This window comes from Amphiura filiformis, chromosome 18 (genome assembly GCF_039555335.1).
Source record: "Amphiura filiformis chromosome 18, Afil_fr2py, whole genome shotgun sequence".
Taxonomy (NCBI): Eukaryota; Metazoa; Echinodermata; class Ophiuroidea; order Amphilepidida; family Amphiuridae; genus Amphiura; species Amphiura filiformis.
The window spans coordinates 64,704,170-64,848,348 of NC_092645.1; the positions used below are offsets into that span (position 1 = coordinate 64,704,170).

Consider the following 144,179-nt stretch of genomic DNA (forward strand, 5'->3'; position numbering starts at 1 on the left):
TCAAATTATCAGGCTTATCTTGGAATATAATTTATTTGTTGTCAATTTTTAGGCATGGGCAATTCGATCATAATACGATCCAACGAGCTACGGAAAGCTATAGTAGATCCCTGGCACGATAATTTGCATTTTCAGCAAGTGGGGGATTACCCTGGTAAAGTCCCAGATTAAAGTACCCGTGACCGAAGTACAAAGAATTTGCAGGTGATTTTTTAGTCTACGTCAAAACAAATCGAACTAACTTTTCTTATCATGGCCTTGTGACTGGGCCTGTACGTGTTTATTCCGAATAATAATATTTCCATGTTATTTTTAAACAATGAAGTTGAATAGGCCTACTAGGTAGAAGGGAAATTTTGAAAACGTTATGAGATTTCATTTCTTAAGCAATTCAAGATCATTGAATGACCCTTCAGGGCTATAGGGATATTAATTTGCACTACAAACAACAACATTTTTAATTCTTAGAGCTATAAACGGATAAACAATGAATTTCCAATGGAAATTTTAAATAAAATGATCAATTTTTAGGCCTATTCTGACAGAGATCAGTATTTCGTTTCAGTCTTGTATTAGGCCAAGTAAAAAATAAAACATGTTTCACGTCCGGGTTTTCAAAAAAAAAGGAGGAAGAGGGGCTTTTTATTTTCTATTTTTATCGCAAAATTGATGTAAATACCCATAATTAGAGCTGTTTTAGCGTACATACAATAATGCCTGGAAAAAGGAGGAGGCCCTTTTTTATTTGTTGTTCTGAGAGTTACACCCCCTCTAATGATCACAAAACCTTCCTTAAAAATGTTTCTTGTATCTTAACAAGGCTACAGAAAGCATCCCAACTTCCTAGACATATTTGTTGAAAAGTTATAAGTGAATTTCAAAAAATAAAAATATATTTCAGGAAACCTCAAAAAAGGAAGCGGGAGGGGACGTGAAACATGTTTATTTTTTTATTTGGCCTTAAATGCATTGCTTTTTATAAATCATTACTCAAATTCACGTATTCAGGGAAATTTCAGTGGGAATTTCCCACTCCTCAAGTTTTTTTTTTTTTTTTTTTTTTTGGTCTGGCCTAAAAGAACCTCAATGCCAAACATATTGGCAAATAACAAGAAGTCCCTCTAAATAAGCTTAAATATTTATATAACGCAATCATTGCAAGGCTACGTGGCGACATCGCCAAATGTTAGGGCCTATACAATGCAGTATAAGCTAGTATAGCATGCACGAAACACGTATTAGGCCATTTCCCAAAGCTATAAACAGGTGGTGGTCGCATTGCATTCTCTAAATTCAGTAAATTTTCATCGTCAACCGTGTAATTGAATTGGATTGACATTTTAAAACGCTTGAAATATCACAAACAAACAGGCCTATGTTAATAAATAATATAAATACAAGCTAAAACCGTTAGGGTTCAATAATGAACCCCACACACTAGGATCCACAACATGCTCATCAGCTCTCATCTATCAGGGGCACAATTCTTTAACCCCAATACATTCACGAACATTTATTGAATGACCTTTAAAAATGTGGGTATGGAAACTCATACTCTGCAACTTGAGGTCAAATTTTGCAGTAGGCCTATGATTGTTTATTTGAGGTTATAGTAAAAAAAACGGCGATTGGTCCATAGTGACAGGCTAACCGAGTATATGGAAAACTACGACCGGGTTTCACGGTTGCCGGCTCTATCATGCCACTCGCCGCCTGGCTATAAACTGATAAACAATATAGCCACCAAACCTTCAAATTTAGCAAGATCTGCTTGTTCTCTGTTGACAAGGGGCAGTCTTCAGTGAGCGGCTCTTTTCAGAGCCAAGGGGCGGTCTATACCCTACATGTCTCGATCAATTTCAGGTAGGCCTACTTTGTCCTGAAGAAGTAAGAGCTACTCCTGACGAAAGCTTGACAGTTCTAAACTTGTCCGACAGCGGAGACCTCTAGCCCACACCCGGGATGATTGTTATGAATTCCCTATCCCACAATTTAAACAATATTAAATTAAGAAATCGATTTTGAAAAATTGTGTTTATTAAAAGTATGTCTGCCCTATTGGCTCATACGTATTCAGGGAAATTTCAGTGGGATTATCCCATTTCATTTTTTTTTATCTGGCCTAAAAAGTACCTCAATGCCAAACATATTGGCAAATACATGTAAAAAGAATGTTTCCCTCCAAATATTTACAGAACGCAATTAATGCCTAGGCTACGTGGTGTAATGTATAACATCATCACGTGACAGGTAATGAGGCTCAACCCCACATCCCGATATCCATGTGTTGTTTCCTGTAGCCCAGGCAGCCAGGCTACTGAACTTATGTCTAAATTTGGATTGGATATTGATGACAGCTCAAATGTTGTCAACATCCTCAATTTTGGGGATTTGTCATATTATCATTATATCATCAATAGATTTTTCAAAAAAATTAACACAATTACATAAAAATAAGTTTATTATAAAACAAGCATCACTTTGTGGAAACACATTATATTGGAATTCCAATAGGCCTATCTGTGGTGAAAAATAACCCAATTTTTCGAAATTTGGGAAAAGTTTTAAATACTTTCTGCGTTCATTTGGCAGACAATTTAGACTTTTGGTATAGGTATTTTTTTTAGAAAATTGGCATTAGTAGTGTGCCGCGCGTATTTGTCATTTTTAGGAGTGAGTCAGCACGGGAACATTTCCCCTTGGACAGAGCCGGATTTACCATTGGACCAGGGCCCAAAAAATTTGTGGCCCGCCAAATATTCCTGTGCATGTTCCTTTTAGCCACCTTGTTTTGGACCAAAATATGGTAAAAATGCACAAATCTTCACCATTTTGTTGATACAAGTGAATTTAATACCATGCTGGATAAAACCATAGGGTGAATCAAACTGATGTGTTTTCAGATGCGGCGTGGATCAGTGGCGTAGCCAGGATTTTGGAACCGGGTGGGGGGCACAACTTGTAAATGTACCGACGGAAATATTTTTTCCCGACGGAATTTGTGATTTGTTGACCCAAAATTTTTTGCATGGTTTGAAAAAGTGAAGAGAAAAAAAAAAGAAAAAAAGAAAAAAAAGAAAAAAAGGATAATAGGAGGTAGGCCCTACCAACAAAATATCACAAAATGTTTATGTATAATTCACAATTTTTCACAATTTGTTTACAATTCTCATCTTTTTTCTGTCAACCTGGGTAAAAAATAGTCTATTGTTAACCCTTTTTTTTCACCAACGCCTTCCGTCTACCGACGGCCTTACATCTTTACCCTCATGTGGATTCACTGGATGGTTGTTTAAGGCCTCGTATCCATAGGCTGTTCCCTTGTGGTGTGTGCCCTTGTTCCGTGTTCACTTGTTCCCATGTGACCTGCCACACAGACAACGAACTTTTGTTTTGCCTGGTGGCCGTATCCATAGGTTGTCTGTGTGGCAGGTCACATAGGAACAGCCTATGGATATGGGGCCTTAACAATTTACATTTAGTACCTATAGCACTGATAGGGGAATCCTGCCCTAATAATTATTTTGTGGTGAATCCTGAATTTATATTTTGACAGAGTGAACCAAGGAGAAGGCTTGAGGGTAGGTTCAAGACTCCATTTGACTCTTGCATTAATTGGTCAGACCGTTCCCTTTTAAAAGGATTTTTTCCGATTTATTTGTTATTCAAGAAATTCTATCAATACTAATTACTGGTCTCCCTAGAAGAGATTCACAATAGACTCAAAACACACAATAACAAATTCAAATTCTTTTGGGTAATTTCTTTATTTCTGTTAATAAATTCATAATTTGATAAACAAATTATATTGATAAATAATAATTGTGGATGGTACTGTAATGATCCAACCAAACTGTAAATAGGGAACAGCCCAAAAGATCCATGATGTCCTATAAACAAAACTAGTTTGATTTGGGGAGATGGGGTTGTAATTCCTGATTAAATTGGTCTGAAGAAGGCAATTTTCAACATTTCAGGATTTTGTATCAGGCATAGTCTCCACAGCAGCCAGTTTGGTTCCGCTTCCTCCACACAAACAGTCTGCCAATGGCCACTTATAACGCTGTTTCTGATTGGCTACACGTAAGTAGCAGTCAGAGAGCTGTACATACGGGAACTTGATTGACCTCAGTCTAGCTGGCGAGATGGCGGGTCAAACTTGCTCATGAATAATAAAGTAGCCGTGTAGCCGATGCGACCAATTGAAAGCTTTGTTTGACGTCAAGCTGGATGACGTCGGCAGAAAACCGTGAGCGAATCAAAAAGGACCAGTTCGTGACCATTGGCAGACTGTTTGTGTGGAGGGAGCGTAACCAAACTGGCTGCGGAGGAGACTATATCAGGCAGGGAGGGAAACAAAACTAGTTTTGTTTACAGGACTTCATTCATCTTTTGGGTTGGTCCCTTACTAAAGATGACTAATTTCCCAGCTTCCCTTCAAATGCAGGTAGCAAGAATATGTGTAAACATGCAAACAATTGTACATTCTTATTCAATGGGTGCGTCTTGTAAAGAATTCATGTAATTTGATTGGTTTTCTGGTGTATAATATCTCACAATAGTTGATAGTGATATTAGTCAGGCACGCTTGTTGCTCCTCAATGATCGCGCGATAATGCGTTCGCGTAATACATGTGCGAGAACTATTGAACGCGATTCGGTGGCTTAGATGTTCGTAATGGTTTCGTTCATTTAAAACGGGGATGTCCTCACAAAAGTAACTTTATTTTTTTTCTGAAAAAAGGCATTTTTTCTCCCAAAAATTACATAAAAACTGAATAAGAATGAGAATAAAAGATAGGATTTTGTCTTTTGCCTATCCAATATCGTGTCATAATGGATGGGCTGGCCAATATTTTTATCGTAGTGGATACCGGCTGCGCGGCATCCACTACTCAAACTCTACCTGTGCCACAATTTGTTCTTGTCAGAGCAACTCGTCAATAGGAACATATGCTTATTATCAAATTTTTACGGTAGCCCCAAAAGTATTTTTCAGGGGCAGTGGATAAGTTCATTTATGTTGGCATGTAACTAGCGAGAAAGAAATTTTTAGCTTTATACCAATTTGATCTTGTACTTCACTATGCAATCTATTTACATAAATCACAGCAGAAAAGACCCTTTCTGGATTTTTTTTAAAGTGAATGCTGTTAGCCTCTAGTTCATTGCTCAATCAGAAATGTGAACTGAGTCATTACTTTTGTATAAAATAACTTGTCACATGTACACCCCCTATGAAAGACATTAATACTTAATCTCCCACACAGGGAGTGTAGATTTCATATGGAGTCATACATTTAGGTAATCCCCATTTAAAATTCACACTCCCTGTGTGGAAGGTTAAGGACATGTCTTCCATAGTGGGAGTATGGATTTCAACTGGAATAGCCCCTTCTCGCTGAAATTCTAGCTCTAATTATAGCCCACAGTACTTCTCACAAAAATGCAAACATCCCATTTTTGATGATTTTGTACCATTTCAGAGGTTAGCTAATCAGTGCCTTAGCCATGCTTGATTTTATTTTTTTTTAAATCTTTTTTGGATGATTCAAAATGTTAGCAGAAAACACGAACTCCAAAATTATTTATTTGTAGAGATCAACTGTAAAACTGAGTAGCAGCTACAATGTATGTAAATATTTACATATTTTATGTACATTATGTACAAAATGTACAATTTAGGATATTTTACAAGGGGGTTCTAATTTACACTTGTTTATGATATCACATTGATCAATGAATATAAGATCAAATGAATATAAGATCAAATTATATCAATTCAGTTACTTAGAGATTAACTGGGTTTGGGTATGTTTTTTGTTGACATAAATCACATTATATATACAATTCCCATCCAAAAGGTTTCAAAAAATGGATGATTGTAATTTCAATGAACATTCCACCAGTTGGAAAAAGGAGTTATTCAGTAAAAGTGAAGTTTTGTTTTCTTGATTTTGATCATCATGCATTTGATGCAATATGATAATCTGGTATGGTATCACTCCAAACAGGTGTCAAAATTATCATGCATGTGGTACACGGTCATGAGAATGGCTTGAAAACTGCCTGAAAAAGTGTGTGAAATCTGCCTTAAAAGGCCCAAAACAGGCTGGAAAAAATGTGTAAATTTGGACAACAAAACTGCCTGAAAAGCCTGAAAATCCTCAGCCTGGGTATACGGACAAATGGAGAGTGTTACATGCTACCAAATATTTATGACCCAATTGTGCCACCTTGGTCAAGTTTGGGGTCACAGGTCAGTTCTGTGAGGTCACCATTCTTCTAATGAAGGCTATTAAGTAGCACAGCAACTTGGAAATTACCAATGTAAAACACTAAGTCAAGATCAAGAGATTTAAAACTTCAATTTCTCTGAGGAGTTTTTGTCCATTATTTCTTCAAAAGTTGTAAATGGTGTAACTGCAAGTCATTATCTGGGTGCAATATGCTGTCCATTAATTCTTCTGAAGTTACACACCATGTAAATGAAAGTCATATTCTAATGTTCTTGAGTTACAAACCATGTAACTGCAAGTCATTATATTCTAATGCTCTTGAGTTACAAGCCCTGTAACTGAAAGTCATGATCAAAGTTACAAGCCCTGTAACTGAAAGTCGTTATATTCTGGTTGCTGATGAAGGAACATCAACTGATGTTGGTTCGTAGCCAGATCAGCCGGCGTCAAACCCTCCGAGTTGAACACGTTAATGTCTGCACCATGTTCTAATAACAACAAGATGATTCTCTGTAGCCCTCTGCCTATGGCTAGGTGTAACGGCGAACACTGATCAAGCGTGAGCGTTCACGTCTGCACCAAGACTGATGAGATACTGCACAAGGTTGAAGTTGTTTGTTTCCACCGCGTGATGCAACGCCGTCCGCCCGCTCTTGCCGTCGGGGGCGTCTATTTGGCCTCCAATGCTTCGTAAGTAGCAGACAAGATGAAAGTTTTGTGCTTGGGCTGCTAAGTGCAAACATGTCAGACCTGTAAGAGGAGAGAAGAAGAAATGAAAGAAAAAAGATGGTTAAATTTTTTTTTCAATATTCAGTGGGGGAAGACATAATTTTCGACCTCGCCATTGGTTTATTTGTAAGCACCAAATTTTCACAAATAATTATGAATTTGCAACTGGTATCTTATGAAACATTTTGTCATTCTAAATCTGAGCCGGAGAGTTGATTTCACTGTTTTTTTTGTGTGAACAAAATTAAAATGCTTTAACTCACGTTGAATGCAACTGCAAGTAAAAATCACAAAATTTTCACAAATAATAAATTTGTAAGTGGTATGTTACTAAATTTTATTTTGTAATGAGTTGGAGTCGGAGAGTCGATTTCAGTGTTTTTTTTGTGAAAAAAATTGTATGCTTTAATTCATGTTGACTACAAATACTTTCAAATTCAGCATTACAACGATGAAGCAAAAAAACAATTGCGTTTCTTTTTTGTTTTCTTACTATTATAACCATGAATTAAATGGTTTCATTTTCAATGGGGAATATATAATTGTAGTACAGTAGTACATTGGAAATTCCACTGTCAATTCATAGAAACCAAAAGCCAAACTAAAAGTAAATTGTGAATTGGCGATACTTTTGTCAAAACAAGGCAAACTGCTTTCTCTTCATGTTTGTTTAATTAAAGGTCCATGACCCGATAGACAGCCTCATCCCCCATTTTTCTTTATAAAAACTCAGATTTTGGTATCAGAAGAAAGAGCTACTTTTGTTCATTACCCCAGTAAAATTCAACGCCCAGATAATTTTCATTTAAATGATATGAACAAATTGTGACTAACCAACCCTACTTGAAAGGTTTGTTCACGCTCAGGGTTTTTTGTCGTAATGGCCCTTTTTTCCCTTCTTTTTTTTTCAACAAATTTCCAGTTTGAGGGGTTAAAAAGAGTTGGGTCAAAACATATCCTTTGATATTTATTGTTTCATGTCCTCTTTGCACTCCCAAAATGTTGGTGCTGGAGGAAGAAAAAACTAAAGGAATTTAAAACCAAACCTCATTTTAACCTCAATTATGCTAAAACAAAGAGGAATACTACAAATAAAATGACACTGCAAACCTTGAAACTCCTTATTCAATGGTTTACTGTGTACAAATATGTTAAGGTTCAATGAATCCGATGAATGCATATCCTGCACTGTTTGCCAGCAACACACGTAAACAAAGTTGGGAAATTTACAAGGGGAATCACAGGCCATTGTCTAGCATCGTACGAGCCTGCACAAGTACCTGCAATTTCACACACAGCGCATATGGGGAAAATCCAAGGGGAATTCCAGATCTATCTACATTGTAGTATGCATATATTGTTATCACGTTGATCAATCATGCGCTTGTTACGTTGTTATCTTATCTTTTGTATTCTGACCTGTAGTAATAGTATTAGGGCAAAATTTGATAATATATTTTCACAGTTTAAACAATTTTTGTAAATTGAAATTCACATAAAAACATGTTTGCAATTTTTTTTTTTTCGGGGAAGAAATTGAAAAAATTCCTAGATACAAATTTTCAAAAAAAATAATAATTTGTAAAAAAATGGCCTAGGTTACAACAAACATGTTACATCCTTACTTTTTTTTTTAATTTTGTGACATTTCAAAAAAATTTACGAGTTATTTTTTTAATGCAAAATAACAACTTGATATCTTCAGGGTTCGATTTACTTTGAAAATTTTTAGCGAAAACATTATTTAGGAGATGTTCTAATTACAAAATTGCCACAAGCTGAGATATAATGTGTCCAAATTGGGAAGCATTTTGCACTACTACACCAGGTAAGTCGAACAAAATTCAGGAGTATTTGTAGCCAGCTAGGTGTTATCTCCACCAGGCGTATTTTGCAACGCGCTGCTATGCCTGGCACAAGTTTGACCTTATGACCTAAGAAATTACATTTTGCACATTATTTTGAAAAAGATCACAGAAACACAGGAAGTGGTAGCTGTTGTTTACGCTGACCAGAAGTGAATGCTTCGTGGAACTGGTTGGTGTAGTGTTAGGAGTGGACATGCGGTAGGAGTAGGGAAAATATTTGTGGATTTTTTACTGCTGTTAGTGTAAGTTTACGCTGACGGTCGCTGGGTGTAACTCAAAATGTGAACATGACTACTATGGTGAAGTTGACAGCAGAAAAAAATTCAACCAATTATTTCCACACATCAATTTGCATCAAGATATTATTATTACCCTTCCCAGAATCCTTTGCAACAGGACACGTCACCTCACTACATCAAATGACACTAATTTGTACACTGTACAGATTCCCTTTGTAATATATTCATGTTTAGAATACATGTAGACTGGCTATAAACATGGGTCAATAGGCAAGAAATAAACATGTTTTGCAAGATCTGGATGAGCTCTGTTCAGTACTTTTTGTCACTATCATGAGTATCAACCCATGTTGCACTGGATAGCAAAATCAGTACAGAAAATTAAAATGGAAGAAATGCATTGTGGGAGGTGTATGCTATCCTCTCTGCATTTACATAATGAAATGAAAGATAAAACCTCATGGACAAAATCAGGGGATTTTTTACAACTTTTAAAACCAGGATGTTGAACTGGAATGCAAATGTTCTGGGTTTGGGGTTTTAAGATTAAATACTAAAGTTGTTCTCGGTCTGCTTGTTCCCCATTGTTTAGTTCCTGTTCCTTCTACAATTCCTAGATATAGGACATGTATGGTATATCGTTTTACCAGGGACTTGCCAACATAGCCAACAGGAAACAATCACATGGTAAAAAAAAGTTGACAGAGAATTTTTTGGGGAAAGGTTCTTGCAAGATCGTTTAAAATGGTTTAATTAGAATCAGTTTTGATTCTCGGTATACATACAAGCACAATGTTCAGTTCAATCTTGGGCTTCCCCTAACTTTCCTCCGTGCAGTAATCGTGAAAATTTCCATCTTTCGAGTACATTATTACCCAATTTTAGGTTTTCATATGTGCTTACGTTGTTTGTTTGGTTTACTTTTACGTTTTTGTATGTGGTGACATTGTTTGTTCGGTTGTAAACCTATGTTGGTCATGGTCAGCAAAGGGACACACTCTTAAACAGTGTTTACTCAGAGGCTGTATGGCGCAATTTTGGCCCAGTGAAAATTATTTTTGGCCCACACAAATTTGCAATGCTGTATTACAATTCTAAGTCAATTTGAGGGATTACTGAGCCAACATTTGGGCCAATTTGGAAAGAAAATGCTTCATTTGGCGCACCCAATTTCCAGAGAGAGTAAACACTGCTCTTTTACTATCCCCATTATCCCCTCCCCTGGATCTGCCTTCCATAGGCTTTCGTCAAAGCTCTTCTTCACCCCAATTTTAATTCATTAAAATGCAATGACTGTCAGAAAACATACCTTCTGGTATGACCCCTTTTTCTAGACCGATTCTGGTACATATGGGTCGATTAATTTTTTCAATATTTTTAAATTTTTACAGAAAGCAGCCCAATTTACCGTCATTTTCTAAATTTACAACAAATTTCGAGGAAAGTTGTAAAAACACACACATATTTCTGTTCAATTTGGCCGAAAATCTCAACTTTTGCTACATATTGATAGGTAAAAATTTCTTGAAAATTTGGTATAGTGATGGCCTGAAGTGATGGTCCAATTTCAGTTTTACAGTAGCACCTCCCTACCTAAACCAAACTTCGGCGGCTTTAAGTTTGGCCCCTGTTACCCCCAGGCTTACTCTCGGGGACTCTCCACATCTACATGCATACTTGTAAGTTGTAGAAAACATTTACAATTTACTGATAAAATAAATCTGATAAAAAAAAACTTACCATCAAAATTCCTCAGTTCCAGATTCTGTGGTAACTGCTGTATGTGTATTGCCTTGTTGTGTCTGCTTTGTTGCTCCAACTCCTGCGCTGTTACTTTGCTGGTAAGGATCTTTGCACATTCCGAGTTACCTTGGCGACAGGCAAGATGGAGGGCGGTGTTGCCATCTCGATCCACCGTTTCCATGGGGACACCTGCTACGACAAGCGCTCTGCAAACTGGGTGTTGTTTTGTGTGGACACTGAGGTGAAGGGGGGTCTGTGAAAAAGGAAAGAAAAAACATTTTGGATGAATCGCAGGGTAAAATGTTGTCCTGCCTAAATCCATCTGGACATCAGGGTTGCCAAAAGATTTCATCCCGAATCGCTGGTCAAATAATCGAAAAGTCGCCCAATTTTTCTCTTTAACATTGGTTTCTATGAGGCATGAAACTATCGGAAATCGCCGGAGCCAATGTTGAAAAGTCGCCAAATTTTTTCTTAACCATTGGTTTCTATGGGGCAGGAAATTGTCAAAAGTCGCGGGGAAAATCTTCAAAAGTCGCCCAATTGGGCTACCAAATCGCGGGTTTGGCAACCCTGCTGGACATGTAATTGCAGAATAGATTATCAGGTTAGGCTATAGTCTATTCTGCAATTAGGGTTATTTGATTCTGGTTTTAGTAGTGGGAAATTTTCAACTTCGAATCAACAAATTTCTACCAGTGCAACATAGTGCCTCTATTTGTGTGCATTTCCTTCCTGTGGAACTCTGTTTGACTGTAATATTATTATAACCTGTAGAGCTGGTGTGAGATTGTTACATGCATATTGCATACCATATTTCACTGTCTGTCTTTTATTCGGTTATTGATATTATTAAAAGGTGAGGAAAAAAAAACCAATTTCATTTTTTTACATTTTACATAATTTTTTACGGTCATTTGCAATAAAAAAAAATACGCAAAACCAGAACTGGGTTGTTTAAATAACATCGCCTAAACCCCAGCAATTGTTTTTGCTACCAGCACGATGATCACAGTGGTCATCTTTTGTTTACAATTCAACATGTCTCACATCTTCTCATGTTCAATGGAAGTGAAATTGTAATTTATCTTATTTTTAAAATCTATAAAAGCCATGCTCTCTAAAATTGCATTTTAAGTGCATACATGTACATGCATACAATGACCTCACTGTCAGTCCCTAAAACTTCTTCTTACCTGATATAAGTGGTTGGCAATGTTGAGGTGGTGTTCTGTTGGGGCAAATCTGATGAACTGTAGGGCGATGTCATCTTCATGAATTATTGCAAGATGCAAAGGCCTACATACGTATAAATGAAAGAAAAAAAGAAATAAAATATAAATTATGTGTGTTCAATTTTAAAAATACATTTACTGGTATAATACTTAGGGAGTGATCGTTATTTACGACAGGGGGGGTAATGTGCGTTTTGATGGGGGAATCCGAAATTTTTTTGGGGTCTTGAGGGGCATAAAATTTTTTGTTGAACCAAGAGGGGGAATGTTAAGTTTGAAATGGAGAAATTTGGGAACACGAGGGGAATCCGAAAATTTTGAGCGGACGCGAGGGGGGAACACGTCAACACGAAATTTTTTGTCGATATTTTTTCCAAAACGCCCATTACCCCCCTGCCGTAAATAACGATCGGTCCCTTATATGCTACAAATCTTGCATGATAATTGACATGTATGCATTGTATAGCTCCTCCTAAGTAGCTGAATACACTTATTTTCAGTTACACCGTATTCATGTTGAAGGAATCACATTTTGCTATCACATTTGTACACATGAAATTGTAACGCTAAGTCAGTAAGTCTTCATCCCAGAAAAATTTGATTCAGTCATCCTTCTTGGAATTTTTTGGAAAATTTGGACCTTTTTGGCAAAACATAAAAAACTCTTATTTTGTTTTTTTGCTCGCTACGCTAATTTTAAGTTAATAAACTTTGTAAAAAATTTAATATAATCAGGTCTAATTCAGGAAAGCGCATAGAGAAAACTATTTTCATCATTGCACAATAAAATTTAAAAAATGAAATTCATGGAAAAAATAAAAAATCACATGATCATGTTTCACTTTACATCATGGGCCAATAACTGTAGAAGTGTGCCCTATCACCCACATAAATGAATGGCCTTGAGGTTTTTCACACAATCTAATCTGGTCTGGGTTTTCCCCATGCAATATAACAGTGGTACAATCCACAATGTACAAACAATTATGGGCTTGGCATTAGTAGAATGGGTTTTACCCAGGCTGGGATTTCCCAGCACAATGCAATGACACCGCAATTTTCAAATCACAATTTCTTTTGTTCTAATTAAAATAAATTATTTCCACCAAATATATTGAAAACTTGCATAGTACATGTATATATGGTTCCCAGCCCTGGCTTGGGATTTTAATAATTAAATAGTACAAAAATTCTAAATTTTCAGTTCGAACAAAATATCCTGCCTGTTTGTAGTTCACTGGCTTTTGTAGAATGTTGCAGTTACTTCAAAAACACATGCTTTCAACCTAGCTTATTAATCATGTTAGTTACATAAATTACAAAATATCATGAAAATTATATTAATTTCACATGAAATATGGTGAATTTTTGAAATTAAAATTTGAATAAACTTACGTGTCCCCTTCTTGATCCTGATCAAAAGCGTCCGCTGTGAGCTGGACTTCTTCCTCACTTTCTTCATCTTCTATGTCTTCAATTTCTTCTAACTCCTCTTTCTCCTGTTCTCTCTGCTTTGGCTGCTGCTCTGCTGATGCTGTCTGTTGCTCTAATGTGCCACCCAACCTCAATTTCTGGAAAGCATCTTGAATATTTTCCAGTCCTCCACTGGGACAGTATTCAGACCCAAAAGAAGCGAGTCCAGAATCGTACCAATCGTCTGACGTCGAAGCTGGTAAATTCTTAAATTTGGGATCAAAGCACATGTGCTGAGAATCTTTTGCTGATGATGTTGTTGATGTTGATGATGAAGCCATGTTCGATTTTGATAGGTTATCTTTGACTGGGAAAGGTTCGACGATTCTGTCTGCATTCATTTTTGCCGAAAACAAGTGCGTCACAAACACAGTATAAAGTCACAGTACAGTAAAATGAGTTTTAAGCTTACTAGTCTAGAACTCGCAGTTTTAGACCAAGTTTCTCTTAATCAATACACCAAATTGTGTAAAGTAAAACAGCTGAGATACACACCGAATTTGACACAAAGAAGTCTAAATTATTGCAGGTTTAACCGATGTACGTTTGAACATTCCAATACGCCAGAAAAGAATGTAACATCGGGCGTTTTCTTACCACTTTAATGGTGGTCTTTTTACGTGGATGGGGAATCCCCAGTTTTGCAAGCATTTGTGATTGGCTAAAAGCGTACACGTGCCTATTTCAACCAATCAGGATTGAGAATTTCCGGGAATCCCAAACTGAGTGCTGTTTTGCATAAGAAGCGTAAGAAATAATTACGGAATGCGTAAAGGGCCGCAATACCAGAGGACAGTATGTAAAATCCCATGTTGACGTGTTACAATAATCAGCTTAATTTTCAGTTCAGAATAGCAGGCCTATATTAGAATTTAAAAAAAAAAAAAAAAAAAACACGAGAGAGAAAACTGCATGTCACGTCGTCAACTTCAGAGTGATAAGACTACTAGTCTGATAAGGCTAAGACCAGAGTCTGACACACAAAAAAGCCCTAAAATAAATCCATTAACGAATCCTAGCTAATCCTATACTATGTCGGAAAAATCATATTAAAATTTCAGTTTGCTCTCATGATTTTGCAAATCCCAACAAACATGATCCAAGGACAGGCTCTTGTGCACTACATGTACAACGATTTTTTAGGGGGTCGGGAGGAGGGCTGGTCACTTTTTTTGAACAACTCGGATTTTAACGTAAGACTCATCGTTGCTTTGAGAGTAGGCCTAACAATTTATTCCAAACTCTGTGCCCCGTTTGGGATTTTCTATTTATAATTAGGTTTTAGGCCTACACTTCAGTCACCGATTGACAAATATAAATCGAGGTATTATTAAAATATTAGTCCCTGTGGCCGGGAATCCTACGTATTCTATATAAAAAATAGCTAAAAATGTACAAGAAAATACTTATGTGTTACACAATCTGGGGGTTCCCCGTAATGTGTAACACATCATGAGACTAGAGCTCATCATAGGCGTAGATATTTTTTGCCGATTAGGCCTAAGCCTGCCCATGTTTTTGGCCCAGTTACGCACAAGAATCTAAAAATGGGAGGGGGGAACTGAAAAGTGCACCTCTGACAAAAATGAAAGAGAAAAGTGGAGGGCAAAGGAAAAGAAAAGGGGAGTCCCTTTTCCACCAAAATTCACCCCTATCATGGGCTAAAATATTGTAAAATACCAAAATTTTGCTCGTAGGCCTATAGGCCTCACTCGCCGCTTGTCACAATGAAGCCCTTTTCATCCAGATCATGGGCGAAAATAGTGAAAAATACCACATTTTTGCGCACACCGGTTCCAGTCACAGTAAAGCCTGTCTTGGAAGCACAAGTTTCCGTCTGTGCCCCCGAAATTGTATTTTGCCCCCCACCACCGGTCCAAGAAAGCTGCCTACGCCCCTGGATAGAATATTCGTCTTAGCAGTACGCGTAGGCTAAGCTACGTGATTTTTTGAGGGGCCAAATTTTTTTAGCATATTTGACCCCCGGACCTTGACTCTTTGCCGTCCCCATTTTATCCAAAAACAATCAGAAATCTTAAAATCATTTTTCGATATAAATGGTTATTATCACTTGCAAGTTTGTGATTGATTTATTGGATAGAATATTCGTCTAAAGCAGTAGCATGATTTTGTGAGGGGCCAAATATTCGGCCCTATTTTGTCATTTTTGTCCCATTTTTAGGACACCTTAACTCTTTGCCGTCCCCATTTTATCCAAAAACAGTCAGAAATCTTAAAATCATTTTTCGAAATAAATGGTGAAATAAGGGACCGCTCATTATTTACAGGGGAGGGGGGGGCCGGGAAAAATGTAGGGGGGGGGGGGCTATGTGATTTTCACTTTAACAAACAGGGGGGTTATGTGATTTTATTTTTCCTGATAGGGGGGGTCAGGTGAAATTTAATATTAAATTATTCACTATGATTACCGGTATGATTCACTACAATAGGCCTATTTACCTCATATTTGGCCATTTTAGCCACAAAAATGTAAATTTTGCGAAAAATGCGAATCTATTCCTGCACCATATTTTGAGTTTAGCTTCAATATGGCAACATTTTTGTGCCCTTCGCACGCATTTGTGTCATAAACTTATTCTCTCACCAAAAGGAGCTGGATTCACATAATACCCTTCAAGAAATTTTTCCAACCATCTCATGTCATAAAGAAATCTACGCCACTGTTTATCAGCACATTAGCCATGGCAGGGTGGCAAGTCAGTCCCCTCTCCTGCTCAGTCGACAGATGTATTGTGACAAAACTTATGCATCTTCCTTTTGGTCTATTTTAGACCCTAAATTAACCCCAGTTTTTAGTATCAAAATGTCAAATTGCTGTCCAGGTAATGTTCTTTTAGTAGCAGATCAGTGGGACGATTTGGAAATTTTGCCCCCCGGCTCGGTGACTCCGATACATCTTTCTTTGAATTTTAGCATTGAAATAGCATATTTTCTGGGGACAGCTTGGAAAAAACTGGGATTACAATTGTGGGGAGAGGGGTGTCTTCTATACAAAGAGCCAGAGGTGGCAATCATGTTGCCATGCCCAGGGGCCATCAAAAGGTGAATCCGGCCATGGTATACCAGCAAAATGTATTTCTCGATGTGATACGTATTTTTTTTTTCTCATTAGGGGGGGTTATGTAATTTTAGATGCTGCTAATAGGGGGGGTTGTGTAACTTTATGAACTCAATTTTGAAATCCTCCCGGCCCCCCCCTCCCCTATAAATAATGAACGGTCCCTAAATAAATAAAGTGTAAATTCCGTATTGTTTCTATATATGCACTAATATAGGCCTATAGCAATGGGATAGCGGCTATCCAGGAAAATCAGGTAGGATCCATTTATCTGCTAGTTCTAGTCAAGAAAGGGGGAAAATATCTTGCACCCCGGCATGCAATATTATGTTTATTTGCAGTGTTACAGTATCTCGGAGTTCCCCAATATGTGCAATCTGTCAGTTTATTTTTTTCATAAAAAATGAAGATTGGACTTTAGAGTTTGGAATTGGGTTGGGGTGAACTTGGATTTAGGCCTATAAGAAAAAAAAGTGGATAGGGAACTCCGAGAAACTCGGAAACTGTAATCAAACTCGATAGATAGAATCCCGGAAGGGTGTCATTATTTCTAGAAGTTATTATGAAAGGTGATTTCCGGGTAAGTCCCCGGAATTTCCCTAAATCAATTTTTCGTTTTGCGCCCGTTTTGCGGTGAAGTTATATTAATTAGGCCTATGCCTAATTAATAGTCTGAAATTTATTTTTTTTTAAATGTCCTAGTAAAATTAATTTGGAGCAAAATATATTCGTCACCCTCTAAACTGTAATCCTTCTGCCGCCACCAGTGTCGATCTTATTTGTAAACCAAAACTTGGCCACTTGAGTGCACATGCCTTCCTCGAGGTGAGTTTGGGGCCTCCAAATTTTGGCCTGGCCCAGGGCCCCAAAAAGGTAAATCCGGCCCTTGTCAAAGGCTGGCTGGGATCAAAGGATAAAATTCAAAGGAGGTATGAGCAGGTCCGGGGACGGGTATAGCTAAGGGGCAAGAGGGCACGTGCAGGGGTAGCATTAAGGCCTGAAAGAGTGGGGTTGTTTTCCCGTGTTTTTCACTCCCGAGCTTGCAGAAAATCCAAATACATGGGGTGAAAATTAAACCTTGGGGTGAAAAATATTTTGCAGTGTAGTCAGGGGTAAGAGTAAGGTCCAAAAGTAGAGGGTCGGAGTTCACCCCCAAGCTTGCACATTCCCAATATATAGAGGGTGAAAAATTAATATTTTTTTTAATTTAGGGGGTCATTCACCCCTGATCGGGGGTTAACGCTACCCCTGGGCACGTGCCCTGGGCGCCGTCGTAAGCAATTTTTTGGGTCAACCAATTCAATTGTTTGTGTACTGATATACTGCGCCAATAGTATCTTTACATTTGGAAAAATAATCACAATTTCCAAACTGAACAATATTGGGGTAAATTTGTTTTTGTAATAGATGTACTACAGTATCTAATCCTGCACATTATGACACCACATTGAATCCAATATGACCTCAAGAAGTAAAGTTACAAGCAATGGAATAGACAAAGGTCCAGTTTTAAAAGTGACAAACTGGCCTATACAAGGCGCAAAAAGATTCCAACAAGCGCAAACATAAGAGACAACACAGTTTCTTCAATGAACCGTTACTTAAAGCAGTTTTTATTTCAGTTTTTACTTCTCTGTATTTTCATAACTTTCATTTTATTTGTCAGTTCTTTTGTTTCAGTTTTTTTGTTCCTTTTGTTTTAAATTAAAGCCAAACGCATAAATTAACTATTCACCACTCTCAAACCAGATGTCTAGTCTGTGGAGTTTTGAATAGGCCAGTTTGTTATGGACCTTCGTCTAATCAAATGCTTGTAACTTTACTTCTTGAGGTTACATTGGATTCAATGTGGTGTCATAATGTGCAGGATTAGATAGTGCAACTATTACAAAAACAAATTCACCCCAATATTGTTCAGTTTGGAAATTGTGATTATTTTCCAAGTGTAAGGATACTTTATTGGCGCAGCATATATTCATACAGGGTGTCCCAGAATGATCTGTACCGTGTTTGCAAAAATAACTAAAAATAGAAGACGGGCAGTGTATCTATTTTTGATACCAGCATTATAATGTTGGACATGTCTCCTACTTATTCTGTTAATTTCAGCACGCTACCTTTATTTGTTTTGGCGTGGCATGCAATAATGTAAAATCGATGAAAAACGACTCGCATACCTCTGAAAAATGGCACGATACGATTAAATGAAGAACGTGGGATGTTTGGCACAGCATTTCGACGACAACTACTGTTGGGGTTGCGCCTTAAAGCTTGCCGGACAGCTGCAATGTTCGCTCTAGTTCTTACAGTCTTACGAGCACCTGAAGCTTCACTCTGCCGATTCTTGACAGTTCCGTGCTCGTCAAACTTCTTTGCGTTATACACTATCGTCTAATGAATCTTCTTTGCGTCTCAACATAGCTGCCGGTTTGCCAGTAAGTTTTTGAAAGAAATCCACGCTGCTGTAGAGTAAATTGAGGAGCCGTCTTTTCTGTACCACAACCAGTTCGATCTCTGCAAGCATGTCAAATGACATGGGCCTCACACCACAATAACTATATTTAAAACTACCGCCAAAGAGAGAATGGGATTAGGCCACAAATCCTTAATTCCATATAATGATTGCTTCTTAACGTCATAAATAATAGATAGATATCGGCTATTATTGGAAATATGAACAGGGCACAACTAAAATACCTGCATAACTTTTTTCAAATAATTTTGTGCTGAACGGTTAGTAATGTTACAGATTTTCAAAATAGGTTGCGTTGTCAAAACTTAGAATTCACCATTTTTACGCAATCTTCTATAACTTCTACTAGAAACGTCCAATTTTTAAAATATAAAAAATCTGAGAAAGCTAAATATATGTCGAACTTAAAATGCAAAACAATATGACCATTCAACATGCCCTTCATACCTAAAAAATTCCATCTTTCCCGGTATAGATCATTCTGGGACACCCTGTATATGGCCAAAATTTGCGCTATGCTTCTTCCCTTTCATGCTTTTTGTGTATTTGCATGAAAATGAACCAAATGTTGTCATATTGCTATATACAATTTAAGTACAAATACGTGCTTTGAAGAAAAAAAAGACTCCTCCACAGCCTATAATTTGGCCCAATTTTAGTTCACTTATATAGAGAGTCTTCTTGAATATTTCCAAAAATGTCAGTAATATTCATCGGCATTCATGCATATAGCGATGAATACGATGAATATCGTCACGTCATTTTGAAATGAAAATTGTTGCTCATCGTACGTTAGTCTCCACAGCAGCCAGTTTGGTTCCGCTCCCCCCGTGGAGGGAGCGTAACCAAACTGGCTGCGGAGGAGACTAATCGTACGTTTTATTTTTTTTCTAATTAAAAAAAAATAGCCACGATTGCAATTTCAACCTGCAATAATAACCTCCATATGAACTGGAAATTCCCATTATCATGATTATGAATTGGCAAACGTCAGAAAAAACGGCATGCGTCTTTCTGGTTGGGGACCGTTCACAAACACTTGTTGGGGGGGGCTGATTCAAAAACATTTCATCGCAAAATGTGTTCGGGGCCCCCTTTTAAGATCTCACAAATTTTAGCCCCCCCTTTTGACATGAAAATTATGGGTCAACCCCATAGAAAAGCATATAAACTCAATTTCCCGGGAAAATTTGTGGTCAATTTTTTCAGGCCCCCTCCCCCTTAGGAGGGTCGAAACATTTAAGGGCCCCCAACAAGTGTTTGTGAACGGTCCCTTAATTGTTAGTGTTGACTGAAAATGACTATAATTTAATTTGTTGTTGTTGTTGTTGTTTATTTAATGAGGATGAGTTCTATGCAAAAGCCGATAAACACCATTTTCAAACTTTTTGCGTTAAGGGTCGGATAGCAACGTTTGCACTGTACCGGTATTCTTTGTGGGACCTGAGAGCACATCAGACATATCGAAATACTTACTAAATACGAGGAATGTTTTTCTGATTTTGATTTTTTTGTTTAAAATTCGCCATGTAATACACATTTTATGGCAAATTATTACAATTTGATATTTTTGATATTTAACAGTCCTCGATGTAAACTTTATCAATCTAATGATAGCCTATGCTATGTACTTTAAAGTGTATGTAAGATATACTTTTTTTTCCAATAAAAATTCCTTTAAAAAAGGAATGTGGCGCCCAATGTGAACTTGGACGTGATATGGTAAAATCCATGGTATTATAATGGTATTTGGTATTATAATGATTTTTCTAGGGAGTAGAAGATGATCCAAATATAAACTTAGTCCACCTCAAATGACCTGTAACAATTTGTGATTGACATTACTTAATTCACCTCGGATGACTTTGATCTGACATTCAACATTTTCGCGCTTACACCAATCATATCCATAACAATTTAACTCTTACAACTTCCTGTCAACTCTCTAATTTAAAACTCTAAATTTCTGTCTGTTTGCCTTTTCTGTCTTGTACCATTTAGTACACTACAGTTTGTTACAATTATTAAGATAAGCAAACATTGCTGGGTAGATAATAACAGGATTTAGTTATTTACTTAATCCAATGAATAACCCGGATGAATAACCGCTATATAGATTCTATGGTAATTAGCAAACAAAAGCCATCAGTTTAAGAGGCCTCGTTAATTGATCTTATCACTATGGACCACAAGAGTCTCATCCCAATGGCATAGTCCAATAACCTCAATTACATAATCATAGTGCAAAATTTGACCTCAAGTTGCAGAGTATGAGTTTGTGTACCCATATTTTCAAAGGATGAATGTACAAATGTATTAGGGTTTAATAACTGTTCCCATGATAGATGAGCATGTTGTGGATCCTAGTGTATGGTCAAATGTCACCGTCTATCGGTAAACTGGTTGAACGCATACAAAGGTCAGGATTTATTTGGTGTTTTTATAAATCCTAATTTTGTATTTTAAACAAAGAATATACGCTCACCATTTTATCCCGTGCATATCAGAAAACAACAATAAAATAAAATCCAAGCAAATTGTGGTTTTATTTCTGAGCTGGGCATAATTTTAGCAAAACAATTGCGAAGTCAATCTAGCAAGAGTGAAATTAGAAGCTTTTCTCAAAATCATGCCTATATTGTGGCGCCTCCGTAGAGGGCGCCACAAAAAGACCTACATTTTTTGGTGTTGGGGGCCGGGGGATCAATAGAGAGGTTGCGAAATGACGTTACTTTAACTTTAACGTCTAGAGGATAGAGGAAATGTATTCAAAACCACCTTGGTTTTGAATACATAATCCTCTAGACGTTAAAGGGCATTTCGTGATCCACAGCCTCATCCCCACTTTTCTCAAAAAAGTTGAGATTTTTATATCACTGGAAACCTCTGGCTACATAATGTTTATGTACAAAATATTTCTTGCAGATTAATTCGTTTTGCAAAGATATCGTGAAATTTGAATTTCGTTCTGGTGCACCAGAACGAAATTACAAACGCATTGTCTATGGAGCAGTGTAATCATGCATAACTCGCAAACGCAAAATCGGAATCAACTGAAATTTTGGGAATAGGCTTTTTACGTGGATATGTACTGAAAAATGTCATAAAAAGAGGATGCTAGGATCACGAAATCCTCCTTTAAAGTTAAAGTTAAAGTAACGTCATTTCGCAACCTCTCTAATATCTTCAAATATACGAAAGTTCAAATTTTTTATTTTTTTCGTTGCCTTTATATGGCTGGGTTTTAACATCTCATGTAGGCCCGGGTCCTAGGCCTATTAATTATTTTAACTTTGTGCTCTAGATATTGTGCGCAATATATTGATTTCAATTAATGTATTGTATTCTCGATGTATTTTAATACTAATGAAGTAAAATAAATAAATAAATAAATAAATAAATAAATAAATAAATAAATAAATAAATAAATAAATAAATAAATAAATAAATAAATAAATAAATAAAATAAAACTAAAATAATGCTTGATTTCACATCTTTGTCTTTGCTATATTTTGCTATAATTATTTATTTGCTAGATTATTTTTAAACTTGTGTTTTGGGCTGATGGACGTTGCACTTGACAAATATTGTCTTTTTATAATAATAATCAATAATAATCAATAATAATAAATAATAATAGATAATAATAAATAATAATAAATAATAATAAATAATAATGAATAATAATAAACAATATTGAATAATAAATAATAATAATAGGCCTAAATAATAATAAATAATAATAAATAATAAATAATAATAAATAATAATAATTAATAATGAATAATAATGAATAATAATAATTCTGCATTTTTTTTAATCAAACGTTCTTTTTCTTCGTTTGTTAAACAGAAAGCCACGGAAGATCATTTTGATAAAATTATTATTGGAGCATTTTTCTTTCCATGTAGGCATTTTGTTAACATGTACGTAAAGCTCATAAATAAATAATAAGCCTCATTCAGTCATTTTACTACTACTACTAAATAATCAATTCACAGAAAGACCTGAGTTAATATTAATATTTACTCGCATTTTTACTGCTTACATGGGGAACGTACGTACTGTACTATTGAATTCAACTGCCTTTTTACAGTGCCATTGTAATGCATAGCGACCAACGTTGCGTAGGACGCCATACGTTGAATTTCGAAGCAACAGGCTGATGTGCATCAAATGGAACGTCGACGATATTACATTTTATGGTCTTAGATGGTGATATATTTTTGATTATTAAAATATAAACCTTGTGAAGGAATTGATACATAGATATTATTTTATAGAAATACAATAGAAATATGCGACAGCTCGATAGCATTCAATGCCGATGTATTGAAAACAAAAATTATGATTGAGTGCTCTCACTGAATGGATGATTTATTGACAAATTTGACGTCAATATTTTTACTACAACCAGGCTACGGTATTCTTCAGTCATTACTTGCGAGTGCTAACAAACGGTCTTCATGGACATACGGAACGAGTCTCTCATTTTGTATGTAGGCTGTTATCCGAATAAACGAATTCGCGCATCTCAATATATGACGACGCAACATCATCTTTGGACGTATTCTTCAATTTTAAGTTATAATTGCTGATGATGATTTGGAAAAAATGGACATGTGGGTTTTTTTTCTCTCAATGGCGACATATATTTGATTGAAGACATCGATATAGACGATACCGTGCATTGATCATTTACTGATTTACTTTAACAGTTCAATAGTTGATGAGTGTTTTCGTTTTTGCTGCTGAACTTAGAAGTTTGATTCGTTTTTGCTGATATTGGTAGTCGAGTCATAACAACAATATTGTTTCAACTGAGAAGATGGGAAGATCTGATTTGAACGACGCATCTCCGCTCTTTTAACTGTGACATAAATACTGAAAATGCATTGGATTATCATGATTATCACCCAGAGCTACTCTGATTATTACCTACACATGTACATAACCTGATTATTGTCAAACTGTAGGCAATAATTTTTCTGATGAAGTCAGAGATCCTAACGAAAGCTCGACCACTCACACAGGGACCAACTGCACCGGTCCTGTGATAACCAACGGCGTAGTCGTAAAACAATACTATAACTTATATTAATATTATTATTCAAACTTTAATTCTATACAACCATCGAAATGTTGCTTGGAACAGTGCAAATTTCAGGAGAAACCCTCTCCACCACCGAGGTCCGTGATATCTGCGAATCTCTACGAAGTGATTCCATCAAGCTTCTGTCTCTCCGAGGATGTCGTGTTGCTGACAGACATTTTACACGCATGATGCTGGCTTTGAGTGAATGCCATTCTATCTCGCAGTTGAATCTGAATCTTGGGGTGGTCTGCAATAGAGAGAGGGTCCAGTGTTTGGCCCAAGCTTTGAGCAAGAACCGTTCACTTACTGGACTTTTGTAAGTTGGTAACTTGACAAGAAGGCCTTATCTGCAATAGCTGCCCTATAGATGTTTGACAGTTTCTGTGTGCTGTGTTGTACACACTTTTAAACATATGACACCTGGCAGCTATTGCAGAAAGGGCATTCTTGCATTAAACCCTCGTATGTTTGATAGTGATCCTTCCTTTTGCACACAATACTTTGTGATGATGATGGTGAGGGTGAGGATGAAGATGACGGATGAAGATGTCATGATGCAGATGAAGATGAATAGGATGATATGAAGAAGATGATTGTGGTGTTAATGATGATGATGATGATGACGATGACGATGATGATGACGACGACGACGATGATGATGATGACAACGACGATGATGATAATGATGATGATAATGATGACGACGACGATGATGATGATGATTGATGATGGTGGTAAAGATGATGGTGGTGGTGGTATAGTGATGAAGATGTTGATGATGATGTTGATGACGATGATGATGATGGTGGTAAGGATGATGCACCTTGCAGCTATATGTTTGATAGTGATAGTGATAGTGATCCTTCCTTTTGCACGCAATGGGCTACTTTGTGATGATGATGGTGAGGGTGACGATGAGGATGATGGCGATGGTGTCATGCATGTTGAAGATGAATGAATAAGATGAAATGAAGAAGAAGAAGATGATGATGATGACGAGGTTGGATGATGATGATGATGATGATGATGATGATGATGATGATGATGATGATGATGGTGAGGATGACGACGATGATGTCATGATGAAGACGAGGATAAATAAGATGAAATGAAGAAGAAGATGATGATGATGACGAGGAGGAGAAGGATGGCAGCGATGATGTCATGATGAAGATGAGGATGAATAATATGAAATGAAGAGGATGATGATGGTGATGATGATGAAGATAAGAAGATGAGGATAAAGGAGAAGAAGTTGAAATGAAGAAGAAAAGAAGATGATGTTGATGATGATGATGATGATGATGATGACGATGAGGAGAAGGATGGCGGCGATGTTGTCATGATAAAGATGAGGATAATATTAATAGGATGAATAAGATGAACTGAAGATGATGATGGCGATGGTGGTGGTATAGTGATGAAGATGAAGATAAGAAGGAGATACTGAGGAAGGAGAAGAAGATTAAATGAAGAAGAAAAGTAGAAGATGATGATGACGACGAAGGTGAGGTGGTGATGATGATGAGAATGATGATGTTGATTATGGTGATGATTTTGTATTTCGTGCCCAAATCCACGCTTTTATTATGGTGATGATGATGGTGACACTCGAGTAGAAATCTTGGTGCTCCAACGGTTGCCTAGCTTGTTTAATGTTACAGTTTAATCAAAACCATTAAAAAATCTGCATGCACCAATAGCTTAAAATTTGCAAACATTTGTCTTTATGAGCAATAAGCCAAATAAATCTGTTTCCTGCTGAAAACATAAATGCGAAATGCGGGTTTTAATTTTTATTTGCATGGTAACATAATGCCTCATATCACAAATTTAAAATCAGTGCATATTTAAGGTTAGATATGAAAATCAAATATTTCAGGAAAATCAAAGATAATCGTTTGCTTGAAAATAACATTTCTCAAACAAAAAAACCCGAAATGCGGTAAATTTGCTCCCAGAAACGAAATGCGCGACTACAGGAACAAACTTATGTTTAGCTTTATAAACTACACTACTACAATAATAATAATGACATTAGTCTCTATTAATTTGCACATTTCTTTGATCACTCCTGTTACTTTTAGTATAATTTGGTACGTTCCCGGGGTACGTTGCACTTGTTCATGCTTGTTGACTACGTTGATGATATTTAAGCATTGACGTACTTCACCAATCAATAGCGTTACTGATCACCTGCCTTGTATTTTCAACCTTTTCCGCGCAGTTAACAAAGCGTAGACCTCACGCAGTGAATTCCCCTCGTACAGAAATCGACCAATGCCATTGGATATTATATTTGGGTGAAGGATTCCAAAGCAGAGCAATTGACTATAACGAAATAAAAAATAAATTATGGATTCTTGTAGTTTGTAAAATAACTATTAAGATATTAGAGAATAAATGAAAACAGACTCCGTAGAGAAGCAAATACAGGAAAGCAGAAATGAAATACAGCTGGATTAGATGTAGAAAGGGAGAAAGACGATTGTTTGGTATCAGCAGTATGACGCTTTGATGAACTACCTGAGTCGTAAATGTGCGTCATAGGTGAAATATTTGAACTACCTGATATCAGCAGTAGATAAACTAGATATAGGGCATTGATGAACTACCTGATATAAGCAGTAGCTAGTAGATATAGGGCATTGATGAACTACCTGATATCACCAGTAGATAAAGGCATTGATGAACTACCTGATATCACCAGTAGATATAGGACATTGATGAACTGCCTGATATCAGCAGTAGATATAGGGCATTGATGAACTACCTGATATAAGCAGTAGATATAGGGCATTGATGAACTACCTGATATCAGCAGTAGATATAGGGCATAATGGTGAACTACCTGATATCAGCAGTAGATAGATATAGGGCATTGATGGAATACCTGATATCAGCAGTAGATATAAGGCATTGCTGAACTATCTGATATCAGCAGTAGATAAAGGGCTTCGATGAACTATCTGATATCAGTAGTATAATAGATAAAGGGCATTGATGAACTACCTGATATCAGCAGTAGATAAAGGGCATTAATGAACTACCTGATATCAGCAGTAGATGTAGGGCATTAATGAACTACCTGATATCAGCAGTAGATGTAGGGCATTGATGAACTACCTGATATCACCAGTAGATAAAGGGCATTAATGAACTACCTGATATCAGCAGTAGATGTAGGGCATTAACTACCTGATATCAGCAGTAGATGTAGGGCATTAATGAACTACCTGATATCAGCAGTAGATGTAGGGCATTAACTACCTGATATCAGCAGTAGATGTAGGGCATTAACTACCTGATATCAGCAGTAGATGTAGGGCATTAATGAACTACCTGATATCAGCAGTAGATGTAGGGCATTAATGAACTACCTGATATCAGCAGTAGATGTAGGGCATTAACTACCTGATATCAGCAGTAGATGTAGGGCATTGATGAACTACCTGATATCAGCAGTAGATAAAGGGCATTAATGAACTACCTGAATCAGCAGTAGATATAGGGCATTAATGAACTACCTGATATCACCAGTAGATAAAGGGCATTAATGAACTACCTGATATCAGCAGTAGATGTAGGGCATTAACTACCTGATATCAGCAGTAGATGTAGGGCATTGATGAACTACCTGATATCAGCAGTAGATAAAGGGCATTAATGAACTACCTGAATCAGCAGTAGATATAGGGCATTAATGAACTACCTGATATCACCAGTAGATAAAGGGCATTAATGAACTACCTGATATCAGCAGTAGATGTAGGGCATTAACTACCTGATATCAGCAGTAGATGTAGGGCATTGATGAACTACCTGATATCAGCAGTAGATAAAGGGCATTAATGAACTACCTGAATCAGCAGTAGATATGGCATTGGTGAACTACTTGGTATCAGCAGTAGATAAATGGCATTGGTGAACTACCTGGTATCAGCAGTATATATAAGGCATTGCTGAGCTACCTGGTATCAGCAGTAGATATAGGGCATTGATGAACTACCTGATATCAGCAGTAGATATAGGGTTTTGATGAACTACCTGATATCAGGAGTAGATATAGTATATACTAAAATTATATTGATGAACTACCTGATATCACTAGTGGCATTGGTGAACTATCTGATATCAGCAGTAGATATAGGGCCTAGGGCATTGATGAACTACCTGATATCAGCAGTAGATATAGGGCATTAATGAACTACCTGATATCAGCAGTAGATATAGGGTTTTGATGAACTACCTGAATCAGCAGTAGATGTAGGGCATTAACTACCTGATATCAGCAGTAGATATCGGGCATTGATGAACTACCTGATATCAGCAGTAGATAAAGGGCATTAATGAACTACCTGAATCAGCAGTAGATGTAGGGCATTAACTACCTGATATCAGCAGTAGATATCGGGCATTGATGAACTACCTGATATCAGCAGTAGATATCGGGCATTGATGAACTACCTGATATCAGCAGTAGATATAGGGCATTGATGAACTACCTGAATCAGCAGTAGATATAGGGCATTGGTGAACTACCTGGTATCAGCAGTAGATAAAGGGCATTGATGAACTACCTGATATCAGCAGTAGATATAGGGCATTGGTGAACTACCTGGTATCAGCAGTAGATAAAGGGCATTGATAAACTACCTGATATCAGCAGTAGATATAAGGCATTGCTGAACTACCTGGTATCAGCAGTAGATATAGGGCATTGATGAACTACCTGATATCAGCAGTAGATATATGGTGTTGATGAACTACCTGATACAGGAGTAGATATAGTATATACTAAAAGTATATTGATGAACTACCTGATATCACTAGTAGAAGTATGGCATTGGTGAATCTGATATCAGCAGCAGATATAGGGCCTAGGGCATTGATGAACTACCTGATATCAGCAGTAGATATAGGGCATTGATGAACTACCTGATATCAGCAATAGATTTAGGGCATTGATGAACTACCTGATATCAGCAGTAGATAAAGGGCATTGATGAACTACCTGATATCAGCAGTAGATGTAGGGCATTGATGAACTACCTGATATCAGCAGTAGATATCGGGCATTGATGAACTACCTGATATCAGCAGTAGATGTAGGGCATTGATGAACTACCTGATGTCAGCAGTAGATATCGGGCATTGATGAACTACCTGATATCAGCAGTAGATTCCAGGGCATTGATGAACTACCTGATATCAACAGTAGATGTAGGGCATTGGTGAACTACCTGATATCAGCAGTAGATATAGCATTGGTGAACTACCTGATATCAGCAGTAGATATAGGGCATTGCTGAACTACCTGATATCAGCAGTAGATATAGCATTGGTGAACTACCTGATATCAGCAGTAGATATAGGGCATTGCTGAACTACCTGATATCAGCAGTAGATATAGCATTGGTGAACTACCTGATATCAACAGTAGATATAGGGCATTGCTGAACTACCTGATATCAGCAGTAGATAAAGGGTTTTGATGAACTACGTGATATCAGCAGTTGATGAAGGCAGTTGATGATAGGGCATTGGTGAACTACCTGATATCTGTAGTAGATATTATGGCATTGATGAACTAGCTGATATCAGCAGTAGATATAGGGCATTGATGAACTACCTGATATCAGCAGCAGTAGATACAGGGCATTGATGAACTACCTGATATCAGCAGTAGATATAGGGCATTGATGAACTACCTGATATCAGCAGTAGATATAGGGCATTGATGAACTACCTGATATCAGCAGTAGATATAGGGCATTGATGAACTACCTGATATCAGCAGCAGTAGATATAGGGCATTGATGAACTACCTGATATCAGCAGTTGATATAGGGTATTGATGAACTACCTGATATCAGCAGTAGATATAGGGCATTGATGAACTACCTGATATCAGCAGCAGTAGATATAGGGCATTGATGAACTACCTGATATCAGCAGTAGATATAGGGCATTGATGAACTACCTGATATCAGCAGTAGATATAGGGCATTGATGAACTACCTGATATCAGCAGTAGATATATGGTATTGATGAACTACCTGATATCAGCAGCAGTAGATATATGGTATTGATGAACTACCTGATATCAGCAGCAGATATAGGGTATTGATGAACTACATGATATCAGCAGTAGATATAGGGCATTGATTTACTACCATAAAATATTAACAAACTACCTGATTATCAGCAGTAGATAGCACATTGATGAACTACATGATACAAGTAGTATATGTATCAGACATTGATAAGACTACATGATATCGGCAGTACTATGAACTACCTGATATCAGCAATAGATGTATACATGTTAGGCCATTAATGAACTGCCTAATTAAGTTCTGTTTTCTTTCACTACAGTTTACACGGTTCTCCTCTTGGAGATGAAGTCCTATCTATACTGATAGACAGCTTGGTCCTTCATCCGGGTATAAGTCGGCTAAGATTGTATTGCCTTCATCTCTGTTCATGATAATACCCTACTCAGATTTTAATTTTTTTTTGTTTATCACTACAGTTTACATGGTTCTCCCCTTGGAGATGAAGGTCTGTCTATCCTGATAGAAAGCTTGGCCCTTCATCCGGGTATAGTGAGTTTGGATGTTGGAGACTGTCAACTTCAAGATGACGGTGTATCATTACTGGCACAGCGACTGCTTCCAGCTAATGGTGCTAAACCTGGTAGGTGTTAAGCTAAACTGGGTTAGTGATTTGGTTAGAGATAATATTTCATTACTGGCAAAGGGACTGATTTCCGTTAATGGTGCTAAGCCTGTTAAGTGTTATGCCAAACTGGATTAGTGATTTGGTTAGAGAACATGTTTCATTACTGGCACAGGGATTGCTTCCAGCTAATGGTGCTAAACCTGGTAAGTTTTATGCTAGCTTATGCTAACATGGGTTAGTGATTTGGTTAGATATAAAGTTTCACTACAGATACAGCGACTGGTTTCAGCTAATGGTGCTAAATCTGGTAAGTGTTATGCTAAACTGGATTAGTGATTTGGTTGGAGATAAATGTTTCATTACTGGTATAGCAACAGATTCCAGCTAATGGTGCTAAACCTGGGAAATGTTATGCTAAACTGGGTTAATAAATTTGCCCTCCATCCTTAGTGAGTTTGGATATTGGAGACTGTCAACTACAAAACGATGGTGTGTCACTATTGACAACACAGCGACTGATTTCAGCTATTGGTGTTAAACCTGGTTAAGTGTTATGCTAAACTAGGTTAGAACCCCAGAATACATTGTGACACTAACAATGTTTTTTTTTTCATTGAACCCCAGACTACAATGTTACAGTAACAATATTTTTTTGCCATTCTTTTAGGTTTGAAGGAGTTAACACTGACTGCAAACCCCAGTTTCCCCAAAAGTATGGGCTAATCTGTCACTTGCCATAGCAACTTGGTATAACTTAAGAGTTGTTAATGTGGACTATAACACACCGGGACTTGAATCCCAGACTACTATGTGACATTAACATGTTTTTGGGTTGTTTTTTTTCATTCTTTTAGGCTTGAAGGAGTTTTAACTCCTTCAAGCCTAAAACTCTGGGGTTTGCACTCAGTGTTAAAACACTGAGTGCAAACCCCAGAGTTACCCCAATAGGGTGGGCTAACCTGTCTCTTGCCATAGCAACTTGGTATAAGAGTGCTTAATGTGGACTATAACACACAGGGAATTGAACCCCAGACTACTATGTGACATTAACATATTTTTTGGTGTTTTCTTTTGTCATTCTTTTAGGCTTGAAGGAGTTAACACTGAGTGCAAACCCCAGAGTTACCCCAATAGGGTGGGCTAACCTGTCCCTTGCCATAGCAGCTGGGTGTACCTTGAGGATTCTTAATGTGGATTATAATCGGCTTGGTGACTTTGGTGCTACTGTGTTGGCAGTAGCAACTGCTGCATGCAAATCACTACAAGTTCTTGATTTGGAAAGTACAGGGGTATCAGAAAATGGTGCAAAGGTAAGCAGGTCATAGGTCAGGGGTTAGAGGTCAATGCAGACTATAATTGGTGCAAATGTAAGAATGTCATAGGGTAAGCCCCCAGATATGTGCCAAGGCTGCCTTAAATGGACTATTCCAGTTAAAATCAATATACCCCATATGGAAGACATGATCTTAATCTCCCACACAGGGGGTATGAATTTCAAATGGGTTTACCTGAATCCCAGACCTGAATAGGTAGGATTGGGGTTACCTGAATAGGTAGGTGACTCCATTTGACATTCACACTCCCTGTGTAGAAGCACAATCGCACAAAGTTGGGGTTCTGACAGGAGAGCATAAAAAAAACTCTTCTGGAGCCTTCAAGGAGAGCTGTTTAGAGCATTTACAATAGAATGTAAGGAGAGAATGGTCATCTAAGGAAAGCTAAAAATCACTCTCCTATATCAGATTTAAGGAGAACAATAGAGAGCAATTGCCCTAGCTCTCCTCAAAAGGCAGTCCCTGTTCTGGAAACTTGACTATTTGGGGTATGCTACGTTATTGTGTCTAGTTATGTAAGACCGTTCATTTGCCATTTCAATATTGAGAATATTTTCATCAAAAAGTCTGTTTTCTTTGGGTACATGTTGCGTGAACTCATGGTACTGTACAATTTGAGAGTGTGAGTGGGTGGGGCAGGGTGTAGGGGTGTGTGGGTGTGTGTAGGGGTGTGTGTGCAATATGCTGTGTAACTTGTGGGCATGCAAGCAAACAAGTGTGATTGTGTGCATGGATGCCTTTACTACAAAATTGTCACCATTGCTCTTCCAATTTACTGTTCATCTACCCATATTGCAGGTTCTCCTGACTTTGACAAACACATACCCAACAAATCTCTCTGATCTAGTGGTCAAAGAAAATGGACTTTGCAAAAACACTGAACGTGCAATCTCAGAGAGTCTTGGCCAGCCTGACAACGATGATGATGATGAAGATGACACCAGCTCTAGTGATGAGGATGAGAGTGATGATGAGACACCACGTGAGAAGATGAACAATAGAAATATGCGGCGAATACCCGCAACCATCGCTACCAGTCCGAGGTCCAAAGATGATGAGCGGTACTTCGAACGAACCGCTATGAGGTTGTTAAAACGTACTGCTTCCGGTGATAGCAAGCTCCCCGTTAATAACAGGCGGAGGAGAGAAAGCGCAACTGAGAGCGACTCTGAATATTCATCAGCTTCTTCAGAGTTAGAGGGCGCTTTTCTCGCACAATCTGAACTGATGAGAAAAACTGCCGAGATGAAACTGGTGAGTCATCAAAAACATGCTCCACTTATTCGTGTACCGAAACCAATCGTGGCGTCTCAACGTCGGTCGCCGTTTAAAACTGATACAAAAGACGACGGGTCAGGTGGAGTAGATGGAGAATCACAAGATGCTGCGACGATATCTGAATCGGCTGTCACACCCAGAAAACAGGATGATGAGACTCCTCCTCCTCCCCAAATTGTCAAAAACTTGTCCAAGGTGCAAAAGTTAGATGAGTTGGACCGTAAGTTTGATATTCCCAAAATTCAGATTGTGCAACCATCTTTGGGAAATTTGGGCAAAAGTAAAACCCTTGTAGACGGTAATGGAAATGAAGCTAGTCAGAACATTTGAAGAAATTTGTTGCTCGCATCACGTACTATCGCATATAAAAAGGCTGCCTTGTGTGATTATCTTTATTATTGTCATCTTATTGTGATGAAATATACCTGTAAAATTAACTTTCATATATTAATTTTGAGGAATTCACATGTCCACTCATAAAAGCAGGTGGTGTATGACGTGCATTCCCTAAATTCAGTAAATTTTCATCGTCAACCGTGTAATTGAATGGGATTATTTTAAAACGCTTGAAATATCACAAACAAATAGGCCTATGTTGATAAATAATATAAATACAAGCTAAAACCATTGGAGTTCGATAATGAACCCCACAAAACTAACCGAGTATATGGAAAATGCCATACGGCCGGGCGGTTTCACGAGTTGCCGGCTCGATCATGTCATCTGCCGCCTGCATAAAAGAGAGAAGCATGCTGAAATATCAAATAATATGAAATACAACAATGATAATAAGAAATCACAAAAGGCAGTTTTTTGATGGCAGACATTTGTGTGCCGGTGATAAGGTACAAATAGAATGGCAGTGTGTCCTGTCTCCCGGGCCTGTCTCTAGAGAGTGTGGGTAATATGTGACACGATCAAGGGAAATGAGTCGGATGTCGCTAATATTGTTTTTGAGATATTGGCAAAAACAGTGTTCCAATTCTTTTGTTTTATATTGTTTTTAGTGATTGATAAATTGATGTAACTTCGCAAAATTCGCAAAGAAAAGTCGTATCAACATGGGGTTTTCAATTTCTGAAAGCTCTAGATGTCCTCTTTAGAAACTTTTGTAAAAGTCATTTTTGACCAGGGTCGACATGTGACTCATTCCCCTTGATCATGTCACATATTAATTTTGAGGAATTCTCATGTCCACTCATAAAAGAGAGAAGCATGCTGAAATATCAAATAATATGAAATACAATAATGATAATAAGAAATCACAAAAGGCAGCTTCTTGATGGCAGACATTTGTGTGCGGGTGATAAGGTACAAATAGAATGGCAGTGTGTCCTGTCTCTAGAGAGTGTGGGTAATATGTGACACGATCAAGGGAAATGAGTCGGATGTCGCTAATATTGTTTTTGAGATATTGGCAAAAACAGTGTTCCAATTCTTTTGTTTTATATTGTTTTCAGTGATTGATAAATTGATGTAACTTCGCAAAGAAAAGTCGTATCAACATGGGGTTTTCAATTTCTGAAAGCTCTCGATGTCCTCTTTAGCAACTTTTGTAAAAGTCATTTTTGACCAGGGTCGAAATGCGACTCATTCCCCTTGATCATGTCACATACGTAAACCTTTGTTGCCTTACCGATGTGCTACATGTACAAATATGAGAGAACATGTCTAATATGGGATAACAAATAGTTTCTTTTGGTAAGGCAATTATAGAACCAAATTAGTTTTATCTTTTGATAAAACCGTTGATGCTTGGTTGATCCTTAATATTTAGGAAATCAATTATTTGACTTTTGTTAATTGTGATTATGTATTAATCGTATGTAATGATAGAGCTAATGATATTGACCACTACAAATTTACCATTAATTCAAACTAATTAGTTGATAGTTATAATAATAAGCATCAAAGCAGCATCAACGGTCAATCCAAAGATCGAACAAATTTGGTTCTGGTGCCTAATACAAATAGTAGGTTGTAAATCTGGAAAATGTGCTCATTTCTAGAATTTGTTTTGCAACTGTTGGCTTTTTTTTGAACAGAAATTATTTCAAAAAACACACGCTTAATTTTTGGTTACTCAGATCATTTTTTGGAAGGGGGATATTAAGTAAACCCTACTCTCAGCAAGGGCGGCGGAACCAGGGGGGGGGCAGAGGGCCAGTGGCCCCTCCACTTTGACTGGGGGACCTGCCCCCCCCACTTTTAACCCATAATGTGCTGTGTGTAACATGTCTGGGTGAACATAAATAATCAAATCTCTATTCTAGACCTTAACATGCTTAAAGAAAGTGTAAAAATTATGCCCAAAATGGCTTCAATTGGACCTTCATTTTGCAAAATTTTCCAACTCCCCTGTATTAGGACACCCAACACTAAAAGCAATAATTTATACAATTATAGTGAAAACTTATCCACGAATGGCTTCAATTTGGGCCTTCATTTAACCCATTTTCGGATTTTACAAACTAAAATTGTACACAATAATAGTGCCAGAATGGTCCACCAAATGGCTTCATCAGACACCCCCAAGCGCCGCACAAATCCCCCTCAGACACCCCCCTGCTTCGGCCATTATTTTGATTTTTACATCACCCTGACTGGCCCCCCCACTTTCAAAATCGTTCCACCGCCCCTGACTCTCAGGGCCAGCAATAGGTAACTAATACATAATTTGATAAGTGAATTACAGTATTGCATCGAATAATGGGCTATTCCAATTGAAATCCATACAACCCCTATGGAAGATATGACTTTCAAATGAATGGGGGACTCCTTGTGTGGGAGATTAAGGTCATGTCTTCCATAGAGGGTGTATGGAATTCAACTGGAACAGCCCAAATAACAATCCTCCATCGATATATTCAAAAATTTTGTAGATAATTTCTACGCAATAAATCTAAAATTCAACATTGCAATAAAAATTGTGTATTTTTTAAAAGTGAACTTTGACAATAATATTATATCTTCTGAAATTGTATGATACATGAACACATTAAGTGTAATTTCTTTGTCTCTATGTCATCCTTGTTTAATGAATATATATTTATATGTTTTAACTTTTCTTCATAAAATGTGCCATTCCAATCCATTATACACCTGCTATGGAAGATATGACCTTAATCTTCCACACAGGGAATCACCCATTCAGGCAACCCCATTTGAAATTCACACTCCCTGTGTAGAAGATTAAGGTCATGTCTTCCATAGGGGGTGTATGGATATCAACAGGAATAGGCCAATATAGGCTCAAATTGACAATCATGTTTAGTGAGATTTCATTTGTAAAGTCAACATGAAGGCCCATTCAGTGATTTGCTCATCCGGAGGATCGTAAAAATCATTAAAATTCAGATTTTGGCATCTCTGTTAGTGTCATAGTGCACGTGGTTAATTTGAATAAGACATTTATTTATTACATTTGGCAAAAAGCACAGGCAATACCCAATAGTGCTCAAAAAGCACTAAATTAAAGGGAAGCCCTTTTTCATGAATCTGTAATTTCTATACTTAAGGGCTTCTGGTAGCAACGTTTGCACAGTATTTTTTGTGGTACATGAGAGCACATCAGACATATCAACTTGTATTCTGAATACGAGGAATGTCCTGATGATATCAAATAATTTTGATTTTTTTTAAATTGGTGATATAAATAATACAAATTTTATAATGGGGCAAATTATTAAAAATTTATATTTTTGTTATTTTCCATATTCAACAGTCCTCAAAGTAAAATTTATAAATCTAATGATATATACTTAAAGTGTATGTAGCTGGGAGGAAAAGGCGATGATCATGTGAAAATTTTGACATTTCGTATTGAAGATAACACATTTTTTCCCAAAAAGGCCTTAATTTTTCAGGTGCTTTTGGAAAAACATCAAGGTCTTCGATACGAATTATCAAAATTTTCAAATGATCGTCCGCTTTTCCTCCCAGCTACATTATCATTAGATTTATAAATTTTGATAAACGTTCATACCCCAGCCCTTAAGTAGAGAAATTAACTAAATGTATTTGATTGGGGCTTAAAATTTGTCAATATTGCTGTTTTCCTCAGTTTTTGCCAAAGGTTTCATTGCAAAAATACCTAATGACAATTTTAATGCCTTATCCTTTAGGCAATTTATAAACAATTACATTTTTAGGCAATTTACAATTACATTTTTTTACACCTTGCTGGGATCACTGAATGGACCTTTAAACGCTACAAGTAACTGGGTTTACATGTAAAAGTTACACGTAGCAAACAATTTATAATTATTACTGCCACCAACATGACGTACACCCACTCCCACCACTCATCATGACACAGGTGTGTGAGAGAGGCCACAGACCAAAAAAAATTAACATTCCTTTCGCTGAAAAAGTGTAAAATCAGGATAAAAACACCAAAAACATGTATATAGGCTGAAAATGAAAGAGAACATGTAAATTTTCAGACGATGGTGGACTACATTATTCACTGTGGCAACAGCCAATATCGTAAACAAAACAGACAATATGACGGCAACACTGCCTGGACATTGGACGCCCCGTGCTGAGTTGTGTTTTTAGCTCTATTGGCCCGTTACAGAAAAAAAATGCACAAAATATATTTCTCAGTGAATGTATAAATTTTCACATAAAAATAAATATTTTTGGATTCAAAATAAATGTGAAGAAAAAAAAAAAATTATAGCCGGGAGTGAGCGGGACTCGATCTCGGGACCCTATGCACGCAGGCGAGACCTGCTACCATTAGACCAAGCGAACCGTTATACAAAATGGGGGAAATTTTAAGTATATATCATCAACATACCGTGCGTTATTCATACAAAACATTAAAAAAACAGTACTTACAATGAGGTTCACTGGCGAACCTCAACGGATTTAGACTGATAAAATAGTGCTTAATAACATACGTACAGTTTTGGAATAATTTGAGACATTTTTGTGTTTACGTGTAAAACCAATGACAACGTCAAAATTCAGCCAATCTTGGCCGGCCCCCCCTGTAAATTTTGGCAAAGAAAAAGAGGAAATTATCTGATCATCCAATTGCAGTATATGTGTCCATTCATATTTAAACGATGCACTTGTCGGCTGCTACATGTGTCTCTTTTTACATAATAGCTAGGAATAAATACCAGACTCATCTCAAGTAGGTCGAGACCTCACTTCAAATCATCCCCAAATCACATGGTTTAGGAATACAGAGAACATTCCATAACCATGTGACTTGGGGATGATTTGAAGTCAGCTCCACTTGAGATGAGTCTGGTATTTATTCCTAGCTATTATGTGAAATGAGACACAAGTAGCCGCCGACAAGTGCACCGTTTTGATATGGATGGACACATATTTGGTTTTTGCACATTCATGGAAAAAAAAGAGACTTGATGTTGGTGTTTCCTTTTGACCTTTTGAAGATTCTTGTACACATTGTAAAAATGTTCATAATTTATTATTTACGTGGACAGTGCCTTGAAAATCAAAGCAGAAAGATCTGTGAAAAAAGGGTTTGGTGCTTTTGTGCAACTGACTGGTTAAAACAGGTGAAAGATTAGAATTACGAATATATGACATGAGATTTTTTTTCACAGGCCTTTTTGCTTTGATTTTTTGTCCGCGTAATGTAGTGAAAACCTTTCCCAGGGTTGCCAAAAGATTTCAGCCCGAATCACGGGTCAAATAATCGAAAAGTCGCCTAATTTTTCTCTTTACCAATGGTTTCTATGGGGCAGCAAACTCTCCGAAGTCGCGGGAGCCAATGTTGAAAAGTCACCCAAATTTTTTCTTAACCATTGGTTTCTATGGGACAGAAAATTGTCAAAAGTCGCGGGAAAAATGGGCTACCAAATCGTGGGTTTGGCAACCCTGACCCTTTCCTGACAAAACTTACATAGCTGCTTGTAATAAAGGTATGACTAAAATGTGCTATTCCTGTTAAAATCCATACACCCCCATATGGAAATCATGACCTTTATCTCACACAAAAGGAGTGTGAATTTCAAATTGGCATCACCCATTTAGGTAACCCCATTTGAAATTCACATTCCCTGTGTGCAAGCTTATGGCCATGTCTTTTCCACAGGGGGTGTATGGATTTCAACTGGAATATTCCAACAGAAATAAAACACTGTTATTATTACAATGAATTACAATGTTTATGTATTGTTTATTTGATTTATATCTATTGTTTGTAGATCATCTGATCACAATTAAACATTCAATCATTTCTATGTGTTGGAAATAATTAAAGCTACCTTAAGGGAAGGGGTATGAACGTTTGGACAGTATTTATTTTGGGACATTAGAGCACATCGGACATATCAAATTGCATTCTGAATACGAAGAATGTCATTCTGATATCAAATAATTTTGATTTTTGAAATTCGCAATTTAATACACATTTTATGGCAAATCATTAAAAATTGATATTTTTGATATTTAAAAGTACTCGAAGTAAACTTTATAAATCTGATGATTTATACTTAAAGTGTATGTAGGTGGGATGAAAAGCCGACGATCAATTGAAAATTTTGACCCTTTCGTATTGAAGATATGGATTTGTTTTCCCAAAACACCAAAAAAAATTAGGTCTTTTTGGGAAAAAAAAATATACCATTAGATTTATATAATTTACTTCGAAGACTGTGTCCTAGGTTGCAAAGTACCTCGGAAAGTACCACCATCCCGGGGAGGCAAAATCCAAAATTGTGCATTTTGGTGATTTGCCCATGCCCCATAACAGGAGGAAAAAGCCTATACATTGATTCGCTAGTGACGTCAATGCTTTTTCGCGGTTGCTACGCAGCATGCCAACAAACCGCTCTTGTACGTGTGAGTGTACGCTCTGCTCGATTAACTTTACACGCGAGATTCACTACTGCGGCAGTGAAATACGCACATACGTCATTACCAAACTTGAGGTGAATCAAATTATAATGTTGACGATTTTCAATTTTGAGTAAGAAATCTGGTAAACGCTTTCTTCACACTTATGCTGAGGCGCTATATTAATTCCTTTTATCTGTGTGAATAAACCAGTCAAAATTGGAAACCGTGCCTGAAATACATGTAATAAGCTAGTGGATAGCCCAGTGGATACCTAACATGAAGCATGCAACCGATGTCTTCATTGGAAGAACCACACTGATGCAGTTTGGTATCCAGTGTCGCTTGTCACAATCCAACTACCAAACACATTTTTCATTTATCAAATTACAATAACAAAGCAGCATTCAGTACATGGCTCAAACCAGGGTTAACATGGCTCAAACCAGGGTTAACATGGCTCAAACCAGGGTTAACATGGTTCAAACTTGCATTAACTTGGCTTAAACCATGGTTAATCTGGCTTAAACCATGGTTAATATGGCTTAAACCAGGGTTAACATGGTTCAAATCACGGTTAACATGGTTCAAATCAAGGTTAACATGGCTCAAACCAGGGTTAACATGGCTCAAACCAGGTTCAACTTTATCAGGAAATCGCTCATCATGAAGAGAAAGACAAAGCAAGATTTTTGTCTTAGACTGATTGCACTGGATTTAAACGATAGACTCTGGAAAAAAAGTATTTGTTTTACAAATTAGCGATTATCCTTAAAAGTTTTAACTTCATTATGCTGTTTTGATATTTGACACTGTATTTGACAGCGTTTACTTCTTGGATCTGGAAGGAAAAACAACAGAATATCCAAAAATAGCTGATTTTATGCATACAATAGATCAAAAGCAGAGAAGATACCTCACACTTCCCACAATGCATTTCTTCCATTTCAATTTTCTGTACTGATTTGCTATCTAGTGTAACATGGGTCGATACTGACAAAAAGTACCTCAATGAACAAAGCACATCCAGATCTTGCAAAGTATGTTTATTTCTTGACTATTGACCCATGTTTAGCCAGTCTATTCTCAACATGATCATCATCAGTCGGCTGCAGAGCAGGCGACTACAAGCTTTCTCCAACTAATGCGATCTTGGGCAAGCGAAACAATTTTGTTTGGCTGCAGCATCCCTTCAGTATCTCCCAGGAGGTGCTGTACATACTGTAAGTACAGTGTGCGCGGCCGTCGCGGTTTCCTCTTCCCATGTGGTGGAATATAAAGCGCATATTCTTTCACAGGTTCGTCATCTTCAAGACGCAGTATATGGCCGAGAAATTTGAGTTGATGGATCTTGACTCTGGCAACCACAGTGTTGGTCAGGTTGTAGATGGTTTCATTTGGAATCCGATCCACACGCTTGATGTTTAACATGACTCTGTAGCAAGATGTTGCAAATGCATTGATCTTGTTTTCCATGTCCTTGGTAATTACCCATTACTCGCACCCGTACAGAAAGACAGTAACACACGTTGTCTGAAACAGCTTGGATTTTTGTTTCGATTGGCAGGGATGGGCTTCTCCAAAGGTGTTCCAGTTTCCAGAAAGCTGCCCAGGCTAGTGCTTTTCTTCTTTTCAGGTCTCCAACACTAGAGCCCATCTTGGAACCCAAATACTTAAAGTCTGTGACATGGTTGACGGTACTACCATAGACTTCAAGTGCTGGCTGGGCGTTACAGTTTGCAGTCATATATTCTGTCTTAGGTGCGCTGATGACAAGGCCTGTTGCTGCAGTTGCAGTCCTAGTAAGCTGTGACTGGGCCCGGGCTATGGAAGATTCCAGCAGGGCAATATCATCAGCAAAATCCAGGTCAATCTAGAGAAAGATGGAGGAACTTGAACACCAGCCTTAACAACTCTTATAAATCTGATGAGCTTGCTACCCTCAATAAGCAGATGGAAGACCTAAAGCTGGCCGACGAGATGGGGAATTATACCACCACCTGGAAAATTATACACTCGCTTTCTGGAAAGAACTCAAGGAAAGGGGTGAAAGTCAAAAAGAGAGATGGATCAGCTCCAACCAGTGACCATGAACTGCTTGAGGAATGGAAGGAATATTTTAGCTCAATCCTTAACAACGACAGTGGCACAGCAGCTTCAGAACTTCCTGCACCAGCTGTTGAAGATCTTCCTATTATCACTGAGCCCCCAACTCGTGAAGAAGTAGTCGAAGCAATAGCAGCCATGAAGACCAACAAGGCAGCAGGATTGGACTGTGCTATAACTGCAGAAGCACTTCAGGGAGGAGGGGGTAGCATGATTGATATGATTCTCGAATTCTGTATGGAAGTATTCTCAACGCTGACACCGCCACGTCAATGGGTTACTGAATGTAATCATTCCTCTACCAAAGAAAGGTGACCTCTCTCTCATGACAAACTACCGTGGTATTTCGCTTATGTCCATTGCCGCAAAAGTGTAAAACAAGATCCTTCTGAACAGGATCCGACCTAACATTGCCTGTACAATAGGAGTGTCATTTGCTCTATTGAGGTGATGTGTCATGTTGCAAAGGATTCTGGGAAAGAGTAAGACATCTTCTCTGGAGCAAAAGCTTAGTTTAACAAAAATATCACTGGAATTTTTAGTCAATCACTGAACTTGGACATCCCAGCCTATGGAAGACATGACCTAGCTTAATCTCCCACACAAGGGGTGTAGATTTTAAATAGTCACCCATTCAGGTAAGCCCATTTGAAATTCACACCCCCTGTGTAGAAGATTAAAGTCATGTCTTCCATAGGGGTGTATGGATTTCAACTGGAATAGCCCACTAAGAGTTGAATTAACCAATAGGATTCACTCATCACTTGATATAAGCTTTAAAATACATATTTGCAAATTTCACATTAACTAAATTTTATTTATAAACTATTTGAACAAAATGTTAACATTTCTATGTAGTAAATTTCTGGCCAAACAAAAAAAATTGACTTGCCTCATGTCCCATGGGAATTGAAAATATAATTCGATATGCATTTTTTTTATTTTTCATAATTCAACAATGACAATTTGTGGTACTGTATTATATCCCAAATGTAATTCTATAGTGTTTTCATACAGCACCCACATGTAGGTTATAGTAGGGCTTATATGGATTAGTATTGAAATGGCATTTCACCCTACTGGAATTTTGCAGCATGTGCGGGGGGGGGTCATGACAGAGACAAATCTATTTTTTCATTTGGCCTGAGTAGAGAAAAAACAGATTCTTCTAAAATTTCTCATTTTATCTTTAATACACGTTTTTCAGTTTTCACAATTTTGATGATTTTTACAATCCTGCGGATGCGCAAATAACTGAATGGACATTTAATGTTTGGCTTGTTAGTTTTCATTATAAATAAACAAAATATGTTTGGTGATAATTTGATGTGCACTTATCTTTACAGTATTATTCAACCATTATTCCCCTGGCATTGAGATACACAAGACTGCTATGAACTTGAATTACCAACATGCACTGAACATATTCAAATATTTGTCATTCAATTCTAACATTTACAACATAGCATCATTCTAAAGTTTGTTCAGCTTATAATTGGTGAACAAATAAAGACTCATAACACTGTCTATTGATAAAGAATGGCGTACAGCCGTGCATGCAGTAAGGCACAGATCTTACACTAGTTGTGCGCTGCATAATGCTTGACTTGTGTACCCTTATATGAATTTACACAAGCGCGAGTGGGGACTTCATTGATGCGCGTAGTAACAAAATGCAGATAATTCTTGCCTAGTATTATATTAAAGCCAAACAATCTTTAGTCATGAGATAAATTAGAAGAGCCCTTCTCATAGATATTATACCTAAAGATTACCAACTCAAAATTGCATCATGTACGTAATGCTATGGTAAATCCGCCATCAAACAATTGGTACTCTTTGATATTACCTCATTGGCAGTGACCAAAGACATTAAACCCAAAGATTACCAACTCAAAATTGCATCATGTACGTAATGCTATGGTAAATCCGCCATCAAACATGGCGAATTGGTACTCTTTGATATTACCTCATTGGCAGTGACCAAAGACATTAAATCCAAAGATTACCAACTCAAAATTGCACCACACGTAATGCTATGGCAAATCCACCTTGGTTTGTTGCTTGTGGAGGACACCTAATGTACATCTGGCATTTATCGGCAAGAACCCGAAATCGAACGAAAAATTTGTGTCTTTAAGAAAATAATTCCTCTGTTGCATTTCCAACTTGCAAGAATCAAGACTGCAATGTGTGACAAAAATCTATAATTGAAGAACGAATTAAAAAGACTAGCTTGCGTCTGATGTCATGGCAAAGGCGCAGCATGATTGGTTGCTGACCTGCGCAGTACGGCATGTTTGGTCTGGTTGACAGGACGTCATACTCGAACTAGTCTTTTTACTTCAGTCTTCAATTATAACCCTTTCTTCAGAATCAGAATGGGTAATTCCATTCAAAATCCACACTCCCCCTGTGGAGGATTTTAGAAATATTCTCCACAGTGGAATATGAATTTCAAATGGAATAACACATTAGACAGCTCCATTTAAATTTCATACACCCTCTGAGAGGAGCATCTCCATTTAAACTTCATACACCCCATGAGATTGATTCAACCCGAATCTTCCACAGGAGGTGAATTTCAAATAGAGTTGGTTAATGCGCTAATCCATTTGAAATTCATACTCCCCCTTTCTAAAAAGATTCCAAAATCTTCCAAAGGGGGAGTGTGGACTTCCTGGAATGCCCAATCAGAAGGTCAAAGTAACATTTTAATAATGTATCACCTTACATGTTGTTGCCATACTGCAGATAAACTTCATTATTATGTTCTCATAAACTTTCTTCCTATACTTTGTAAAGAGTCCAATATAATCAACACTTAGCTGCAACACTTGGACCGTGTTGGATAAGCTCACTTTTTCCCCAACATTTTTTTTTTCAACAATTTTTGACCAAAGATCATATTTTTTTACCAAAAAAATGCAATTTACCCAAAAATTACATTATTTTTTTGACTAAAAATCATGTTTTGACCGAAAACTGAATTGGATTTAAACCATATATTTTACAACTCAATAGGTGACAAAGACAAAACCAACTTCAAATATGTATAAAGAGCTAGTTGAACATTGTGACACGATCAGATCCACTCAGACCAAAATCAGAAATTATGAAAATTGATACAACCAAAACTTACTCATTGAAATATCCATGGTATACATGGAGGGCTACTGCAGTTGAAATCCATACACCCCCTATGGAAGACATGACCTTATTTTCCCACACATGGGGTATGAAATTCAAATGGGGTTACTTGAACAGGGTTCCCACACCAAAAGCATGATTTTGAAGGACTTATCACAACACAAAAAGCTGTGCATTAACAAAAGTGACAGCTCCTCTCCACTCCCCCAAATTTATACTTTAGGTATAATTCCAATTTTCAAGGACTTTCAAGGACCTTGTGCAAATTTCCAGGACTTCCAAGGCCTTGAAAAGGTGTTTTCAAATTCAAGGACCATGGGAACCATGCTTGAATGGGTGACTCCATTTGAAATTTACACTCCCTCTGTGCAAGATCAAGGTCATGTCATGGACGTATAATAGAGCACGAAGTGCGATGGACTTGCAACTCCGTTCGTCGATGTGAGGTCAGCGATCGTCACGCTTGCAACATGTGGACGTAGATGGCAGCAGCATTTTTCTTTAATTAGCATAAGTCTCCACAGCACTACGCATATTTTTTTTACGTAGCTTTTAGTACTATTGTGGTGGCAGCAGCATTTTTCTTTACTTTTCCAATATGGCGCCGCCCTTGAATCAATTTGGTGCCTGTTGGCGACGCCATCGGACGCCATTTAAGCGCAGAGTAATACACAGGGAAAGCCGACGCTGTCGCCACCTTTTTGTATTGCGCTTGTATACGAGTTGCAACGGCCTGGTCATGTCTTCTATAGGAGGTGTATGGATGTCAATTAATGGAAAAAAAAAGTTATGAACTTCATTTTGTTATCTTTTGTTGCTCCTTATATTTGCCTATAGATATCTCAATTTCATTATTGCCTAACTTTGTCTAATTTGATCAGACTGTGTCACATGTTAGTAATAAGAAATCTCCAGCAATAAATTCTCCATACAACATATATAAATACATAGTATATCATAGACTCACTTAATATATTCATATACAGATCCAGTGGTATTGAAAGCTAGCTATCGGTACCAAATTATTCAAGTTTTTTACATAAAAATATGTATCAAAATGACGACGATTCAAAGATAAATAGATCATTGATACAATTAACCCCATGAGCACTACCTGCCGATCTAACATTGCCTCTGATTGGTCAATTACATGATATCATTACTTTAATCACCAATCAGAATGGAGCTTTGCAAATAATTCACCCCAATGATTTTGAGTGGTGAAATTATTCTAACAATGTTGATGATTGGTCCAATTGATAATGAAAACTTCTTTTTGGCCAATCAGCAGGTAGTTCTCATGGGGTTAAACAGTTGGGTGACAATCAAACTAGTGGTTTTGCTGCATTCAATTAGCAGGACCTTTATCAAATTAAGGCCAGAGTAATGGGAAAGAACATGGAACTTTTCGAGCATCATTATTTCTGAATTTTGAAAAAATCACAAAAATTCACTTTTTTACCCCAATTTTTTTTGTGACAACATATTTAGAGTTGAAAACAGTGAAATAAATCAAGCAAAAATACAAGTAAATATTAAAATGTTGTATTTTATCACTTTCAAGTGAAAGAATACATCTTTGTGTTCATAAGTATCAAGAAATCTCAAATTCGGGCGTGGACGAATGTGTCTCCCCTTATTCTGGCCTTAAACAGAAGAGAAAGAGTAAGCTATGAATATGTGGGTAAGTAAGTCAATATTGGGGCTGAAGACGTCCAAGAGAACTCTCGGTAAGCAATTTCAAGTTTGTGAGAAATAAGAAAAGTTAAACAAGTAAGTCAACTTAATGTACATATGAAACTGTATGTTAAGCTAAATAAAACATTTAAACAAATTACCAACGGACCGACCCTGACTTTGGAGCTTTTGGGGCAATACAAACTTTTTGTAGGCCTTGGCATGCAACCATATACCATAATGTAACAATGTGTGTGGGTGGGAAATTTCCTTTTTGATATACCAAATGCCCAGTTTTTGCTAACATGCCAACAAGTTACCCTTTGCAAAAAGGTCTCAGTGAAAGCTGTATTGTTACAGTACAGCTTTCACTGAGAATAAATTTGTAAATAAATCACACAATGCCTGAGCATTTTGCTTAACAGGCTATTCCAGATGAAATCCATACACCCCCTATGGAAGACATGACCTTAATCTCCCCCACAGAAAAGACTTCAAATGGAGTCAACCATTTCAGGTAACCCCATTTGATATGGATTTCAACTGGAATAGTCCAATGCCCTGTTAGATTCATTATATATCTCATATAAAGTTTTGTTATTCTGAATGTCAGCAGCAAAAAGACTAAAATTCAGTGAAAAAGAAGGAATTTATATACGAGTTATATAAAACAAATACTGAATGTTTTTATTCATTTGCAGAAAATGCTAGCAGTATAGTTATTATTTTGACCCCCATGTGTGACAAATATATATTGGGTTATTCCAGTTGCAATCCGTACACCCTATGGAAGACATGACCTTAATCTTCCACACAGGGGGTGTAAGTTTCAAATGAGGTTACCTGAATGGGTGACCTACACCCCTTGAGTGACAGATTAACCCTAACACAGCCCATGGTTTTTTGCAATCGGAAGGAAAAGATGGAACAAAAAAAGGAGAGGAGATGAACAAAGAAGTCACTTGGTACCCCCAGGAATCGAACCTTAGACCCCTCACATGCCAAGCACACAATCACCAACTGGTAGACACAGAGTTTTGCTGGCCTGGCGTATATATGCGTATATATATGACTAAGGGTAATTGCGTCATGACATCACATGGAATGCATGCAGCCATGCACACACACACTGGTTTTCCTTGTAAGATTTTGTAATAGTTATAGGTGTTAGGGTTATTGTCATGTCTTCCATACGGGGTGTATGGATTCCTACTTCAATAGCCCATTGCAGATTTCTTTCCCATAGATCTACCATGGGTGTATACAGAATTCAGACTCTCATAGCTAAACCACTTTGGTACAACTTGGTATAAATTTTTATTGTAATTAAATTCACAGACAATCATTTTGAACTTTGAGATCGACTTTCTACATGCTGCAATTTACTTTCAAATTGAATAATTTCCACAATGGGTACATTGTACAAAAATTCACCAAAATTATACACATCTTGATCTTTCAAAATATCCAAGCATATTGTATCGAAAAAATATACGAGTCATGTTTGTACTTCATTAATTTGTAGGGGTTATTCCAGTTGAAATCCATACACCCCCTATGGAAAATATTACCTTAATCTCATACACAAGGAGTGTGAGTTTCAAATGGGTTTACCATTTTTGGTGGTTCCATTTAAGATCTTGTCTTCCATAGGGGGTGTGGATTTCAACTGGAACAGCCTGTGGCACTGTAAATACATAGCTGCTGCCATTTTGGACAATTTGTAATTTTGGATTTAACTGCAATAAGTAACCCCTTACATTTATTCATATTAGGCTACTAATATATCCACACGCACCCCTATGGAGGACATGACCTTAATTTCCCACACAGGGGGTGTAGATTGCAAATGTAGTCACCTATTCAGGTAACCACATTTGAAATTCACACTCCCTCTGTGGGGGATTTAGTTCACCTCTTCCATATACTGGGTGTATGGATTTCAACTGGCATAACCCAATGGATTACTTACTGCAAAATATCATAAATTTGTGCAAATTTTGTGAGGTTACATTTGTGTACATCCATATCAAAATGATGCACTTGTCGGCTGCTACATGTTTCTCTTTTTAAGTATAGTTAGGGATAAATACCAGACTCCTCTCAAGTGGAAATCACTTCAAATCATCCGCAAGTCTCATGGTTTAGGAATACAGAGAACACTCCTTAACCATGTGACTTTGGGGATGATTTGAAGTGACCTCCATGTGAGATGAGTCTGGTATTTATTCCTAGCTATTTTGTGAAATGAGACACATGTAGCAGCCAATAAGTACATCGTTTTGATATGGATGTACACATTTGAGTAATTTTCTCAGGAAAAATTTGTCACAAAAATAAAAAGGTTTACAGTAATTCCATTCACTTCATATTAGCCAATTACATATTTTGCTGTAAGTATGTGCTTCATCGAGTGCTGTACATGTATATTAAATATCTATATATATATTTATACCATAATAATGGCTTAATATCTGTCCGTAGAATTCATAAAAATAAAATACGAAATACTTTTTTCTTGTTTTTTAGACTCAAAATTACATTTGTTTTTCTTTGTTTTTATGAAAAGTTTTTGAAATAAATTTTGAATGTGGTTGTATATTAATAGGCCAATAATACACAGAGGTGTAAGCGGGGTAACGATCCACTCCCTGAAAAACATGCGAGCCAAAGGCGAGCACCTCGCCAAATTTCCGGAAGTGCACGGGGCTTGTCCAGGGAATAGGCTGCTTGCTCTTTTATGATGAATTATCATCATCCAATCCGAAATGTAAAAAAAAAAAAGTTAAAATAAAAAAAAAAAATTAAAAAAAATATTTTTTACATTTCCGAATTTTTTTTCATTTTGGCCACATTTCGAATTCGGGAATTTCCGGAAGACTTACACCTCTGAATACATGTGAAACAATAAATCAATAAATCATCTACCACTTACTTTAAGTTCTTCCACATACTCTTGCGATTTCATGTAAGTGACAAATACCAGATTCCAATTTCCAAAAGTTACCACAGAGGGATTGCAAATTTTAAATGTAATAGCCCTATGATACAATCATGAGATGTTTATTTTACCAGTGTGTCAATTTGAATATTGGATTATACATACACATTGGACACACACAAATTTACCAACACCATTCGGTGAGATTCAATAAACTGTTAATTTTAGGTGCTACCGACGTACCATCACAAGAAAGAATTGCAAAACCCTCATCTGTCTCAAAGTTACAAATTGATCAAAGATAATAAATAATCCTCCTGAGGATACAAGGACAATTAATCCAAATACACCCAAATGTGTAAGGAATACACCCAAATGTATTAGGGATGCACCCACATGTATAAGGAATGCACCCAAATGTATTAGGAATACACCCAAATGCATTAGGAATACACCCAAATGTATTAGGAATACACCCAAATGTATTAGGAATACACCCAAATGTATTCAAAATACACCCAGATGTATTGGGAATACACCCAAATGTATTAGGAATACACCCAAATGTATTAGGAATACACCCAAATGTATTAGGAATACACCCAAATGTATTAGGAATACACCCAAATGTATTCAAAATACACCCAAATGTATTAGGGATGCACCAAAATGTATTCAAAATACACCCAGATGTATTAGGAATACACCCAAATGTATTAGGAATACACCCCAATGTATTAGGAATACACCCCAATGTATTATGAATACACCCAAATGTATCAGGAATACACCCAAATGTATTAGGAATACAACCTGAATGGGTGAGTGACTCCATTTGAAATCTACACCCCCAGTCTGGGAGATTCAGGGCATGTCTTCCATAGGACTACATGATGGGAAGGAATGATTGGGCTCTTCCGGTTGAAATACATATACCCATATGGAAGACATATCCTTACTTTTCCACACATGGGGTGTAGATTTCAAGCAAGGATACCTGAATGGGCGACTTTATTCGAAATTCACACCCCCTCTGTGGGAGATTAAGGTTAAATCTTCCATACGGGGTGTATAGATTTTAACTGGAGTAGCCCAAAGCACATACCACCTTTGATCAACCTACAACAAGAAATCAGACTTGACCTCTAAAAAGTTATAAATTTTAAGCAAAAAGCATTTTTTTCCTCTTCAAATTTACCAGTCTTAATTTCTAAAATGATCAATAACGGTGGCTTATCACAAATAAACTCATTCTGAAGCTTTTCAAGATGGTGCTAAAATAGTGTTAACTTCTCTTTCAATATTTGTAAATTTTCCTCCAATAGGTTCAGGGAAAAGTACTCTGTACACCTGAGACTTTTCATGAAGTTTCATCTAAAAGTTTTCTACAGTTTTTAACAATCAAATTTTGATTGAAAAAATGAATGAAAAAAAGATGTAAATATTGGGATCAGACAACTGTGTCATGTTTTGGTTGTTGCAGAGCTGAATTCCACAAAAGAAGTTGTTTGAAAAATCAATTCACTGATTCTTGGTACATGGAAATTCTAGCCTTCAGAACATGATACCAGCGCTCTGACCAAATTTAGCTGTTTTTTGCAAGCTATAGAGCCGGAATGAAAATAAAACACTGGGTATTTAAAATTTGGTACACACATGGGAACTACTAGGGAATCTACACGAATGCTGGCAAGCGTCAAATAGCCAGTCGCCAGAATGTGTCCTGAACGGTGGACAGTGGACACACACAGTGGGTGAAAGCGCAGAATTGTGCCCAATGGGAGCCCGGTGTTCCGGGATAAGTGACAGCAGGGCAATGTTAGCTTACATACCTATTCCTACTGCTGCAGTGGCTGACAGATCCCAAATTCTATCCCGATACTCTCTCACAAAACGCCTATTAAGGTTTATCAAAATTCACAAGAACATGAAGAAAAAGTGCCAATTTTGCAGCACCATCTTGCTTTTTGGGTGGGCCTAACAAAAATGTTGGTGTACAAAAAGATCTTCATGCAAATATAATATTTGCATATGAAAAATTTCTCAAAATTTCTTACATCTATAGAATATACACACAGAAATATCAGTGATATGACCAAGCAGACGATAAGTCTCACTGCTGCACACCGACATCGCCTGGCTAATAATTATTTGATGCAGCAGAGATATTAAAATAAATACACGGGATCGATACACCTGAATTGCTGTGCACGATTTTGATATCAGACGAAAATCTTCGGATACCGGGTTGGAAAATGATGAATATCTCCCGTATTAATGATTTTTTCTCAAGAAACCAGATGTGGTCTCATACACTTGAAAATACGTGTTGAACAGATATGATAGTCGTTAGTTTGCGCTTTGAAGAAAGGCCATGCGTCTTGAACTCAAAACCTGACCAAAATTCTAATTTTATATTGCGTTGGTCCTGTATAGCTGCACTCACTACAGTGGAGGCAGTATGACCTTTTGACCGCAATGTCGTATACAAGCTTACTCACACAGCGAGAAATCAATTACCCCGCTATTGTCAGTAGCCTTAGTCAGGTCACTTGGCTACTGCCTCGCATATTAAAGGTCGGAAGAAAATTGCCATGCGTGGCTGTGGATTCAACCTACCATGGCGATTTCTACCATGAAGATATAGGGGCGATGACACTGTGTGCTGTAGGTGAAATTGAATAAAATAGGTCTTGCACTGTTATCCAAGGAGTAGACGGATTAAAAAGACCAGAGAATTTTCTAGGCTTTGTTAACATGGTGCCTTCAGGAAGGAAACTTTCCAATTACTAAGACCTAACTTTTGAGATGGTTTGTATATTCGAAGGTGTAAAATCAAAAGGCATACTGATTACCCGCCCGTATTAAGGAATTCTATTGTCACAATACTCGTAAACAAACGGTGCGCGAGTTTGATTGACAGATGATGTCAGACACAAACTAGTCTATAATTCTGTCTTTCATTATAGTTTGTTTCCGTCCAAAAGTTCTTTTCCATGACACAGAGCGCCATTATAAAGGGCAATACTGTATAAGTAGTAATTTTCGCAAGGATTTAATTTTCGTGAATTTCACGAAAAAAACACCTTGCGAATATATGCAATAATGTATTACAGGGAAGGACAGGGCAATCGCGAAAATAACATTTGCGAAAATGTGTCTCTCACTCCAAATCGCGAAAATAACTGTACACAAAAATTACCACTTGCACAGTATATGGAACGCAGATTCTCTGTTATCTAATCCTGTATGAAACACCAAAAGTTGCCTGGAACCAGAAAAAAATGAGATTTATGTTGCTTGATCATATCACAATTAATTTACCCCCTGAGCACTACCTGCCGATCTAACATTGCCTCTGATTGGTCAATTACATGATATCTTCACTTTAATCTTCAATCAGAATGGAGCTTTACAAATAATTCATTTTGGCCAATCGGCAGGTAGTTTTCATGGGGTTAACGAATGGCGTAGCTGTTGACTTATTTGCTCTTCTTATTCATTTGTCTGGCCATTGCTTGATGTCCAGTCTGGGTTGCGTAACTGTAAGATGGCGCTATCATCTGAAAGAAAAATAAGAGAGGAGACTAAGGTTAAGTCAGATTGTCTTTTTATCATCATTGCTTATTAAATTATGAAATTAATTAGCAAAATAATAGATCCAGTTGGTTGGAAATGATTGGCTGATGCATTCATGTGTCAAGCATCATCGCTCGAAAGTTGAGATTTCTTCAACTTGCAAAAGCGACGTCATTTTGGCCTCGGCGACTTGTATCGATTGATCGGCTTGAAGCTCTGAAAACGGAAGTAAACACTGAGCATGTGTGAGGATCGCTTTTCTGGAAAAGCGAGCGAGTATAAATTCAGCTTAAGACATATAAATGCAATATACTTACATACACCCAGGCAATCTCGGCTACTTTATCAATATACGTCCCATACTCTCTGTAGTAACCAGTGTAACGCACATACGCCCATGCGATGATCAGCACTAAACATACACCTAACATCAAATTAGCAAAATTGGACCAGGAATAGAGTCCTATGATCCCAAAGAGTCCGGAACAGATATACATAGCGACCATGATAGTAGTAAGAGTTATTGGTGTGCGAGCAGCATTGAAGAGGTTCTTCCCTTCGTTATGTTTCTCGTATTGCAAGAAAGATTCTTCCATTTCCGAGAGCAGTTTGTCAGCGTATGATTCGCTGAATTCAGTTCCGCCCATTTTACGGGTTGCGGTAAACAGTTGCATGGCAGCGTCTTTGATTGTTTCGTGATGCTTCAGTAGGGCTTCGGGACTGAGGTATGGTTTGTCTCCTCCGCACACCTGTGATGAAAGCAACAATATGGTGTCAATATAAATGGAACAACATTATACACAAACTGATTATAGCATTATTAATGTACAGACACACAAGCATACACCTAGGCTTCAGTAGGGCTTCGGGACTGAGGTATGGTTTGTCTCCTCCGCACACCTGTGATAAAAGCAACAATATGGTGTCAATATAAATGGAACAACATTATACACAAACTGATTACAGCATTATTAATGTACAGACACACAAGCATACACCTAGGCTTCAGTAGGGCTTCGGGACTGAGGTATGGTTTGTCTCCTCCGCACACCTGTGATGAAAGCAACAATAGGTGTCAATATAAATGGAACAACATTATACACAAACTGATTACAGCATTATTAATGTACAGACACACAAGCATACACCTAGGCTTCAGTAGGGCTTCGGGACTGAGGTATGGTTTGTCTCCTCCGCACACCTGTGATGAAAGCAACAATATGGTGTCAATATAAATGGAACAACATTATACACAAACTGATTATAGCATTATTAATGTACAGACACACAAGCATACACCTAGGCTTCAGTAGGGCTTCGGGACTGAGGTATGGTTTGTCTCCTCCGCACACCTGTGATGAAAGCAACAATATGGTGTCAATATAAATGGAACAACATTATACACAAACTGATTACAGCATTATTAACGTACAGACACACAGGTATACAACTAGGCTTCAGTAGGGCTTCGGGACTGAGGTATGGTTTGTCTCCTCCGCACACCTGTGATGAAACCAACAATGGTGTCAATATATAGATGGAACAACATTACACACAAACTGATTACAGTATTATTAATGTACAGACACACAAGCATACACCTAGGCTTCAGTAGGGCTTCGGGACTGAGGTATGGTTTGTCTCCTCCGCACACCTGTGATGAAAGCAACAATATGGTGTCAATATAGATGGAACAACATTATACACAAACTGATTACAGCATTATTAATGTACAGACACACAAGCATACACCTAGGCTTCAGTAGGGCTTCGGGACTGAGGTATGGTTTGTCTCCTCCGCACACCTGTGATGAAAGCAACAATATGGTGTCAATATAGATGGAACAACATTATACACAAACTGATTACAGCATTATTAATGTACAGACACACAAGCATACACCTAGGCTTCAGTAGGGCTTCAGGACAGAGGTATGGTTTGTCTCCTCCGCACACCTGTGATGAAAGCAACAACAGGTGTCAATATAAATGGAACAAACATTTACACAAACTGATTACAGCATTATTAACGTACAGACACACAAGCATACACCTAGGCTTCAGTAGGGCTTCGGGACTGAGGTATGGTTTGTCTCCTCCGCACACCTGTGATGAAAGCAACAACAGGTGTCAATATATAGATGGAACAACATTATACACAAACTGATTACAGCATTATTAACGTACAGACACACAAGCATACACCTAGGCTTCAGTAGGGCTTCGGGACTGAGGTATGGTTTGTCTCCTCCGCACACCTGTGATGAAAGCAACAACAGGTGTCAATATATAGATGGAACAACATTATACACAAACTGATTACAGCATTATTAACGTACAGACACACAAGCATACACCTAGGCTTCAGTAGGGCTTCGGGACTGAGGTATGGTTTGTCTCCTCCGCACACCTGTGATGAAAGCAACAATATGTGTCAATATAAATGGAACAACATTATACACAAACTGATTACAGCATTATTAATGTACAGACACACAAGCATACACCTAGGCTTCAGTAGGGCTTCGGGACTGAGGTATGGTTTGTCTCCTCCGCACACCTGTGATGAAACCAACAATGGTGTCAATATATAGATGGAACAACATTATACACAAACTGATTACAGCATTATTAATGTACAGACACACAAGCATACACCTAGGCTTCAGTAGGGCTTCGGGACTGAGGTATGGTTTGTCTCCTCCGCACACCTGTGATGAAACCAACAATGGTGTCAATATATAGATGGAACAACATTATACACAAACTGATTACAGCATTATTAACGTACAGACACACAAGCATACACCTAGGCTTCAATAGGGCTTCGGGACTGAGGTATGGTTTGTCTCCTCCGCACACCTGTGATGAAACCAACAATGGTGTCAATATATAGATGGAACAACATTATACACAAACTGATTACAGCATTATTAACGTACAGACACACAAGCATACACCTAGGCTTCAATAGGGCTTCGGGACTGAGGTATGGTTTGTCTCCTCCGCACACCTGTGATGAAACCAACAATGGTGTCAATATATAGATGGAACAACATTATACACAAACTGATTACAGCATTATTAATGTACAGACACACAAGCATACACCTAGGCTTCAATAGGGCTTCGGGACTGAGGTATGGTTTGTCTCCTCCGCACACCTGTGATGAAACCAACAATGGTGTCAATATATAGATGGAACAACATTATACACAAACTGATTACAGCATTATTAATGTACAGACACACAAGCATACACCTAGGCTTCAGTAGGGCTTCGGGACTGAGGTATGGTTTGTCTCCTCCGCACACCTGTGATGAAACCAACAATGGTGTCAATATATAGTTGGAACAACATTATACACAAACTGATTACAGCATTATTAACGTACAGACACACAAGCATACACCTAGGCTTCAATAGGGCTTCGGGACTGAGGTATGGTTTGTCTCCTCCGCACACCTGTGATGAAACCAACAATGGTGTCAATATATAGATGGAACAACATTATACACAAACTGATTACAGCATTATTAACGTACAGACACACAAGCATACACCTAGGCTTCAATAGGGCTTCGGGACTGAGGTATGGTTTGTCTCCTCCGCACACCTGTGATGAAACCAACAATGGTGTCAATATATAGATGGAACAACATTATACACAAACTGATTACAGCATTATTAACGTACAGACACACAAGCATACACCTAGGCTTCAGTAGGGCTTCGGGACTGAGGTATGGTTTGTCTCCTCCGCACACCTGTGATGAAAGCAACAACAGGTGTCAATATATAGATGGAACAACATTATACACAAACTGATTACAGCATTATTAACGTACAGACACACAAGCATACACCTAGGCTTCAATAGGGCTTCGGGACTGAGGTATGGTTTGTCTCCTCCGCACACCTGTGATGAAACCAACAATGGTGTCAATATATAGATGGAACAACATTATACACAAACTGATTACAGCATTATTAATGTACAGACACACAAGCATACACCTAGGCTTCAATAGGGCTTCGGGACTGAGGTATGGTTTGTCTCCTCCGCACACCTGTGATGAAACCAACAATGGTGTCAATATATAGATGGAACAACATTATACACAAACTGATTACAGCATTATTAATGTACAGACACACAAGCATACACCTAGGCTTCAGTAGGGCTTCGGGACTGAGGTATGGTTTGTCTCCTCCGCACACCTGTGATGAAAGCAACAATGGTGTCAATATATAGATGGAACAACATTATACACAAACTGATTACAGCATTATTAATGTACAGACACACAAGCATACACCTAGGCTTCAGTAGGGCTTCGGGACTGAGGTATGGTTTGTCTCCTCCGCACACCTGTGATGAAAGCAACAATATGGTGTCAATATATAGATGGAACAACATTATACACAAACTGATTACAGCATTATTAACGTACAGACACACAAGCATACACCTAGGCTTCAGTAGGGCTTCGGGACTGAGGTATGGTTTGTCTCCTCCGCACACCTGTGATGAAAGCAACAATATGGTGTCAATATAAATGGAACAACATTATACACAAACTGATTACAGCATTATTAACGCATTACAGACACACAAGCATACACCTAGGCTTCAGTAGGGCTTCGGGACTGAGGTATGGTTTGTCTCCTCCGCACACCTGTGATGAAAGCAACAATATGGTGTCAATATAAATGGAACAACATTATACACAAACTGATTACAGCATTATTAACGTACAGACACACAAGCATACACCTAGGCTTCAGTAGGGCTTCGGGACTGAGGTATGGTTTGTCTCCTCCGCACACCTGTGATGAAAGCAACAATATGGTGTCAATATAAATGGAACAAACATTTACACAAACTGATTACAGCATTATTAATGTACAGACACACAAGCATACACCTAGGCTTCAATAGGGCTTCGGGACTGAGGTATGGTTTGTCTCCTCCGCACACCTGTGATGAAAGCAACAACAGGTGTCAATATAAATGGAACAACATTATACACAAACTGATTACAGCATTATTAACGTACAGACACACAAGCATACACCTAGGCTTCAGTAGGGCTTCGGGACTGAGGTATGGTTTGTCTCCTCCGCACACCTGTGATGAAAGCAACAATATGTGTCAATATAAATGGAACAACATTATACACAAACTGATTACAGCATTATTAACGTACAGACACACAAGCATACACCTAGGCTTCAGTAGGGCTTCGGGACTGAGGTATGGTTTGTCTCCTCCGCACACCTGTGATGAAAGCAACAACAGGTGTCAATATAAATGGAACAACATTATACACAAACTGATTACAGCATTATTAACATACAGACACACAAGCATACACCTAGGCTTCAGTAGGGCTTCGGGACTGAGGTATGGTTTGTCTCCTCCGCACACCTGTGATGAAAGCAACAATATGTGTCAATATAAATGGAACAACATTATACACAAACTGATTACAGCATTATTAATGTACAGACACACAAGCATACACCTAGGCTTCAGTAGGGCTTCGGGACTGAGGTATGGTTTGTCTCCTCCGCACACCTGTGATGAAACCAACAATGGTGTCAATATATAGATGGAACAACATTATACACAAACTGATTACAGCATTATTAATGTACAGACACACAAGCATACACCTAGGCTTCAGTAGGGCTTCGGGACTGAGGTATGGTTTGTCTCCTCCGCACACCTGTGATGAAACCAACAATGGTGTCAATATATAGATGGAACAACATTATACACAAACTGATTACAGCATTATTAACGTACAGACACACAAGCATACACCTAGGCTTCATGGTGGGACTGAGGTATGGTTTGTCTCCTCCGCACACCTGTGATGAAACCAACAATGGTGTCAATATATAGATGGAACAACATTATACACAAACTGATTACAGCATTATTAACGTACAGACACACAAGCATACACCTAGGCTTCAATAGGGCTTCGGGACTGAGGTATGGTTTGTCTCCTCCGCACACCTGTGATGAAACCAACAATGGTGTCAATATATAGATGGAACAACATTATACACAAACTGATTACAGCATTATTAATGTACAGACACACAAGCATACACCTAGGCTTCAATAGGGCTTGGGACTGAGGTATGGTTTGTCTCCTCCGCACACCTGTGATGAAACCAACAATGGTGTCAATATATAGATGGAACAACATTATACACAAACTGATTACAGCATTATTAATGTACAGACACACAAGCATACACCTAGGCTTCAGTAGGGCTTCGGGACTGAGGTATGGTTTGTCTCCTCCGCACACCTGTGATGAAACCAACAATGGTGTCAATATATAGATGGAACAACATTATACACAAACTGATTACAGCATTATTAACGTACAGACACACAAGCATACACCTAGGCTTCAATAGGGCTTCGGGACTGAGGTATGGTTTGTCTCCTCCGCACACCTGTGATGAAACCAACAATGGTGTCAATATATAGATGGAACAACATTATACACAAACTGATTACAGCATTATTAACGTACAGACACACAAGCATACACCTAGGCTTCAATAGGGCTTCGGGACTGAGGTATGGTTTGTCTCCTCCGCACACCTGTGATGAAACCAACAATGGTGTCAATATATAGATGGAACAACATTATACACAAACTGATTACAGCATTATTAATGTACAGACACACAAGCATACACCTAGGCTTCAATAGGGCTTCGGGACTGAGGTATGGTTTGTCTCCTCCGCACACCTGTGATGAAACCAACAATGGTGTCAATATATAGATGGAACAACATTATACACAAACTGATTACAGCATTATTAATGTACAGACACACAAGCATACACCTAGGCTTCAGTAGGGCTTCGGGACTGAGGTATGGTTTGTCTCCTCCGCACACCTGTGATGAAAGCAACAATGGTGTCAATATATAGATGGAACAACATTATACACAAACTGATTACAGCATTATTAATGTACAGACACACAAGCATACACCTAGGCTTCAGTAGGGCTTCGGGACTGAGGTATGGTTTGTCTCCTCCGCACACCTGTGATGAAAGCAACAATATGGTGTCAATATAAATGGAACAACATTATACACAAACTGATTACAGCATTATTAACGCATACAGACACACAAGCATACACCTAGGCTTCAGTAGGGCTTGGGACTGAGGTATGGTTTGTCTCCTCCGCACACCTGTGATGAAAGCAACAATATGGTGTCAATATAAATGGAACAACATTATACACAAACTGATTACAGCATTATTAACGTACAGACACACAAGCATACACCTAGGCTTCAGTAGGGCTTCGGGACTGAGGTATGGTTTGTCTCCTCCGCACACCTGTGATGAAAGCAACAATATGGTGTCAATATAAATGGAACAACATTATACACAAACTGATTACAGCATTATTAAATGTACAGACACACAAGCATACACCTAGGCTTCAGTAGGGCTTCGGGACTGAGGTATGGTTTGTCTCCTCCGCACACCTGTGATGAAAGCAACAATATGGTGTCAATATAAATGGAACAAACATTTACACAAACTGATTACAGCATTATTAATGTACAGACACACAAGCATACACCTAGGCTTCAATAGGGCTTCGGGACTGAGGTATGGTTTGTCTCCTCCGCACACCTGTGATGAAAGCAACAACAGGTGTCAATATAAATGGAACAACATTATACACAAACTGATTACAGCATTATTAACGTACAGACACACAAGCATACACCTAGGCTTCAGTAGGGCTTCGGGACTGAGGTATGGTTTGTCTCCTCCGCACACCTGTGATGAAAGCAACAATATGGTGTCAATATAAATGGAACAAACATTATACACAAACTGATTACAGCATTATTAACATACAGACACACAAGCATACACCTAGGCTTCAGTAGGGCTTCGGGACTGAGGTATGGTTTGTCTCCTCCGCACACCTGTGATGAAAGCAACAACAGGTGTCAATATAAATGGAACAACATTATACACAAACTGATTACAGCATTATTAACGTACAGACACACAAGCATACACCTAGGCTTCAGTAGGGCTTCGGGACTGAGGTATGGTTTGTCTCCTCCGCACACCTGTGATGAAAGCAACAACAGGTGTCAATATATAGATGGAACAACATTATACACAAACTGATTATAGCATTATTAATGTACAGACACACAAGCATACACCTAGGCTTCAGTAGGGCTTCGGGACTGAGGTATGGTTTGTCTCCTCCGCACACCTGTGATGAAAGCAACAATATGGTGTCAATATAAATGGAACAACATTATACACAAACTGATTACAGCATTATTAACGTACAGACACACAAGCATACACCTAGGCTTCAATAGGGCTTCGGGACTGAGGTATGGTTTGTCTCCTCCGCACACCTGTGATGAAACCAACAATGGTGTCAATATATAGATGGAACAACATTATACACAAACTGATTACAGCATTATTAATGTACAGACACACAAGCATACACCTAGGCTTCAGTAGGGCTTCGGGACTGAGGTATGGTTTGTCTCCTCCGCACACCTGTGATAAAAGCAACATTGGTGTCAATATAAATGGAACAAACATTTACACAGACTGAAAGACACCCAGACTAACGTACAGACATACAAACTGACACCCAAATACCGAACATACAAATACTACATGGTTACAAGGAAAATAGGGCAAAATTTTGTTTTCCCAAGGTCACTGGCTACTGGCTCATCACTCTGAACCTGAAGGGTGAGGGGTAAGAGGTGATAGGCCTGTAGCCAGTACCGAGGGAAAATAATTGTGCCTTATTTCCCCTGGTACAAATCATGTAGTATTTAATTTCTTACACCTCACTGTGATTCTGGGGATGAGGTTCTAGGGAAGTAGCACTTTACCATAATTATTTTACCCTAATGTGGCAGTGACATCAATGCGTAAGCCTCAAATTCGCAAGTGTTCACTGAAAGTGCTGGCGCTTAAAGACGCCGCATAGATGCGCAAGCAAACAAGCTGCTTTAACACATTGATGTCACTGCCACATCAAGGTGGAAAATGATATAGTAGGAATTCATACACTCTTAGAACCATATAGCCAATCAGAAAAGCCGTTAGAAAAATACGCTTAGTGCATTAATATTGTAAAATTGCACGGGCACGCAGTCCGCGTACTACTCGCAGTGCTTTCGCGCGCGTCGCGTAGGATTGATTCATTTTCCTGGCGGGTTGATGCATTTATATTTGCGCATATTTTCCAACATTTTTAGTGACAATTTTGTTATAAAATTAGCAAAAATCACGACTTTTTTCCTCGTGTATGAAATAGGTTAATAAATGCGTATTACTTGTTTCTCGAGAAATTGTACAAAATAATGCACTTGTACTGAGATGTTGATGCGTCTAATGCACTCCCCCCTTCGGGGCTTGCATTATTTTGTACAATTTGACTCTCAACAAGTAAGACTCATTCATTAACCTATAATTGGCTAATGAATTGGCACGACTAGTACCAAACTGTTATGGTTTGTCTCTTTCCTATCCTCAGGCCATGAATGACACTGTATTGGAACTAATTGGGCACCTTCCTCTCATGTCTACATACTGATTACACCAAGTGGTCTCTGTCACACCTGTGCTCCTGTCATTCTTCATATTGTATGTTCGCGATTGAGCTACAAGCAGTCTGGAAAGAGACTACAGTTGGATGATTACATGATAAACAAAATTAACGGCGATCATTTCAGTCACATTTCTGGTCATTTTACACCTTCAAAAATTGACACTGATCATGAACCAAAAATGATTTCTTTAATTTCAACTTCACATGAAGAAAGGTAGGAAGTTTGAATTTGTTGAAAAATTATTTTCGGTGTGCCCCAATTATGGCTAATGCTGTATGCTAAAGCCACGATTTCTCCGTGATACGGAAAAACGGAGACATTCACAGAATTCAGGGTTTGCTCACGGAAATTTGAAACTGCCACAAAATCGTGAAAAACTTGTGTAAAATGTCTAACTTTTGTGTTGATTCGCAAAATAAAACAAAGAAAAGAGATTATTTAGGAGTAAGCGACCATTAAACAATCCATTCTAGCATTAATTCTAGGCCTATGATGGCAACGTTCACGGGATACTACAGTAAACGGAACAGAAAATACACTTTTGAAACATGTTTGTTTTCACTTTTCAGTGCTTTATATTGGAAAACGGAAAATCACTGAATCGTCCAGTTTGTAACACGGATTTTAAATTTTGTAACACGGAGAAATTGTGGCTTTTCTGTATGCCTCAGAGGCCTGCTTGTGGAGATGTCAGTGGTAATCAGAGTGAAGTTCAAGTACTTTGATTGGTCTAACATAGGAGGTGCTAAACAAATGAACACTTACTTGTTCCATGGTTTTGATGTACTTTTCTTTGGCGTCTGCTACTGCTGCAAGATTATTGGCTTCTGCTGTGGCCTAGTATGAAATCAATACAAATAATGATGTAATTAACAAACATGTAGGGGTGGTGCAATAATTATGTGTAGCATCGGGGTGGTGAATTATAGGGGTTAGAAATACATGTTTGTGCTAATGTTTTCTAATCAGAAACGAGTCTCCAAGTATTTCTATTTAATAGTACTGGGGCCCGAGCACTGATGAAGACCTCAGCATCGCTGGATTCAGACGTTTTTTGCTGACTTCGAACTTTTGCCATGTTCAAAGACTTTTGTCTGACACAGCGTTTATTTTATAGGCCTATTGGTCTAACAGTACGCATTAAACACTTTACTTGGAATACCACTTTTATCATCCATTTCATTGCCTAATTATGGTAAAATTTCACCAGATTATTGCTTGATGATGCACTTATTTGTTGTATTTACCACAAAAATATCATTAACCATGCTGTTCTGTGGGCACCACCATTATTCGGTACTTGTAAATCCCTCCTTTCTACAGGAGCACCATCGGGAAATTTAACTTGATTTTAAGGTTTTTTTCACTTTTTTTCAATTCATTTCCAATAAAAACGCCCCTTTTGGAAAAATGCAACTCCTCCGGGGTGTTTATTACAGACAATACGGTAGATTTCGAGGTTCTCTAAAGTCGCCTAAATCTTTTATTTTTTTAATTTTTACGTTTAAACGGTTAGTGATTTTCCATAACGGATAGTGCATTTTACGGTCGGTTAAACGTGAAATGTGTAAACGTAGACACCCCTAGGTAGTACTCATAAGGTTAAATACTTACCCTAAGCATAGTTTTTGGCTCTGGTAACTCATTGCCTTGGTAGATTTTCATATATGCCTGAAATGAAAAAGGAAATATCATATTACATACATACATACAAAAGTACATTTAATATAGCGCTGTTACATCAAGATCAAAGCGCAGTATGAACCAGTGAAAAACGGCAATAAGAGAAAATGGCAAATATATAATATATACAATACAAGCAAAAACATTATTCATCATTTGGATACAAGTGTGTTTTCAGACATTTTTGAACTTGGAGAGTGTGTCACAGTTTCTGATTTCAGCTGGTAAGTTGTTCCAGATGTGCGGAGCGATATATGTAAAAGTCCGGTTATGAGCAGATATGAGTGTTTTAGTAGGAGTGCGTTCGGATAGCCGGGTGATGTCAGAAGCTGAACGAAGACTAGCTCAGAAGCGGCTGGTACAGTGTCAGGCAAGATGCTAAATAGTCGGGTGCAGCTCCATGGAGGCACTTATAAGCGAGTACAATGATCTTAAATGTTATACGGTCTTTGACAGGTAGCCAGTGCAGTTGTTGTAAGCACGGGCGTGGCATGGTCAAATTTCAGCGCACCACAAATTAACCGCAGACCAGTTTTGTATGCGTTGGAGCCGTTTGATGTCAGTTTTGTTGGAGCCAAGTAATAAAGCATTACCGTAATCGAGTCTTGATAGAACTAGAGCCCGGATGACAGAGTGACAAGAATCAAAGTCAAGATATTGGCGAATGCGCGAGATATTTCTCAGTTGATAGTTGAGACTGGTGCAGAGACTTGTGATATGAGAAGACATTGTCATTGAAGTGTCAAAGACAACTCCCAGATTACGGACATTCTCAGAAGGTGTTATTGTCTTACCGCAAACTTGCAAGGATACAGGAGGCATCTTGCACTTGAGATGTTCAGGAACAGCAACAAAAAACTCTGTCTTCTCTTCATTGAGCTTGAGCATGTTCTTCGTCATCCATGACTTGATGTCAAAAATGCACGAAGAGAGCTGCGAGAGCGAAGTTGTGATTGATTGTGGGTCACATGGATTGAATGGCAAATACAGTTGTATGTCATCAGCATACGTATGGAATTGCAGTCTGTGCTGCCGTACTATGCGACCAATGGGAACAGAGTAGATGGTGAATGACTGTGGGCCCAATGATCGACCCCTGAGGTAGGCCATACTTCAAAACATGAGAGTTGGAGAACACCCCATCAATACAAACACATGATGTTCTCTCCGACAGGTAAGATTTATACCATTCCAGCGCAGTCCCTGTTACACCGATGTCATGATGAAGGCGATCAAGCAAGATTGAGTGGCGCACGGCGTCAAACGCTGCGCTTAAGTCCAAAAGGACTAGGAATACACCTCTGCGCTGAGAAACATGCTGCATGATGTCGTCTTTAACTTTCAGCAGGGCCGACTCCGTACTGTGTGAAGTCCTGTAAGCCGACTGTAAGGGTTCACATAGATTTTCTCTGGTCATGTAATCATTGATGTTATTGACAGCATGTTTTTCGATGACTTTCGACACAAATGGTATGTTTGATACTGGGCGATAGTTTCTTAACTCGTTGGGGTCCAGCGATTGTTTTTTGATGATTGGAGCAACGACAGCGTGCTTCAATGAGGATGGGAACACTCCAGAGCTGAGAGATGTATTGACAACCTCGGTGATCATTGGAACAAACATTGATGGGTTTTGTTTTATGAACCATGTTGGCAACGGGTCCAGAAGACAAATTTTTGATGGTGCTTTGTTGATATGAGCTAAGATTTCTTCTTCACTCACTGGGTTGAATTCATGAAAACTACAATCAACAGGTGAGGATGGAGCTACATCACTAGCAACATTGGCATTCTCAAGTTCTTTTTCAATGCCTTTGTAGATTATGTTGACTTTATCAGTAAAGAAGGTGGCAAAGTCATTACTGAGATCTTGTGCAGATTCATGTGCAGGCAGTATTTTTGTGCCTTTACCGAGGAGGGAATTTACTTTCTTGAACATTGTCTTAGAGTCAGCTTGTTCAAATTCTGATCTGTAATGCTCCTTTTTGGCTTTGTCTATCATTTCATTAACCAGCTTTCTTTGGTCAATGTAGATCTGACGGTGAATTTCAAGGCGGTTGTCCTCCATTTACGCTTTCGTATTTGCGGCGGAGGCGACGGGCAACATGGATATCAGTATTGTACCAAGGCTGATGTGGTCTCTTGGTACGAGATCGGACAGTGGTAGGAGCATGCTTATCAAGAGTGTTCTTTATGGTGTTATTGTAGAGTTCAACAAGATTATTGACAGTGTCACTTTGAGAATCAAAGTCAGAGATAAGATCATCATGGAAGGATTTGAGATCAATATCTTTGAAATTGCGTGTGACAAACTCGGTTTTCTGATATTTTGGCTTTGACATTGCGATTAAGCAATAAACAACATGATGGTCAGAAAGCATTGATTCTTGGATGCAGTCCTTGATGAGATTGTCTTCAGGACGTGAGATAACAAGATCTAATGTATTCCCAGATCGATGTGTTGGGAATGTAACGTGTTGCTCAAAACCTGAATTGCCGAGTGTAGTCATAAAATTGGACACATCTGATTTTGTCGGGTTGTTGAAGTCACCCACCAATACAACTTTACGGTTGAGAGTATTCACAAAGCCTCCTATGAAAGTATCAAATTCATCCAAGAAAGTGGATGTTTTGAAGCCATTGACTGGGGATGGATAGGGCCTGTACACAGCAATGAAATACACGCTTTTACTTATGTTGGTAAAGCATGCGTGCTCAAAGGTGGTGAAGTGATGACCCGTAGGAATGAGCTGTAATTTCAGGTCATCTTTAAATAAAGCCCCAATACCTCCACCATAGTTTTCTGAATTGCGTGGTACACTTATGAAGGAGTAACCTGCAGGCGTTAGATCTGCTATGACGACGGGATCGGACTCATTTAGCCATGTTTCCGTGAGAATCGTGAAGTCGATGTCGTGCTCGAGCATAAAGTCCACATACATTGTGACTTTGTTACGGATGGACCGTGCATTCCAAACGCAGAAGGATAGATCATGCTTTGCGTCAATGGAAGCAGAATGATTTGATTGTAACACAGAATGTACAGTAGCTGGTAATTTCTTCTTTTTCCCCCTTCTGGTTGGCTTCTGTGAATTAATACCAAGTGACTTGATATTATTCCAAACGGCTTGATATTGACTAACTAACACATGAAAGGATGATTAAAATTAAAAACTTTTGATCCAAACACAAGAAAGTCATTCCTATCTCTCGCAATTTTCTGATGGTTACTCCATCTTTCATCAGCGAGACTGAGACTGTGATATTGATCAAAAGGTTGTGACCTTTTTGACCTTGGAATTGATCACAGTCTACGGGCACAACCTGATGATCAATATCAGTCTCAGTCAACTGGATGGTTGATCAATCAATTGAAACAATTTCCGATATGGCTCACTTTGAAGCTCTCCAAGTAAATTTTAATTCTTTAATTTCTTTGACAAGGAAACTAGATGGACTCAACAATGAGGGTGCTACAATCCCGGAAAAAATGTGTTCGAACACCCACTGTAATTCCCATGTTCATCTTAGTATAGTGCGCACGCTATATGAGTCACTGGAAACTAAGATTTATAATAGAGTTCTCTCAATGTTCATCTTAAGCATATCCCTCCCTTTCCCCACCAATCAATGTTGGGAGAAGATATGTGAAGATGAACATATTGGGTATGCCAACATTGTACGGGGGTAGAAGGGGGACTATTTCCAATAAGGCCTTTAAAGTGTTCGAACAATATTTTCTGAGATTGTCTGAGGAATTCTAAAATCAGTGTTTGCTTTTTCACATTTGGGATCATAACTTCAGATCCAGTAGAGCGATTCAAATGAAACTTGGACATGTTAGTTTATATATAATAAGGAACACATGCAATAAATAATATTACATTACATCCACAAATATTTCAGGGATCGGTCACTTTAAACATATATTTTCATCAAATTTTGAATAATTTAAGTCGAATAAGACGCAAAATACCTGATACATATCCCCAAACAGTTTAAAACATAGCAATTTGAATAAAAAGTTGACAATGTTTTTGGACAATCATGGACCATCTTTTATATTTCCTATAACACTAAGGGCACCGTCAATCAAACATCACACGGATGTGGGATGCAAATTTGTCATGTCAATGCTATCTGCAGTAGATAGCAAAATAATGCAACGACAGCTACCTCCCTATCCAATGCATTGCCAAACTTCTCCTTCCAAACCAGTAATTCCTGACCCCACAAAAGTAAACTTCAAAGATTTCAAGCAAATAAAAAGAAAAAGAAGTCATTAAAGACCCCCCAAATAAATAATAATGAAAGATATAAGAAACAAAGAAACAAATCCAACACAAAACATTAAATAAAAGAAGATAAAACAAAAAATCTAAGTAAAAGGAAAATAATGCATTAAAAAGAAGGAAGAATTAAAAGTGCAAATGTCACTTGCTGTTCAATATGTTTCAAGTTCAAGTCCAATTTTACATTAAAAGACACATGCGCAATGTATAGGACACATCAATCAATAATATTTTAACTAACATGGTCAATGATTGGTGTGCAAGTTCAGGGTTATTTCATGATTGTCATTATTTTTGATCGAAAAAAGAAAGAAAATATAAACAATTCAAATATGTTGTTTTTCAGTTAAAAAACACCGATCATTATGAGCATTATAGATAATGACCTTTATTATTAGGCCTATGCAATCTCAAATTGGCACATTTCATTAAACATGATTTGCGTTGTCTCTTCAGTGGGTATAACTGTGTACACTGAAAGTGTGAAAGCCTATTCATGGTAAAGGTAAATCATTGCACATCTCCCCATTGAAAACACACATTATGCACGGTTGACCACAAAACATAAAGAATAATAGGATTTACTTTTCTATTATATGGTGAATCGTTGGAAATGCGTGCTTGTGTATGTGTGTAAATCGTTATGATTCACCATTTGACCATCCTAACCATGGTGTATTTAAAATGTTTAATGAACACAATTTCACACATTAGGCTGATTTTCTTAAATGTTGGTCAAGTAATGTTTTTAAAAACAATAAATGTGCATAGCCTGTGCGTATCTCTAACTTCCTATCACTCGCTCTCTCTCGCCCCCCCCCCTCCGATTTATCACACAGTGGTAAATTTGTGACATTTAAATACATAACATTAAATTTACGAGTAATATCTGTTTTTAGCTGAATATAAAATTTTAACACCTTCTCTAAATTAATTATACCACATGTACATATGCTCAATAAACATGGCACATAAATAATTTAGGCCTGTATTTGTGTGTATAAAACGCTATGTTAAATCTATACTAACAGAACGCTATCAAAATATTCCTTGATTTCCTCCATATTTTGTGGGCTGATAGCAAATTATGTTTCTAACATGTGTGCCAAATTGCATTAAAATCGATGGCGTAACTGCAGAGTTATTGTCCAAAAACTAAAATCAGATGATTTTGCTAAGCAATTTTGTAGACAATCCCGGAAAAAATGTGTTCGAACACCCACTGTAATTCCCATGTTCATCTTAGTATAGTGCACACGCTATATGAGTCACTGGAAACTAAGATTTATAATAGAGTTCTCTCAATGTTCATCTTAAGCATATCCCTCCCTTTCCCCACCAATCAATGTTGGGAGAAGATATGTGAAGATGAACATATTGGGTATGCCAACATTGTACGGGGGTAGAAGGGGGACTATTTCCAATAAGGCCTTTAAAGTGTTCGAACAATATTTTCTGAGATTGTAGCTTAACCGTAACACTGCACATAGTTTTTTGCTATAGGAAGTTAAAGGAGAAATGATAATGGAGAGAAAATGAACCAAGAAGTCACTTGGCACCTCTGGGATTCAAACCTTAGAAGCACAGGGGTTTTGCTGGCCCAGTCAGGGATTATGTGCATACATAGGACTTAGGGCACGGCACCTAAAGGGAGTCTACCATTATGCTTTGCGGTACCATAATAGAACTAAACATATTATAGAAAATGTACACAAAATCCCTCACTTCAACTTTCAATTACTCGCTTAAATCCGGGGAGCTTAGAATTTTGTTTGAAAAAGTATATCCCCTAGAGTACTGTGAATCTATCAATAGCTCTCAATATCTAATCGGCTCTTGTTTATATTTTGTATATGTTTGCTATGGAGCATGCCGATATACTACAATGCATGATGGGATGCTCCTTTCAGCTGCTGTGGGTGATTGCATCATGGCATCATGTGGGATGCATGCATGTGCAGTGGTTATCCTTGTGGTATTGACTCACCTTGAAATATTCTAATAAAGCTCTACAAGTGACTTTGTCACCATTAATTTCTTTGACAAGTAAACTAGATGGGCTCAACAATGAGGGCGCTAACATCTCCAGATACTTCTTGAATTCAGCATCAATGTCTGCAGAGAAAATGAAGATGTTAAATAGAAACATGTTTTATTCAAACTGTCAATCAATATCATTAGACAAACAGGCAGCTATAACTCCAGTTTGGTAGTGACATATGTGCGTATTTTGCTGGTCGCAATATCCAACTGCACTGCGCAGAGCGTATGTAGACAAGCGTACGATAGCGGTTTGTCGGAAAGTGTGTGGCGTAACCATGTAATGGCACAGACGCCACGACCAACTCAAAGTTGAAATGAAATAGATTGCACAGAAGATTACTTCACATCTTAGGAAATGTTTCATATTTTATCTTTCAGTGTCTGGACTGGGGTGTTCCAAACATTACACATTAAGACTGCAACTCACAGGCATGCTATAATGCTGCAGGTACTGGATCACCTACCCTATATTCAACATAACTATATATACCATTTTTCAGCCTGATGTGGCAGTGACGTCAGTGCGTATTTCATTAAGCACAGGTTTAAATAGCTAGCACTCACTCTTAAGTGCTGGTGTACACACGCATGCGTTTTAGGAAGCTGCATAGATGCGTGCGCGAAACAGCTGCCTTAACGGGTGAGAAATGGTATAGTATCTCATGTGCATGAGTCAGTCACTTTCCAGGGTGCTTATTTAAACGATGAAAAGAAAGGTGAATATTGTACTCTTACTAGAAGTTTACCATGAGATAAACCGACATTGTAAACTTTTGGCAATGATTGACTTACGGATTCAATCATGTTAAACCGTTGTTCATTACCGTTTAACAATGATACGTCTGCATGGTTAATTCACGCAGACACTCAAGTTGTTAAACGATGGTGAACAAAAAAAACAAGCTAATGATCGTCTAATTCACACAAATATTTCACAAGGAATCTCAGTTTAGTCATTGCCACTCAACAATATAATACAACAAGATTGTAGCAATAAAACTACAGAATAAAATGGCAATGTTTAGCTGCTACCTCCAAAATAATGAAACCAACATGTAAGCGTGTATACGCACACGTACAAGTTCCAGGCATGACAAATTTTACGCGATTAAGCGTAACCACCATATACGTGTTTCCGTTAACTTGCGTTCACATATACGCCACTATTAAAGGGTGGACTCATCTTCGCTTGACAACGGTTGGCCCTTGTAAAAAGGTATAGAAAGAATTGTTGACTTACCTGCTAGTCTTCCATCAAATTTGGGATTCCTTGCTACGGCTAGGCCAGGATGAGGCATAAGAAAACACGCTATCTTATGGAAGCAAGCATGGATGTGTCTTCTCACTTGCTGTAATTCCTCATGTTGGTTATTGGATTGCTGTACAAACACAAAAAATAATAAAAGAATTTAAACGCCAAATCATGGATCCCCTCTAGCGTCGCTTCCCAAGTTGTATCATGATAATGTGGCGTGATCCCCAGCAACACGACATTACGGTTTTATGGCTCTGACCAGTGCCCGAGCAAAGATATTTGTAATTTGGATTGCCATCCATCATAGGACTGCATGGATAGATCAGATGGTAGAGCACTGGTCTCGTAAACCAGAGGTTGCCGGTTTGAATCTCGCTTCAGCCAAATTTTCTTTAATCCCCTTGTACACCAAAAATAAAATGTACGATTGAGTCGTTTTGAAAGATTACCGAGGGCGCGAGCACTACTCCTAATTCCAGAAATATACAGCACTTACTTTTGGGCATTAAAAAAATTCATAACCTCATGATTATACCCTATGCATGAGATCCAACCAAACTCATTTAGTCACTAAAATGTGATGGGCGTTTACTAACAAGCAACAGTGAACCTCCACTTAACATTAATTTACAAAAAAACTCATTAAGGTGATCCTACACAGGCTCCGATAATTTTTTTTTTAATTGCCCGATCGGGCAAGCTTAGGTCAACTTTTGCTTGCCTGATTAAATGCCTGAAAATTTGAGAAAGACAACCATCAACAAGTTGATAGCTAAAATTGTCTAAAAATAGCACAGGGTGCCGCAACCGCGGTATGACCTAGTTGACTCACTTGAGATCAGAATCAGCCCGATCAGGAGCATCTGTATCTTTCCACTTGCGAATGAAAAATTAATCCATGGTGGAATAATATCTGTTTACGTTAACATCAGAACAATGTCAGGGAAAGCCCCTTGTTGCTGATGCCGCCGGCCGATCCCAAATATCTTTTGGTAATTCAATAATAAGCACAACAAGAAGATCGATCAAAGAGCCGCTGTGGGCTGTGAGCCTGTGGCTATAATGTTCTATGCAAATTAAATGACTCTCCCAGGGCAGGCTTGCGACGGCCGGCAACCGCGTGCGCTGAATAATTCATGAGTGCCGTACGTACATGGTCATATTATACTGTACATATGACATACACTGTACATGTTTCGGGGTCAGGGAAAAGGCATAACGTCATCAGACTGACCTCATTAATAATTAAAGAGTAAACATGTGCTTGTACGGTGCTTGTACAGTAACATACACTGCGATATGCACTGTACATGTTTCGGGGTCATGGAAATACCGATTGACCTCATTAATATTGAAAACATTTGATATGGGGGATTCCCACGATATGAACAGGTGATATGTACAGTGTAATCATGTACTAGCATGTATGCTACGGAGAATAGCCTGCGATCAATAACAATTAACAGTGGAAATTAGTTGGAAATTTAGTGCAGAAATATATTTTGTTTGTTTGTCTGCATTGTTATTAATGTAAGTAAAATATGCAAGTCATAATGCCGTCTTTGCACAATAATTTTGCAATTGCCCAATCGGGCAGAGTGCCTGGTGATTTAGCTTGCCCGGCAGTATTTTTAATTGCCCCGGGCAATCGCGATTTATCGGAGCCTGGTACTACACCCCTTGATTGTTACTATTTTTGCATTTTTCTCAAAAAATAATAACACACTGCTAAGTTCTGTATATTGTAGGTGCAAGGAATCCAGTTACTACACTAGAATTTCAGTGACTCAAGACAAGCGGTACGTTATTTAGGATAAGATTCCTTGCCCCTATAATATGTAACTTTTGTTACCAGTGTGTAGTTATTTTTTGAGAAAAATGCAAAATTATTCACAAAATTTATCAGGGGGTGTAGTACCACCTTAATAACTTCTGCGTGTGCGTGGTATGAAAATGCGTACTATAGTGACTTTTGCGTAAGCGTATCCAACAAGAACGACTAATTTACGCACACGCAACTACCGTATTTGAGCATTAAATGATTGCGCACTTTATAATTGGTCCGCCAGCGAAAAGGGAAAATGAAAGATAAAGTTAAAATTGTATTTTGTTTTCAAAAATAATATGATATTATACAGATGGAATCACACAGTTGAAAAGTTACGGTTATGAATGAGGTTACTGACTTTGCATCTTTTTATTTTATTTATCCACTAAATCCTACTACAAATCTTCAACGGTGGACCCTTCTCAGTCAGCCATCGTCAGGTTAAGTAAAGCGTGTGCGCTATTACCAGTGAGTGATGTGAAGAAATTAAACCGGCAACATTCAGCATGTGATGCATAGTAGCGCGTAATTGTTGTGTTGTATTGCTCAGTCCTCAACTTAGTACTATTAGTTATCCCCTGTTTGTTCATGCAATACGAAAAATATCACTTGTTTTGAGGTCGTATCACATGAGGCCGCAGGCCGAGTGTGATACGACCTCAAAACAAGTGATATTTTTCGTATTGCATGAACAAACAGGGGATAACGAATTTATCATTCAGTAGACATGAATTTAACACAAATAAATAAATAAATAAATAAATAATAATTAAATAATACCACAATCATAAAATGATCAAGTTATAGGCCTACTCCAAACTCTTCCAAGTATGCTTTACAGTTTTCTGTCATGCAACTACCGCCTTAAGCCATGTAATACAGCGCCATTGCCAAAGCGTGGCGCACACTTAGCACGCGACGTAATTGCCGTCTCTACCGCATACGCGATCAGCAGTGTACAATAGAACGCGAGTATGCAGGCCCGTTTATTGCCGGTACTGATTAAGAGCTGAATAATACGGCTATATATTGTACGGTAATTTATGAACGCTGAACAATACGAAATTATATTAGTTGGCTATTAACCAATGAAATGTCGTTATTCATGTCTACTGAATGATAATATGTTATACGGCTATATTAATTAGCTTTCAATCAATGGGATTAACATATTCATGTCTAGTGTATTGGCTATTCCAGCTGAAATTCATACACCCCTATGGAGGACACGATCTGAATCTCCCTCATATGGTTGTAGATTTGAAGTGGAGTCACCTATTCAGGTAACCCCATTTGAAATTCACACCCCCTCTGTGCAAGATTAAGGTCATGTCTTACATAGAGGTGTATTGACTTCAACTGGAATTACCCAATGATATTAACTATAAATACTAGATTTATTTATAGTTAATATCATTGGGTAATTCCACTTACTTTGAGTTTTCTGTCTAAGACTTTCTTGCCGCCTTCTTCACCATAGTCATATTCATATGGATAACTCCAATCTCTAACTAGGAACATTAATGACTGCAAACAAACAAACAAATAGACAAACATGAGTTTTCTGTCTTAGACTTTCTTGCCGCCTTCTTCACCATAGTCATATTCATATGGATAACTCCAATCTCTAACTAGGAACATTAATGACTGCAAACAAACAAACAAATAGACAAACATGAGTTTTCTGTCTTAGACTTTCTTGCCACCTTCTTCACCATAGTCATATTCATATGGATAACTCCAATCTCTAACTAGGAACATTAATGACTGCAAACAAACAAATAGACAAACATGAGTTTTCTGTCTAAGACTTTCTTGCCGCTTTCTTCTCCATATTGTCATATTCATATGGATAACTCCAATCTCTAACTAGGAACATTAATGACTGCAAACAAACAAACAAATAGACAAACATGAGTTTTCTGTCTAAGACTTTCTTGCCACCTTCTTCACCATAGTCATATTCATATGGATAACTCCAATCTCTAACTAGGAACATTAATGACTGCAAACAAACAAACAAATAGACAAACATGAGTTTTCTGTCTTAGACTTTCTTGCCACCTTCTTCACCATAGTCATATTCATATGGATAACTCCAATCTCTAACTAGGAACATTAATGACTGCAAACAAACAAATAGACAAACATGAGTTTTCTGTCTAAGACTTTCTTGCGCTTTCTTCTCCATATTGTCATATTCATATGGATAACTCCAATCTCTAACTAGGAACATTAATGACTGCAAACAAACAAACAAATAGACAAACATGAGTTTTCTGTCTAAGACTTTCTTGCCACCTTCTTCACCATAGTCATATTCATATGGATAACTCCAATCTCTAACTAGGAACATTAATGACTGCAAACAAACAAATAGACAAACATGAGTTTTCTGTCTAAGACTTTCTTGCCACCTTCTTCACCATAGTCATATTCATATGGATAACTCCAATCTCTAACTAGGAACATTAATGACTGCAAACAAACAAATAGACAAACATGAGTTTTCTGTCCAAGACTTTCTTGCCGCCTTCTTCACCATAGTCATATTCATATGGATAACTCCAATCTCTAACTAGGAACATTAATGACTGCAAACAAACAAACAAATAGACAAACATGAGTTTTCTGTCTAAGACTTCTTGCCGCCTTCTTCTCCATAGTCATATTCATATGGATAACTCCAATCTCTAACTAGGAACATTAATGACTGCAAACAAACAAATAGACAAACATGAGTTTTCTGTCTAAGACTTTCTTGCCGCCTTCTTCTCCATAGTCATATTCATATGGATAACTCCAATCTCTAACTAGGAACATTAATGACTGCAAAAAAACAAATAGACAAACATGAGTTTTCTGTCTTAGACTTTCTTGCCGCCTTCTTCACCATAGTCATATTCATATGGATAACTCCAATCTCTAACTAGGAACATTAATGACTGCAAACAAACAAACAAATAGACAAACATGAGTTTTCTGTCTTAGACTTTCTTGCCGCCTTCTTCACCATAGTCATATTCATATGGATAACTCCAATCTCTAACTAGGAACATTAATGACTGCAAACAAACAAACAAATAGACAAACATGAGTTTTCTGTCTAAGACTTTCTTGCCGCCTTCTTCACCATAGTCATATTCATATGGATAACTCCAATCTCTAACTAGGAACATTAATGACTGCAAAAAAACAAATAGACAAACATGAGTTTTCTGTCTTAGACTTTCTTGCCGCCTTCTTCACCATAGTCATATTCATATGGATAACTCCAATCTCTAACTAGGAACATTAATGACTGCAAACAAACAAACAAATAGACAAACATGAGTTTTCTGTCTTAGACTTTCTTGCCGCCTTCTTCACCATAGTCATATTCATATGGATAACTCCAATCTCTAACTAGGAACATTAATGACTGCAAACAAACAAACAAATAGACAAACATGAGTTTTCTGTCTAAGACTTTCTTGCCGCTTTCTTCTCCATATTGTCATATTCATATGGATAACTCCAATCTCTAACTAGGAACATTAATGACTGCAAACAAACAAACAAATAGACAAACATGAGTTTTCTGTCTGAGACTTTCTTGCCGCCTTCTTCACCATAGTCATATTCATATGGATAACTCCAATCTCTAACTAGGAACATTAATGACTGCAAACAAACAAACAAATAGACAAACATGAGTTTTCTGTCTTAGACTTTCTTGCTGCCTTCTTCACCATAGTCATATTCATATGGATAACTCCAATCTCTAACTAGGAACATTAATGACTGCAAACAAACAAACAAATAGACAAACATGAGTTTTCTGTCTAAGACTTTCTTGCGCTTTCTTCTCCATATTGTCATATTCATATGGATAACTCCAATCTCTAACTAGGAACATTAATGACTGCAAACAAACAAACAAATAGACAAACATGAGTTTTCTGTCTAAGACTTTCTTGCCACTTTCTTCTCCATATTGTCATATTCATATGGATAACTCCAATCTCTAACTAGGAACATTAATGACTGCAAACAAACAAACAAATAGACAAACATGAGTTTTCTGTCTGAGACTTTCTTGCCGCTTTCTTCTCCATATTGTCATATTCATATGGATAACTCCAATCTCTAACTAGGAACATTAATGACTGCAAACAAACAAACAAATAGACAAACATGAGTTTTCTGTCTAAGACTTCCTCCCCACTTTCTTCTCCATATTGTCATATTCATATGGATAACTCCAATCTCTAACTAGGAACATTAATGACTGCAAACAAACAAACAAATAGACAAACATGAGTTTTCTGTCTAAGACTTTCTTGCCGCTTTCTTCTCCATATTGTCATATTCATATGGATAACTCCAATCTCTAACTAGGAACATTAATGACTGCAAACAAACAAACAAATAGACAAACATGAGTTTTCTGTCTAAGACTTTCTTGCCGCTTTCTTCTCCATATTGTCATATTCATATGGATAACTCCAATCTCTAACTAGGAACATTAATGACTGCAAACAAACAAACAAATAGACAAACATGAGTTTTCTGTCTAAGACTTTCTTGCCGCTTTCTTCTCCATATTGTCATATTCATATGGATAACTCCAATCTCTAACTAGGAACATTAATGACTGCAAACATAAAACACATCAAAAATAATTTAGATTTTGTGCTGCAAAATAACGTTGTATAATTCTGGACAGTTGCTTAACAAACTTTTGCCAAAATCTGCTCTATGATTTTACCAGTAACTAACGTCAAGACAAAACTAGAATTTCGCGTTTTTCGACCTGCGCGGCTCTCGACGCAACATTTTAGCCTTGTTTCAGTGGTCGTCCCCACAAAATTTCATGAAATCAGGTCAAAAACCTCAGGCTGTGCTACTCTCCGCCAAGTTTTATCACTGTAACTCGTACAGATCTCCAGATATTCTGTGCACAAGGTTATTTTGCTTGATATGCATAAATTATGCAAATTAGGTCCTTAATTATCATATTTTGCGACGACAACCTGCTAAAATTTGGAAACCACCAATTGCCGCCCCTCCACCAAATTGCATCACAATATATGCCTTACCAGTTCCGAGAAATTGCACTCGCAAGCTCGGACGGACAGACAGATGGACGGACAACCAGGAAACATAATACCTCCGGTGGAGGCATAAAAACAGCATTAACATCGTAACTTGGTCGTAAATTAACAAACAATAGTTGTATTTCCTTTGAAATGGACATATCACAGGATGTACATATTAAAATAAGATTAACAGTCCATTCATGCATGACATATACAACTGTCATAAGTTTACGACCAAGTGTCAAGAACCGGGCCCAGATCCTTGCAATTTTATTCTATTGTACTATAGACAAATCCAACCAGCCAAGGGATGGTCAGAATTTAGTCGGCCATGACTGGGTCCCGTGCACCAAACTGGTGTTGTGACTGCCCAATTGGGTGGATTCAAGCCGCTTAAAAATCGATGTTATGTTGTATTGTGTTGTAAACTTTCATCATTCTATTGTCTACATGTAACACGGGTGATGAAATGCAGTTTAAAATCCCGCCAAGGACGCATCATTTCATATTTACCAACGGGACCCAGCAATGGCTGCCATTGAGGTGTAGGAATGTGTGAAATTAGATTGGTCTATAGATTGGTGTTTCTATATAATATCCGACACCTTTTGATGTTTTGTGATGATCAAGCACAGCAAATCATTTGTTGTACTGACATTCGTTTTTGGCTACCGTACCTGGAAGGGTTTAGCCTCTGTGCTCTCCATAGCTAGTCTACCATACTCTGTGAATAACTGCAGATGATGGAGATCATCTTCTTGGATATTTTGACTCAGATTATACACCTGAAAGTAAGAGAAAAAGGTTTAGGATTAGGCCTCAAAAATCTATGACAAACATGTAAAAATTTGGGTTACACAACATAAGCTTTTTAAAGGTCCGTAACCTGATTGACAGCCTGATCATATCCCTGGATTTTTCTCATTGTTGATGAGTTTTTGGTATGATATAATAGATCATATTTTTCTCATTACCATCCTGAAGTTTGATGCTCCAAATCCATGCATTTCCGATGAAATCGTGAAAAAAAAATGCATTTGTGGTTACCAAAATTGGAATTCAAGGAACGGAAGTTTGGCTCGGATATGTTATATACAAATTAAAATTTCCTCACTGAATACCGTAGAGTTGATAGCTCAGTCGTATCAGCATTAGACTATCACACAAGAATCCCAGGTTCAATTCCTGGTGTGGCTGGTTTGATTTTTTTGTGTCTTTTTCAATCCATTTTACACAATGTATGTCCATGATCGAGATGAAAGGGCTTTATTGTGACAATCAGTATTTAACACTATTTTGGCCTATGATCAGGAAACTTTGGTGGGAAATGGGCTGCTTGCCCTTTTTCTTTTCCTTTGCACTCCTCATTTTCTCTTTCATTTCTTGTCAGAAGGGCACTATTCTATTTCATTTTTTTGACAGAGAGCACTCTTCCAATATGTGTCTATGTGTACGTATAATGTGTGCATATACTACTTACCTGTACAGAACTGGTCATTGTACTAAGAGCGAATACTGTAGCACAATCCCTGACGGTGGATTCTGTGTCAAATGCACCTTGTGTATCCATCAACATTACAACCACCTGTAAGCAAAATGAAATTGAGAAAAAATTAATTGTGGTGAAATTTTAATCAATTGGGAGCATAATGATACATGTAGTGCAACCACAGACTACTACAGACCATATATCAACAGTCAAAGTCCCTGTGTATTGTATGCTGTGAATTCTCGCATATTCATGAGGGCCGATTGTTCGATCGTGTCATGTCTAACAATCACGTTAGAGTTGCGTGCCTTCGCATATACGCGATAGAGTGCTGCATGCCTTTGTGATAGACTGTGAAAATATGCTTTAAGTGCATAGCAGTTCTGCCTCTCGCATTTCATGGAACAATCGGCCTTCATTATCGGGCGATGTTGAGACTTTGACTGCTTGTACACGGTCTGTTATCTCTTTTGTCCATGTGTGCAACAATATGCTTTTTGACTTGACCTAAAGTCACAAAATGCTACAGCACCAAGCAACTGAAAGCGCAAGTTTAACATGTGATGTGATTGACTCATTAATATGCCAATAACGCTTATGGGCACAGAATGTGTGATGCAATTGCATCATCATGCGAACACACTTATGGGCACAGAACATGTGATGCAATTGCGTCATCATGCGAACACACTTATGGGCACGGAACGTTTGATGCAATTGCGTCATCATACGAATACACTTATGGGCATATGGAAAGCTTGGCAATGGTTCATCATCATGGCCTAGCCAATGAACAGCACCCTGGTAATCAATAGAAAACACTAACCTCTTCTCCATCTGGTCCTGGACAAAGGAATAATTTACTCCATATCCATATTCCTGTTGTTTCCCTCTCTGAGCCACCTCTCAAAGAGAACCCAGACAATGGTTCATCATCATGGCCTAGCCATCTACAGCACCCTGGTAATCAATAGAAAACACTAACCTCTTCTCCATCTGGTCCTGGACAAAGGAATAATTTACTCCATATCCATATTCCTGTTGTTTCCCTTTCTGGGCCTCCTCTCCAAGAGAACCCAGATAATGGTTCATCATCAATACCTAGCCAATCCACAGCATCCTGGTAATCAAAGAAAACACTAACCTCTTCTCCATCTGGTCCTGGACAAAGGGATAATTTACTCCATATCCATATTCCTGTTGTTTCCCTTTCTGAGCCTCCTCTCCAAGAGAACCCAGACAATGGTTCATCATCATGGCCTAGCCAATCCACAGCATCCTGGTAATCAAAGAAAACACTAACCTCTTCTCCATCTGGTCCTGGACAAAGGGATAATTTACTCCATATCCATATTCCTGTTGTTTCCCTTTCTGAGCCTCCTCTCCAAGAGAACCCAGACAATGGTTCATCATCATGGCCTAGCCAATCCACAGCATCCTGGTAATCAAAGAAAACACTAACCTCTTCTCCATCTGGTCCTGGACAAAGGAATAATTTACTCCATATCCATATTCCTGTTGTTTCCCTTTCTGAGCCTCCTCTCCAAGAGAACCCAGACAATGGTTCATCATCATGGCCTAGCCAATCCACAGCATCCTGGTAATCAATAGAAAACACTAACCTCTTCTCCATCTGGTCCTGGACAAAGGAATAATTTACTCCATATCCATATTCCTGTTGTTTCCCTTTCTGGGCCTACTCTCCAAGAGAACCCAGACAATGGTTCATCATCATGACCTAGCCAATCCACAGCATCCTGGTAATCAAAGAAAACACTAACCTCTTCTCCATCTGATCCTGGACAAAGGGATAATTTACTCCATATCCATATTCCTGTTGTTTCCCTTTCTGAGCCTCCTCTCCAAGAGAACCCAGACAATGGTTCATCAACATGGCCTAGCCAATCCACAGCATCCTGGTAATCAAAGAAAACACTAACCTCTTCTCCATCTGGTCCTGGACAAAGGAATAATTTACTCCATATCCATATTCCTGTTGTTTCCCTTTCTGAGCCTCCTCTCCAAGAGAACCCAGACAATAGCCAATCCACAGCATCCTGGCAATCAATAAAAAACACTAACCTCTTCTCCATCTGGTCCTGGACAAAGGAATAATTTACTCCATATCCATATTCCTGTTGTTTCCCTTTCTGAGCCTCCTCTCCAAGAGAACCCAGACAATGGTTCATCATCATGGCCTAGCCAATCCACAGCACCCTGGTAATCAAAGAAGATAAAAACAGAAACGTAGATATATCAGAATACAGATACCAGGGTTTGCAGGTTTTTGCCACAGGTGGAAAAAAACATGGTATTTGGCAAAAACAGTTTTTGTGAGTTTTTGCCACTTTGTCGGCAAAAACTTGATAGATACATTTTGTACAAACCTCAAAACACAAAAGGCAGCTATTATTATAATAGAAAAGGCAGCTATTATTATAATAGAATCTTCTTGCAATAAATTTTATAAAATGTTGTGACTCTTTGATCAGAATGATATGAAGTAAAGTTTAGTAAACCCTAGTACATGGTATGCCGAGTTTGTTTACATAAAGCATGTCGTGCTTGTTTACACATGTCATGTCCAAAGACTAGTTATCTGTTCTGTGAACTCTTTGAACTATGGGTGAACTGGCGTTAGGAGTAGATCACTGTCAAGATGTGTGAAATAACTGTGATGGTCAGTGCCAATGTTTACATCAGCAATATGTGTGATGCCTGGCAAAACAAGTCAGATGTCATGAAAATTAGTTTTGACATTTCTCTTCAAAATTATTTGAGTGATTTGAGTAGATCTCAGTTCAGATGTGTGAAATAATACATGGCAAAACAAGTCAGATGTAGATATCACAAAAGTTGATATTTCTATAAATTTTTCAAAATTATTTGAGTGATTTTGGTGCCCCTCCCCCAAATCAGTGATGTCAGTTTCTAACATGGGTCATATTGTCAGCCTTATGGTAATATCAATGACCCCTCTTTTACTGGGTCAGTTTTTTCAAAATCTTCTCTTTTTTCCCAGGAAATATCCAAATTTTCACAGTAGCCAATTTTTTTGTCATTTTCTGAAAGAGCAAAATATAGCTTAGTTTGTTTCAGTTGAAATTTTAAATCCAAGATGCCCCTCTGGCCCTCCCCATGGTAAAACACTGTCAGCATTAAACTACACATAACTGTATGAAGGGGGGAAATGGGCATAAACTCATTCTATTTACTGCCCAGTCAGTCTCAGCTCAAGTGTTTGACAGACAGTTCAGATCTATTTTAATCACTGCATTAATTTACACTTGCGTGGTATAACCATAGACTATGGTATAACAATGCAATGATACATAATGTACAGCATTTAATCTATTAGCATGAGATAACAGAATGATATTGAAATGAGTTTAGACTTCAATTTGCAATCAAATATTTTCACTCATATATATTTTTGTGCTGCTTCATGTATACTTTCAAGCTTCTTCTGCAAAAGTCAAAATCGGCTGTATTGTTGAAAAAAAAAAATCCAGAAATGTTGGCATTTGGTTGTAAATTTTGGAATTTGCCAGGAAATGGCATCAGGAGAGGTGTTTTGCTTCATTATAATTAACCGTATGAGAACTACCTGCCGATTGGCCAAAAAGAAGTTATCATTATCAATTGGCCCAATCAGCAACATTGTTAGAATAATTTCACCAAGCAAAAAAAATTGGGGGTGAATTATTTGCAAAGCTCCATTCTGATTGGTGATTAAAATGAAAATATCATGCAATTGACCAATCAGAGGCAATGTTAGATCGGCAGGTAGTGCTCAGGGGGTTTTAAGATATATGTAGATGATTATGGAAAATGCTATCTCTGAAACCAAATCTTCCCCAAAAATGAACATTTTTTGAAGGGTTATTCCAGATGGTCAGTGCATGGATGTTTTATTATATAGAATCAACTTTTTGCTGACTGCAATTCAAATTTAATATGTTATAAAACATTTTTAGGTGAAAATTAAAGCTTTTAAAAAATCATTATAGAATGTGACATGACATGACTCACTAATCAAATAAATTAAATGTTAGGTGTAATTTGACATGTGCATCAAGTGCCTAACATGTGTTTGGTCAAATTATAGTACTGCATAATTTGTTTTTTTTACATTATGATTTGATATTGCAGACTTGTAGAACACTGCATTGAGTTCCTAATTTCTGATTAAAATCAACTTTTGAATTGAAAATACTGCAGTACATCAGGACACAGATTTGGTGCAAAATCATTCAAATTTGCCTTTTAAGCTAAAAAAAAAGTTTGGTGTGCATGTCATTTTTAAAGTATGGTAATTTACAGGCTTCGGTCCTATATTTGACAAATCAAGAACAATGTTTTCTAATCAAAAATGAATAACACTTGATGCCATGATGCAATCACTGCAAGTCATATATATCCATGGAATTGCTGGCTGGGCCAGCGAAACTCCCTGGCAAGAGGTTGGTGACCGTGTGCGTGGCACCTGAGGGGTCCCAGACTCAATTTCCGGGGGTAACAAGTGAAATCTTTGTTCATCTTCTCTCGTTTTTCATTCCTTCTCTGCCTTCCGATAGCAAAAAACCATGGTTCGTGTTATTAGGGTTAATGTCTAAACCAAAAATTAGAGCTTTATATTGTTCATGTGCAGTAACAGGCAGGTGAAATATATGTAAGTAATACTGTATGTGCTGGTTTTTTTTCATGGGGGTTTTATACTCGCTAATTTCGTGAGTGGACATGCAGGTGCGAAAATAACAACATGACTATACAGTTTTTAGTCTATTTAAAGTTATTTTAATACAATTACATACATTCTGTGAAATAAACAACTCGCATAATTTCCAAAAATTCCCAAATCACAAAAATTTCTGAATGCGAAAATAACTGCATAACAGTAATGAGGCCAGGTGCTACCCATGTAGTAAGTTATTGCAAATGAATGTGATATTAGTAGAATAAAAATGGCTGTTTGCATGTGGACTACACATGTATATGCCAAGGCCTAAAAAAATTGTTTGATTGGCATAACCCGACCGACCCTAAAAATAGGCCTGACCCTAGACTTTTTTTTTTTTTTTTGCAAAAAGTTTTTAAAAATTAAAAAATTTAGATATGCAATTTACCGCTAACAATGTGTGTAAAAAATGGGGTTTTTTAAAATTGCCGACCGACCTACCCTAATTTTTTTTTATGTTACGCCAATCAAACAATTTTTTGAAGTAGGTAAGTAAGTAAGTAGGTAAGTGGGTAAGTAAGTAAGTAAAGTAAGTTTAAGTAAGTAAGGCAGGCCCGCAATTGAGTAATAAAGTGAATAAGCAATCAAATAAGCAAGCAAGCGAGCAAGCAAGCGAGCAAGTAAATAATAAGGTATCTGCATGTATGTAAAATAAATAAACAAACAAGATATACGATCGGTTGCGGTCACCTGCGACCGCGAGCACAGCCACCAGGCGGTTTTGTTGATAACCGGAAGTGATCCCTTAATAACCTTTGACCCGCAAAATATTACATACTGCTCAGGATGTCATAAGGAATATTCCTGGTGAATTCCAGCTTAATCGGAATTTATAAATGGATTTTGATTTTTTTAAAATTTATGATTGACCTTTTGACCCCTTTAATGACCTTTAACCTCAATGAAAAAAAACCTTATGTACAACGACAAAATGCATTGTTCTGATTTTAATTAAAAAATTCTACTATGTTTAGTTGTTGAGATAAAAATTCTCGAAGTTATTTAACTAAAAACAGGAAGTGAACCCTTAATGACCTTTGACCCCCAAAATAAAAATACCGTGCATACATCTAGTAATACCAATTCATGTATGATGGTTATATTGCTCTGGTCTGTTTATATTTTGAGATAAAAAATTTTAAAATTTTTGATAATTTTGGTTTTGATCGGAAGTAACCCTTAATGACCTTTGACCCCAAAACTGTAGGCATCCTAAAGACCCTGGATAGTAGCAATGCATGTGTGCTAATGGCGACTCTCTGCTATGTAATTTGTAAAGACAGTGATTTTTTGAATATTTTTTACAAATTTGTGGGTTTTTGACCGGAAGTGATCCCTTAATGACCTTTGATCCCAATTCTGTGGTATAACTTTTGGACACTGGCTATAGGGGATGCATGTGTGCAAGTGACGTCATGATGCTATGTTATATGTGGGAGGAGTAGCATTTTAGTGAAAATCAAGTTTTGGCCATTGACCGGAAGTGGATGACATTTGACCGGAAGTTGATCATGTGACATCTGTGGCACCACCAAACGGTTCTACTGACCAAGTATGGTCATCATGCCTGAAAGCATGTGGCTACGATGGCTGATTATGATGTTGACAGAAGAAGAAGAAGAAAGAAGAAGAACGCGGTAAAAACAATGCACAGCGCCGATGGCGGCTGTGCAACAAATAATCAAGTTATAACATGAGTGTGTAGTTCTGTTAAGAGCTCCTTCAAGATGCCTACTTAGCATTATAATGGTTAGAAATGACCCACATACAGCCTTTTTAAAAAAAAATTGTGCAAGTGAAAAGCGCCCTCTTTGGCAATTAGAAAATACCGTTGTGGCATAATGCTTACATCAACATCAAGGGCGTAGTCTTAGCTCTCAAATGCCGTTTGTTCTGTTCAATTTGCTTGTTTTAATCTCGAGAGATATGCTTACTTTAAAAAACAACTAAACGGTAAAATCACAATTGTGCCACTTTTACTAGGGAAGAGGGCTGGATACATGTAAATCAATGATAGCATCAAGTTTATCAAGAGTTCCTTCGTGAAATTAAAAGAATGCATCAACTACACAACAATACACAATTGTTTTTACTGTTTTATCATGGTACAGGTATAATGATCCTCTTTTTCCACTTACGACAAATTAAAAGATAAATATTTCACATTCTGCTGTAAAATTAAATATATACATGTGCATGTCAATGATTTTATTATGGTAAATACTGTTCTCTTTGTCACTCAAGACATGTTAAAAGACAAACAAATATTGCACACTTATAGGTTAAAGAACTTAGGTTAAAGAACTTAGACAAGTTCATGAAATTTGACACAATAATGCACGCGCGCTGATGTTGATGCATTAGATGCATCAACATCAGCTCTGAATGGTGTACATTTACAGCCCTATTCCCTAGTATAAAAGTGGCACAATTGTGATTTTACCCTTTCGTTGTTAACTACATGTAAACATATCTCGAGATTAAAAAAAGCAAATTGAACAGAACAAACGGTATTTGACAGCTAAGACTGTGTCCTTGACGTTGATGTAAGCATCATGTCACAACGGTATTTTCTTATTGCCATATAGAAGGCGCGTTTTACTTGCACAATTTTTTTTTTTGACAGGCTGTATATAATGAAGCAATGAATGATATCCATGACTTTATTGGACATGTCAGGGAGTGACTATAAAATGAAAATACAATATTAGCATGGTTAATAAATACCTGTTTACCCAAGCCTCTCCAATTAAGAAATGTGGTGATCGTGATATGGTGAAAAAAACCCTGTTCTACGGGGTTTCCTTGGACGTAGAGGCGTGGTCAGTCTATTTTTTATTATTTTTTTCTTCAAAAGGCGTAATTTACGGGGTTTCCTTGGACGTAGAGTCGTGGTCAGTCTATTTTTTATTATTTTTTTCTTCAAAAGGCGTAATTTGACTATAGTTAGTAAAAGAGAAAGCTTAAAAAAATCTGAATCAAATCTTAACAATTTGTGCAAACATAATAATTTTGAAAACCGAAATTCCAAAAAATCTCGGTCAAAATCAATCTATTTTGGCCCTAAAATGGCTGTTTTTGCTTGCATGATACATGTACACAGCTAAAACAGATCATAAAACATAAAATTTGGGTCGGATGGGCCCGCACACCTAGAACAGGGGTTTTTTTTGTCGTCTAGTGGTGATGATGACATAAACACATTAGTGATATATCGATATTAACCATTTTCTTGGAACAATTTTTGATAATATTTTAATGTTATCTTGCAAAAACTAATTAACTGACACTGACCCGGCAGCCATCTTGGATGATAGTCATCATTTCACTGATGGTGTTATATCCAACATCTTTCCAGTTGAGTGATCATCTACCACTGTGGTCATCTACAGTGCTGACCATTCAACTGGAAAATATGTCCAATATCTAGCTGTGAGGTCAGTGTCAATTAATTGGTTTTGGCTAGATGTAATGAATGTATCATTTCTACACATCGGACCAATACTTTATCAATTTATGATGTATAAATCCACTGGCGTGCGCAGCACATTGAAAGTGGGGGGCCAGGTTGTTCAGTTCCCCCAAATGGAGTCTGATTAGGAGCGCGTTTTTCGCGTTTTTCCCCCGAATTTCCCCCGCATGACCAACAAAAGTGGGGGGGGGGGGGCAATGGCCTCCCTGCCCCCCCCCCCCCATTTGCGCACGCCACTGTATAAATCAACCAGTTACAGTACAGGCAACATTACTCATATCATCAGAATTAAAGGGGCATTTTGTGGTTTGAGCATCCTCTTTTTTATGTTATGGTTTATTGATAGGAAAAAAGCCTATTTTTTCCCCTAAAATTTCAGTGGATTTTGGACACTGAATTTGTAAGTTACCATACCCACTGTGATGTAATTTGTCTGTCGTTCAAACACAAAGTACAAATCGAATGGTGTCTTTGTCAAACAACTGAATCCGCAAGAAAGGCAATGCAGTATGCACACAAATTTGTAGACCTAGGTTTCTGATGGTATAAAAATCTTAACGTAAGTGAAGTAGGGTGAGACTGTGGATTACAAAGTGCCCTTTGAATTGTCAAAACATGTTACATATTGCACTGCACATACAGCTCAGTTAATATTTAACCCTAACCCGCCTGTATACTACAAAATACTACTTGATATATGCGCTGTTCGTGCGTGCATCCCACGTGGTGTGATGATGCAATCGCCATAAGTGATATAGAAACGGTTTCGCTGGCCAGCGAAGCCCAAGACCCGTGGCAAAGTGTCACCGACCGAGTGCTTGGCATGCGAGGGGTCTTGGGTTCGAATCCCACCCAGAACAAACAACTTCTTTCTTTCTTTTCTATCTTTATCCGTTCCTTCTTTCCCTTCCCGTCGCCAAAAAGCCCTTAGGGGGTTAGGGTTAAGATATATTGTATGTAATGTTGCGGCTGCTGATATAAAGAGGGCATCAGTCCATTCGGCTGGCTGGCTGGCCTTATGTACAAGTCACAGTTTACAGGAGCTCAGACAGCAGCTGGGGGGAAGGGAAGAACTAGACTGTGATTAGAGCAAGACTAATCTTTGGAAATGATAATCAGCGTGTGTAGCAAGCAAGTTGAAACAAAGCTGCCCCAAACCCCAAAATGTACACCTGACCACTTGCAATGTCAGGGAATGGTTGACAAACAAAATGTTTATCGATAATATCACTAATGTACTACACTACGTGAAGAAAAGCTTATTGGTAGTAAGACTTACCTGGAAGTTGTCTTTGGTCTTTTGATAGTGAGCATGCTGGGTATTAAAGGAGGGGATGAAAATATAACTAAAATGCATTCAAATAAACTACAAGTAAGATATGATGACTACTAAAATGTATTCAAATAAACTACAGGTAGAAATATCATGACAACTAAAAGTAACATACATAAAATAAAGCTCTTGTGCACAAAAAGCAAAACTCTCTGATTTGTGATAGATTGCAATTAACTTTGCTAAATTATACACTTCTGAATTGAGCTGGGCATTGAAATCTTGAAGTAAACCTTAAAATGCAACTTGAATATTGCACAAAATAACCTTTCCAGCGCAAGTCGCAATATTGCGATTTGCGCGTAGGACGATGGCGGCCATCTTGGATGCAGGTATAAGGAAACTAAAGTCTGCACAAAAAGAACCTCAGCTGTTACAAACACACCTATAGCTTCAGAACTAATAATTGTTTTCACATTATGTCAACATAAAAAAGAAGGATGGGTTATTACAGCATTTTGATACCTAATTGGTCAATTTTGTTCAATATTAACAATACAGCAGTGTTTTGGAAGAAAAATAGCTGAATTTAAAAGTTGCAGCTATTTGTATTCATTTTGAAGTAAGCATGAAGACAATGGCGGGCTTTACGTGCTACCATAATAACCATTGATCGCTGTAAACTGCAACTTTTAAATTCGGGTATTTTTCTTTTAAAACACTGTGTTGTTAATATTGAACAATATTTGACAAATGTGGTATCAAAATGCGTGTAAATAATTCATCCTTCCCTCTATGTTGAAATATTGTGAAAACAATTAGTAGTTCTGTATGAAGCTATAGTCGTGTTTATAACTAGCTGAGTTTCTTTTTGTGCAGATTTTAGTAAGTACTTCATAAACATTTCAAACGATTTTAGATTCCTGATTATAGCCAAAATAATAAATTCTCGATCATGAGAGCCAACTTGGGTACGCACCGTTATTTGCGCCTAGCGTACTATGCAAAGACCGGCGCTTACGGCGCAAACACAGCTTCTGAGAATTGACCAATCACACGGTCGTTGCTAGGCAAGGTCAAGGTTCGGTCATGCAGGTCACGCGATCATGTTATTCTATGAAAAGTACGCTGATGCAGAAGGTACATCCTCTCATAATCGAGAATTTGTTATTTTGGCTATAGCCGTATACATATTTCCCTTCCCTGCTCAGTGTACCCAAGATGGTCACAATGCACATGTTGCATTAATTGCATCATGCACACAGAATGGTATGTTTCCAAAAATGCCTACTTGCTCGTAGTAAGTGTAATAAATATTGAAAACGGAATAAAAAATGAAATATAACTTTTTTTGTTGCGAAACTTTATAAATATATAGCTACATGACAAACTAAAGGCCAGATGCAACACTTAAAATTCCTTTTTCTAGTACAATGTAAGTTTACATTATGTTTCTATCGGTGATCGTTTTTTTTTTAAATGTGAAATTGTTAACACAAAAATGTTAAAAATGTTGCTTCACTTTTTGTGCACTTAAATCTACTTACTAACACTAAAATGAAAGTAATAATGAAAGCTTGAATGAGTCAACCAATATAGCACAAGAAAGCCCTATCTGCAATAGCTGCCCTATGGACATTTGACAATTTCTACATTCTATATTGTACACATACCTAAAATATGACACCTGGCAGCTATTGCAGATAGGGGTTTCTTGCACTCAGCTTTCGCGATATAAAGCAGACAAATGTCAAAAGTAGGATTATTATTATTTCATGTGCAAGTTACGTACCATGCGAACACAATGTACAGTTTGCACACTGTCAAGTAGCCCTCACAAATCAAATTTTGCAAATCAACTAAAGTTGCACATTTCATTTGAAATTTTGCAAGTCAACTTAAAAATTGGACATTCCATTTGAAATTTTTCAAGTCAACTTAAAAATTGGACATTCCATTTAAAATTTTGCAAGTCAACTTAAAAATTGGACATTCCATTTAAAATTTTGCAAGTCAACTTAAAGTCAAGTTAAAATCCATACACCCCTGTTTAGAAGACATCTTTAAAATCTCCCACACAGGGGGTGTAGATTTCAAATTGAGTCACACATTCAGGTAACCCCATTTGAAATTCACACTCCCTGTGATTACAGTCAGTCCTTCAGGGGGGTATTGATTTCAACTGGAATAGCCTACTTTGAGGAAATTAGTAACAGACTAAAGGTCTGTTCATAATACGCCACAATTGCTTGCATCATACTGCAAAATAATGCATTGCAGTATCGCAATAAAGTTAAATACATATTTTAACTTCAAAATGCGGTGAGTTGCGGCAAAAAGTAATCGATATATCAGCAACGTACCACACTGCAAAGCAATTGCTGCATAGTATGGAACAGACCTTAAATGTCTACCATACTAATGACCTCAATATAGCTACACGTAGCTAGTCATTATTTACGGAATCACATTTTATCAGTTTAAGAGTAAATGATATTCTCATTCTGACTCCAGTTGGTAAGTTTCAATTCTGAGTAAAATTTTACATAAATGCTGCAAAATAAGTATTTGGTTTCATGCTTAAATTTGCAAGCAGTTAACTTTTTTTAAACAAAGATTGATTACATGAGCAATTTATTGTTATGAAAAAATATAAGGAGCACTGCAATCATGCACATGCACACACAATAATTTAAAAATTAACCAATACATGTAATTTTGGCATTGATCAGTGATCACTTCAATGTCATAGCGCCCTCACCCCCAATCATGGACCAGCGATACATCACATCACAATAGACAGACTAATGCTGTGTATGCAATGGGCAAGTTCCATGATGGCATATATATTGGGCTAAGGCTGTGCAATAATTATGAGCCCTGGGGAGGGGGGGGGGCAAGAAATTTTTGGCGAGCCGAAAGGGGGGGGGGGCAAGCAATTTTAACAGGCCGAGAGAGGGGGCAAGCGATTTTTGGCACGCATTCACGGGCGCCTTTTAATAAAATGCTCTAAAAAGGCTTAGGAAAACGGTATGGAAACGCTTAAATATGCAAATTTTCCTGCTCGCTGCGCTCGCAACATACATATAGACCATTTAAAGTTTGCAATTTGGGATCCCAAAATTTGGCATGTTCAAGGGGGAAAGAATTTTTGGCGGGCCGAGAGGGGGGGGGCAAGCGATTTTGACGGGCGAGAGGGGGTAAGCGATTTTGGCGAGCCGTTCGGAAATTTTACCCCCCGGGGGCTGATAATTATTGCACAGCCCCTAATATTCCATTTAAAATCCACACTACCCCTGTGGCAGCCCTCGAATTAACCCACGGCACCGACGGCATATTGCCGTGGGTGCCCACCCCCATTGCCGCAATGCCCTCAAAATATGTCCTTTACCGACGGCAGTCAATTGCCGTGCCCCTAAATGAATTTGCCGTGGGTGCCCTAGCCGGCCAGCCTTGCCCCTTCATTATAAAATCATTAACAAATACTGGTTAAAACCCCGAAAAATTGTGGAAAATTAAATCGAAAATCTTGAACACAATCGCTATTTTGAGCATTGTAACCCAGCTATCAATCACAGTATACACAATAGTTTGTTGTCAATTAATATTCATTACCCCTACGGAGCTTACATATTCAGCCAATCACATCGGCTTTTATACATTATTATTTATATCTGGTTGCTAGAAATCTGACTTCATTATCCCGATTGGTCAGAGAAATACCTTCAACGTACTATCGACCAATCAGAAACGCTGTTAGTAACTAGTAAAGCTTCCTCATGTCGTGAACAAAATCCGAAGCGCTGGGCAAAGTTTGCAAATCAATTGATCTCTCGATTAGCAAACATTGACTTCCCATTGCAAACCGATGGCGATCCCCCTTCCGGTATCGTCTTATCTTGTACATGTGAGCCCATCTCTAGATATGTTTTGACGAAATAGTTTTTATCCCGGCGAATTTGATCAATATCATTACAAAGTTACAGCTGTTTCATCGCTGTTTCGAGTCAGTTTTGCAGCTCAGAACTAGGGATCGCAAAATTTAAGTAAATTAAACTGTTGATTTTGGATTGCTTTGTATTATTTAAGCAGGTTTTTTGAGCAAGCAGGTTAGTTTTAGTGTAAAGTTGAGAGTCGAATTTTACTTTGGTGTCGAATTCAGCTGACAGCAATGCATCTATTCGCTTTTGAAAAATTGCCTTGGTGCCCTTCTCAAATTTTCAACAGTTGCCGTGATGCCCTTTTGAAATATTACAAACTGCCGTGATGCCTTGCCTTTTCAGTGAAAATCCAAGGCAATTATCAACTTGCCCTAAAAAAGTTGCCGTGCCCCTTCAGATCCTTAATTCGAGGGCTGCCCTGTGGAAGATATCTTCCATAGGGGGAGTATGAATTTCAAATGGAATGAAAACATTTAGGCATACTCGTGTCAATTCCAGTCACGCATTACGCAATGTCCAATAAGTGTCACACCCAACTGCGTGCACGCCATTCTAAATTATGTATCAAGACAAGGTGTTATGAGTCAAGATTGTTTTTTTTTTGCCAATTATAAGCCGAATAAACTATAGTCATGAATGCATTTAGTCAGGATGGAATGATGTAAAATATTACATCATAAATTCTGTAATCTCATCATTGGTAATGAATATTTCCTGTCTTGGGCCCATACCTAAATACCAGTGTGCAGCTATCCTCAGTTTGACTGGGGAACAGAGGTTGTGCTAGGCTGCATTTTGGGGTCCCGGACTCACCAAAATACAGTTAGGATCCCCTATTTTTAAATTTTCTGCGAGTTCAAGGATTCCTGCAGAACCCCAGCTTTTCTATCTAGTGCTACCGCAGACATACTATATTTATAATGCTGCATTTGGGCAACTCTGACTCACCAAACTCTACTACGGATCCCCTGCTTTCAGATTTTCGGCAAGTTTGGGGTTCCCTGCAGACTCTGGAGCGCTTTGTGCTAGTGCTACCCCTGCTGGGGAATCCCGGCATTGTGGCTCAGTAAGCTGCAGCTTGGCTGGGGAAGGCTGCACACTGGTAACTAGGTATGGGCCAATAATAAAATAATTTGTTCCTTAAAGGAAATCTGTACCATAAACTAATCAATGGCTATATAGTTGCAGTAATAATAAAAACGACAAATAGTAAAAGTCCCAAGCTTATATACGTACAAATAAAGGAGAAATTCTTAATTCCTTCTGACGATCAACGGTCATTTTGCAATTCATGGCGGCGCCATATTGATACCGATGTATTTTTATTATGCTGTAACAGTACCCGATATTGAAACCAGCGAAATCCGTGCCACTAGCACTCGCGCTCGTGAACTTTGGTGACACGAAGCGAATACTACCAAAGTTCAGATTCAACATTCGTTCAAAAAAAAAACGCGACAATTTTTACCCATAAAACTACAGAAGAACATAAAAAAATGTATTTTAAGTAATATTTATGACCAAAAATGTCTTTTGAGAGCGAAAAGTAAAAATAGCACTAAAAACCAAATTTAAGCTGTGGGGTCGCTGAATGCCATAGCAACATCGCACTTTCGCCGTGGGTCTGTGTGAAAGGTTACGCTACTGCTTGTGGCAGAAGCAGCTATCATGGCGGCTTCCATGAATCGCAGTAACGAAGGATTAAAAGTGCTTTTTCTTTGTTAGGAATATTCCGAAATTCATATAGACCGTCTGGTATGTTTAATTTAGGGGTATAACTACAGGGTGGGCCAAAAACAACTTTACCCAAATAAAAAGGTTCATATCTCAAAATTGAAAAGTCTGCATCAAATTGTTTTCCCATATTCGTAAAGAACATCTTCTTAAGAGTATTTGGTGAAAAACTATCCAAAATGTATTAAATTAAAAAGCGTGGCGCTAGTTTTAAATCAAAGGTCAAAATTAACTTTGTCCACGCTTGAAGGTCTACTAGCTGTCGCGTCGCATCACTTGCAATACCGAGTTCGATAGCGTATGAGAACCACTCAGTATACGCACAAATTTGTTCAGCAATGTTATATAACACAGCCAAATAAATCAAACAGCTACGATATTTCGTCATGATATGCAGCTTTCATGCTGCAAAAATATAAAAACAATTCTCTTAAAATATGCGCAAAAGCAATTGTAACCTCAGACCTCATTTTTTGTCATGTTTTGTCAAATGTTATCTACAAGAAAGTTTGCACTTTTTGCGTTCGTGGTATGTTCGGCCGGCAAATTATTGCGTCGACAACTGACTCTGGGGTTAGCTGCAAGTTCCCTTTGAACCGCTGCAATATTCGCTGAACGGTCAGTTCCAGTGGCGTAGATTTCTTTTTGACATTGGGGGGGGGATGAAGTTGGAAAAAAATCTTGAAGTATAGTCAATCCAGCACCCTTTGGCGACAGAATTAGTTTATGATATAAATGCGATGGCTGCGAAAATTTTTGCTATTTTGAAGCTAAACTGATGAAATATGGTGTTAAGCGTAGATTAAATCTTGTATGAAGCTTGCGAAAATTGCACTTTTGGGGCTAAAATGGGCAAATATGAGGTTAATTTGGTCAGAAACCCATTATCAGGCGTCAACATTGGGGGGATGATTGTATGGACCATCCCCCTGGCAAAATATTGGGGGATAAATCCCCCATCCCCGGGATCTCGCCTATGGTCAGTTCTTGGGCGTCCGCTCCGTGCTTTGCATCTATTCATCGCACTTCCGATCGAGGTTGTGAAAGTTGTTCTTGTGTAGATTTATGGTAGGTTTTGGCGGGACTCTTGCGTTTGGGAAACGAATCCGAAATTGACGCTGCACTTCCAAAAAGCTTTCTGTTAAGGGCTCTAAAATGGCGTTTATTGCGTTTCGACAGTATTTTTTGTGGGACATGAGAGCACCTCAGACCTATCGAATTGCATTCTGAATCTGAAGCATGTCTTTCTGATATCAAATAATTTTCATTTTTGAAAATCACAATATAATACACATTTTATGACAAATTATAAAAATTTGATATTTTTCAAATTTTTGATATATAACAGTCCTCGAAGTAAATTATATAAATCTAATGACATATTCTTAAAGTGTATGTAGCAGGGAGGAAAAGCCGACGGTCAATTGAAAATTTTGACCTTTCACATTGAAGATATGGATTTTTTTCCCAAAAAGACCTAATTTTTTTTTGGTGTTTTGGGAAAAAAAATCCATATCTTCAATACGAAAGGTCAAAATTTTCAATTGATCGCCGGCTTTTCATCCCACCTACATACACTTTAAGTATAAATCATCAGATTTATAAAGTTTACTTCAAGTACTGTTAAATATCAAAATATCAATTTTAATGATTTGCCATAAAATGTGTATTAAATTGCAATTTCAAAAATCAAAATTATTGATATCAGAATGACATTCTTCGTATTCAGAATGCAATTCGATATGTCTGATGTGCTCTAATGTCCCACAATAAATACTGTCCAAACGCATTCATACCCCAGCCCTTAAGTATACCTCTGCCATAAAAGTCCTCTCTTGTGTTGTGAATTGCCTTATCTTGATACCTTGCAAACCTATTTAGAAATAAGCCACGCAGTCTCAAAATGCACGAAGACCTAGTAAAAATTCAAAACATGCGCCAGATGAAACCTTTGTAATTGTGTAATTTTTATGCTAATTGTTGGTCAATGACAGGAGTGAAGTTCGAGTACATGACAAGTAAATGGGGGTTAAAATCGATTGTATTTCTTTCATGCATGTAAAACAATTATCACTTTTCAAAGACAAACCAAACGGGTTTACTAATTACATGTATGCCTAACGCATATGTATGCTTTACTCTTAGCAATCGGACAAATCCCATTGAATTACGTGTGGACAAAGTGATTTTTGACCCTCGGACGTAAAACTAGCACCATTTTGTTAATTTAGTTCCTTTTGCTTTCATTTCTTCATCACATACTCTTAGAAAGATATACATTTAGAATATGTAACATTATCATGAATAGCTCTTCTATAATTCGAGCAACCACCCTCTGAAATTGGGTAAAGTTGTTTTTGGCCCACACTGTATATTAGCCATTGATTAGTTTATGGTACAGATTTCCTTTAAGCCAATTCAAGCAGCATTAGGCTAAAAAAAATTGTTACGTCTCAAAGCCCATGCACGCGTTCGTTATTTCTTAGCCTGTACATGTCAGCTGAAATGGCAAATTCATTTTCCTTTTTTTTATTTATTTTTTTATTAGTTTTTGCCGTAAAATCATGAAATTCTAAGACAAATTTGGAAGGAAAGTTACTTGATTCGATACTCACATTGTTTAGGTATAAAACAATTGATAATATTTATACTTCAATTGTGTAAATCAACCACAATTTCATGCTGTGTTCTTTTGAACACTCAAAAATGACATAATTCAAACTTTTGTTTTTAAAAAAAAAAATTAAAATCTTTAAAAAAAACCTCATTCTGCATTCGTTTTAGAAAGTGCCATGGGCTTTGAGACATGGCATTATTTTTTTTTTGCCTTATATAAAATCCCAGTGGGATTGATGTGCCTTACATAATCAGTATGACTGTGCTTTAATATTACATTGATCACAAATTATGTAATCACATTACATGTATTTCCAAAAATCAAAATTGAGTTGAGACAGTGATATATCTCCAACCTACACACTGTATCCATAAATTTGTTTTTATAAAAAAACATATAAATTCATTTACACTGTTTCCATTTTCCTAAAAAAATTGAGAATAAATGTCAAGTTATACAGACAGGACTTTGTGGCTTTGAAGAAATAGACTCCTGACATGTACAATGTAGTCTCAAACAAAACTATTGAATTGATAGCAAACCCGGGGGGTCACTCCCATTGTGGCCTGCTCTGCCTGTACCCCATCCGCGATAATAAAAATGTGTATATCGTGTTTAGGGTGTCAAAAACATGAAAAATTTGAAAAAAGGGTAGCAAAATTGCTAATACGCGGAAATGAAATTTAGGGTATGAAATTTGATGCAAGGAATAAAATCCCTGTTTAGGGTATAGGCCACAATGGGAGTGACCCCCGATAGCAAACATAGTAACTAAAACCAATTTGAAAAACCTGTAATTGTAATTCAAAGGTCAAGGTCAATGCATAGGAAATATTCCCAATGTTTTCAGGATTATTTTGATACCAAATTATAAATTTCTCCAAAAAATGCAGAGAGGACATGGTGTCACTTTCATTCCTCATAGTATAATACAATTTGTTTACCATAGCATGCATTGCTGAGATTCACATTATGAAAACCACAAAATCCTGGTTTTATATAAAGTTGTCAATAGGCATGTTATTCATTCTAATTTGGCATACGTACAGTAATGCCACTGCCAAAGGACATCTGACTGACAACCTGTGTTGATGGTCACTTATGTCCTTTGGCAGTGGCATATGTACAGTAATGCCACTGCCAAAGGACATCTGACTGACAACCTGTGTTGATGGTCACTTATGTGTAACTGCCTCTCATATTAACATCCAACCATTTGATTCACTCACATATGTGACCTGCTCCCACAAAACCAGACATAAGTCACTAATTTTGAAAATTGAGTTTTTGATATTATCATTTATATAGGTCTTCAGCGTTCATTTGATACCAAAATTATGTTTCTAGGACATGTGGTCCTCATTCTACGGTCTTTCAACAGGAAGGGGGGAAGCGACACATGAAGAAAAGGCAAATGCAAGAAAAATGGCTTTAAAGTTGTAAAATAACATGTTTAAGGGACTTGATTTGGCTCAGAAAATGCTAGATTTGGGTGCTTTAGACATTAAAGAATATTTTGTTTTCAATGGTAGGTTTAAAAAGTAAACAAAAACTGAAAAACAAAATCTGCAAGGTTTTTCACCCCTTTCCCAACTTTGACTTGCCGTATCTTTGAAATGGCTGAGTGCGTCAGAGCGGGTCACATATAAATGTATACTCTACATGTATATGTGGGCAGGGTAATACATGTACAAACTTTGAACATGTATAGTGTGTGCATGTCCTAACACATATCAACACTGCGACAACAGGTCAATTACTCATGATTTTGGCGATGAGTTTGGATCCCCCCATACAATAATAATAGCGCCCTTAACCCAGAGGGTCTCAAGGCGCTTACAAACTAAAAACCAAAGTACAGCATAAAAATACCAGGTGACAATTTCTTCTAAGGAAGGGGAAACACATCAATTGCCAGGTTGACAAAGTTCTGGCAAAGATCTGTCGCCATTTTGAAATTGCAAGAATTTTTTTAATACAAATGCTTTGTGAAGAAGCTTAAATTAGCTTTGAAAAAAAATAGGAAAGAAGTCACAAAAATGTAAATTATGTACTGTATACGCTGAAATTTTCGCGGTGGTTTAATTTTCGCGGATTTCGCTGATCAAGAGGCATCCGTGAAAATAAAACCCTGCGAAAACATGATAATTAAGCTCCTATTGAGGAGATATCCACAACCGCGAATTTAACAACCCGTGAAATTGTCAATGATACATGAAACCGTGAAAATATATTCCCGCGAAAATATTGGCGTATACAGTAACATCTAATTTGGGGATCAAATTTCATATAGGATGGGAAACAATTTGCTCACTAAAGTTAGAAATTGAAAAGGAAATTTTATTACCTTCTAGAAATTAAAATACTTTATTTTTGCCAAGTCAGTCCACCCCCATGTTAGAAATTTGACAAGAATCTGCATAACCAATTTTAAGAAAGATTCTTGTAAAAATTAGCACATAACATTTTTAACATTCTGTACAACAAATGCAGTACTGTAAATCGTATTTTTTTTGTCATGGTATCTGGATCAGTCCAGGACTTAATTAATTTACTCCATTTTTGTGTGAAATACCTTCCTTGTCACTTCCATTCAACAAATATACAGGGTTGCCAAACCAGCGATTTGGTAGCCCAATTAGGCGACTTTTGAAGAATTTTTTCCGCGACTTTTGACAATTTCCGGTCCCATAGAAACCAATGGTTAAGAAAAAAATTGGGCGACTTTTCAACATTGGCTCCCGCGACTTCCGCTAGTTTCCTGCCCCATAGAAACTAATGGTTAAGAGAAAAATTGGGCGACTTTTCGATTATTTGACCCGCGATTCGGGCTGAAATCTTTTGGCAACCCTGCAAATATACTGCGCCAATAAAGTATCCTTAGTACCTTACAGTTGGAAAAATAATCACAATTTCAAAACTGAACAATATTAGGGTAAATTTGTTTTTTTAATAGATGCACTATCTAGTCCTGCACATTATGATACCACATTGAATCCAATGTGACCTCAAGAAGTAAAGTTATAAGCAATTGAATAGACGAAGGTCCAGTTTTAAAAGTGACAAACTGGCCTATACAAGGCGCAAAAAAGATTCCAACAAGCACAACAACGAGACAACACAGTTGCTTCAATGAATCGTTATTTAAAGCAGTTTTTATTTCAGTTTTTACTTCTCTGTACTTTTCATAACTTTCATTTTATTTGTCAGTTCTTTTGTTTCAGTTTTCTTTTAAAGCCATATTATAACATTTGCTGAGGAAGACGCCCTCACTGAATTTTTAAAATTCCTTTTTTACACGATTAAATTGCACTTTATTAAACCAATATACCCTGCAAAAATCAAGACTCTAGGTGCTGTAGTTTTGTCAAAATCCGAGATTTTGAATAAAGCGCCGGAACCGGGCGCTTTATTATTACGATGGAATTATTAGTCGAACGCATACACGATGTTCATAACATACAGAATACGTACACGGCGTATGGAACGGTGATATACACAACAAAGGGTCGTACCACAACATGACCGAAGGAGTGGTACGTATTGGCATACATATGTGCGCTGGTAGTAAATTCCAATTTTCTTTGCTTTGCCGCAGTTGTTAGGCTCAAAAATAAAAGGGGATACATCTGACAGTAAAAGCTAACATTTTATGGCAAAGATATGCTAATCTATTTTGTTTGAAAATGTTATAATATGGCTTTAATTAAAGCCAAGCGCATAAATTAGCCATTCACCACTCTCAAACCAGATTTCTAGTCTGTGGAGTTTTGAGTAGGCCAGTTTGTCATTTTTAAAACGGGCCATTCGTCTAATCAAATGCTTGTAACTTTGCTTCTTGAAGTCACATTGGATCCAATGTGGTGTCAAAATGTGCAGGATTAGATAGTGCATGTATTAAAAAAACAAATTTACCCCAATATTGTTCAGTTTGGAAATTGTGATTATTTTTCCAACTGTAAGGATACTTTATTGGCGCAGTATATCATAAAAAGCAGTCACTTTTTAATATGTCCCCTAATACCTAGATGTATAAAGTATTGGAGTAAGGAATATTGAAGGAAGGACATCCCTTCACGAAACGCCCTCCCAGCTACTGACGCTATGCAGATCTTCTCGTTGCTGACTTTCCGGTCTAGCAAAATCTTCTCTAAGAATTCTTACCTGTGTATTTAAGTATCGGAGTAAGAAATCCAGAAGGAAGGACTTCCCTTTACGGAATGCCCCGGCTACCGACACTATACAGATCTTCTTGTTGCACACTTTCTGGTCCAGCAAGATCTTCTCTAATAATTCTTCATTTAGCTCAAAGGAATGGTCACCTGTTGCCGCGACAATCTGCACAGGCTGGCCTTCTGGTAGTAACTCTGGAATGGGTGGCATATTTGCTTGAAAGCTGTTGTTCTGGACAAAAATAATAAATAACTGTAAATAAGCGTTAAAAAATATAAATTTCATTGGTTTCTGGTGTGGTCTATGAGGTGATCGACAACAGTGGCCATGTCGTTATCAAACATGCTCGTTAAGGCACATGTATAAAAATCCATAGGTGTACCGTGTATGCCAATAGGTAAAATATCTAATTCTTGATCACCTTCTATGTACTCATTGTACTGTTGCGTCAGCGCATTTTTCATGCAACAAATGATCGCGCGACCTAAGACTGTAATTGATAAATTCTCAAAAGATGTGCTTGCTCTGTAAGCATGTGGTTTTGCGTAGTTATACGCTCAATGCAAATATCTGTGCATACTGCATACCCAAGTTGGCTCTCATGATCGAGAATTAGATATTTTACCTGTAGTATGCTGTACGCATATAATGTATGCCTAAGTGTTCAACTCACACAAGATCACAGTATGCGCAACTGAAGTTGTAAACAAGTTTTATTCACTGAGGTATGATGAACTTTTTGCTAGGTATGAGGTCACATAAATAGTAAATAAATTAGAATATTTTTTTATTGAATGAGAATAAACAATAATTAGCAATTTTTGTTTTTACTATCCTCTATCATGTGGTAGAGGATATAGGCAGCTCCAATATTTATCGTAGTGGATGATATCTGCACCAATCTACTTCTGGCGATTTCCTACATCTTTGAACGCGTCTTTGACCATGCAGTGGACACAGCAGCATTCAATATGCTGTCATGTACTAAAGAGCAACATGGTATGTGATTGGTGTGAATATTCCTATGATACATGTTCATTGAACACTGGGGGGGTAGGAGCAGCAAATTATTCATGACGATGCGTGAGATTTTACTCATTTTCCAGCTTTTTGCGTGAAGTTTACTACCTAGGCGTGAGATTATACTACCTTGGCGTGAGACCGTGAGAAAGTGACCCAATGCGTGATACTCATGGCCAATGCGTGAGAGTTGACAGCCCTGGCTGTCACCAGTGTGTGATGTCATGTGTTTCAACACATAAAACATGTTTACTAGCTAGCGGTGTGATTTGACTGATTTCTTAAACATCCTCATTCTAATACGGTACTTCATGTAGCTATCATATGCTACGTGCTCATCATACGCTGCAAAAGATTTAAATACCGTAATATGTTTTCTATGTCCCATACTTTTGAAATGTAAACAATTTTTAAAGTCGCCAGTTAAAATAACATCAGAAATCTTCAGTCATATACATATGAAGTCAAGTTTAGCTTGTGTACACTACAATGTATGTAGGTGCTGCTAATGTGTACGTATACATACATTGTGCAAAACATGCATTGTGTGAATACCTCATTCTGATAATATTCTTGAAAGTATAGATACAATGTACACCAATTGTATGCCTGTCAGCAACATACGTGTATACCACATGCCCTACAAGTAGATTCAAGCTAGAATTTAGCAAGCTGTCCAAGGAGGACCCAGAGAAAATACAACCACCCAGAAATGAAACTCAAAGAATTTAAAAAGAAGCCAGCGAACCCTCAAGAAGCAATGAGTTTAATAATTACCGGTACTGTCGGTATGCAATTTTCATAAAACAGGGACTGTCTTAAATTGGAATTTGCAGGAAAGCAACTTCTGGAGCCTTCAAGGAGAGCTGTTTAGACCATTTACAATAGAATGTAAGAAGAAAATGGCCCAGTGGGGTCACCCAACTTGCAATACTGACCGCACGATCGTTACCAAAATCACAGAAAAAGGGGTCATTTTTAGGGCTTGTCCACAGACAAAATTGTCCATGAAATTGGAAAAATAGGGTTTGTTTTTTTTGTCCATAAAATTGAAAAAAGGGTTCTTATTATTTTCTCCCGATCCTGTGGATAGCTGGCCAGATAAATCACAGGAATAAATTTGGTTTCCTACTTTGTACTCATCCCGTGATCAATATCTGGGGTATCCAGTTGTCATGAACATCAAACAGGTTAGCACTGTATTAATTTATACAGGGTGTCACAGAAATATTTGTATTTCAACAACCACCACTATGTATCTCCGATTTATATGCAAGGGGTACTACTTGAATTCTGTGATGCCCTGTTAATTACTGAAAAAAAAAATATTCATAAATAAAAGCCTCGTCCTTGAAATGTTGAAATAGGGTCAAATTTGCAAATGTGTCCTCGGAATCTGAAAAATAGGGGTGTTTCAGAGTACCATTTTGTTCTTGTTTTGGAGTAAAAAGGGGTAAAATGTCATGATTTGTCCTTGAAATCGACTGCGAAAAGGGGTAATTTGTGGTAACGGTCCCACGCGCCCCCCCATGCCAGGGAGTGACCCCACCGGGGAAAATGGACACCTACATGTATAAAGGAGAGCTAAAAATCAGATCTTATATTATATTTAAAGTCCGGAACAGTAGAGACTAGAGAGTGATTGCTCTTGCTCTCCTCAAAAGGCAGTCCCTGCTGATAAAACAGGTTGGTGATGGGTAAACTTTCTCCCCAAATCCATTTTTTTGGTTGTTTTTTAGCCAAATTTGCAAAAATTGGGTAAATTTACTGTAGTTTTGAATAGAAATAAAAAATAAGTATACATTTCTGGGGTATTTTTATCCCTCTGCACATGAAGAAATGAAGTACCCCACTCGGATCTAGCTCAATTTCATGCAATGCACCTGATTGCACCAATTTCAGAAAGGTATTTAACCCCCTGAGCACTACCTGTCATGCCTCTGATTAGTTAATTACATGATACATGTATCTTCATTTTAATCACCAATCAGAATGGAGCTTTGCAAATAATTCACCCCAATTTTTTTGCGTGGTGAAATTATTCTAACAATGTTGCTGATTGGGCCAATAGATAATGAAAACTTCTTTTTGGCCAATCGGCAGGTAGTTCTCATGGGGTTAAGCAGATATTCTTACTCCAAATCCAATATCAATTGCGACTGCCATTAATTCCTGCAGATTCAACACATGATTGACACATTTCATTTTGATAGCGATATTATTATTAAACATGCAAAAGAATAGAAACAAGTAAATTAGATCAAGGATCGTATGCCATACTGTCCAAAAATGCTATAATTAGCATCAAACTTTCACCAAATTTTGCATCAGGAATAAAAATCTCTTGATCGTTGCAATAAAAAACCCACAGAATTACAACTACATGTATGTATGTATGGAGGCCAAGGCACTATGCCTATGGGCAAAAGAAATAATTGTCTCAACAATATACTGAATAGGACGGCAACTGTTAGAATGGCGGCTAATCATGGCCGTGCGTGAGTATCGAGGACTGGAGGATTTAAACTAGGACCTGATCACGATCAGCTTAATTCGCCACATTTATCGACCATGTGAGCAGCTTGGTAAGCTTACTACACAAGATAGCATGGAAATATCGGCATTTTTGAAACATCTTGGTTGAAAAATGTGATGGGGGGCGTTTATTTGAGGGGGGCGACTATTCGAGGAAAAACGGTACTTATATTTTGGTTTCTGATGTCCTCCACCGGTCTATCCTACATGTCCTATATATGTTCCTCATACTTCTGTTCGGAGAAGTCATAGTGAGGGAGCCTGTAACCCGGGCATTATTATGAGTCATGATCACATGATGTACAATCTTTCTAACAATCTGCAACACCAAAAGAGTTTGGACCCCCTGTTTTTAAATTTACTGCGAGTTCAGGGGTCCCTGCAGACCCCCAGTTTTTCAACCTAGCGCTATTGCAGACATACTATTTATGCTGCATTTGTGCAACTTGGACTCGCCAAACTCTACTCCGGACCCCCTACTTTTTAATTTTCTGCAAGTTCGGGGGTCCCTGCGGACACCGGAGTGTTTAGTTCTAGCGCTACCCCTGCAGACCAGCATGAGGGTTTGCTCCAGAAGTCTAGCCACAATTTTGCTCACTGATGTGCTTCACATTTGAGGCATGGAGACTGTTGCATTTGAAATCTAGTCGCATTCGCTGAAGCATGACACGGTGTAATGCAGGTCGCGACAAATTTTATTTTTAGCTTGCCCGATCGGGCAGGCAATATCCAAAAATTGGTTGTCCGAAATTAACCCAAAATACTCCATTTTAAATCATCAAGCTTTAATTGGTTTAAATTTAGACTTGCCCGATTGGGCACAGCTCTTCAGAGTTTTAATTGCCCGACAAAAAATGTGATTGCCCCGGGCTATTGGACAGGCGATTTGTCGCAGCCTGGTGTAATGCAATGGAAGTTCAGAAGTAAACACAGCCGATCACAATAGCCGAAAGGGTGCAACTCTAGCTACTACTACTACGGTACTCTTATACTTATTACAAGACTGCCCTACCCCAACCCTAAACCTAACTCCATAAACGAGGACTCAAGTAGTCTAGCAAGTTGCACCCTATTCGGCAAATGTACCAAATATGTTGCTAAAAAATAAAATTGCACTTCCAACAAAATGTTGAACTCTTCAAACATTGTCAAAATAGGCAATAAAGATCTCATACATGTAAGGCCCTTTACAATTGATTCTTAGTTTCCTGTTTCCCGCCCGCGTCCAAATAAGAGAATTGCAAAATATTTAATTATTTTATTTATAAATATTTTGGATTTTCTTTAAAATAACTTTTAATGACTCCCATTTGCTACTTTCTGACTTTGATCATATCAACTATAATGATGAATTTACAAAGAACATAACTGGTCGCATGTCACAAATAGGTCGCATGTCACAAATAGGTCACCCAAAAGTGGAGGGGCCGTAACATGAAAACGCTTTCTTCGCACTTCAAGCTTGGTTTATTCTAAAAGTATAATACCTATTGTAGAAAGTTTGGTGTCATTTTGTAGATAATTATGTTCTTTATCAAATACAAAAACAACTACTTAGAGAGTTATACTTCAATATGTAACATGTGTCAATGGAGGGGCCGGGGCGGGTGAGCTGGGGCGGGTGAGCCCCATAGGATTGTACACAAAATTGTGAAAATATGGCAAACTTCAAACCTTTGTATCATAAAAAGTACAACTAGCATGGACCACAAATTGCACATATATAATCCTGGACTGTAGATCTACCTCATAGTAGATCAACTGTAACAAAAGATGTAACTTATTAATTGCTTAATTAAATGCTAATTAAGACAGTTTTCCCTATATGTTACTGTACAAAGTGTACACGTAATGCTCCGACATTTCTAAATGGCCTATCTCTTGCCTGAGACACCCTGCTTATTCAAAAGTACACATATTTTTAAGGAAATTTGATGAGGAATTCAATTATGCTATTAGTTTTAGTGCCAGACATGGAGGAAAAAAGTTTTAATTGATAATGTCATACAAATTCTAAAATTATTTTACAATTTTTGACCACCCTGTATGTTTAACATAAGAGATACCAAAGTTTTTCTTCCTAATTTGTTTGAAGGGCCCATGCAATGTCTTTCTGAATCCATATTTATTTTGAGCTACATAACTTTCAGAAAAAGAAAATATGGGGTTTACCATGACAAGAAAGATGCTAATTTTGTTGATCTTCCACCCTGTATATTTCTCACCCACCCTGTATTATGATGTTATACTTTGTTGATTTGGCATCCTTGTAATATAAGCTTTCCAGAAATATATACTTATAATGGTCTAAAATGTATTCATTAAAAATTGTGTTGAAGTGAATCAAAATTGGTGATATTTTTATCATTTAACATTATGTTACACAAAAGATGACCAATTCATGACATGTGACCAACTATAGGCCTACCATTACTTATGTATAAAATCAAACATAGTTGTAAAATAATTAAATGCTTGTCTCTTGTCGAAACGGGTTGATGTAGCTGGCGACCACTTGTTTTAAAATAAAGAAAATAATAGATAATTAATAATTAAAAGTCGCTGCATCCCTTGTTTTCAACCATGAAACAGGAAACTACAAATCAATTGTGAAGGGCCTACTACGATGACTCATTATTTAAAGCCATATTATAACACTTGCTGAGGAGAACGCCCTCAAAAAATTTTTAAATTCAGGTTTTTGCACGATTGTAATGTACTTTAGTAAACAAAGATTCTCTGCAAAAATCAAGACTTCAGGTGCTATAGTCAAAATCCGAAATTTTGAATAAACTGCTGGAACCGGCGTTTTATTATTACGATGGCAATTCTGTCGGTCCAACATCCGGGCTATCTCTAGTCTCTGGCCCAAACTGCATGTGGCTCACGGTTTGTTATGAACAACAGAAACCGGCTGTGAAGGAGGCTACATAGCGATGTTGCTGGAGTGACTTTCAATTTCGGAAAAAACGACACTCGACCATGGAATTTAATTTTAAGTTTGTCAGTATATAAACGGTAAATCAAGTAAGTTTCTTCCACTCTGAAGACTTAGAAACAGTTGTTTGATTCCTTGACTATTTGCGATCGAAATTTACATAACACCAATGACAGAAATCATCAACAAAAATCGAATCAGGGACTTGTTTTCACTCGACCGTGAGTCGCATCATCAACCGGAAGTGACGTGACACGGACCGACAGAATATTAGTCGAACGCGTATTCAATGTCAACACACCCCTACGTACACGGCGTGCGTAACACACACATGCAAGAGGATCATACCGTATTACAACCGCCGGAGTAACATGCATTGGCGCTAGTAGTAAATTCCAATTTTCTTTGCTTTACCTCACTTGTTCGACTCAAAATTAAACGGGGACATATCTGACAGTAAATGCTAACATTTTATTGAAAATGAATACTAATCTATTTTTAAAGAAATGTTATAATATGGCTTTCCAAATTTCAACAGTAACAGATAAATAACATCTGTTGCAAAAAATGTCAAAAATTAATGAAAAAAGATAGCAACAACATACTTCATTCATGATCGATCGAATGCGTAGCTAATATCAAATTAAGTAATTCTTGGCCAAACTGGAATACTGTGAACGCTAGTGGCTCCACGATAAACACACACGAATATAGCGTGGTACAGAAGAAAGTATACATGCGCCTTACACTGCGTACACGCTTAGTACACTACATGGACGCAATGCCGGCATGCGCATGTTCCAGTTTGGCCAAGAATTGCCTAATTTGATTATAATTTGAGGTAGGAGAGTTCTCGAGTAAATTTAAAAATTATCATGATAGTGGGTATTGATGCAAAGTTGTCAATCTTCACACCAACACAATATACATTGACACTGTTACTGTATACAACGTACCAGCAACCTTGACATTCATCAAATGTAATCTGCAATCAATCACGCATTCGTAACATGCATAAAATGTGTAAGCTTACGTTACGTCTTACGATATTATTGCAAAATAATTCCATGTTTCTATAACAGTTACAAAGCAGCACACTAATATAAAACATATGATACGACTAAAAACATATTCCTCTACATAATTCTAGATTTATACAGATACCAATCACTTAAATAATGAATTATCACCTACTTCTCTGCGAACATAAAATCATCTACCTCCCTTCTTCATGACCACCATATTTTGATTTTCCGAAGTCACCCGATTAATTATGTCAATCGCACGAGGGCGGTATTCTTGATATTTCACCCACCAGGGGTGGCTTATCACAATTTTCTATTTTCATTAAATTGAATTTATTAAATAATCATTAATTTTTAAGTTATGGCGGACCAAATACCGAATAAGGTGCAACTGTAGGCCTACTAATCTTAATACAACATAGGCTTAGGAACTGGGGGGGTTTGGGGGGTCAATGCCCTCCAAAATTTTTGTACGGAGCCCCCCAAAAAAAAAAAAAATCCAAGGTGAAGTTAAAATAGAGGGAAAATGGGTGTTTGTGACCTATATTTTGCAAACTTTTTTGACTCTGAGGGGGGAAACCCCCTCATGCATCCCTAGGGTGACACATCAATTTTTTTTTACAAGTTTCAGCAAATGTTGAAAAGGCTTCCTAAGCCAATGTTACAAGACTGCCCTACGGCCTTAACTTAACTGAGGGGGTCAAGTAGGCCTGATATACCGTAGGCAGTAGGCCCAGGCCCGTACGCAGGATTTTTTGTAGGGGGGTGCTGATTTTGAAAAAGTTAGACTTTTTTTCCAAGGGGGAGCCAATTCTGTGAAAAGTGGACTTTCTTCCCAAAATTTAGACCTTTTTTGACCAAAAAAACTTAAAAAATCAAATTTTTTGGCTCGATACGCTCGCAAATTCTGAAATAGGCCGATTTGGACTTTTTGTCTTTTTGTATACTTTTTGTAAATGGGGGGGTGCTAGATGTTTATTCTGTTTCCGGAGTCTTCAATTTTCTTGGTTGCTTTGGTTTCTGCTTGGCTTGTCTTGGTTACTTCAGTTGCTTTGGTTTCTGCTTGGCTTGTCTTGGTTACTTCAGTTGCTTTGGTTTCTGCTTGGCTCGTCTTGGTTACTTCAGTTGCTTTAGTCTCTGCTTGGCTTCTTCAGTTGCTTTGGTTTCTGCTTGGCTTGTCTTGGTTACTTCAGTTGCTTTGGTTTCTGCTTGGCTTGTCTTGGTTACTTCAGTTGCTTTGGTTTCTGCTTGGCTTGTCTTGGTTACTTCAGTTGCTTTGGTTTCTGCTTGGCTTGTCTTGGTTACTTCAGTTGCTTTGGTCTCTGCTTGGCTTGTCTTGGTTACTTCAGTTGCTTTGGTTTCTGCTTGGCTTGTCTTGGCTACTTCAGTTGCTTTAGTCTCTGCTTGGCTTGTCTTGGTTACTTCAGTTGCTTTGGTCTCTGCTTGGCTTGTTTTGGTTACTTCAGTTGCTTTGGTCTCTGCTTGGCTTGTCTTGGTTACTTCAGTTGCTTTGTTTTCTTCTGCTTGGCTTGTCTTGGTTACTTCAATTGCTTTGGTTTCTGCTTGGCTTGTCTTGGTTACTTCAGTTGCTTTGGTTTCTGCTTGGCTTGTCTTGGCTACTTCAGTTGCTTTGGTTTCTGCTTGGCTTCTTCAGTTGCTTTGGTTTCTGCTTGGCTTGTCTTGGTTACTTCAGTTGCTTTGGTTTCTGCTTGGCTTGTCTTGGCTACTTCAGTTGCTTTAGTCTCTGCTTGGCTTGTCTTGGTTACTTCAGTTGCTTTGGTCTCTGCTTGGCTTGTCTTGGTTACTTCAGTTGCTTTGGTCTCTGCTTGGCTTGTCTTGGTTACTTCAGTTGCTTTGTTTTCTTCTGCTTGGCTTGTCTTGGTTACTTCAATTGCTTTGGTTTCTGCTTGGCTTGTCTTGGTTACTTCAGTTGCTTTGGTTTCTGCTTTGCTTTGTCTTGGTTACTTCAGTTTCTTTGGTTTCTGCTTGGCTTGTCTTGGTTACTTCGGTTGCTTTGGTTTCTGCTTTGCTTTGTCTTGGTTACTTGCTTACTTCAGTTGGTTTGGTTTCTGCTTGGCTTGTCTTAGTTGCTTCAGTTGCTTTGGTTTCTGCTTGGCTTGTCTTGGTTACTTCAGTTGCTTTGGTCTCTGCTTTGCTTGCCTTGGTTACCTCAGTTGCTTTGGTTTCTGCTTGGCTTGTCTTGGTTACTTCAGTTGCTTTGGTTTCTGCTTGGCTTGTCTTGGTTACTTCAGTTGCTTTGGTTTCTGCTTGGCTTGTCTTAGTTGCTTCAGTTGCTTTGGTTTCTGCTTGGCTTGTCTTGGTTACTTCAGTTGCTTTGGTTTATGCTTTGCTTTGTCTTGGTTACTTCAGTTGCTTTGGTTTCTTCTGCTTGGCTTGTCTTGGTTACTTCAGTTGCTTTGGTTTCTCCTTTACTTTGTCTTGGTTACTTCAGTTGCTTTGGTTTCTTCTTCTTTGCTTGTCTTGGTTACTTCAGTTGCTTTGGTTTCTTCTGCTTGGCTTGTCTTGGTTACTTCAGTTGCTTTGGTTTCTGCTTTGCTTTGTCTTGGTTACCTCAGTTGCTTCGGTTTCTTCTTTACTTGTCTTGGTTACTTCAGTTGCTTTGGTTTCGAGTTTGTTCATTCTGCTTTTGAAGATATCTAATGACTTGGCTTCTTGGTTTCTGAGTCCAGGCTGTTCCATTCCCTTGATGGTCTTGGGGAAAAAGGAGTGTTTATATACATCCTTTGTTGGGTACATTTGATTTAAGTTTGCCCTTCTCCTGTTCCTTGTTGCCACCCCTGTGATCTCAGCACTTTGGAAGTAATGTTCAGCATTAATTCCGACTAGCCCGTTGATGGTGGTCTCGCACCCCCCGGCTAGGGCCTGGGTGCTGACGTGGACTTTAACACTTACACTTTAGGCCTACGCTTAGGTTGATGGGCAATAGTTAGGTTAATTAGCCTTTATGACCCCATATCCAAATTCGCTTTGGTTTCTCCTTTGCTTGTCTTGGTTACTTCAGTTGATTTGGTTGCTTTGGTTTCTGCTTGGCTTGTCTTGGTTACTACAGCTGCTTTGGTTTGCTTTGCTTGTTTTGGTTACTTCAGTTGCTTTGGTTTCTGCTTGGCTTGTCTTGGTTACTTCAGTTGCTTTGGTTTCTGCTTGGCTTGTCTTGGTTACTTCAGTTGCTTTGGTTTCTGCTTGGCTTGTCTTGGTTACTTCAGATGCTTTGGTTTCTGCTTTGCTTTGTCTTGGGTATACCTCAGTTGCTTTGGTTTCTTCTGCTTGGCTTGTCTTGGTTACTTCAGGTGCTTTGGTTTCTTCTTTGCCTGTCTTGGTTACTTCAGTTGCTTTGGTTTCTGCTTTGCTTTGTCTTGGTTACTTCAGTTGCTTTGGTTTCTCCTTTGCTTTGTCTTGGTTACTTCAGTTGCTTTGGTTTCTCCTTTGCTTTGTCTTGGTTACTTCAGGTGCTTTGGTTTCTTCTTTGCCTGTCTTGGTTACTTCAAATGCTTTGGTTTCTGCTTGGCTTGTCTTGGTTACTTCAGTTACTTTGGTTTCTGCTTTGCTTTGTCTTGGTTACTTCAGTTTCTTTGGTTTCTGCTTGGTTTGTCTTGGTTACTTCAGTTACTTTGGTTTCTACTTGGCTTATCTTGGTAACTTCAGTTGCTTTGGTTTCTGCTTGGCTTGTCTTGGTTACTTCAGTTGCTTTAGTCTCTGCTTGGCTAATTGTCTTGGTTACTTCAGTTGCTTTGGTTTCTGCTTGGCTTTGTCTTGGTTCCCAGCTAACCAAATAACGTTCTCTGAACGTTCTGAGAGCGTATCGTTGACGTTTTCTAGACGTTTCGATAAAACGTTTTTAAAACGCAATTTTGTTGAAGGTTTTTGACGTTCTAAAAACGTTATTAATAGACGTTCTAAAAACGTTTTCACGACGTAAACAACGTTTTAAAAACCTTTCTTTCTGTCATTCAGGACGTATCCAGGACCTACAGAAAACGTATCGGACGTTGTAGTACGCAACGGACGTAGTACAAACGTTGTAGAAACGTCCCAAACGTCCTGAAAACGTTATAGGAACGTAAAAAACATATTGCATATTTTGTTTTTTATAGCAGGACGCACTTGTCACCATCAGAAAACGTATGTCACGTTTCTACAACATTTTAAGAACATTTTAATGACGTATAGACAACTTTTACTAGTACACTTTACAAAAGTACCATAAAAATATTATACATAATACAAAACTATAGGTTCGGCTTCTGAAAAAAAACACGCGGTCCATGGCAGTTTTACAGTGAAGAATTGACGAAAACTCCGGACGAAAACTCTGTAGTATAAACACGAGAACCGTGTGTAGTGATACGTCTACCATGACGATAGTAATAATGTTTCACACCAAGGTAATACGTATGACCTCAACAGTTCCATGTTCGACAGCAGCAGCAGCAGCTTCTGTATTTTGCCGGCAGGAATATCCGCATGATCCCGGGTAAAATATACACGATAAGCAGAAACACACCATTGTATTACCTGTATGGGATAATTAATATTATGTTGGTACCTTGATATTACATGTATCTACCGCCAAAATGTACCAACAAGACACTCGCATCACAAAGACTACACCACGCTTTCCGTTTTCACAGGGAAGTGGTTAGTCGGTAACACAAATCAAGGAAAAAACTTCACTATATAGGCCTACCTGAAAATGTCACTCCTTGGAAAATGTTGATGTTTTGATAATATAGCATACATAGAGGAATTATTCCCGGAGCCATGTGTCACCGTGAGAGTCCAGCATACATACATGTAGGCCTACACGTTGTACTGCATGTACACAGTACTGTGCTTTGGTGAGTAACGGTTAAGGTCAAGTTCAACCTGTGACATTCCATTCCAATGCGTGGGCGCTATTATAGTCTTGAGGTCAAGACACAAAGTGAGAGTGTGCGTATAGGCACATCATCTTTTTCCCGGGACCATTCATGATGCAGTCATGGTCCATGGCAAAGGCGATTCGACCTTTGTGGCATTAAACCCAGTTAACAGGAAATTAATCCAGTAAATCGATTCAGTAAAGCAAATAAGCTCATGCATTCGATCACTAACGGCAACAAGCTTCGGTCGATTACCCCAGCTGCAGCGTGTGTAAACTCTAATTTGCATAGAGGCTGTACGTGAAATTATTGATTGGCTCCAAACAAAGGATTTGAACCGGTGCACGTAATCATGGCGCAGTGCAGTCCATTCAATCAAATGTTGTCATCAACCTATTTGATCGCAGTGCATTGTTATGTGTGTGAGACGAACTGTCGCGGTTGATTGCAATCAAACAAACAATGTCTTATGTATTACTTTGTTCCGTGATGAAAATCGTGATGTTTTATTCAATCACTCTTGAAAAATGTATTTCTTTGTAGGCCTATTGCTTTGTTTTGTGATGAAAATCGTGATGTTTTATTTCATCACGCTCTAAACAATAATTATAGTTACATGCATTTCAAGAAAAAAATCTTATTAAAACGGTAGGCCCTATGTTGTTTAGAAAAAATGTAGAAAGTGATGATGATGATGATGTCGATGATGATGATGATGATGATGATGATGATGATGATGATGATGATGATGATGATGATGATGATGATGATGATGTCTCCAAAAGTATCCCGGTTTGTTTTTTCTTGCCCTAAATCGTGCGTATCTATTAATAAGGCACTTCAATAATCAATAATCAGTCCCGTGACGGCCTCCACTAACTAGCTACTAACTTGGGTTTATGGGCGCTGATATTTCATGTTCACTGTCACTTATTTATCAGAAAAGTGCGACCATTTGTCAATCACCTACAGTACCCAATTTCGGCATACTATATAAGAAACTCATCATGATGATTGCCAGAGAATAGTTAAAATGTAGCTTGTACCGTTTTTTTGTGGCATCCTTCAGAAGTGAGCGGTCCGATACCAATATTTTCGGTCAAATCTCCATTCAATTAACACGGGGAGTTGGCTAGCTATGCCTTGCCCTCACTCATATTTTACAAAAGTGCGACTATTTCTGAACATCTAACCTAGCTGTAATTTTAGGTCATGTTAGAGAAATATATTTGCTAGAAGTTTGGAGAATACCTAACATATTGGCTGGTTATTTTTCACACAGTCATGTTAACTAGCCAAGTGCCCATTCTTCCAACGTAGATCATTTGTAGGGGTCACGCGTCAATGGTGAGAGCACTGTGTATTGTGTATAGGAAAACGGACAGTAACTGCAGTATGTTTAAATCTTTGATCGAGGCTAATATTTCCCTTTCACTATTTGAAATGTTTGGCATATATAGGCATAGAACTTTTTATGCCAGAGTATATAAATATATGACTAAAACTAACTGAATCGCAATAATCATTATTTATAATTTATATTGACTCCATAGGCCTATGCAAAATGCAAATAAACGCGGCATCTTCGTGTACACGTTTATGAATAAATTAAAATCAAGTTTCTACTTGTAGAAGTTAAAATTCTTCTTTAAGGCCTACATTCAATAAAATTATTGTACATTTCAATATTCTATCGATAAAACTTAAGAAACGTTTAACAGACGTCGGCGCAAAATGTTTGGAGAACGTTGCAGGCGAATGTTTTATAAACGTCATGAAATAACTTAACAATTTATTAAGTTCATAATACGTCCTGTGAACGTCCTAATAATACGAAACTAAAGCTTCAACATTATAACCAAATCACGATGTTTTAAAAACGTTTTAAAAACGTTTTGGGAAGACGAAGACGTAAAAGACCTAACCAGAACCTATTAAAAACGTTTTGTAAACGTTTTGTGTTTGCTGGGTTACTTCAGTTGCTTTGGTTTCTGCTTGGCTTGTCTTGGCTACTTCAGTTGCTTTAGTCTCTGCTTGGCTTGTCTTGGTTACTTCAGTTACTTTGGTTTTTGCTTTGCTTTGTCTTGGTTACTTCAGTTTCTTTGGTTTCTGCTTGGCTTGTCTTGGTTACTTCAGTTGCTTTGGTTTCTGCTTGGCTTTGTCTTGGTTACTTCAGTTGCTTTGGTTTCTGCTTGGCTGGTCTTGGTTACTTCGGTTACTTTGGTTTCTGCTTGGCTTGTCTTGGTTACTTCAGTTGCTTTGGTTTCTGCTTGGCTTGTCTTGGTTACTTCAGATGCTTTGGTTTCTGCTTTGCTTTGTCTTGGTTACTTCAGTTGCTTTGGTTTCTTCTGCTTGGCTTGTCTTGGTTACTTCAGGTGCTTTGGTTTCTTCTTTGCCTGTCTTGGTTACTTCAGTTGCTTTGGTTTCTGCTTGGCTTGTCTTGGTTACTTCAGTTGCTTTGGTTTCTCCTTTGCTTTGTCTTGGTTACTTCAGTTGCTTGTCACCCAAAGACCCGATATTTTTTACGAACCCATGCTCTGTCACCCGAAGACCCCTTATTTTTCCATTTGATCTGTCACCCAAAGACCCTTATTTTTCAATTTGGACAGCAACTTTCATTTAGCACTGATTTTGTTACTTATTTTGAAAAAACTAAGAAATTTTAAGGCAATTAGAACTAGAAATTCGTCAATTGTCTGCCTTGTTCGTGTCTGAAAGGTAGCCAATTGGCTGCCTTTTGTTTTGCTTCTAAAAAGGCAGCCAATTATCTGCCGTGTTCATGTTTGAAAGGTAGCCAATTGACTGCCTTTTGCCTTGCTTCTAAAAAGGCAGCCAATTGTCTGCCTTGTTCTTTTCTGAAAGGTAGCCAATTGGCTGCCTTTTGCCTTAGTTCTAAAAGGCAGCCAATTGTCTCCCTTGTTCTTGTCTGAAAGGTAGCCAATTGGCTGCCTTTTTTTTTTTCTTCTAAAAGGCAGCCAATTGTCTGCCTTGTTCATGTCTGAAAGGTAGCCAATTGGCTGTCTTTTGTCTTGTTTCTAAAAAGGCAGCCAATTGTCTGCCTTGTTCATGTCTGAAAGGTAGCCAATTGCCTGCCTTTTGCCTTGCTTCTAAAAAAGCAGCCAATTGTCGGTCTTGTTCATGTCTGAAAGGTAGCCAATTGGCTAAAAAGGCAGCCAATTGTCTGCCTTGTTCGTGTCTGAAAGGTAGCCAATTGGCTGCCTTTTGTCTTGCTTCTAAAAAGGCAGCAAATTGTCTCCCTTGTTCTTGTCTGAAAGGTAGCCAATTGGCTGCCTTTTGCCTTGCTTCTAAAAGGGCAGCCAATTGGCTACATTGTTCTTGTCTGAAAGGTAGCCAATTGGCTGTCTTTTGCCTTGCTTATAAAAAGGCAGCCAATTGTCTGCCTTGTTCGTGTCTGACAGATAGCCAATTGGCTGCCTTTTGGTTTGCTTCTAAAATGGCAGCCAATTGGGCTGTTAAGACCCCCCTTTTTCAGCGTCGCTGTCACCCAAAGACCCCATATTTTTTACGAACACATGCTCTGTCACTTAAAGACCCCCTTTCCATTTGATCTGTCACCCAAAGACCCTTATTTTTCATGTCTGAAAGGTAGCCAATTGGCTGCCTTTTGCCTTGCTTCTAAAAAAAAGGCAGCCAATTGTTTGCCTTGTTTGTGTCTGAAAGGTACCCAATTGGCTGCCTTGTTCATGTCTGAAAGGTAGCCAATTAGCTGCCTTTTGTCTTGCTTCTAAAAAGGCAGCCAATTATCTGCCTTGTTCTTGTCTGAAAGGTAGCCAATTGGCTGCCTTAGTTTTGTCTTGCTTCAAAAAAGGCAGCCAATTGTCTGCCTTGTTCGTGTCTGAAAGGTACCCAATTGGCTGCCTTTTGGTTTGCTTCTAAAATGGCAGCCAATTGGCTACATTGTTCTTGTCTGAAAGGTAGCCAATTGGCTGTCTTTTGCCTTGCTTATAAGAAGGCAGCCAATTGTCTGCCTTGTTCTTGTCTGACAGGTAGCCAATTGGCTGTCTTTTGCCTTGCTTCTAAAAAGGCAGCCAATTGTCTCCCTTGTTCTTGTCTGAAAGGTAGCCAATTGGCTGCCTTTTGCCTTGCTTCTAAAATGGCAGCCAATTGGCTACATTGTTCATGTCTGAAAGGTAGCCAATTGGCTGTCTTTTGCCTTGCTTATAAAAAGGCAGCCAATTGTCTGCCTTGTTCTTGTCTGACAGGTAGCCAATTGGCTGCCTTTTGCCTTCTTCTAAAAAGGCAGCCAATTGTCTCCCTTGTTATTGTTCTGAAAGGTAGCCAATTGGCTGCCTTTTGCCTTGCTTCTAAAAGGGCAGCCAATTGTCTGCATTGTTATTGTCTGAAAGGTAGCCAATTGGCTGCCTTTTGCCTTGCTTCTAAAAAGGCAGCCAATTGTCTGCCTTGTTAATGTCTGAAAGGTAGCCAATTGGCTGCCTTTTGTCTTGCTTCTAAAAAGGCAGCCAATTATCTGCCTTGTTCTTGTCTGAAAGGTAGCCAATTGGCTGCCTTAGTTTTGTCTTGCTTCTAAAAAGGCAGCCAATTGTCTGCCTTGTTCGTGTCTGAAAGGTACCCAATTGGCTGTCTTGTTCGTTTCTAAAAGGCAGCCAATTGTCTGCCTTGTTCGTGTCTGACAGGTAGCCAATTGGCTGCCTTTTGTCTTATACATCTGAAAAGGTAGCCAATTTGCTATGTTTAAAAGGTAACTATTGGCTGTCGAAATGGATTTTTTTGGAAGGTCGCCAATGTACCTTTCGGACATCAAAATACATTGAAATGCCAGATTGTACGAATTACGTTTGATACTTTTTACAAACTGATTATTTTTATCGAGACAATTTTGAATCAGGGCAAATCGTTTTCAAAAATATACCTAATCACGTTTGATGGGGACTTTATTTTTGGTGTGTTCAGGAGTATTAGGCCAAATAAAAAATAAACATGTTTCACGTCCCCTCCTGCTTCCTTTTTTGAGGTTTCTTCAATTTTATTTTCAGTTATAACTTTTCAAAAAATATGTCTAGGAAGTAGAGATGCTTTCTATAGCCTTGCTAATATACAAGGAACACTTTTATAAGGTTTTGTGATAGTTAGAGGGGGCCTATCTCTCAGAACAACAAATAAAAAGAGGCCTCCTCCTTTTTCCAGGCATTATTGTATAAGCTAAAACAGCTCTAATTATGGGTATTTACACTGATTTTGCGATAAAAAAAAAAAAAAAAGGCCCTCTTCCTCCTTTTTTTTCAAAACCCGGACGTGAAACATGTTTTTTTTTATTTTACTTGGCCTTATTGTAGGGGTACACAGGTCCATGAAACGAATTTGTTGAAAGTTTCTGCATAGTTTTTATGGAGTCTGCTCTGGTAAGAACGATTTTCTGTGTGAGTTTTGATCACATTGAGCTGTGTAAAGTCGGTACATTCTATCAAATCAATGAAGCTTTACAAATACAAAACATGAACTTGGCGTGGAGTTCATGCAATTGTTGTATTAACCTTGAAAATATAAGGTAGGTATACGTGTAAATGTGAACACTGCCAACTTGTGACAATTGATTTTTTCAATAATTACCTTTGGACCGCAAAATAAATACGCATGCGCTGAAATAGAACGAGATCTGATTGGCTGGGCCAGGCTGGATAGCACGCCCTCACTTGTGGTTCTGGAGAATTTATGGTAGTTTGACAAGTAAACTGAAAACTAGCACGGCGCTATGGAAATCACAATATAAAGCCATAATGTAGGCCTACGATTTCCGTCAAAATTGGGAGGATTTGGTATTGACAACCCCCTTATCAAAATATGGGAGGATGCACCCCCGGGATTACGCCTTTGCTCTTTTCCCTTTCTGTCACTGGCGTACCAGCTACCATGGGTCAGACATCAGGGTAGGCAAACCGGTCAAGTTTACGGGGAAAGTGCGAGACCACGAAGGTGTTTTAAGTGATCATAATGTTCCATCAATAATTTGAAGAAAAAGGCAATATTTTAGGATAAAATGTACCTAACACTTTTCTATGCATAAATACGGTTTGTAAGTTTTGTATACTGCGTGATTATAATTTGTGTCAGAGCATGGTAGTAAATGATCAGAGTTAGAGGGTGTGCTCTAAAAAGGCAGTCAATTGTCTGCCTTGTTCGTGTCTGAAAGGTAGCCAATTAGCTGCCTTTTGCCTTGCTTTAAAAAGGCAGCCAATTGTCTGCCTTGTTCTTGTCTGAAAGGTAGCCATTTGGCTGCCTTTTGCCTTGCTTCTAAAAAGGCAGCCAATTGTCTGCCTTGTTCATGTCTGAAAGGTAGCCAATTGGCTGCCTTTTGTCTTGCTTCTAAAAAGGCAGCCAATTTTCTGCCTTGTTCGTGTCTGACAGGTAGCCAATTGGCTGCCTTTTGGTTTGCTTCTAAAATAGCAGCCAATTGGCTACATTGTTCTTTCTTGTCTGAAAGGTAGCCAATTGGCTGTCTTTTGCCTTGCTTATAAAAAAAGGCAGCCAATTGTCTGCCTTCTTCTTGTCTGACAGGTAGCCAATTGGCTGCCTTTTGCCTTGCTTCTAAAAAAGCAGCCAATAATCTGCCTTGTTCTTGTCTGAAAGGTAGCCAATTGGCTGCCTTTTGCCTTCTAAAAAGGCAGCCAATTGTCTGCCTTGTTCATGTCTGAAAGGTAGCCAATTGGCTGCCGTTTGCCTTGCTTCTAAAAAAGGTAGCCAATTGTCTGCCTTGTTCTTGTTCTGAAAGGTAGCCAATTGGCTGCCTTTTGTCTTGCTTCTAAAAAGGCAGCCAATTGTCTGCCTTGTTCGTGTCTGAAAGGTAGCCAATTGGCTGCCTTTTGCCTTGCTTTTAAAAAGGCAGCCAATTGACTGCCTTGTTCGTGTCTGAAAGGTAGCCAATTGGCTGTATTTTGTCTTGCTTCTAAAAAGGCAGCCAATTGTCTGCCTTGTTCATGTCTGACAGGTAGCCAATTGTCTGCCTTGTTCATGTCTGAAAGGTAGCCAATTGGCTGCCTTTTGCCTTGCTTCTAAAAAGGCAGCCAATTGTCTGCCTTGTTCGTGTCTGAAAGGTAGTCAATTGACTGCCTTTTGCCTTGCTTCTAAAAAAGCAGCCAATTGGCTGCCTTGTTCATATCTGAAAGGTAGCCAATTGGCTGCCTTTTTTCTTGCTTCTAAAAAGACAGCCAATTATCTGCCTTGTTCGTATCTGAAAGGTAGCCAATTGGCTGCATTTTGCATTGATTCTAAAAAGGCTTCCAATTGGCTGCCTTGTTCATATCTGAAAGGTAGCCAATTGGCTCCCTTTTGCTTTGCTTCTAAAAAGTCAATTGTCTGCCTCGTTCGTGTCTGAAAGGTAGCCAATTGGCTGTCTTTTGTCTTGTTACTTAAAGGCAGCCAATTGTCTGCCTTGTTCGTGTCTGAAAGGTAGCCAATTGGCTGCGTTTTGCCTTCTATCAAGGCAGCCAATTGTCTGCCTTGTTCTTGTCTGACAGGTAGCCAATTGGCTGCCTTTTTTCTTGCTTCTAAATAGGCAGCCAATTGTGTGCCTTGTTCGTATCTGAAAGGTAGCCAATTGGCTGCCTTTTTTCTTGCTTCTAAAAAGGTAGCCAATTGGCTGTCTTTTGTCTTGCTTCTAAAAAGGCAGCCAACTGTCTGCCTTGTTCGTGTCTGAAAGATAGCCAATTGCCTGCCTTTTGCACTGCTTCTAAAAAGGAGGCAGCCAATTGTCTGCCATGTTCATGTCTGAAAGGTAGCCAATTGGCTGCCGTTTGCCTTGCTTCTAAAAAGGTAGCCAATTGTCTGCCTTGTTCTTGTCTGAAAGGTAGCCAATTGGCTGCCTTTTGTCTTGCTTCTAAAAAGGCAGCCGATTGTGTGCCTTGTTCATGTCTGACAGGTAGCCATTTGGCTGCCTTGGTTTTGTCTTGCTTCTAAAAAGGCATCCAATTGTCTGCCTTGTTCGTGTCTGAAAGGTAGCCAATTGCCTGCCTTTTGCATTGCTTCTAAAAAAGCAGCCAATTATCTGCCTTGTTCTTGTCTGAAAGGTAGCCAATTGGCTGCCTTTTGTCTTGCTTCTAAAAAGGCAGCCGATTGTGTGCCTTGTCCATTTGGCTGCCTTGGTTTTGTCTTGCTTCTAAAAAGGCAGCCAATTGTCTGCCTTGTTCGTGTCTGACAGGTAGCCAATTGCCTGCCTTTTGCATTGCTTCTAAAAAGCAGCCAATTATCTGCCTTGTTCTTGTCTGAAAGGTAGCCAATTGGCTGCCTTAGTTTTGTCTTGCTTCTAAAAAGGCAGCCAATTGTCTGCCTTGTTCGTGTCTGACAGGTAGCCATTTGGCTGCCTTTTGTCTTACATCTGAAAAGGTAGCCAATTGGCTGCCTTAGTTTTGTCTTGCTTCTAAAAAGGCAGCCAATTGTCTGCCTTGTTCGTGTCTGAAAGGTACCCAATTGGCTGTCTTGTTCGTTTCTAAAAGGCAGCCAATTGTCTTTGTTCGTGTCTGACAGGTAGCCAATTGGCTGCCTTTTGTCTTATACATCTGAAAAGGTAGCCAATTTGCTATGTTTAAAAGGTAACTATTGGCTGTCGAAATGGATTTTTTTGGAAGGTCGCCAATGTACCTTTCGGACATCAAAATACATTGAAATGCCAGATTGTACGAATTACGTTTGATACTTTTTTACAAACTGATTATTTTTATCGAGACAATTTTGAATCAGGGCAAATCGTTTTCAAAAATATACCTAATCACGTTTGATGGGGACTTTATTTTTGGTGTGTTCAGGAGTATTAGGCCAAATAAAAAATAAACATGTTTCACGTCCCTCCTGCTTCCTTTTTTGAGGTTTCTTCAATTTTATTTTCAGTTATAACTTTTCAAAAAATATGTCTAGGAAGTAGAGATGCTTTCTATAGCCTTGCTAATATACAAGGAATACTTTTATAAGGTTTTGTGATAGTTAGAGGGGCCTATCTCTCAGAACAACAAATAAAAAGAGGCCTCCTCCTTTTTCCAGGCATTATTGTATAAGCTAAAACAGCTCTAATTATGGGTATTTACACTGATTTTGCGATAAAAAAATAAAAAATAAAAAGGCCCCTCTTCCTCCTTTTTTTTCAAAAACCCGGACGTGAAACATGTTTTTTATTTTACTTGGCCTTATTGTAGGGGTACACAGGTCCATGAAACGAATTTGTTGAAAGTTTCTGCATAGTTTTTATGGAGTCTGCTCTGGTAAGAACGATTTTCTGTGTGAGTTTTGATCACATTGAGCTGTGTAAAGTCGGTACATTCTATCAAATCAATGAAGCTTTACAAATACAAAACATGAACTTGGCGTGGAGTTCATGCAATTGTTGTATTAACCTTGAAAATATAAGGTAGGTATACGTGTAAATGTGAACACTGCCAACTTGTGACAATTGATTTTTTCAATAATTACCTTTGGACCGCAAAATAAATACGCATGCGCTGAAATAGAACGAGATCTGATTGGCTGGGCCAGGCTGGATAGCACGCCCTCACTTGTGGTTCTGGAGAATTTATGGTAGTTTGACAAGTAAACTGAAAACTAGCACGGCGCTATGGAAATCACAATATAAAGCCATAATGTAGGCCTACGATTTCCGTCAAAATTGGGAGGATTTGGTATTGACAACCCCTTATCAAAATATGGGAGGATGCACCCCCGGGATTACGCCTTTGCTCTTTTCCCTTTCTGTCACTGGCGTACCAGCTACCATGGGTCAGACATCAGGGTAGGCAAACCGGTCAAGTTTACGGGGAAAGTGCGAGACCACGAAGGTGTTTTAAGTGATCATAATGTTCCATCAATAATTTGAAGAAAAAGGCAATATTTTAGGATAAAATGTACCTAACACTTTTCTATGCATAAATACGGTTTGTAAGTTTTGTATACTGCGTGATTATAATTTGTGTCAGAGCATGGTAGTAAATGATCAGAGTTAGAGGGTGTGCTCTAAAAAGGCAGTCAATTGTCTGCCTTGTTCGTGTCTGAAAGGTAGCCAATTAGCTGCCTTTTGCCTTGCTTCTAAAAAGGCAGCCAATTGTCTGCCTTGTTCTTGTCTGAAAGGTAGCCATTTGGCTGCCTTTTGCCTTGCTTCTAAAAAGGCAGCCAATTGTCTGCCTTGTTCATGTCTGAAAGGTAGCCAATTGGCTGCCTCTTGCTTCTAAAAAGGCAGCCAATTTTCTGCCTTGTTCGTGTCTGACAGGTAGCCAATTGGCTGCCTTTTGGTTTCTTCTAAAATAGCAGCCAATTGGCTACATTGTTCTTTCTTGTCTGAAAGGTAGCCAATTGGCTGTCTTTTGCCTTGCTTATAAAGAAAGGCAGCCAATTGTCTGCCTTCTTCTTGTCTGACAGGTAGCCAATTGGCTGCCTTTTGCCTTGCTTCTAAAAAAGCAGCCAATAATCTGCCTTGTTCTTGTCTGAAAGGTAGCCAATTGGCTGCCTTTTGTCTTGCTTCTAAAAAGGCAGCCAATTGTCTGCCTTGTTCTTGTCTGAAAGGTAGCCAATTGGCTGCCGTTTGCCTTGCTTCTAAAAAGGTAGCCAATTGTCTGCCTTGTTCTTGTCTGAAAGGTAGCCAATTGGCTGCCTTTTGTCTTCTTCTAAAAGGCAGCCAATTGTCTGCCTTGTTCTTGTTCTGAAAGGTAGCCAATTGGCTGCCTTTTGCCTTGCTTTTAAAAAGGCAGCCAATTGACTGCCTTGTTCGTGTCTGAAAGGTAGCCAATTGGCTGTATTTTGTCTTGCTTCTAAAAAAGGCAGCCAATTGTCTGCCTTGTTCATGTCTGACAGGTAGCCAATTGTCTGCCTTGTTCATGTCTGAAAGGTAGCCAATTGGCTGCCTTTTGCCTTGCTTCTAAAAAGGCAGCCAATTGTCTGCCTTGTTCGTGTCTGACAGGTAGCCATTTGGCTGCCTTTTGTCTTACATCTGAAAAGGTAGCCAATTGGCTGCCTTAGTTTTGTCTTGCTTCTAAAAAGGCAGCCAATTGTCTGCCTTGTTCGTGTCTGACAGGTAGCCATTTGGCTGCCTTTTGTCTTACATCTGAAAAGGTAGCCAATTGTCTGTCTTTTTCATGTCTGAAAGGTAGCCAATTGGCTGCCTTTTGCATTGCTTCTAAAAAAAGCAGCCAATTATCTGCCTTGTTCTTGTCTGAAAGGTAGCCAATTGACTGCCTTATAGTTTTGTCTTGCTTCTAAAAAGGCAGCCAATTGTCTGTCTTGTTCGTTTCTAAAAGGTAGCCATTTGGCTGCCTTTTGTCTTATACATCTGAAAAGGTAGCCAATTTGCTATGTTTAAAAGGTAACCATTGGCTGTCGAAATGGATTTTTTTGGAAGGTAGCCAATGTACCTTTCGGACATCAAAATACATTGAAATGCCAGATTGTAAGATATGTTTGATACATTTTTTACAAACTGATTATTTTTATCGAGACAATTTTGAATCAGGGCAAATCGTTTTCAAAAGTATGCCTAATCACGTTTGATGGGGACTTTATTTTAGTGTTGATGTGTTCAGGAGTATAATTGTAGGGGTACACAGGTCCATGAAACGAATTTGTTGAAAGTTTCTGCATAGTTTTTATGGAGTCTGCTTTGGTAAGAACTGTTTTTGATCACACTGATCTGTGTAAAGTCGACACATTCTATCAAATCAATGAAGCTTTACAAATACAAAACATGAACTTGGCGTGGAGTTCATGCAATTGTTGTATTAATCTTGAACATATAAGGTAGCTATACGTGTAAACGTGAACACTGCCAACTTGTGACAATTGATTTTTTCAATAATTACCTTTGGACCGCAAAATAATGCATTACGCATGCGCTGAAATATATAGAACGAGATCTGATTGGCTGGGCCAGGCTGGATAGCACGCCCTCACTTGTAGTTCTGGAGAAATTATGGTAGTTTGACAAGTAAACTGAAAATTAGCACGGCGCTATGAAAATCACAATATAAAGCCATAATGTAGGAGCTTGTAGGCCTACGATTTCCGTCAAAATTGGGAGGATTTGGTATGGACAACCCCCTTATCAAAATATGGGAGGATGCACCCCGGCATTACGCCTTTGCTCTTTTCCCTTTCTGTCACTGGCGTACCAGCTACCGTGGGTCAGACATCAGGGTAGGCAAACCGGTCAAGTTTACGGGGAAAGTGCGAGACCACGAAGCTGTTTGAAGTGATCATAATGTTCCATCAATAATTTGAAGAAAAAGGCAATATTTTAGGATAAAATGTACCTAACACTTTTCTATGCATAAATACGGTTTGTAAGTTTTGTATACTGCGTGATTATAATTTGTGTCAGAGCATGGAAGTAAATGATCAGAGTTAGAGGGTGTGCTCTAAAAGGCAGTCAATTGTCTGCCTTGTTCGTGTCTGAAAGGTAGCCAATTAGCTGCCTTTTGTTTTGCTTCTAAAAAGGCAGCCAATTGTCTACCTTGTTCTTGTCTGAAAGGTAGCCAATTGGCTGCCTTTTGCCTTGCTTCTGAAAAGGCAGTCAATTGTGACGTGTCATGTCAAAAGGAGACACTTTTGGGCAGGTTATCAATTTTGAGGTTTTAACATATCTTAAATAAACAGATATTTTGCTCCACAACGCCGTTTTCCCCAATGAAATCGGACATTCCTAAGCAAAGATATGGAGTTCGTAAGTTATGGTATTATAAAATTGGAAATTGAGATATCGGCCTTTAAAAATATTATTGACAATGTTGAGAATAGGAATTACCTTGAAAAATGTCTCAAAAAATACAAAATGCCAGTTATATTCCGGTCTGAAAGTATCAGACAATATTTTTAACATTAATAACATCACAAATTCACAACAAACCCGAATTGTGAAAAAATCACCCCCGGGCAGATTTTTGGCTATTTTTCCATTTACAATCCTGCCCAAAAGTGTCTCCTTTTGATATGACACGTCACAATTGTCTGCCTTGTTCGTGTCTGAAAGGTAGCCAATTGGCTGCCTTTTGCCTTGCTTCTAAAAAGGCAGTCAATTGTCTGCCTTGTTCGTGTCTGAAAGGTAGCCAATTGGCTGCCTTTTGCCTTGCTTCTAAAAAGATAGCCAATTGTCTGCCTTGTTCATGTCTGAAAGGTAGCCAATTGGCTGCCTTTTGCCTTACATCTAAAAAGATAGTCAATTTCGCTATGTTTAAAGGGTAATGGGTATTATTTTGGAAGGTACCCAATGTACCTTTCGGACATCAAAATACATTGAAATGTCAGATTGTAAGATATGTTTGATACATTTTTTACAACCTGATTATTTTTATCGAGACAATTTTGAATCAGGGCAAATCGTTTTCAAAAATATGCCTAATCACGTTTAATGGGACTTTATTTGTTGATGTGTTCAGGAGTATAATTGTAGGGGTACACAGGTCCATGAAACGAATTTTTTGAAAGTTTCTGCATAGTTTTTATGGAGTCTGCTCCGGTAAGAACGATTTTCTGTGTGAGTTTTGATCACATTGAGCTGTGTAAAGTCGATACATTCTATCAAATCAATGAAGCTTTACAAATACAAAACATGAACTTGGCGTGGAGTTCATGCAATTGTTGTATTAACCTTGAACATATAAGGTAGCTATACGTGTAAACGTGAACACTGCCAACTTGTGACAATTGATTTTTTCAATAATTACCTTTGGACCGCAAAGTAAATACGCATGCGCTGAAATAGAACGAGATCTGATTGGCTGGGCCAGGCTGGATAGCACGCCCTCACTTGTGGTTCTGGAGAATTTATGGTAGTTTGACAAGTAAACTGAAAACTAGCACGGCGCTATGGAAATCACAATATAAAGCCATAATGTAGGCCTACGATTTCCGTCAAAATTGGGAGGATTTGGTATTGACAACCCCCTTATCAAAATATGGGAGGATGCACCCCCGTCATTACGCCTTTGCTCTTTTCCCTTTCTGTCACTGGCGTACCAGCTTCCATGGGTCAGACATCAGGGTAGGCAAACCGGTCAAGTTTACGGGGAAAGTGCGAGACCACGAAGCTGTTTGAAGTGATCATAATGTTCCATCAATAATTTGAAGAAAAGGCAATATTTTAGGATAAAATGTACCTAACACTTTTCTATGCATAAATACGGTTTGTAAGTTTTGTATACTGCGTGATTATAATTTGTGTCAGAGCATGGAAGTAAATGATCAGAGTTAGAGGGTGTGCTCTAAAAAGGCAGTCAATTGTCTGCCTTGTTCGTGTCTGAAAGGTAGCCAATTAGCTGCCTTTTGTTTTGCTTCTAAAAAGGCAGCCAATTGTCTGCCTTGTTCTTGTCTGAAAGGTAGCCAATTGGATGCCTTTTGCCTTGCTTCTAAAAATACAGCCAATTTTCTGCCTTGTTCGTGTCTGACAGGTAGCCAATTGGCTGCCTTTTGGTTTGCTTCTAAAATGGCAGCCAATTGGCTACATTGTTCTTGTCTGAAAGGTAGCCAATTGGCTGTCTTTTGCCTTGCTTCTAAAAAGGCAGCCAATAGTCTGCCTTGTTCTTGTCTGAAAGGTAGCCAATTGGATGTCTTTTGTCTTGCTTCTAAAAAGGCAGCCAATTGTCTGCCTTGTTCTTGTCTGAAAGGTAGCCAATTCGCTGCCTTTTGCCTTGCTTCTAAAAAGGCAGCCAATTGTTTGCCTTGTTCGTGTCTGAAAGGTAGCCAATTGGCTGCCTTGTTCATGTCTGACAGGTAGCCAATTGGCTGCCTTTAGGTTTGCTTCTAAAATGGCAGCCAATTGGCTACATTGTTCTTGTCTGAAAGGTAGCCAATTGGCTGTCTTTTGCCTTGCTTATAAAAAGGCAGCCAATAGTCTGCCTTGTTCTTGTCTGAAAGGTAGCCAATTGGCTGCCTTTTGTCTTCTTCTAAAAAGGCAGCCAATTGTCTCCCTTGTTCTTGTCTGAAAGGTGGCCAATTGGCTGCCTTTTGCCTTGCTTCTAAAAAGGCAGCTAATTGTCTGCCTTGTTTGTGTCTGAAAGTTAGCCAATTGGCTGCCTTGTTCATGTCTGAAAGGTAGCCAATTGGCTGCCTTTTGTCTTGCTTCTAAAAAGGCAGCCAATTGTCTGCCTTGTTCTTGTCTGAAAGGTAGCCTATTGGCTGCCTTTTGCCTTGCTTCTAAAAAGGCAGCCAATTGTTTGCCTTGTTCATGTCTGAAAAGTAGCCAATTGGCTGCCTTTTGCCTTGCTTCTAAAAAGGCAGCCAATTGTCTGCCTTGTTCGTGTCTGAAAGGTAGCCAATTGGCTGCCTTTTGCCTTGCTTCTAAAAAGGCGGACAATTGTCTGCCTTGTTCGTGTCTGAAAGGTAGCCAATTGGCTGCCTTTTGCCTTGCTTCTAAAAAGGCAGCCAATTGTCTGCCTTGTTCGTGTCTGACAGGTAGCCAATTGGCTGCCTTTTGCCTTACATCTAAAAAGATAGCCAATTGTCTGCCTTGTTCGTGTCTGACAGGTAGCCAATTGGCTGCCTTTTGCCTTACATCTAAAAAGATAGCCAATTGTCTGCCTTGTTCGTGTCTGACAGGTAGCCAATTGGCTGCCTTTTGCCTTATATCTAAAAAGGCAGCCAATTTCGCTATGTTTAAAGGGTAACTATTGGCTGCCTAAATGGGTATTATTTTGGAAGGTAGCCAATGTACCTTTCGGACATCAAAATACATTGAAATGTCAGATTGTAAGATATGTTTGAAACATTTTTTACAAACTGATTATTTTTATCGAGACAATTTTGAATAAGGGCAAATCGTTTTCAAAAATATGCCTAATCACGTTTAATGGGACTTTATTTGTTGATGTGTTCAGGAGTATAATTATAGGGGAACACAGGTCCATGAAACGAATTTATTGAAAGTTTCTGCATAGTTTTTATGGAGTCTGCTTTGGTAAGAACTGTTTTTGATCACACTGATCTGTGTAAAGTCGATACATTCTATCAAATCAATGAAGCTTTACAAATACAAAACATGAACTTGGCATGGAGTTCAAGTAATTGTTGTATTAACCTTGAAAATATAAGGTAGGTATACGTGTAAACGTGAACACTGCCAACTTGTGACAATTGATTTTTTCAATAATTACCTTTGGACCGCAAAATAATGCATTACGCAGGCGCTGAAATATATAGAACGAGGTCTGATTGGCTGGGCCAGGCTGGATAGCACGCCCTCACTTGTAGTTCTGGAGAATTTATGGTAGTTTGACAAGTAAACTGAAAACTAGCACGGCGCTATGGAAATCACAATATAAAGCCATAATGTAGGCCTACGATTTCCGTCAAAATTGGGAGGATTTGGTATGGACAACCCCCTTATGGGAGGATGCACCCCGGCATTACGCCTTTGCTCTTTTCCCTTTCTGTCACTGGCGTACCAGCTACCATGGGTAAGACATCAGGGTAGGCAAACCGGTCAAGTTTACGGGGAAAGTGCGAGACCACGAAGGTGTTTGAAGTGATCATAATGTTCCATCAATAATTTGAAGAAAAAGGCAATATTTTAGGATAAAATGTACCTAACACTTTTCTATGCATAAATACGGTTTGTAAGTTTTATATACTGCGTGATTATAATTTGTGTCAGAGCATGGAAGTAAATGATCAGAGTTAGAGGGTGTGCTCCACACACCCCCTGGCCCTCTCCGGCCCCACATATGAACAATAATGCAGGGGTGTTGCTCCCACACCCCCTGGCCCTACCCACACACACACAAAATCCCGTGAGGGGAGTGTTGCTCTAACACACACCATACACACACCCTGGACCTCCCCTCATATGCACAAAATCCAGGGTGTTGCTCTCACACACCCTACACATCCTGGCCCTCCCCTCAAATGCACAAAATCCAGGGTGTTGCTCTTACACACCCTACACACCTGGCCCTCCCCACACATGCATAAAATCCAGGGTGTTGCTCTCCCGGGGTTGCTCTCACACACCCTACACACCCTGGCCCTCCCCTCAAATGCACAAAATCCAGGGTGTTGCTCTTACACACCCTACACACCTGGCCCTCCCCACACATGCATAAAATCCAGGGTGTTGCTCTCCCGGGGTTGCTCTCACACACCCTACACACCCTGGCCCTCCCCTCAAATGCACAACATACAGGGTGTTGCTCTTACACACCCTACACACCTGGCCCTCCCCACACATGCATAAAATCCAGGGTGTTGCTCTCCCGGGGTTGCTCTCACACACCCTACACACCCTGGCCCTCCCCTCAAATGCACAACATACAGGGTGTTGCTCTTACACACCCTACACACCTGGCCCTCCCCACACATGCATAAAATTCAGGGTGTTGCTCTCCCGGGGTTGCTCTCACACACCTTACACACCCTGGCCCATCCCCTCAAATGCACAAAATACAGTGTGTTGCTCTTACACACCCTACACACCTGGCCCTCCCCACACATGCATAAAATTCAGGGTGTTGCTCTCACACACCCTACACACCCTGGCCCTCCCCTCAAATGCACAAAATACAGTGTGTTGCTCTTACACACCCTACACACCCTGGCCCTCCCCACACATGCATAAAATCCAGGGTGTTGCTCTCCCGGGGTTGCTCTCACACATCATAGGCCTACACACCCTGGCCCTCCCCTCAAATGCACAAAATACAGGGTGTTGCTCTTACACACCCTACACACCTGGCCCTCCCCACACATGCATACAATTCAGGGTGTTGCTCTCCCGGGGTTGCTCTCACACACCCTACACACCCTGGCCCATCCCCTCAAATGCACAAAATACAGTGTGTTGCTCTTACACACCCTACACACCTGGCCCTCCCCACACATGCATAAAATTCAGGGTGTTGCTCTCACACACCCTACACACCCTGGCCCTCCCCTCAAATGCACAAAATACAGTGTGTTGCTCTTACACACCCCTACACACCCTGGCCCTCCCCACACATGCATAAAATCCAGGGTGTTGCTCTCCCGGGGTTGCTCTCACACATCATAGGCCTACACACCCTGGCCCTCCCCTCAAATGCACAAAATACAGGGTGTTGCTCTTACACACCCCTACACACCTGGCCCTCCCCACACATGCATACAATTCAGGGTGTTGCTCTCCCGGGGTTGCTCTCACACACCCTACACACCCTGGCCCATCCCCTCAAATGCACAAAATACAGTGTGTTGCTCTTACACACCCTACACACCTGGCCCTCCCCACACATGCATAAAATTCAGGGTGTTGCTCTCACACACCCTACACACCCTGGCGCTCCCCTAAAATGCACAAAATACAGTGTGTTGCTCTTACACACCCTACACACCCTGGCCCTCCCCACACATGCATAAAATCCAGGGTGTTGCTCTCCCGGGGTTGCTCTCACACATCATAGGCCTACACACCCTGGCCCTCCCCTCAAATGCACAAAATACAGGGTGTTGCTCTTACACACCCTACACACCTGGCCCTCCCCACACATGCATACAATTCAGGGTGTTGCTCTCCCGAGGTTGCTCTCACACACCCTACACCCTGGCCCTCCCCTCAAATGCACAAAATACAGGGTGTTGCTCTTACACACCCTACACACCCTAGCCCTCCCCACACATGCACAAAATCCAGAGTGTGTTGCTGCCACACACCCTACACACCCTGGCCCTCTCCACACGTGCAAAAATGATAAAACCCTGGCCGGGGGAGGTGATGTCACCCAAATTTCAGTAAAGCAACTGAAGGGTTAATAATGATGCAAAGTATAATGTGAAACGTTGTTGCTTAGTAATGGTATGTTTGAAAACAAACTTGTCTTTTTTATTTTGTCCAAACAAAGAACCGGATCAACTAATTGTATTTTGAGTTTACTAACAATATTGAACCATAAGCAAGGTAGGCATATATACTGCGCCAAAAAAGTGTCCTTACACTTAGAAGAAAAATCCTAATTTTAAAACTAAACCATGTTTGGGTAAATTTATTTGTTTAATAGATGCACTGCAAAAAAAAGTGTTCTGAATTAGAACACTAAAAATTGTAACACTTATTGAACATATAAAAGTGTACTGATTGTGAACACCAAGTGTTCCAGACTTTAACACAACAGTATAATTTGTGAACACGTGTGTTCACCTTTTGAACACTTGATGTTAACATATTGTCGTCATTTTGTGAACACCTAATGTTAAAACTTTGAACACAAAGTGTTCCAAATCCTAACACATTTACATGTTCAATGCCATGTAACACTTTAAGAACACATTTACATGTTCAAAATCAAATGTGTTCAGCTTTAGAACAGTTGTGTTCTAATCATTTAGAACACTTGTGTTCTAATCTTTGAACACTGAGTTGTGTTCACAAATGTCATACACTTAGTGTTCAAGTCTGGAACATATGACACTTAGGCCTACATATGTTCAATAAGTGTTACAAAAAGGGATGCAATACGCCTACGCAAAGCAAAGTACAATGGGTCAATGTATAAATGTACACCTTTGTCCGAAATTTAATTGTAACAACAGACTCAGTAGTAAATTACAGCAAACCTAGGGCTAGGCCTATGCATGTTTGACTAGTGCAACATCGCAATTACATATATTCCATCAGGCATGCCATGGCATGAAATCGACCCGCATACTGACCAGTTGTAAGACACACTCGTCAGAGGTTTAGGCCTACAGTATAATTCACATTAGGCCAATATCAAATTGCAGATTTGCACACTGTCTGACCATGTGACTATTGCATGGTCATGATTGATAAGCTTACTGCGCATTCATTAAAATGCACTAAAACCACGCAATACAAAAACGATGAATTTACGTTTTTAGTCTCGTTGTTCTATGATATGTGGAGAACACGTTCGATATATTTGTTTTTAAATAAAATGGTATTTTGTGGGTAAAATCTCACCTCCAAATCCCCGTCCAAATCGCGGTTTCTCACTCCGATGACATCGTCTGTTCTATTATACGGTGCAACGACGCATGCGTGGCCCAGCACGTGGTAAATATAGCCTACATACATACAGTGTTCAAAACGAACACATTACATGTTCATTCAGTGTAAAAGTTGTGAACACCTTTATGGGCGTGCACCCAGAGTTATTTGGAGTGTACGGTATAGGCCTAAATTTCAATATTCGACGTAAGCCTACCCCTATAATAGGCCTATTTTCAGGTATTTTCTATAAACCGCAAAATGTTCAATGTTCTTTCATTCCGTGCAAGCTGCAGGCCTGTGTAAAATAAAATGAGAACAACTGATGATCTCCATAAATAATAGTAACCAATTACAAAAATGGTTTTACAATCAGGCGAGCATTTTATGCTATATGCCTATTAATAGTGTTGTGAAAATTGTAGATTAAACATACAGTGTTCATTTTATGAACATTTAGTGAATGATCAAACACTATGTGTTTAAAAGTTTCCTCTGACGTTATGTTACGAACACTAAGCATTACAAAATTGAATGCAGTATGTCAAATAGGCCTATATGTCGAATTTGAACAGGTGGTGTTCTAATGCTGAACATTTCAAACACTATGTGTTAAAAGTTTCCTCTGACATTATGTTACGAACACTAAGCATTCTGAAATTGAATACAGTATGTCAACATTTGAACAGGTGGTGTTCTAATGCTGAACACTTCAAACACTATGTGTTTAAAAGTTTCCTCTGACGTTATGTTACGAACACTAAGCATTATGGTTACGAACACCAAGCATTATGAAATTGAATACAGTGTGTCAAATTTTGCACAGGTGGTGTTCTAATGTTGAACACTTTTTTTTTGCAGTGTGCACTATTATATTATGCACATTTATTGAATCCAATGTGACTTTAAGAAGCAAAGTTACAAGCATTTGATTAGACGAAGGTCCAGGTTTGAAAGTGACAAACTGGCCTATTCAAAACTCCACGGACTAGACATCTGGTTTAATTTAAAACTAAAGGAATAAAAGAAAACTGAAACAAAAGAACTGACAGATAAAATGAAAGTTATGAAAAGTACAGAGAAGTAAAAACTGAAATAAAAACTGCTTTAAATAAAGCTTTATTGAAGAAACTGTGTAGTCTCTTTGTTGCGCTTGTTGGGATCTTTTTGCGCCTTGTATATAGGCCAGTTTGTCACTTCGTCTATTCAATTGCTTGCTTTACTTCTTGAGGTCACATTGGATTCAATGTGGTGTCATAATAATTTTTTCAGAGGGTGCGAGGGGGGGAGCAAAGGGGTGCAACCTGATGTGACTTTCGGGCGGACGGGGGGGTGAAAATTGTTTTAAAAAGCCTACCTTGAAATTTCAGAAATTTTCACAAATAGACCTATAGGGCCTACCCCAAATAATGAACTTTCTGTGAAATTTGTTAACAAAGAGGATCCAAAAATCAATTATTGCAGAGGCGATAAATGTATACTTTTGATCAGAATGAAGATTTCTCTTGAAAAGGTCTGCATTTGGAAAATCCGCATCCCTGATGTGACTTTCGGGCGGACTGGGGGGGGAGGGCAAAATTGTTTTAAACAGCCTACTAATGCCACTGGTTTTCGACTGTTAAGAATATTCTCCCTCCCTCCCCCGGACCAAAATATTGGGGGGGGTACCCAAATTAGGCCTATGGGGGTGGAGGGGGTGGGGGCTGGTCCCCGCTAGCCCCCGGTTTCCTAAACACTGGTTTATCCCCCGTTTGCAAGTAAAGGACGGCGGTGCATGGAGCCCACCAAGTAGCAGAACTATTTGTTCTGACCATTTCGTGACAGGTAATATTTGTCTGCTCTTTAATTTGTTTACACTGGGAATATGGTGCTTAGCTGATCATGTTGGTTATGTAAACTTATGGTAGCCCTCTTGACAAAAGTCTGCTAGGGCAGGCTGGGCTTAATTTTGAATGGATTGGAAATTGAATGTGTAGTTCAAAGACTCATGCTAGTTGTCCCCACCCAGTCACCATCCATCCACCCACAACTTCATGAATTTCAACTTCATGATGTGTGTCTGATTTCTAACATATCAGGCATAAATTCATTATGTAGGTTGAGAGAAAACCTAGTGCATTAAGTGTTTTTAAATCGTTTTTTTCCTGCTCACATTGTATGCACAACATCATCAATTAATGACAATGTCCAATCTGGCAATGATGATGATTTTCATTACTTTTAGGCTAGTTTTTTAACAATAGTCATAATATAATATTAAGACTTCATCAAGTAAATAGGCTGTACATAAAGCCTTTGGAACATCATCACAGGGCCCGAAATCCACGCCCAATTTTCTGTAAAATACTTGGCCAATTTTTGCTGCTACCATGGCAGGACCTAGCCCCGGCCCCCAAGCTGGGCTGAAGAGAAAAATATATTGGCTTAGTAGTAGTAGCAGTACAATAAGCCTAAGACAATTACTTCATCAAGTAAACAGGCTGTACATAAAGCCTAAAGTTAGTTTTGGAACATCATCAGAGGGCCCAAAATCCATGCCCAATTTTTGGTAAAATACTTGGCCAATTTTTGCTGCTACCATGGCAGAACCTAGCCTCAGCCCCAAGCCCAGCTTACATGTCCAGCATACAACCCATGGCTATGGATTTCCAGTCTATGGATGCTTCTGCGACGGTAAAATCATTGTTCTTTTTTTCATGACGAATGCATACGTCTAAAGTAGTATGTGTCCTAGTAGAAAACACAGCCTCATCAGACTCAGTCAACCGTCATGCAAATTAATGCACGGCCGTAGGTGCATGGTTATGGCTTTGGTATACCGTCGTAGAATCATTCATTGTTTATACAATATGTGAAAAGCCGATGCAAGAGGGACTAAAGAATTTAGTCTTTTGCAGGCACATTTTTGCTTGTAATTTTATAATACTAGCGGTCACCCGTCTTTCGTGGTTCGTAAATAAATGCAATTTTACAAATCCATTACCATCCTCCTTAGATTGACGATTAATCAGTCTTTTCATTTAATTCATTTTAATCAACTTCTTCCTTGTTACCCCCCCCGTGCTGTCCCCTATCCTCCCGTTCTTTCCACTAGCTGTTCCCCCTTTAGCTCACATTCCTCTTTTCCGCTCTGCCTCTTATCTGTCCCTAGTATCATAGTTTTAGTACTTTTTCCTAGTCAACTGCTAAAAGATTTGTGAATGTGAAACATAAAATGTACATTTTTAAAGGGATCTAGAATGAGCGTTTTGAGCGTTTCGACAGTATTTTTTATGGAAAATAAGAGCACCTCAGACGTATCAAATTGGATTCTGAATACGAAGCATGTCAAATAATTTACATTTTTTGAAAATCACAATATAATACAAATTTTATGACAAATTATAAAAATTTGATATTTTTCAATTTTTTGATATAACAGTCCTCGAAGTAAATTTTATAAATCTAATGATATATTCTTAAAAGTGTATATAGCTGGGAGGAAAAGGAAAAGATCAATTGAAAATTTTGACCTTTCATATTGAAGATATGGATTTTTTTCCCAAAAAGACCTAATTTTTGTTGGTGTTTTGGGAAAAAATCCATATCTTCAATACGAAAGGTCAACATTTTCAATTGATCATCAACTTTTCATCCCACCTACATACACGTTTTAAGTATAAATCATCAGATTTATAAAATTTACTTCGAGGACTGTTATATATCAAAAATATCAATTTTAATGATTTGCCATAAAATGTGTATTACATTGCGAATTTCAAAAAATCAAAATTATTTGATCAGAATGACATTCTTCGTATTCAGAACGCAATTCGATATGTCTGATGTGCTCTAATGTCCCACAATAAATACTGTCCAAACGTTCAAACCCCTTCCCTTAAGTCAGTATGCTAAAAAATATACCGTCACTTCCAAAGTTGAGTGACCCCCCCCCAGGGATGACACACTATATCATCATCTCAGAAGAAGGTGAAGGTGTGGCATCTACTGGCAGGGTTTGGGTTTTTATTTTGCCCATTTAAAACCCAATAAAGAAAGTACATGTAAGAGAGTCTGAGAACAAAAGGTTTGTTTAGTTTTTGTAGTTTTGAGAATATTATATTGCAACATTTTTGTGATTTTTCATTTTGTTTTCTCTGTTTGCAGGAAAACCGTCAAATGACCCACTGCACCCAGATTATGTTCCATCTATATTTGATGAAAATAGTCGTGTTGCTGCCTTGGACAAACTACGGCGCTACGAGAGATACATTAAACGGTCAACACAACCAATCAGTGACAGCCAGGACACCATTAGCGTCGATGGGGATGATCTACTCCCATCGTCACAGCATTCTGACACATCAGATTCAAACCCAACATCCCTTCTTCAAAAGAAGTTGGATGAACAGCGCACTCTCAATGCCTCAATGCAAGAGTACATCAGCACCTTACAGGAAGAGCGTGACAAGGCCATCGATGACTTGCAGAAGTGCAAATTTTCAGTTTCAATTATTAAAGAAGATGATAGTCGCTGCCAATTTTACACAGGTCTTTCTTGGGATGTTTTTTTATCAACTTTCCACTTTACTTGTAACCATGTACAGGGCAAAACAAAGGATAGTTTGCCTTTTATTGATCAATTCTTTCTGACACTTGTCAAATTAAGACTTGATTTACCATTTGAATTAATTGCTCATCTTACCGGTTGCGGAGACCAAACAATTAGTGACTACTTTTGGAAGTGGGTAGATGTTTTATTTGCAAAGCTTCAATTTCTAGTAAAACAGCCTGATAGAGAAGCCATCATCATGACTTTACCACCAGAATTTAAGGCAAAATTTCCACGACTTACAAATATTATAGACTGCTTCGAAATTTTTATTGACATGCCTGGAGAACTTCTTGCTCGTCAGCAGACATATTCAAATTACAAGAAACATACAACAGTTAAAGTTTTAATTGCATGTAGCCCTCTTGGAGCTGTAACATTTTTATCCTTGGCGTGGGGTGGACGTGTTTCTGATGTTGAACTGGTTAGAAAATCAGGATTTATAAGCCCCCATAGACACCAACCTGGTGATCAAATCCTTGCGGACAGAGGGTTCCCCTTGCAAGATGATTTTGCAGTACACTGTAGTGCCGAGCTAGTCGTCCCATCATTTACAAAAGGCAAGTCTCAACTCTCATCAGAAGACGTAGAAACCTCAAGAGAGAAATCTTCCATCAGGATCCATGTGGAGAGAGTAATTGGTCTTCTTAAGAAGAGATACACAATATTGAAAGGAACCCTTCCCATCCAAATGATCAAGTCTCTGAAGGATGAGGCAGACAGGGCAGATCTTGCCAGTATAGACCGACTACTAACAGTTTGTGCTGCGCTAGTTAACCTTGGAAGCAGCATTGTCTTCAAGGGATGAGTCTGAAACTTGTGTTTTCATGTGGGTTCACTAGCTATTAGTTATCCTCTGTTTGTTCACACAATGTCGAGGATTAATTTATGTGCTTGCCCTACTACCTAATCAAGGAATCACTGATTAGTACTAGGCGCTGTTAAGGTTCAAGCCGTTACACATGACAAAACTCTGATACCGGTACATGGTACACAGATCATATGAGAACGAAGTTTAGGAAAATAAGTGGCTCCATAAGTTTTGACCTTTTTTGACTATTTTGGGGCTAAAAAACAAAATGTTGTTCAAAAATGCATTTTTTTCAGATTTTGATGTACTATGTATGACAAAAGTCCCAAATTGGGTACACATGCATATTCACTTGAACACAAAGTTTATAAACAATCGACATTGTCATGATTTTGGGACTAAAACAACTTTTTGGTAACTTGAAAAATTCAAATTTGTTACATATGTTTAAAACAACTGGCTCCAAAACATTTGACCTAATTTTGACCATTTTGGCACAAAGAAACTAATTTTTGGTCAAAAATAGAAATTAGTAATTATTTTTAAGTACCGGTATGACAAATCTTCCATATTTTGTACACAGCTTTATAACAATCTAGATTTTAGAAAAACAACTGGCTCCAAAAAAAACCAACATAATTTGGGGCTAATATGCAAATTTTTAATTTCCGTGTATGACAAAGCTACTAAATTTGGTATACTGGTTAAAATGAACCCGGATTTAAGAAAAACAACTGGCTCCAAAACAAAAAATTCCCTTATTTTGACTGTGCTTGGGCTAAAAAACTAATTTTTGGGCAAAATTTTTTAATATAGGTTTATATAAACCTGTGTACCAAATTTGGGAGATTTGGCATAATTGAAAGTCATAACTTTACATTTTGACCAAAACGGATATTTACCCCCCAAAATGGTCAAAATAGGGTCAATTTGTTTTAAATTTGTTGTTTTTCAAAAAATATGCAAGAGATATGTTATTTGTCATGTATGAAACTTCTAAATTTGCATTTTTGACCAAAAACATGTTTTTTAGCCAAAAAATGGTCATAATTATGTCAATTGTTTTTATGCCACTCATTTTCTTAAAGTTTGTGTTCATGTAAACCTGCATAGCCAGTTTGAGAGTTTTGTCATCTGTGTAATGATAATGGTAACATTTGCCCTTAACAGCTCCTACTATGATGAATTATGTGTAGACGTAGTACTTGCCACTATTATATCGAGGAATCCTTAAATGTGACCGTACAGCACGAATGAGCCGTAAATATCCTCAATTGTATTCTGAGTTACAGTGTAAAATGGGCATGAAGGTCATATTCATAGGTAATTCAATTTGGTGCTACGTGTATCTCATTAAATGAGGTACACGTAGCACCAAATTGATGTACCTATAAATACGACCTTCATGCCCATTTTACACTGTAACTCAGAATACAATTGAGGACATTTACGGCTCATTCGTGCTGTACGGTCACAAATGGGGATACTTGCCACTATATATATCGAGGAATCCTTTGTGGGGATACTTGCCACTATTATATCTAGGAATCCTTAGGTGGATTCTTGCCACTATTATCTGTTTTGTGGGGATTCTTAAATTGCCACTATTATATCTAGGAATCCTTCATGGGGATACTTGCCACTATTATATCTAGGAATCCTTTGTGGGGATATTGCCACTATTTTATCGAGGAATCATATATATGTGGGGATACTTGCCACTATTACTTATATCGAGGAATCACTTGTGGGGATACTTGCCACTATTATATCTAGGAATCTTGTGGGAATACTTCCCAGTTGGGTGCCATACACTGTATATCACATGAAGCCATTATTCAGGGGCGTATTTAATAGAGGGGGCGCCCTCAGCGTGTGCCCCCTCTATATTTTGCAGAGCGGCGCCTGACTTATGTATTTTTGCAGAGCAGTGCCTGACTTTGCGCACGGGCGCCCCCTCTATTGAAAATTCCTGGATCCGCCCCTGATTATGTCCCGGGATTATGTGATATGGCACTCAACCATAGTTATCTTTCCGTATTGCGTGAACAAACAGGGGATAAAGAATTTGTGTATAGGATACTTGCCACTATTATATCTAGGAATGTTTTGTGGGGATATTACCACTATTTATATCGAGGAATGTTTTGTGGGGATATTGCCACTATTTATATCGAGGAATGTTTTGTGGGGATATTGCCACTATTTATATCAAGGAATGTTTTGTGGGGATATTGCCACTATTATATCTAGGAATGTTTTGTGGGGATATTGCCACTATTATATCTAGGAATGTTTTGTGGGGATATTGCCACTATTATATCTAGGAATTTGTGGGGATATTGCCACTATTATATCAAGGAATGTTTTGTGGGGATATTGCCACTATTATATCTAGGAATGTTTTGTGGGGATATTGCCACTATTATATCTAGGAATGTTTTGTGGGGATATTGCCACTATTATATCTAGGAATGTTTTGTGGGGATATTGCCACTATTTATATCGAGGAATGTTTGTGGGGATATTGCCACTATTTATATCTAGGAATGTTTTGTGGGGATATTGCCACTATTTATATCGAGGAATGTTTTGTGGGGATATTGCCACTATTTATATCGAGGAATGTTTTGTGGGGATATTGCCACTATTTATATCTAGGAATGTTTTGTGGGGATATTGCCACTATTTATATCAAGGAATGTTTTGTGGGGATATTGCCACTATTATATCTAGGAATGTTTTGTGGGGATATTGCCACTATTATATCTAGGAATGTTTTGTGGGGATATTGCCACTATTATATCTAGGAATTTGTGGGGATATTGCCACTATTATATCAAGGAATGTTTTGTGGGGATATTGCCACTATTATATCTAGGAATGTTTTGTGGGGATATTGCCACTATTATATCTAGGAATGTTTTGTGGGGATATTGCCACTATTTATATCGAGGAATGTTTTGTGGGGATATTGCCACTATTTATATCTAGGAATGTTTTGTGGGGATATTGCCACTATTTATATCGAGGAATGTTTTGTGGGGATATTGCCACTATTTATATCGAGGAATGTTTTGTGGGGATATTGCCACTATTTATATCTAGGAATGTTTTGTGGGGATATTGCCACTATTATATCTAGGAATGTTTTGTGGGGATATTGCCACTATTTATATCGAGGAATGTTTTGTGGGGATATTGCCACTATTTATATCGAGGAATGTTTTGTGGGGATATTGCCACTATTTATATCAAGGAATGTTTTGTGGGGATATTGCCACTATTATATCTAGGAATGTTTTGTGGGGATATTGCCACTATTTATATCTAGGAATGTTTTGTGGGGATATTGCCACTATTATATCTAGGAATGTTTTGTGGGGATATTGCCACTATTTATATCGAGGAATGTTTTGTGGGGATATTGCCA

At 38.3% G+C, this 144,179-nt stretch overlaps 4 protein-coding genes across 4 annotated transcripts; 2 read left to right on the forward strand and 2 right to left on the reverse strand.

Moving 5' to 3' along the window:
- Positions 1-3,748: 3,748 nt before the first annotated feature.
- LOC140138924 (NF-kappa-B inhibitor epsilon-like) lies at positions 3,749-14,141 on the reverse strand. The gene is given in 5 exon segments (XM_072160707.1): positions 3,749-6,801; positions 6,803-6,989; positions 10,816-11,071; positions 12,015-12,117; positions 13,449-14,141. Coding segments are annotated over 5 exon segments (1,170 nt in total). The 5' UTR covers positions 13,868-14,141; the 3' UTR covers positions 3,749-6,596.
- A 9,482-nt stretch (positions 14,142-23,623) lies between these two features.
- LOC140138926 (leucine-rich repeat-containing protein 73-like) lies at positions 23,624-35,288 on the forward strand. Its single transcript, XM_072160708.1, has 4 exons — positions 23,624-24,490; positions 30,710-30,873; positions 31,945-32,168; positions 32,991-35,288. Exons 1-4 carry the CDS (start codon positions 24,219-24,221, stop codon positions 33,798-33,800), a joined length of 1,470 nt encoding a protein of 489 aa, XP_072016809.1. The 5' UTR covers positions 23,624-24,218; the 3' UTR covers positions 33,801-35,288.
- Positions 35,289-50,094: 14,806 nt separating this feature from the next.
- On the reverse strand, positions 50,095-110,783 carry LOC140138927 (atlastin-2-like). Its single transcript, XM_072160709.1, has 12 exons — positions 110,719-110,783; positions 103,023-103,262; positions 83,166-83,300; positions 81,075-81,179; positions 80,272-80,379; positions 75,948-76,040; positions 72,671-72,809; positions 71,375-71,502; positions 65,027-65,083; positions 64,178-64,249; positions 54,063-54,494; positions 50,095-53,729 (listed from the first exon to the last, which is right to left on the reverse strand). The coding sequence occupies exons 2-12, from the start codon at positions 103,239-103,241 to the stop codon at positions 53,649-53,651; spliced, it is 1,569 nt and encodes a 522-aa protein (XP_072016810.1). The 5' UTR covers positions 103,242-103,262; positions 110,719-110,783; the 3' UTR covers positions 50,095-53,648.
- A 26,309-nt stretch (positions 110,784-137,092) lies between these two features.
- LOC140139551 (uncharacterized) lies at positions 137,093-141,977 on the forward strand. Its single transcript, XM_072161266.1, has 2 exons — positions 137,093-137,168; positions 139,491-141,977. Exon 2 carries the CDS (start codon positions 139,754-139,756, stop codon positions 140,741-140,743), a length of 990 nt encoding a protein of 329 aa, XP_072017367.1. The 5' UTR covers positions 137,093-137,168; positions 139,491-139,753; the 3' UTR covers positions 140,744-141,977.
- The last annotated feature ends 2,202 nt before the right edge of the window (positions 141,978-144,179 follow it).

Bases quoted from the DNA above. Each gene is read 5' to 3' on its own strand.
- LOC140138926 (XM_072160708.1), top strand. From the start codon at position 24,219: ATGTTGCTTGGAACAGTGCAAATTTCAGGAGAAACCCTCTCCACCACC. The intron at 30,874-31,944 runs GTAGGTGTTAAG...TCATTCTTTTAG, and splicing joins AGCTAATGGTGCTAAACCTG to GCTTGAAGGAGTTAACACTG. The intron at 32,169-32,990 runs GTAAGCAGGTCA...CCCATATTGCAG, and splicing joins TATCAGAAAATGGTGCAAAG to GTTCTCCTGACTTTGACAAA.
- LOC140138927 (XM_072160709.1), bottom strand. From the start codon at position 103,241: ATGCCACCCATTCCAGAGTTACTACCAGAAGGCCAGCCTGTGCAGATT. The intron at 81,180-83,165 runs GTTAGTGTTTTT...TTTTGCTTACAG, and splicing joins CAGGACCAGATGGAGAAGAG to GTGGTTGTAATGTTGATGGA. The intron at 64,250-65,026 runs GTAAGTATTTAA...ATTTCATACTAG, and splicing joins AGCCAAAAACTATGCTTAGG to GCCACAGCAGAAGCCAATAA.
- LOC140139551 (XM_072161266.1), top strand. From the start codon at position 139,754: ATGCAAGAGTACATCAGCACCTTACAGGAAGAGCGTGACAAGGCCATC.